Source organism: Anguilla rostrata, chromosome 1 (assembly GCF_018555375.3).
Source record: "Anguilla rostrata isolate EN2019 chromosome 1, ASM1855537v3, whole genome shotgun sequence".
NCBI lineage: Eukaryota > Metazoa > Chordata > Actinopteri > Anguilliformes > Anguillidae > Anguilla > Anguilla rostrata.
The window spans coordinates 15314856-15436751 of NC_057933.1; the positions used below are offsets into that span (position 1 = coordinate 15314856).

The 121896-nt window shown below is 47.3% G+C and overlaps 3 protein-coding genes across 10 annotated transcripts; 1 reads left to right on the plus strand and 2 right to left on the minus strand.

Annotated features, from left to right (window-relative positions):
* Positions 1-46190: 46190 nt before the first annotated feature.
* LOC135249121 (transcription factor IIIB 90 kDa subunit-like) lies at positions 46191-109637 on the minus strand. 5 transcript variants are annotated; one of them, XM_064324407.1, is made up of 19 exons: positions 109372-109637; positions 108393-108610; positions 103345-103425; positions 99107-99280; positions 95623-95654; positions 93845-93917; positions 87200-87349; positions 85369-85462; positions 84058-84184; positions 83252-83291; positions 83042-83134; positions 81672-81956; positions 65069-65130; positions 64724-64805; positions 64320-64375; positions 63461-63720; positions 50467-50518; positions 48400-48553; positions 46191-48095 (listed from the first exon to the last, which is right to left on the minus strand). In XM_064324407.1, exons 2-19 carry the CDS (start codon positions 108574-108576, stop codon positions 48052-48054), a joined length of 2043 nt encoding a protein of 680 aa, XP_064180477.1. In that variant the 5' UTR covers positions 108577-108610; positions 109372-109637; the 3' UTR covers positions 46191-48051. The 5 variants fall into 5 exon arrangements, with proteins under 5 accessions (XP_064180477.1, XP_064180487.1, XP_064180503.1 ...); XM_064324417.1 differs by lacking the exon at positions 109372-109637 and adding an exon at positions 109179-109299; XM_064324433.1 differs by lacking the exon at positions 109372-109637 and adding an exon at positions 109192-109275.
* On the plus strand, positions 88956-93017 carry LOC135249140 (BTB/POZ domain-containing protein 6-B). 3 transcript variants are annotated; one of them, XM_064324461.1, is made up of 5 exons: positions 88956-89106; positions 90602-90893; positions 91071-91161; positions 91253-91371; positions 91572-93017. In XM_064324461.1, the coding sequence occupies exons 2-5, from the start codon at positions 90691-90693 to the stop codon at positions 92602-92604; spliced, it is 1446 nt and encodes a 481-aa protein (XP_064180531.1). In that variant the 5' UTR covers positions 88956-89106; positions 90602-90690; the 3' UTR covers positions 92605-93017. The 3 variants fall into 3 exon arrangements, with proteins under 3 accessions (XP_064180531.1, XP_064180513.1, XP_064180522.1); XM_064324452.1 differs by lacking the exon at positions 88956-89106 and adding an exon at positions 89172-90328; XM_064324443.1 differs by lacking the exon at positions 88956-89106 and having other exon boundaries at positions 89168-90893.
* Positions 109638-110839: 1202 nt separating the features above from the next.
* Positions 110840-121627, minus strand: zfyve21 (zinc finger, FYVE domain containing 21). Of its 2 annotated transcripts, XM_064324664.1 has the most exons (8): positions 121441-121627; positions 117111-117161; positions 116330-116498; positions 114938-115013; positions 114628-114719; positions 114213-114266; positions 112972-113102; positions 110840-112345 (listed from the first exon to the last, which is right to left on the minus strand). In XM_064324664.1, the coding sequence occupies exons 1-8, from the start codon at positions 121618-121620 to the stop codon at positions 112310-112312; spliced, it is 789 nt and encodes a 262-aa protein (XP_064180734.1). In that variant the 5' UTR covers positions 121621-121627; the 3' UTR covers positions 110840-112309. The 2 variants fall into 2 exon arrangements, with proteins under 2 accessions (XP_064180734.1, XP_064180743.1); XM_064324673.1 differs by lacking the exon at positions 114213-114266 and having other exon boundaries at positions 121441-121624.
* Between the last annotated feature and the right edge of the window lie 269 nt (positions 121628-121896).

Below are 121896 nucleotides of genomic sequence, written 5' to 3' on the forward strand. Positions count from 1 at the left end.
CATGCAGTACACTTGTATGGAAGCATCTGCATTCATTATGTTTCTCCACTCATTTATTCAGGTTTTCTCTTTAATTTGTCACTCATCTGTATATTTGCGCTATATTTCATGCTACCACATAATCATAAGTACAGATTAAAACTGTATTTTTACTGGTTTTCCGGTGACCATTACTTGCAGTATCATATCTCACTTTTTACAGCAGTCTTACTATTTCCAATTTAATTTCCCTGATTTTATTTATTTATTTATTTGGTTGCATATATCGAAAGTATAAGGGCACATTTACAAATGAAAGAATATAAAGATTAATACAGAGGGCAAGAGCGCTCCGGATTACCCCCCTCCTCCCCAGCCCTTCTGCCTGACTGCTGAATGAAGATAGAGCTTCCGTGACTTGGCAGGGGAAGGTGCTACGAAGGATTCAGCCGAGAAGAAATTCACTTTTTCTCTCTCTCTGTGCTTCAAAGCCCACCTTTATTAAAGTGTCAGCACCATCTAAAAGTATATGTGGGCAAAACAGACATAAAAGCTCGGTCTTTTTGAACAAACCCAGGAATTCAAGGACACGCCAAGGAAAGTTTATACAGTGAGGGTAGCTTCATGCTAGCTAAATTGTCCTTTCATGTACCACACCCATATCATAAATAGCAGAAATGAAAAACTCCTCAGTGACATATTCAAGAAATTGAATTCATATATCACCCGGACAACACAATCTGGCCAGTACATCAAGTCAAAAAAGTCAAATATGTCTGATATACACAGAACTGTCACCAGGAGATATTTTAAGCATATAACACCAGATCTTCCGGTCTAAATTCTATGAGTACACAGTTTTTTTTTGTCTCAAATGACACAATGATTTGTTATTGTATTGCTCCCATGATGGCTCATATTCCATTTTCTCCCCTCCACTGAAAAGGCCCATAGGAGTATCAAATCCACAAGGAGTTATCGCTCCACGATCCTGCGATTCACCTGACATGAAACCCAAGGGGCAGATTCAATCACTACTTTGACGTGGCTTATCGCAAATCACAAGCCCAGGTTTAAATGACAGATGCCTTCAGAGGTCAAACCAAGGACCTTCCAGTGAAAAACCTTGAGCTCTGCCGACAAACGCGTGGGTGGGGGGTGGGGTGGCAGTGTTAAACAGCCAGCCCCTCTCTGAAGGAAAATTATTTATGCAAGGAATAATTACTTATACTTTATTGAAGTTCTGTTCTATTTGCATGCTGGAAACACGCGAGGCGACACGGATGACTTGCCGTGACCCTTCGGCAGGACAGGCCTGCTGTCAACACAAGGTGCCCCTTCCCATCCTAGCAACCTACAGAACAGCAGAGGGGACAGACTGTTCTCTGTCCTTTCTCCCCCCAATCCCCCACCCCCACCCGCCCAACGTGTGCGGGCGGTGTGGCGTGTGAGGCCCGAGTCCCAGGAGGACGTGGGAGGGCTGCAGGTACGCGTGCTGACAGCAGAGCAGGAGGGTGAGGGGGGGGCGAGGGGAAGGTGCTGTTGCGTACTAGGACTCTGTGCGCTGTCACAGGACATCCACATCAAAAGCGCATTCCGCTCCGCGCTGCTCCGAGCGGCTCATCCCCAAACAGACGCCCCCCAGGACACGTGCCTCCCCCCTCCGCTCTGGCGCAGCCTCCGCCGTTATTTATTAAGTGTGGAAATCGTGCACGCTCATTACGGGGAACTATGTCTAATTATACCCACAGCTTGTCACGCCAGCAAACAGAGACGCAAGTAGTACAATCAGGATGGCTAAAAAAAAATTTTTTTTTAAACCTCACTGGAACTCAATCAAAGGGACATTCAACAGTTCAGTGATTCACATGAAAAGATTTCACCAAGCGTCTGAGAAGGAGAGACCCACGCTTAACGACATTAGCAGCCGTTAACGGATTTGTGGATATCAGCGCGTTATCTAATTTGTCTTCGTCTATCGGCGGCGAGCTTCAAAACACTTCCTCCCGGCGCATTTGTAATTTCTTCAAGACTTAACGGAACCGATGGCAGTCAGGAAAGCCACGCTGGAGACTTCGGCCACGTCAAGGACGCCGACGTGCAGATGTCAAGTTTCCTCGATCGATCCCCCACCCCCCCACCCGCCCGCCGTGAGCTGTGAGAACGCGAGGAACCCCTCGGGAAGGGGGGCTGGCTCGTCCTCCGGGTGGAGGGATAAAGATTCCCATCATTCCTGCGTACAGCCACTCCGCTGGGATCAGAGCGGAAGGAGGGCTTGATATCCAGGCCACTTAGCATTCACAGGGAGCTCCCGCCGTTTCCAACACGACGCTGATCCCGCCACGCTGATCCCACAGAGGAGAGACCGACTCAGCCTCAGGGTTTCCGTGCACAGAGAGCACATTTTTAAACCTGATCATCAGCTTCGCAAGGCAGGTAGAAATTGCGATTTATGAGACCCTTTGAGACCAGGTGGGAAAGACAAACCCCTTGGAAATGTACAGTTGTAGAGGCCCAAGCAGCCTTGCTTTTTGCACCAGCGATGCTAAACTTTGGATTGGAACTGTTCCTCAGCATTTGGTTAGATCATGAGTACTCTGCAGTAAATATTTACAATAAATATGTATTTGCGTGCCTGTGCGTGTGTGTGTGCGCGCCTGTGCGTGTGTGTGTGTGTGTGTGTGCGTGTGCTCGTCTGTGTGCCTGTGTGTCTGTGTGTGTGTTTCATTAGCAGGCCTACTGCAAGACATGTAAGCATGCTGAAACAAGTGGGAATTTGAGTTCAGAAGAAGAGTAATTGCCCTCCTCTATTCTACCAAATCAAACAGCACTTTGAAGGTCAGAGAATAGCTGGCTCCAGCAAAACTCAGATCTTTAATTTGCATGACAGACCTGCATCGCATTAGCGATGTGACAGATAAGCCCTTATCCCTCCATCACTCACTGCTCAGCGAGTGCAGGGTGGTATCAATGATGCTCATTGGCACACAGCGCTCCCAAGATTGTTTTGTTTAACATTTGATGAATGGTCACATCTGATGCTCATGAAAACCTGAATTGCAATTTCTTTTTTTAAACTCGGATTGGTGGTTTGTCAGTGATCTGTATAAATGATGTATCAAAACCATTTTTATGCTTAATATGAATAGGAAAATGTGCTGAGCCAGCTTAGAAATAGGGGGGAAGTGCTGATAGACGAGACCAGAGTTTCATAAAGCTGGCCAGTGCTGGGCTCGCCTCAAGATTTTGACCGAGTCAATATGTTTTTCAGGTTAGAAAGGGACCTTTTATAAGAGCCAGAGCTGAGCTGAGATTCTGCATCCCCACTGAAAGGATGTAGGGCATCCCATCAGTGTAAACATATAGAAAAACAGCACAAAGGAAAGGTTATCCACATGCTGTCATTATACAGTCATTGCAATGCAATTGCAATAATTGCAAGGTTACAGTGTATAATGACAAGGATGGTGCTGTGCATTTCAGCTGATACGTCAGATATTTCACTTGTTGTCTGAAAAACAGACATTCATTCCTTGTCCACATCTCATACGCCAAGGCTAAGGACTAGACTAGAATAATAGCAGTGTTGTGAATGACTACACTGTGATATTAGTGTTCTACCTGTGTTAGATTTCCTGCTGATAGACTTCGTTGTGATTGACAAGATCCACTTGACCTTAACTGTGACCTTTTTGTGGGTAATAAAGGTGTCTTTTTGGTTTTTATTTCACACATACTGTAAACTGGCTGGAGGAGTCATACCATAGTCTGGCTCTATGTGTGTGTGTGTGTGTGTGTGTGTGTGTGTGTGGGAGAGTAAGCGAGCGAACGACAGATTGTAACCATTGTGCATTGCAATCCCACACAATGTGTCCCTTTTCTGCTAAAATTCAATTTGATGCTTTCTCAACAGTGCGGAGCTTTCCGGAATGTGCTTGCTGTTCCATTTCTCACAAAGCCGGCTCTGCACAGTGCGCCACGGTCTCCGCGGCGAGCTCAGGTCTGGGGTGCTTTGCGGACTCAGCGAAAACAAGGGATGATAAAGAGCGGGGAAATAAAGAGGCAATGAAGGGTTCAATCTTAGAACTGGGTTTAGCCACGGATTTGCCTCCAGCAGCTTGGAGCCACGGGCCGAGTCCTGCCTCGGCTACCCAGCTCACCCCCTCTCAGCCTTGCTAAAAAAAGACCCACGGAGTGAGGGGGAGAGGCTACAATCCGACCATTAGTATCGAAACATATAATAAGCTGCTTCAAAGTTTAGATACATCTGTGAAGTTGTGCCAAAACTCAAAAATTCAAACAAAACTTTTATTGGTACCTTTTATCCTTTATTTTACCAGGTAGTACCCTTTGAGATCACGTCTCCTTTTTAAGGGTGGCCTGACTAAAAGACAAGCACCGATTGCTACAAAAGTACAGTACAAATAGCACTAGCAGAGTAAGTACAACAGAGACAGGCTGCAGGGCTAACTCCTCTCTCCAGCTTGCCACACACTCAATATGTCACTTTCGTGTTGACAGGAACCACATGTGTTGGGAAGATGAGGAAGAATTCACAGAGGACTCAGAACATGAGTCGAGTGAATGATGATTTATGTTCCGGAAAATTCACTGGGGACCAGGTGACATGGCTTTGAGAGCTGAACATGAAACTGAGGTGACAAACAAGAGCAGCCTGGTTGGCTTTTAAAGCTCTTTAAAATGTCTGTTGGGAAAAAAAATGATTTACTGCTCGGAATCTATTTTGTCAAGACAATTTTCATTCATTGCAGGGAAGGCTCCAGAGAAGTTGATTAACAGGAAGTGAGTGGGGGGATTTGATCAGAGACGCACAAAGCCATAAAGACTCAGCATAGATGAGGAAGTTAGTTACTCAAAGGGCATGAGTGGCAGCTGGTCCAGCAAGCTGAAGACCAGAGGATGAAATCTGGTCTATTTGATCATTGACCAATTTAAGGCCATACAACAGCCCCTAGATAAAAGAGCTAGCAAAATGAATGGATATTAAGAATGAATACACTGCATAAGCCTATAATTAGGATGTGTTTCATATGGGCCTAGTGGTCCATGGTCACACATGTCCCACAGTGGATCCCACAGTGACTTGTCTTTGAACTGGTTGGGCTTCAGGCTTTCATGAATCTGACAGCTTCCACATGTGTGCAATCTAGACTGGGTGGTGAGTCTCCTGGGGGTGTCCTGCATCAGGATGGGTGGCACTGACAGATTTATCGGCACCTTGGGGTTCCTGCCATGCAATTACCTCCCGCCATGGGATTGGCCGCCCCCCACAACCCCCCGCCCACGCCCACCCCCACCCCGCACCCTCTGTGAAGACAGTCACCCTGTCTGAGAGGAACACCCTTTCAAGTCACCACTAATTTCTGCCAAACTGTCATTTCAGCGGTGGAGCTCAGTGTACAAGAAAGAGACACAACTCCAGAGTGCCTTCTTTGGAAATGTGACCCTGCGTTAATAACTTCTCTCATCTAACAATGAGAGGGAGCCTGGCTAATTAGCCCAGTCACCGTAAGAGCAACAGATGTCCCATTTAGTTAATATACACCGAGACACCTCCCTAACGAGCGCCATTTGACTGAGTACGCTGCGCTGTGCTACTGAAATTCATAATGAGCAAAGTGTTGTGATTTTTTATCGCTTGCGTCAAGTGAGCGTGTGCGGGACTAGATGCTGACAGCGACGGCAACAAGCCAAGGGCACACAGCCATCCTGCAGGACAGGGTTCAGACAAAACTGACCATCTCCAGATATACTGTTTTTAAAGAAACTGCTAGCCTGCCCAAAGATACATTATGTAAATTAAAAATACTGATACAGAGCAGCGTTCTATAAATGTCACACAAATACCATAATTCAGACTATCACAGAGACCAGGCTGCCAAACAAGGTTTTCATCAACGATTCCTGTTTTAAAAAAACGGCATGAGGGATTTATGTGTGATGTTAAAAGGATATAACTGACAAAGTTCACATAGTATCGCCTCAGATAGTGAGTCTGTGTTTGCGGTAGTTTTGAAGGTCTCCCCCGGGAAGAAGGCAAGTTCAGCTGGTTGCGTGCGATTGCGTTTGTCCTGTGGAAGCGCCGGGGAGCCGGGAATGAGGAGCAGGGAACGGGAGCTTGTGGCTCCTCAGCTGGTCCCTGGACTGATCCCAAACACTCACACCCAGCGGGGGGCGGGGTGGGGTGGGGTGGAGGTGGGGGGTGTCTGGATCAGGGAGCCGTGTGGAACAGATCCAGTGAGACTCCCGGAGTGTGTCAAACTTAGGAGACAGAGAGAGCGAGTTAATTACTGCTCTTCACACTCCTGGCTGCTGCCACTGCTAATCCAGATGTCAGGAGGGTTGACGTGTGCAAATCCATTCATTTTGACAGGCGGGGCTTTGAAGAGCCTGTTTGAAACACGGGGTCAGCGCTGAGCAAAGGCCCTTGACTCCCAATGAATAAATGTCTAAATACTGCGGGGATCTAGAGCCAGAATTTTTGGGGGCCTGATGCACAGACACTGAGCTAGTGCTAAGCTAAAGCAGAGTTGGGGGTGAGGACAGGATCGCATTAACGAGTGGCAGGATCTGTAATCCACAAAGCGTTCGTAGTTCTGTCAGTTCTTGTTGTTCCAGTGTACAATAGAAGTCCCTAAATTATTCTCGGACAAACACAAATAGGGTTTTGTCCTGATGAACTGTGTGTCCATGGTTACAAAAAAAAAGTACTTACAATATAAGCCTATAAAAAGTGGCCTATCAGGATCAAACCTCATATAAATACACTGTAAGATTGTTAATGTTTTAAAAATGGCAAAAGACCTTTTTTTTTTAAATAAAATAAACAAAATAAAGAAGCCCCCGCATTTCCTGTTAGCGGGAGGAGACCGATCGCTCCTTAATTGTCACTATTCAATTACGCTCTCTCTTCTCCACGAGGCTTTTATGCTCCTCAACAACCGTACTTATTATCCCCATTAAGCATTTCTCCCATTAGAGCGGGAGCGAGCGACAGAGTGTTTTTAATGCAGGGCCATTAAACCGAATGAAAATGGATCAGAAACAAAACGCCGGGGCTTTGTAGCGCTGCCAAGAGCAACATGTTTACAGACAGTCCAGGATTACCATCATTATGATTATTGTTCAGATTGAAAAGTCTGCCTGTCGCTTCCTCCGCCGTCGGGCGGTTTTGCATAAGCAGACTGGGAGATGTTTCAGATTAAAGGCAACGAAGGGCATTTATAGATACTTCATAAGCGGAAATAGGTGAAATGTGGTGAAGGGGTATAATAATTTGCCGTTAATAGAAACAACCACAAGCTGCGTAGGCTGTGTTGAGATATCTTGTAACTGTATCAACCATGTCATAGAAATCCATCCTTATCGCGATCTAATGGATGACTACAGTTGCTACCAACCCCATAAAATGTATCAAATATGAAATATGGCTGACTGATATATATGGCTGCATTTATTCTTTTTGGAAATGTTTTATTGATACAGTAGCAGTAGATATGGGATTGTCTTTAGGGTCAAGCATATATAAAAATTTATATGAAAGGTGCTTATCTATATAATATACAGGTAGGCACACACAAAGACAAATATGTCATTGTTACAACTGCACCTCTACAACAGTGACTATAGCTCATACGAATGTAAAACTACATATGGCGTGGTGTGTGTGCAAGCGAATGCCTGAATTAACATACACAGCAAACCCCGTGATGTGTCCTTTTGTCCTGTGTATTTTAAAAATGAATCTATTAACACGGAATGATTCCAGCTCAAACAATCTCTATCATATCCTTTTTTCATTTCAAGGAGTAATGGATCTTTGCATAGTACCTGTCGTCTGTCTCAGTGCTGACAAAGGGACTCTCGGAATCTCTGCAGAAGATGGATCTGCCACCAGGCCAGCTTCTGATATTGATAAATGAATCTTTCTGAGTCATACCACTGACAGAGAGAGAGCATTGTTTCTCCCACATACACATTCGGATTTGATTTATTTTGTGTAGTCTGGGATCCAGCATGCTTTCGGTTTTTGGCTTAATGACTTAATTAACCTTCCCCAGCTGACAGAATTTAACAGTGACAGCCATCCAGCCCCCTAACCCCCAGCCCTGCGCACCCCTCCCCACCCTCTCTTCTTTTATGGAACAGTCTGCGCAAGGTAATTAGCCTTAATTCACATTCCGTTTTAACATGACTAATTGACTCATTACTGTGACAGAGTAAATATGTGTGAATTCGCGGCAGACACAGCCACTGTTTCCACTGCTAGTCATTTGGGCACATTTAGAGGGCAAATCCACAGCGCCATTTCATATTCTTTAAAGCCGCTGTCCTGTCTTGTCATCACAATTCATTCCTCCGTCACATTTCAAAAGAAGCACCACGCTGGTGCTCTTGAACCCCATCTCATCCAGTCAAAATATTTTGAAGGCTCCAACTGATAGCACTGTATGCTGAATTACAGTTTTGTATCCGGGAAGTTCCTCTGAATTTCTGGGTGGGATGCTATACGTTGGACTGGACTGATATTTCCTTCCTTGTATTCATTTCAGTCAATATACCTGTAATATTCACAGGGCTCGCCACACGTGAGAGGCAGGCCAGGACCCACACTGCGATGGGAACAGTAACCGTGAGAGTGTTTCACCAAAGGCATACTGAGGCATAGCCTTGCCTGCAGGCACCACTGACTTTGAAAACCAGCAGCAGTTCTTGTCACGATCAATAGCATGTCTTATTGAATATCGTGTTTGTTCTGTATAAAACAGCACTTTTATCCGCCTCCTTAACACCCTTGAATTTATTTATTTATTTTTGGAGTGGAAATTGATGCCAATCCACCATTCTACTCTAATCACCTATTGTTCTTCTCTGAAAACGGCCCTAATTGTGAATGTGTCATGCTGTATATTGATCGCAGGGTTGGTCTTCTTCAGAATACCAGATCCACTGTTCCCACTAGCCAGCACAGTCTGAGGAAAACAAATAGCTGATGCTTGCGCAGACAGTTTATTGTCATTAACATTATCTATCAATCAGTCTCACTGACTGTCAGACAATGGGATGATAGTGCCTTTGTATGCTAACACAAATACAATTATTAGCCAAAAGTTGCCAGATTACATACTACATTATCTGCCATTTGCCAGCAATGCATAACATACTGCTATCCCTTCTCCCACAGTTTCTCTATTGATGCCTTCAGTAGTCACCTTAAAATAAGTATACCATAATTCAATGCTTTAGTGGCATCAGACCACAAAGGCCTTTTCCATCCCATGGCTTCAAATGCAATTCGGTCCATCAACAGCACCCACATCTCAAACATAATGATTAGCGAGTGGGAAATGTTCACGCCGAATCTCTCATCCTCAGACTCAGGTAGAGCCGATGGTTAACTGCAGCACAGTGTGGGGTGAGAGAGTGCCCAGGCAGTTGTTGTAGTCCTGTCAGTCTTTCACTAACGCAAAGGGCTCAGCAGCACTGGCCTCGCAACCACACACCATTTATCTCGACCGCATTCAATTGCACCTCCGTGTCCATTCTCGTTTGGACTCGGCTAGCAGTTGTGTCAGGCCCTGGAACTAACAAGATAACTGGAACAGAAAGCACAACCAAGCTGCAGCAAACTGACTCTCCCCTGCTCTTGATTTAAAAGAAAAACATGAAGAAAAATCAAGAATGCATACCTCTTTGTCCCAAACATCATGCAGCTCATGTATATACATACACATACACAGTCAGCTACATGCGATTTGAAGCTTTTCTCACTGTAATTTGCTTTCCCCAAAGGTCCCATCCATTCACACGGAGGGTGGGCTGTGTTGGAAAGGCAGTGAAGGGAAGGTCTTTCATCTGCAGTTCTATCTTTGTTCCTTCAAAGGGCATCAGAGAGAAGGGCAGGGACACCCGGAGACCGCGCTCAGTGCTCAGTTCTCAGCGCTCAGCGTTCTTTGCTCAGCTGCTCACACCACCCCCCCCCCCACCCCCCACCCCCTGTGCTCCTGACACCAATGGACCTCGGTGGCTCCTGAACCACAGTCCGTTAGTGACTGCTTGGATCTCGGGAGCAGAGAGAGAAATAAACATAGGCTCTGGGGCCTGGGAGAAGAAAAAAACATGGACGCCGTACTTCCACACACATCTAGTCAGAGCGGCACGATGTTATATAACAGCCACCGAGGGGAATTACCCCTAATGCACCATGGTGATCCAAGGGCAGAGCCTGGATATGGGTTAAACTCTGCTGCTAAAGATGTTGCTGTAGATTCAGAAATCAGTGTCAGTTGCGAGCGATATATATATATAGGGGTGAGTGAGATCTTTTTAACATGAGGAGGGGTAGACAGTTGTGAAATATGAAGGCATACAGGAGGTAAGGTTCTGTTTAAGTTGAATAAACTGAGCTATTTTTCTCATATGAAATGACAAAAATTAATGCAACATGTTTGAAGTCCAGTGTTCTCTGGATTTTAAACAGAACTGAATTAAATTTGTTTAAAAATGTGAGTGCACACAAATTCTCCAATTTATGAATTATCATTTTAAGCAATTATTTGGTGTGCAAAGTCATAGTCGCTGTTTCATTGCATAATTAGGAAGGACTGAATCAGGGAATTAATCTTTGCTTGAGAAATTGTCCTATAGTCTCTGTATTTCCACAGTAATAAAGCAGAATAATTTTAGTTTTTCCTGGGTCAGAGATACTGAATTCTAATCCAAACCATTTTAACATATGGTGAGGCGTGTTCTTGGCATTCCAGTTCAAATACACCCATTACACAAACCTCTTAATTGCTAAATAATTCATGATTTCTTTTAAAAAGCCAAAGGCACAGAGATGCTGTACAAAACCACTATGGATAATTGGATGGGGGGGGTGTAGGCTGATAAAAAGCAGATGCTAAGGATTGCAGATGATAACAGCGTGCAATGTAAACTCAGTTACGGAGGAGGAATATTCAAGATCACCTGTAGCGCAGGTGTGGGAGAGATGGGTGTAATTAGGCTGCCAAAAGTCAGAAGGTTTGACAGAGTGTTCAGTGCGGATGGAGCTGAGAATTTTCAGCAGACTGTACCCTCAATTAATTTTTTCCAAAATGAAGAAAATGACAGGGCTTTCGCCCTCCAGGCCTGAAATGGTAATTCTCCAAACAAGAATTGATTAGAATCTTTTATGCGGAATTCAAGGGAGGATTTGCTTGATTAATATGCAATCTTGACTGTCAAGGGCCCCCGCCGTAGATGGAGGGGAAGTGTCTTAATGAAGTGTCGGCGGCGAGACCCCATGCCTGCGAACAGAGTGGATTTCGGGGGAGGCGTGTCCTTGCGCCAGAGCGAGCACGTTAAGAGCGGGAAAGACAGCAGGTGGGCAGGCGCCGGAGCAGCAGTGGGCGGCACCGAAGCGGGGGAAGGACGAATCGCTTTAAAGCATGCGCAGACGGTGGAATTAATTTAAAACACAATGCGCTTAATATGCGCTAATTAACCTTGCCGCGACCTTGGAGAGTCACAGCGCGGCGCGGCGCGGCGTGGGGTTGAGCAGTCTGGGGGCTCGTGTTTTCCGTATTTGCTGACGCCTGCTCTCGCGGACAGGTTTGAGAAATGGGTGCTGCCGCGGACGGGGCTGGGGCAAGGTCCGCCGGGACCTCCGCTCCCACTGACACGGCCACGCGACACACACCAACCGTTCTGCTGACCGCACTCCAGAGGGAAATGACATCGCAAACAGCATTTTTGGGGGGGTAGGGGTTAGGGGAGAAGAACACTCCTGTGTCAGCAAAAACCGCCCCCTCCCAAAAAAGGCACAAGTCCCTGTTCCCACTGTATCCCAGAGCCCTCCCTGGCCTCCCGCTGGTCCCGAGGCCCCCGGTCACCATGGATACCCACGCCGCTCTGCTCTTCCCATCCCGCCAGCTCTTTTTTCTCCATTTGCAGGTACGCCTTTCCTGCAACCGAGCGGCACCCCCCCCCCCGCCCCCCACCCCCGACACAGCGGAAGACGGATGGCTTTTATCGCTCCGCGCCCGGCTCTCTCCGCACGAGAACACCTGGGCGGTAACGGCGGGAAAACGCAGTAAAACACACCGAAGCTCGGGGACGGCACTTCCTGTCACCCTCGAGATGCGATACGCGGGGCCCCTGCGAGCTCAGATAGGTATGCGCGGTGACTGAGAGTGAAATTAGACGTGCTTGAAAAACAAGAAACGGGCTTTTAAATTATTCTTCCGTCAACACTCCTCCCTGATTTACATGTGAAAGTGACAGACGTCCATAGTTATGTCAGCAATGTGTCATCTTAAGACACACAATGTTTACATTTTCACATGCCCCCCTTAATGCCCCCCTTGACCTTTCTAGGGGAGGAGAGTGAAATACTGTCTTTTAGTATCTGCCCATTTCCAAACACCTCCATCACCAAACACAAACTCCACTATCCCAACCAGTTCAACACCCCTATCACCACCACACGCACCCACACACACACACACACACACACACACATTCCACCACGCAGACCACTCCCAAACACCCTCATCACTACCAAAACCACAAACAAGCCTTCTCATCACAGCTCTCACATATGCCACCACCCCTAGTCAAACCATTTCCAATACCTTTCTAAGAGAGATACACACACACATGCACGCGCATGCACACACACACAGACACATACACACATACACACATGCGCACACACACACACACACACACACACACACACACACACACACACACACACGCACACACACACACGCACACTCAATCACTCCCACACATTAGAGCAGCACCAATTTGCTCCGTGTGTCAATGTAGTTGGTGTTGGTGCCGTGTGTGATTGGTGTCACTCTAATTCATTGCAACCCCCGCCCCAACCCAGGCCATAATGTACATTACAGCCAGCAGTTAATGGTTGCTTTGGTGAGGCTCTGCCCTGTCCTGCGGCCATTTGGGTTTCCCATGCTATAATATCATGTGTGCCAGAGAGTCAGAGCTTCCTAAAGCGATTTTTACTGCAGTGTTTGACCTTCTGGTACTGAAGCTATTTTGACTGTTGCACAGCCATGGAGACCATGAATATGGGGTTGGCCTCATATTTCCTACTGTGGATCACAAATGAGAAGAGCAGGAATTACATTCTCAAAATACTGTTTCTTGACAGGAGCACAAATTATAGGGGGAGGTGAAGGTATGCACAAAGCACACAGCTTTTGAAACTTCTGTGCCGCTCTCTTCAATGTGAACTCCTGGGATATCTGGAAACCGTTGCGCGTTTGAGGTATCAGCAACAGCTTCCTCTCAGTGATTCTGTGCTCTGGGCCCGGTGACTCACTTGTGCTATATTTTCTTTAGGTTTTGATTTAAGCGAGGGGGTTTTCACACAGCGGCTATTGAATGTTATCGAATGTGTGTGGAAAAAAAACACTTATTCAGTCCACTAACTCTCAACATCAACCGAAGGTCTCTGTCCATCAGCTACCATATGTGCGACAAAGAGCAAGGGAGGAAAAAAACAACAACTGACAAATGGTGGTGAGTACCCACCAAGGAGATGGGCACTTATAGAACAGACCTGCTTAATGAGCCTTGCGCATTGCAGATTTATTGCCTTGTGACATCACTAATCAGGCCGCTGTCAGATGGCCTGTCCCAGGAGGCTGGCTGTTTTCGCACTGCGCTTCTCATGCACCTCATCTTAACGCATACCGCCTGCGCATACAGATCAAGTCTGTTCAAAATACAGTAAAATGTATGTAACTTAGGCAGCCAAGCTATTAATATTATTATTAATATTAAGAAGAATCGCTAGCTTCTTTGGAGACCTGTAAGGGCTAATGGTTGTGTCTACCATTCCATAAGGAGTGAACGGACAGATGGATGGAAGGTCTTTACTGAGCTGTAGAACTGCAAAAAAAATTCAAAGCCTCTTGAGAGCTTCTTCAAAGCTACTGGGAAAGAGAACCACATTTCAACTGAGACGCGAAAAACAACGAAGGAATATTTACTGAAACGTTACAAGCCTTCCGCCATACAAATAAACAAATAAGAGCTCACCAAAACAGCACAGGCACAGCACAGATGGGAGAAAAGGAAATTATGCAGGGAATGCTGGATGTTCATAAGCTCAACCAAGCCCTCTATGCACACTTAATTAAACATTTTACAATCAGCTGAGAGGTGATAAGTGTGCCAGTGCCATCAGAGAGGAGCAGGAGAAGGAGGAGAAGGAGGACCCAGGGGGTAAACTGTCGAAGTTGAGAGGAGAGGGGAAGGGGACAGAAGGACATCAGTTAGAATCAAGGTAGTCTGTTGTACCCCAGGCGGGCAGAAAATGTCCTGGCAGACTGGAAATTAACACAGCAGAGATGAGAGGGTCTGAGCAACTGAGAAACAACCACAACAGGCAACGAGTCTTTGCAAATCAAAAGAGTCCACGGCTCCTAGCAAATCCCTCCTGCTAGAGATTCAGCCAGCAAAGAAACAAGATCAGATTAGGGACATTCCCACACCAAGGCAATTTTCAGAGGGTGTTGTTTGGTCACGCATGGCACCATCGCTGCATATGCTGTTGCGAAGCTCAGTTCTTTAGAAAGAGGTGCCTGGTGCTGTAAACGGAACATGAATGAGTTGCTTCTTTAACGAATGTTAAGGCCCCAAAAATTGACCCGGGGTTCTTCCCTACAGTTCACACATATCTGCACACAGCACCTCCTGTCACAGGGGACATGTGACACTGTGGAAGCCTCCTGATTGGATCTGTAATAATCCATATACACCAGCGAGGTGGGACCCCTCTGCCGTTAGGCCCTAATTAAGTCCGTATCAATTTCGCTAAAGCGGCTGGCAGTGAATAAGCTTATTACCCTCCTCTTTTCTTTGGCTTGGCTTTCACTGCCAACAAGATAAATATTCAAATCGTGTGCGTTCTACCTGCTTGTCAGCCGCAGCTGAGACTTACATAAACACCTGTGCTCATGGGGAGACTTATTTCGTTTTGATCACATCAAGCTGCACATTTACATCTCCATTCTTCTTTGGTTCGCGGTTGGTTTTAAAAGAGAAGAAGCTGAGATTTTGAACAAGGCTGGATCTTGAGCTGCTCAGGATGTTGGCATACACATTGGTCCCACTCCGTTATTCAAGGGGCTCCCAACTGAAATCCCCAATTGTGGCACTTGTGTAACGGGCAGTGGTGTACCATCGGCCAGACTGAGCCCAACCTTGCCAGTGACAGTGCCAGTTCCAGCTGTGGCCAGAGCCCCCAGAGGGTGATGCCATAAGCAGCGCAGGGAAGGAGGGTTTCAGTCAGTAGGGTGACCTCTTCTAACTAGCAACCCCTCAAGTTCAATTGATCAAGTTCCTGAACTCAGCAGAGTCAACCGTTTAGTCCACAAGCATACAGTAGCTGAAGCAGCTTACCTGACAGACTGCACAGTGGAAAAATAGAATCTGGCATGGCTGATTATGTGCATTTCCATATTCTGGAGGACAGATAGCTTTGGTAGCGTTCCCAAATTTTCTCCCAAACGGGTGATGTTACTGCCACCGGGTGCATCAACAGTTGCAACTGGGTATGTCAAATTGCGGAGGAAATGGGTATGATTTTAAAAAATGAATGAAGCCCATAATACTGTCAGAGGGCTACTGACCTGGGATCAGCTGTGTATCCAGGGGGAAGATGCTGGTCCCTGTGCTCCCCCCACCTTTCTCCCACCAAGGAACAGACATGAAGCCTAATTGTAAATCAATGGTCTGCAGCCCTTTCTCTGGCCCCAAAATCAATGGGTTCCCATGCTGCAATGATCCAGTAAGCAGAAGTGTTTTTTCCCCCGCTTTATTCCAAAGCAATTAAGTATTGACTCTGTGAGTGATCCCTATCTCCCTATAGCCAGGGACTTCTGACAAGGTGTCCCTTGCAGATAAGGCGCCAAATAGCAGCATTATTTACATGTATGTGGGTGTGACATTTAAAATTGAGAAATCTGCTCATTGCCTTGGGTTTAAAAAAAAAGCCCTTTTCTTTCTTTTATTTTCAAAAAAGGAAATAAGTACAGGAAAAAAAAAAACTCCAAGGTTGCAGCTAAGCTGCCAGGCAACCCCTCAGTAAGATGTGAGGTGAAAACTGTCACTTTGCAATTAATCAGCTTGCGACAACGTTCGCCGACAGGTCCTCGTCCCAGGGAAACACGCTTTAAATCTTGTTAAGTAAAGATTGGTTTCTGGAAATAAGCTTTGAAAGTGAGGCGGACCGGAGAGGCGGCGATATTGAGGCCTCTATTCCGTGACTTTGTGCCTCTATCAGTTTCGGAGCCCACAGGAGGCTGGTTGGGGGGATGGGGGTTGGGGGCGGGCGGGGGGGGGGTGTGGTGCTGGGCCAGAAAACGCTAGATGATTTCACTTGTGCCAGTGCAGTCTGAGGGAAATGCTGTCAATCTGGAGGTGCAAGTGAGAGGGTGTCTATTTCTTCAGTCACTTTCAGTAATCTTGCTTTAAAATCACACAGGCTAACATTGCCTAGATATACCTGTAATTGAAGGGCTGCAATGACTCAAACAGTGATTTAAATTGCTTGGGCAGCAAAAAAAATGTGTAAATCTCATGTGACATCAAGTTCCATCACAAACAATGACCATTTTTTGAGTATTTATAGGTTGTAGGATGTATCACTTTAATAAATTCTATAGCATGTCCCAACACACACAATCTCTCTCTCGCTTGCTCTCTCCCTCTCTCTCTCACACACACAGTCACATCCCCTGTCACTGGGGACCTGAACACTGTGACATCATTATAAGAGTTTCCTTACATCACCCTTTCCATTATTTATTTATACAGCCCCATCCACACAAACAGTACCCTCTAATCGCTTCCTACAGAAAATACATGGACTATCATTAGAGCTTTGCGATGGCACTTTCCACAAGTATTTACACATATAATGGACACTTGCGTAGAGTAAGGGCATCTGTGTTTATAATGGAGCCGGGGGTGGAACTGTGCTTGTTATTCCATCGTCATTACCTAATCCTCCATGCATTCAGCAGTGTGTTGAAAAACCTATTAGCTACATGGTGCAGTACTCCATCAGACGTAAAACGATTCTTATATACCTTGTAATGCACTATAACAGTCTGCGATCCTGCCTGCTGTGGCCTCAAAGCTTGTGTGAAGCTCTTTGCACATTTTATCTTTTCACACTGAAGAAAAGGAGGAATAAAACAGCCAAACTGACTTTCAATCTACACGTCTGCATTCTGAGATGGGTCGAAGAACAAGGTTGAGAGCAATATCTTTCCAGTCTAACCCAATCAGCTGCGTGTGACTGGGTGTGTGACACCAGTACACTCTCAATTAGAATACAGGATTCTAAAACTGCGCACGGTTTACCTCAGTCTGTAGGGACAAAATGAAGGGAAAACATTATTTATTGCACTGCATCTTCATTTTCTATTTCGAGAATGCCAAGGGTTTTTTTGTCCCCCAATGTTGTGGTAAACAAATTAATTTTTCAGATGCGATCAGGTCTCTCCAAAACCTCATTCATTATCAGCTGCGTTTGAGAAAAGAAGAATCACATTAATGAAATGCTTTCTGTGACTTAATCAGCATTTGACAACACTCTTGATGGAGGGAGAGGAGGGTCTTCATTCTCAAAAAATTAATTCTCAAATATTAAATGTAAAAAATATGTAAAAATATGTAAGAATTGTGTTGCTTTGGGATAAAATTTAACATGAAAGGCATTTCATCTTCAGCCTCTCCTTGTGGGCAGCTTTTATACTCATATACTTACACTCAGCAGACTGAAGGCAATACAGAGGGAGATGGGAGTAAAAACACCACATAAAATCAATGATTACTGTTTTGTTATAGCCATGACGATACTATGAAAACGCTCGTTAAAATGGTGTAGGACGGCCTTTGCCCTTGGGAGTTACAAAGAAAGCAGTGTCCCTGTGTTTTGTAGCATTGTCTGCTTGGTCAGAGCCTGGTGCTTGCTCTTGGTCAACACATTAATAATTTATCTGCCAAATGAAGTTACAGTCATCAATGATTAATCAGCCTTCTACTATATAAGGCCGTGCTCGCAAACTGCTCAACTTGATGGATGTATTTGTTTACTTCTCGTCTTGTTTTGTTCAATGGTGATGATGTCAGTTGTTCAATAGACCTAATTCTCTTGTTGTGCCTATGAACATTTAAAGATGATTCCTGCGGGGGAAAAGCATTCAAAACAAAGTCTTTCAAAGGTCCATAACGCTTATGTTCTCCTTGTGCCATATCTGTAATGAGATGTGTGGTCAATACTGTGCATCATCAACCTGTGACGAGGAGCTGTCAGATCAATAGTCTGCATTGTCAACCTGTGACAAAGACCTATTTAGTCAATACTGCGCATCATCAACCTGTGACGAGGACCTATTCAGTCAATACTGCGCATCATCAACCTGTGACGAGGACCTATTCAGTCAATACTACACAACATCAGCCTGTGACTAGAAGCTGCCTGGTCAATACTGCACATCAACATGCTGGGTCTTGCACAGGTCCAGCTGGAGAGAGGAAATGGGGGAGGCACTGACAAGCAGTTACTGAGCGCTCGGTTTGCCACCCACAGAGAGCACACATCGGGCCTGCAGCACAGACCACCACACAGACAATGCTGAAATACCCCCCACGCCGCTGTGATAGCCCAACAGGAAGGAGAGAGAAACAGCCTCTGCTTCTGTTACCAGTGACCACTCCTGTCACCATCTGACACAGAGGACTTGTCTTCCCCTCAGATGGAACAAAACGGGTTTGCATTGAGTTCCTTTGTCTTGGCCAGGGTCATGCTCTGTCACATCCCTAGCCCAATAGCTGTTGCTAACGGGCCTCTTTCTGGCCCCAGGACGGGGCGGGGGCGGGTGGGGAAGGTTTGTCAGGAGACGGCGGGGGCAGACAGGAGCAGCGGGACCGTCTCCGGCAGACCCAGTACCTCCTCGGCTCCGCTCCGCCCCGCCCCCAAGGCCCCTGGCAGAATTATTATTCCGGTCATCAATCCGGCCCCCGTGCCACCTGAACCCAATCTAACACAGCCCACCTTTCTCAGATGTAGCATCCGCAGAGAGAGGCAGAGAGCTACAGAGAGAAATTTATCCCAGCCCTCAGCAGTGCTCTTAAATCCCAATCGCCTGACAGACTTTTAATGAAAGCCACCGAAATCTGCTTTAAATCAGACGCTAGAACATCTAAACAGAACCATCATTTTTCATTACCGGTGAATACATTGGGATTTGCGCACAGGCTCTTTAATCGCGCGGTGTTGATTGGAACGCGCCTGTCACTCAGACTGTGTTTCTTATATCAGTCGGTCGTACAGAGATGAATTGTACCTCACCTCTGCATCTCATTTCCACCAATACATTCTTCACAGATGAGCCAGGGAACTTTTGTCTTTGGGATTCAGGCATCTGAGTGACCAGGGTCACCAGGGGTAGGTGAATTGACGGGGGTACCCAGCTGGGGGGGACCAGAGTATCCTAGGTTTCCATATGAAGGAGTAGGGGCAGCGGTGGTGCCGTCAGGATGGAACGGGGGTCATGTTGCTACAGAGGGTATCTCTGGGGGGCATGTTTGTTCCAATGTGAACCATGTATGAGGGCAAGGGGATCTGCCCACCGATCACATGACAGCACGCAGCCTTGGCACCGCCCAGAACCACTGTACTGGGCCCAGCCAACACACACCCACCAGCACATTGTTGCCTTCGGGAAGTGACTATCTCAATGTAGTGTACGCACTTCAACAATACCGCAAACACGCATTGTGCTGTCAATTATGTGCCATCTCCTCATTGTTCTCCTTCTAAATAACCCGGTATCTCCCAATGCAGTTTTCATCTCCATTATACGGCACGTGTAGTCCTCCAGCGCAAATGACAGCTTCTCCGGGACAGAGTCCCAGGAGATTAGGCCGCCTCTGGCTTATTATACGAGCTGCTTTACATCATAATGAGCCGCTTTTATTGTGCCTCCTCAGCTCGTGAGATGCGGGGAGGGAAAGGTATAGGATGCGTCTGGGCTGCCTGCATTGTGCGTACATCCAGGAATCAATTCCAGCACAATGGCTGTCCCTGCAGCTCTGGCCTTGGAGACCCGGTGGTTTGCAGGATCGGCCCTCTTGTCCGTATTTACTGGGCTATTAAAGACTTCCTGTCCGGTTGGCAGGGGCCCGGGCTGCTGGGAGACGGCACTGTGCCTCCCAGAGCACCGGGCTCATCACTTCCCCACCTCAAGTGGCAAGCAGTGGGGCAGCAATTCGCACAGCGGGGTAAACGACAAATCAGTCCCGTTTCACCACAACACAGTCGACACACACAGGCTGATCGGGTACTCAGCGTATTCACGGATATACTATTTGCTGCGTTGTGAGTGTACGTTTTATACAGGAACGGATTGCGTACTCAGCCTTATAAATTCCACACACAAAGTTGTTTGGTAGGTTGTGTTGAGGTAAGTATTGAGAGCAGGTCTTTTTGATTTACACACCTCTGTTTGTAACCTAAAGACTAAAATCAAAAAGCACAAGCCGTTTCCATTTGAAATATAAATTCCATCTGAAGTTAAGCGCTCGTTAACAGCCTAACTGTAAATAAAGCCTCTGAGAGGCAATTCTTATATGATTAACACCTATAGTGATATTTCCCATCAGCATTTAATAACATTTCACAAATGAAGGCAGTATGCCAAAACATCACCTTTTAATGGGAATACGGTGAGAACAGATCCTTTATGAATATAGTTTTGAGTGTGTGCCATCTGCAGTCGGCGAAAAACAAAACGCTTCCTCATTCAAGCTCCAGCTAAGCCCAAAGGAAGCCATTGAACATGGGCGTTTGTGTGCGGGTCGTGATATCCACAGGAAGGCCTGGGCTGGGCTGCTTTTCTACATCTTGCACAGGAGAGAGGCCAGAGGGCCCCACAAGAGGACTTCCACTTCCTGTTTCCTCTTTGCTATTGGCCATTAGTTCTCATGATGCCAGAGTGCTCCTGGACTCAATTGCGATTTGAATTTGAATCAGTTCTGTGTAAACATTTGTCAGCTAATAGTGAGACTACAAATCTTGTCGCCCTGTACGCAGTCAACCATGACTTTTTGTGATGTAAGAAAAACAGGCCGCGATACTGACATCAATCTCTTAGGAAACCAATGGCACCGGGATCTATCTTTCCTGCCACATCATTTTTAATGAATTCCATTGTCTCATATTGTGTCTGGAAATTGTGCTTTATGAACGATATGTAGCACTTTCTCTGTCACTGCGATGATGGAAATCGTTCCCCTATCTGGTGCCATACAGTGTCCTTGACATAAACAATGTCAGCAATGTCCTTTTAGGCCACTGCAGGGTGAACGGACCGGTCAATTGCAAAGCCACCCTCTCAAGAGCGAAATGGAAGGCAAAAATAAGCATTCAAGAGAGCAACTGAAACAAATGATGTATGGGGATGTTTCTGATGATGCGCAGGAGCCAGCTATGTTGTTTTGATGGGCACTTTGTCACTCACTGACAGCCAGAGAAAAAACAACATTTGCTCTGCAATTTACTGAGTGGGACGGAATTCGATTCCGGATTTACTTTTTGGAAAGTAGGCAAAGCTGGCAGTCAAACAGAGAGATGGATCCTCCAAGGTTTACAGGATTTAGTGCAAAATTCATTTCAGGACGCTCCTGGCATTGCATCAAATAGGAGGGGGGTAAAGTCTGCCTCGTCTTTCCTGTAATGTTGATATTCAGATGCTTTTCAGCTGTGCGCAGACCCATCGCATTAGCATGACATGAATGTTTAATGGGGAGAGAGAGAGGAGAGAAGCCCGTTCGACTGCTGAACAAGTTTCTTTTTTATAGTTATTCGATACGTACATCCTATCGTAAGTCCTGGTGTGGGACTGTGCCTGGGTAATAGCCATCATTCCAGCTATCGATTTCAGATTTTACAATAATACGTATCAAACTGTAAATCCCCACGAGGTTCAAATCCTCCTTAGAAGTTCTATTACAGGGTCATGGCAGACCTTGGGATAATCGAGATTGCCTCCACACACAGAACTGTAATAGTGTTCCTCCCACTGTGCACTGGGAAAACAAGCACGGCCATGTAGCTAAGAAAATGGACTAGACACCATTAGTCTCTCTCACGGTTATGACTGACATAGCCAGTGACAGATTAACACTCACATGCAACCATTACAGCTCATACCTTTATGTACATATTTGGCTTAAACTGCAATTTGACTGCAAAAAATTGCAAGTCATTCTTGTTTAGTGTGCTGAAATAAGAGATGGGAAGCACTGAAAATGACTGATAAAATCTTACCTATGACTGCAAGGTAAGACTTCAGCCCTGCAGAAGATTCATAAACTCAAGTCTGCTCACACAACTCACAGAATGAATTGGGGCAATCAGACTCTCTCCTATGGCTTGCCCCCATACCATATTGCTCCCCCGCAACAATGGAGAAAGTGTTCGTTTCCTCCCAGAGAAACAGGATGAACAGCAGCCAGAACTGTGGAAGAGTCAAGCTGCTTTCTCTTCCCGTTTAAAAGCAGCAGGGCAACCACAGTTGAGGTGCACCGTGGGTAATCACTAGTAATGTGTTGTGTGCGTCCCTGGCGATTAATAAGAAATGACTCTGCAGCAGAGCTATCAGCCTGGAAGAGCAACACAGTGGCTTTTGGATGCATGTATTGGCTAACAGTTCACCGACACATCAGGGCAGCAGACAGCGGTTAAACAAGATCAAGCCAGCAGAATGTGCTCCACCTGACATTCCAGAGGTCTCACTGATTTCGCTAAAAAAGGAATATGCACCAATTCACAGGTCCTCAGCCAGGGGAGTCCCCAGTCAATGGACACGACGAGCAATCACATTGTAAACGGCAGCGACTCTGGGTGTCCAGTTACTAGCAAAATAATGCAGGGCCTGTCATCGAGGAGCAACCACGCATGCCTGCTAAGCCTCCAAATTTACTGCAACCCTTTGAAAATGTAACTAATTACTGTGGAGGTAAATCCCCTCGGTATTGCTTAAATCAATTAGCCCAGGCTCTGTGTCGGTGAGCTCAATCCCTTCTCCCTTTCTCACGATCCGGGGGCTGTGGGAAGCTCTGTTTACCATCCACTGCGCTATCTGCTCGCAGTGTACGGGCAGCCTAATCAGCTCTTTATTTCCGGCCTGCACTGGGAGACACCCAGATCCCCCTCTCTGCCCGGTAACACCATTAACCGAGAGATCATGGCCAGAGATTGCAGCCGGAGCCCGACCTCGCCATTGGCCCACCTCATTCCCAGGCACGCCTCACCGCCAGACAGAGCTCATAAGCGAGCAGGGGTTGACGTGGAAACAAATGTCAAAGGGTGTTTAGCAGGGCACATTCCCGCTCCCACGTTTGTTCTTTCCTGCAGTATTCCTGCAGACTCGGAGCCGCTCCGAAAGGCCACTGATTTCCTTCTGGATTTCAGGCTCCTGTGAAGGTATCATGTGACCGAGGAGTCCAGGAGTCCGGTAGCCAGGCTCGGCAATGCAGGTCCAGAAGGGAGTATTGTGTTGCCCCAGACATTAAGAGTGTCTGCCTGGCGCACAGAGGTGAGAGAGGCAGACTGAGCATTCTCAGCAGCGTACTTTAAGAAGAGACATGCTTCACACACACACACAGACACAATTATACACATGCCGATAAACACATGAATACACGCAGGAACACCGAAATAAACAAATACACACACACACATATGCACACACCATTGAAACACTGAATCAATCCTGTAAAATAAAACCACTTTAGCAAAGGGCTCTAGTTTGTGTGCAGTGCGGTAAGAGTGCTATTGAGCTTCAGGCCATTTTTGAATTCCTTTACAATGCTGCGTCCTCCCCACAGCCCACAGTCTCCTGACCCTTGAGCACCTCGACTCTCAGTTCACCCTACTTCTCTGCCTTGGAGGGGGTAGCCAGGAGGAGGCCCCTTCTCTGCTCCTCTCCTAAGGGAGTGCAGTGAGCAGGGCTATATGACAGATGTTTGTCTCCCTGCCAGCTACCGCCAGCCCCTGGCACCTGCAGTCTGAGCAAACAAAATGGGGCCCTCCGATCACTTTCTTCAACCTGAAAAGCCCCGGAAAATCCTGCGCTTTGAATCACAACCAAACAAACCCCCTCGCAACCGCAGAACCGAGCAGCTGAGTTTTTCCCAAAAAAAAAAAAAAAAAAATCAATTGCTTTTGAGGTGAGATCTCAACGGAGAACGAAACATTATTTCGGTAAACGCCCTAAACCAGAGCGGAGCACGGCACAGAGACATCAAACCAGGCAAGAACACAAACCCATCAACACGCGTTGCCTTTAGAGCCCGCAGATATTTATGAGGAGAGACTTGAGATGTACACCAGCGATGCGTGACATGTGTGAGCCAGCCTCTTCATCTCGGCGCGGTTCCGTCTTGTGGGAATTGTCGGACCAACAAGCGGTAGCGGCAGAAAAAAGCGAACCGTGAAATCTGCCTCTCTTCTCACGGCAGCGCTTGTGCAGATTTACTGTGGCCGTTCGTGCAGCTGGCTCAGGACGTAGCACATGCACATACCCACATCATGATGCTTTTAAAATCACAGAAAATCATAACTCGCAGTTAATAATCATTATTATGAACTGTGTGTAGACTTCCATACAAAGAAACACTAATGCTAAAGCATAAAAACATTTTGAAAAAATAATAATAGCGAGCAAAATGGGGCCCTCCAATCGCTTTCTCCAACCTGAAAGGCTCCAGAAAATCCTGAATTTTGAACCACAACCAAATAAACACAGTGCAATTAAAGAATTGAGGAGGCAAAGTCATTCCCTCGATCTGAATCAGACTGAACAAGGGTTTCGTTTGCTGAAAACTGCCTAAGAGAAAAACAGCAGGAGCCGAAGATGGCTGCCTGCACAAGCCCGGCAGATCATCACCCGAGAAGACAGTCAGCACCTGGTGATGTCTATGGGTCACAGACTTCAAGCAGTCATTGCATGCGAACCATATGTGACAAAGTACTAAAGATGACTACTTTAATCTACATAACAGTAATATGTCCCAAATGTTATAGTGCCCGGAAATGAGGGGACTTGCACAAAAGTGCTGTAATTCGTACATGATGGAACCAACGTGTATGAAAATACCCTTTGAAAGTTGATATTGTGCACTTTAACCACATGTGAATGTTTACAAATCTAAGAGACTGTGGAGTATAGAGCCAAATCAAGAAGAGGAACTAAAAAGTATTTGTCTCAAACATTATGGAGCTCACTGTATATAGGTTTAATATATATGTAAATGTGAGTGTATAGACGTATCTCAGTAGTCAGTGTTAAAAGGTGATTTGTCCAACTTGCTCAGGCAGAAAATCTGTAAGATACATTTAAGCACTGATAATAAGACATGCTAAATATAGTTAATATCAGCATTTCTCTTCACATCCTTACATCTGCTCCCCACTGCATGAAGCTGGATCCACTAGAACAGGGTCATTCCAGTTTCACTGTTCTCGCCTTAGCCCACTCTCATCCGCTACTTCACAAACACAGCATCTGTCATCAGGGAAGCAACTTTTCCTGCCAAATTCAGAGAAGAGTAATTAGAAATTAATTGCGGCCCCTTGTAAAGAAATGTTTACTGGAGACTTTTGCCAGCTGTTTTCTTTCCCCTCAGTGAAGCTCAGCAAAATGGAGGATTTACCGCGGCGGGGCAAACGGGAGCCCCTGCCCGGCCCGGGCGACCGTTTGAAATGCCACCCGAGCTGTTCCACCGCTGTTTTCGACGCTCGCCGGTGCTCAGCTGCTTTTGTTTCCAGAGACCAAATAAACAAACAAGCAGGTCGGGGAGAGCTGTACGCGCTCCATGGGGGGAGGGCAGTATAAACAGAGCCCTTCTAGGAAAAAGGAGGATGAGGCTGAGGACACTCGCACAGGCAGATGGCGAGTTTGCCTCCCCTGTATCCCGTAACCGAATCGCTTGTATCCCCTCGGCGGAGTGGGGACGGGGGGCGAACCTCGGGTGCTGCCCGCACCAAGCGAGGGGGACCCGCTCCCGCTCAGCCGATCCTGGCGCCCGCTGCGCCGCTGCACCCTCGCGGTCCGTTCCGCGCGCCAGCTCTCACCACCGATGGCTGAGCCACAGCAGATGGCGGTGAGCGAATGTGTTTACTTCCACACTGTTCCCAACAAAATGAGCAGATGTCTTCATTACTATCTGTGGAATAATAATGAAGGGCCCAGCTGATGTAAAACACACTGAAGTCTCGGCTGGAAAACGTCCTGAACTAAACTTCAAAAGCAGGGCGAGTCACAGTAAATATTCAGGTACTATTTGCTGCTATCCTGCCTCTCCAATGCAAGGTAACGGAGCTGCCAAGACCATGCCCAGCTCTCTCTTTCCCTGGCCTAGGTCAGATGTAAGAAGCCAGTTCAGGTCACAGACTGTGCCCAGCACTCTTCCAGGGCTAAGTCAGATGTAAGAAGCCAGTTCAGGTCACCGACTGTGCCCAGTGCTCTCCCAGGTCTAGGTCAGATGTCAGATGACAGTGCAGGTCACAAACAGGTGTCTGACCTCACTCCTGCCCTCTAAAACTCCTTCAGTGGCCTCCAGGGCGATATTTTTGTGTTTCACATTTTACCTGAATGTACATGTGACCACAGTGCAGAGCAAAGCACCTGAGGGTCACAGCTCTACTCTGTGCTGTTCTGTCCCATATGCTTCCATATTGGTTCATAGGGAAGCTTGCTGTCCTCTTCAATCCTGGATCTCCCTTGAGGATAAACCAAAGTCAAATCAGAAAGATGCAACAGATTTAGGATGTCTGTAGATGTCTGCAGCCGCACACATCCGCAACCGGCCCATATGGTTGTGGGTTTGATTCCTGGACATGGCTCTTTCTCTACTGTGATCCCCATCTCTATCCGAGACTCACTGTACATGAGTACTAAAAGAGCCAGAGGCTCATATAAGACAATATGGTTCCAGCTGAGTGAAACCAGGGGAGCGATATATTGGGGGGAAGTATGGAATTCTACCTGTCAGCCTCTGGAGAGACCCCTGCAAAGCCCCTCTTTCTGCATTAGCCACACCTCAGGCCATTCAGACAACGCCTTTCATCCTCTCTAATACTTCCTGATTTTATTAGCGCTAATGGAGGAGCAGGGAGCTCTCAGACTCAGGTGATTTGCTGGCAGCGGGGGTGAAAACGGCAGCGCAATACGGCTCCACCCGCAGGCGTCACCTCTCCTTCAGATCCCGGGTCCTTCTTGTAAGGCAGCGCATTCATTTTTCATGAACTGTCCTCTCTCTCTCTCACCCTCGCACTTGACTGCACGCGTTCTGACGTTCGCCTTCTGCAGACAGTGTTGGAAAACATCGGCCGCCACTCTTTCTCACTTGGCCGTGCGAGGAAGCCATCTGGTGTCCGCCATTTCCCGCCTCTCTCCCTTCTCCCGTCACTGCGAGCGAGGGGAAGAGCGGCTACCGCGTCTGTCCCAGGTGGAGGATAACCGACTATTATTCTTACGCTTCGTAGGAAGTACCACAGAGTAGTTATTGTCCTTCAGTTAAAAAAAAAAAAAAAAAGATATGAAAAACACATAAAAATAGTTCCCTCACTGCAAACATGGGTAGTGGGAAGAATGCCACAGCGGAAACCTGGCCAACGATCAAAAATTTTCATATAAACAATACTCACAAAAATAAAAGTGAAAGTTGGCTTTAAGTTATGTGCAACGGGGATCAAAAGCCATTTCACAACACAGAGAACACAACAGAATCACTCTTATGTGTAGACATTTCTGAGAAGTTCCATTTCAAATAATGAGTTGCCTTGAAAATATGCAACCGATAACACGAGTCATATGTACTTATGCACTTATGTACTTATATGTACTTAATCAATTGTTCACCACTCTTCCTCACCAAGTGTGGACAGCTGTTAGATTTTAATGTTTACACTGTGGTGATGTCCTATTAGTCATCACATTTTCCATGTTGTACTTAAAAGGATGTGTTCCGTGCTCCTTCGAAGAGTTGGACACAGGGAGATGGAAGAATTCAGGAATATTCCGGTACATTTTACATATTAGCAGAAGTTTCAGATGACCGACTGGTTTTACAATGGCAGGTATAGGCCATTCAGAGGTTTGTGGCTTCAAGCAAGACAACACATTTCAGGTAACCCCAAAGCACCCTGTACATGACTACTGTGTTTTCAGAGGTTATACATACAGAAACATACATTTTATAGTGTTTACATCAACAGCATTTTTTTAAACCTGCTGTCAGTGCCAATTTAATGAAGGTGGTTTTACAGTGCTGTTTCCATTTTGTTTGAGTAGTAAAAGAACAGAACATACCCAGTCATTAGCTACCCCTCCCATTTCTTTGCCTTAAGTCTTTGATGTATGCTCAAAAGGTAATTATTACTTCCATGACCACACAACCTTTAGAAAACTTTTATGTAACATTATGGAAAAGGTTTAAAGAGGTCAGAATCAAAACAATCTAAAACATGTAATTGTACAAAGTATGCCGAATTTGTATAAATACCTTATTTTAAGCAATCATATTTAATATTTATTTATTGCAATTTTAAATAAAACAATTGAGTATCGAGTATTTTGGGCAATTTCTTTGGGAAAATAAAGACAAAAGTGTTACTTAGCTGAAATGTTGGTGGAAAATACATGCTAAGGGTTAACAATAAATACCGCATTAGTTCAACAACAACACAATGTGTAGGTTAAGAAAAAAAACTGTCCATGAAAAAATATATTTGTCCTCTCCACAGACAAGCAAAATAGTAGTACTAATTATGCACACTGCTTTTGAGCACATCAATCTGCACAGCTGATAGCAAAGGATCTGTTTAAATGTAATTTACTCAGTTAACTTTCTAGAAATCTACTGCTTCTGTCATTTTGACAGTAATTACCTTCTACGACTCGTGTCAGTTTAATGTATGTACACATCTAGTTTAAAAGTTGAAATTACACATTTCTCCTTTAGCAAGACAGATGGTGGCTAGGTTATTGTTTGGGGTTTTTTGAAAGCGGAATCGACAGGAGGGAACACTCCTCTAAAACAATCCAGGTTTCCCTTTTCAAGCGGCGTGCGCTTTGAAAGACGACGCGCTCCCCGTCTCATTGGCCCCACAGGGTTCCTGGGCCATCTGTGGTTCTGGCCCAGCGTGGTTCTGCTTATATAACGGCTCTCTCCCCCTCCGTCTCCGTCTGTCTGCCGCACACCGCGAGCACGGTTCCCGCAGAAGTGACAGACTCCGCCCCGGCTCCCGCAGAGAAACCTGCGTATCAAAACACAGCCGCCATTTCCTTTCGGTCGTTTGGCGAATACGGGGCGCTTTAAACTTCTGACCATTTACGAGGATTTGACCGATTCAAAAAAGGGGTTTTAGGACAGCTTTTATGAATTACGGACCTTTCTTTAATGGGAGTTTCAAAATGTTGGACTGACAAATGGGACGTGGTCAAATTTCAGTGGAGGGTGTTTAAATCAAATTGCGTTCACTCAGACGCTAGCATGTCCTGCTACTTCATGCCCTGAATGTGCATATCAACCACAGTGCCGGGGATATGCAGGCCCCTGGCTGGTGGAAAACCACACTGAGGATGTACTGTACTTCCTCCAGCACTCTCTTCAGACACAAATCAATAGTCTGTTTAATTAGGCCAGGGAGTGAATGTTCCTGTTGGAATCCAGAGGGCTCAAATGTGAAAGAGAGAAAAGATGTGGCAGGATGGAGTTCAGGCAAAAATTTTGCGAGCGTGAAAATCCTAGCAAGGTTAAAAACGCAAAACAGGAAATCAGCGGAATCGCGGCATCGGCAGTGAAAAACCTTTGTATACATTTGAGATATTGTGCACCTATATATTGCATTGTGTATCAATAAAACTTAATATATATACAAACCCAGACTGAGAAGGGGAGGGAGAAACAAATTTGATGTATAATACTTGGCAGTCAATATAAGTCACCTGGGTGGATATTATTGTGTAGAGCAGCACAGGCGTTTTCTCATTTCATACCAGGCTGTGGGAGTCCTGTTTCCATTGTTTTAAAAAGGAGTCCTCCCTAATTTCTGTATGGAAAGTTAATCTCTCCTGTGTTGCTTTCCATTGTGTGCCGTCTTGCCTGGTAGAGCACGGGCACCTGCAGCCAGGGCCCATTCAGAGGGAGGCGCCCCCACACTGCCCCCCCCCCCCCTCCCTCAGTGGGCCCCCAGCTGCTCTGCAAAAGCACAGAGGGCAAGAGAGAGAGACCTCCTCCACCTCCTGCACTGCAGAGCGGGGTGCCAACGGCAACATCGCCAGAAACACAGCAGCCACATGCCTGCACTAACACATCCAACTACACAGATAAAAGGGTGTTTATTTCGCCCAGTGTCCACAGAGGATGCTGGGAAACATGGCCACGGCACCCACACACTGGCCGCACTGGGGATATTGTGCCGGGCATGAGCCCGGGGTGGCGGCTAAGCCGTGCTTCTCAGCCCTCGGTTTGGCAGAGGCGGGCGGTTCTGGCAGGGCAGGGGACGAGGCCAGTCTCAGAGACGGGCCACGAGTGGGCGTCCGGAAAGAGCCGCAGGCTAATTCTCGTCACGCACCATCTCCACCTGCGTCGTTTGGGGAAACGACTCGGGTGCTTCTCGCTTCCCGTTTTTCAGACAGCTACGAGGGTTTAAAAAAAACAAAAAACAACCTAGACGGGTCTGCAGCAGGACGGATCGGACAGGAGCGCGAGCGCCTGTGATTTAGAGGCAGAGGAACGTCAAGGTTGCTGTTTACCGACGGTTCGCTCCGATGATTTACCGCGTTCGGGCCGCGGAGGCCGGACGCGTGTCTGATTGAGCCCGGATGCAGCTGCGGACGGGGCCGGCCTTGGGGAAGGACAGCGCACCGCTCTCCGGGTTCGCGAGGTGGGAGAGGGCCTGTCTGCCTGTCTCCCGACCGGACAGCTGTTCTGGGGCCGGGGTTCCTGCGCTGCTTCGCGAGGCCCCACCTCTAGACGGGAGAGCCGGGCCAGATGTGCGTGTGGCGGAGGGGAGGGGTGGGGAGGGGAGGGCGCGGCGGTGGTGACAGGTGGAGAGGTGTTTTTCTCTGCACCGCGCGCCACCGTCTCAAGAGCCTCGATGTGAAGGATCAAGCAGATGAGTACAAATGCTATAATCGCGGGTCTGATCTCAGGTTTCCCCAAGTACGCGGCTCACGTGTGTACACAGCGAGAACGCCAGGTGGAGCTGGGTTGCCCTTCCATTCCAGATCCACCTGCTTTAGAGATTTCAGAGTTGTTTGTGAGACAAATCTAACACAAAATACACAGGGAAGTCCCTAAGTATTTGGACAGTGATGCATTTTTTTGTTGTTGTTTTGGCTCTGTGACTCCAGCATATTGGATTTAGAAATGAAACTATGAATTTGAGGTTAAAGTGCAGACTGTTGGTTTTAATTTGAGGGTATTTACTTCCATATGAGGTGATCCGTGTACGAATTACAGGAATTTTTATACATAGTCCCCCATTTTAGGGGACCAAATGTAATCTATGATTAGGAGAGGGGAACTACTGTTTAAAGAGGTTCAGAACATTTTCTCAATTTTTCCACTTCATCCTGGTGGCTTCACTACAGCTACGGCTCATCCACACACACACACACACACACACACGGTCAATGTCTAAGTGTGTGTCTACACTAGTGATTATGATACATGTGTTACATCCACACCCTTCCTGTCAGTCACTCTCCACAGTCACTTCAGCTGGGTGCCTTTTCACAGTTTAAATAGAGGGTTCTATTTCACATAATCATACTCCTGGTACAACTGGTTCTTCTGTAACTTAAAAACCCAGTGAGTCTAACAATGACACTTCATATACAGTAAACAATGTGTAATCCGAAGCATATTTCTCAAATCCCCTTAACAATAGTGGTGACAGTCTATACTGTTATGTAACTGCACAGATAAGTAAATTATGCTTGGAGAGAGCAATAGAGCATATAGTGTGTTAGTTTAACTACCACCAGGGAATTCTCTCAACTTCTTATGTTCTCAAAAGCTTTACATTTCCGTGTGCCTCCCAATGACCCAGTAAAACACCTAAAGGATTCATCATAATAGCGTCACAGGATGGTCCTAGGGGACGCAACACCCGAAGGGCTTTCCACAATGTAGCGATTTATGATAAGTGAAATGTGCGATGCATCATCGAAGAGACAGATGAGCTTTGCAGCTCATCTTCTTAATCTTGGAATTAGTGTGATAGATTGCATTCAAAAAGGGCTTAAATGGAAATCCCAGCATGCATCGTGGCAGGAAAAGGTGGTGGGTCTGGATGATTGATCTTTTTTAATGGGGTCGCAGTTGCAGGGGTCACCATGTTTTCCATATTTCGCCCGTGAACTGCGGCCTCCACGCACACGGCCCTGGCATACCCCTCCCTTCCCAGGATGCCCCTCTTCCTCATCCTGCTACCTGACATCTGTTTCCTCACCCTGCCTGTTTAAAGCATGACCTCTATGTTCCCTCTGACCCCGTACCCCCTGAGGGTACCTCCACAGTATGTCCCACACCCATGTGGATACGCACTGAACTGACTCAGGTGTGCAGAGCTAAAGGATATCTTTGTTTTTTTTCCAACTTGGACCCATTTTTCGGAACTATTTCCACTATGCTGATAGGTAATGATAATAATTTTGTCACATTTTTCTTTGTTGAGCTTTGGTCACCAAAGAACTGCTCCACAGCGTCTTTCAATGCAGTCTAGTTATACTTTAACCCTCTGCAACCCAGTCTGTGGGTAAAACAGATACCCAGTGAGAGGGCCTATGTCAAAGACTGCTTTGTTTCAGAAGATGTTCTCCTCTATGGTGTGGTAAAAGAAAATAAAGGAAAGGGATTTTCTCCAAGATGACCATAATGAGCAGCATAAGCAATTTTGGTGCAAAGCGCTGCTGCAACATTGCAATCTGCTCATGGATTTGGCTAGGCCCTCCCCCGAGGATCTCCAATAAATCATTCTACATTAAGGGAAAATGGCAGATGATCCACTGCTCTCTCTCCTCCCTCTATTTAATGACTGAGCATACAAACATACACAAATACACACACAACACACTCACGCAAAGGCTTATACACACAGACAAGCACAAAAATGCTAGGAGTAGTTAATAAAATACCACTCGCTCAAGAGCATCCTTTGCATTCCCCCTACAAACACGAAGCAGCACAAAAAAGAGTTTCTAAGTGACAGACCAGCATAAGGCCATTAAAAACCCATCTCCAGCGTCTCTCTGAGAAATGACCCTCCAGACTGAGGAGACGCTAAAGTCGACACGGTCTGTTAATCCTGTTAAATCTACCCCAGTGCCCTGTGTGTATCTTTCCCCCCTCTCGCAAGCTCTCTGGCGGGCTCGTCTTCTGAGGCCAGGCCTGTAATTAAGAGCCGTTCCACCTGCAGCACAGCAACCACTTTATTTTAAATAACAAGGCTGCGAAACTACACAGGGCCGAGGGGGTCAAAGGGTCGAGCTCCTCCGACCTACCGCTCGCATTGCGCCGCGTTGGGTCATGGCTCGCACTTATACACCCTGTTACTGCGAGAGCTGGGGAGGGGGGGGGCGCTAATATTAGAGGCACTAATATGCGCTTCATTTGCTCAGAGAAGAGCTGCAGGCTCAGGGACACACACACACACACACAGAGGGGTACAGCTGGGCTCTGGGTTTGGATCTGATTACATTTACGGGGCCCACTGTTAATCAGGGACATCAGACAAAGAAGTTGAAGGCAGACCCCCCAAGGGTAATTTCTGTTGATGGGGGGGTCAGTAATCCCTTAATGAATTCAATTACAGATATGTAGCCGTATATCAACATAAGCGCAGCGCTGCCAGAAAGCTAATTTGTGGGGTCAGAAAAACAACTCTTGATCCTTCCCATATTAGCAGAGGTGAGTAAGCAGTAGGGGGGGGGGTATTTATTTGTTGCATATCAGGGGACGAACAGTATTCTGACCGCAGCGACTGTTCTAAACCCTGCGGTGAGGGTGAGGAGGCGGCCCCAGAGACTTGGGGCGGGACGGAGGAGGGCGTGGCTAAGGGAGAGTTTCAGAGCGTCAGGGCTTCAGTAACAGTGATGACAGACAGACAACCTGACTGACACAGGGCTGGGAGCCGGAGTACCCCCCACACCGGTCCCTCCTCGATCGCAATAAAAACACCAATCTGGGAGGACCCGCTCCACGCAATGTCGTGCGAATGCCGCATCCCACAGATGATTAAAATCAGGCTACACAGTCAACAGATGGGAATAAGGTACTAAAACTCAAAGTCCGCAGCATTTTGTTTTGAAAAGAACATCAGCATTGAAATAAGCTATAATTAAATGAAGCAGAATTGAAAATAATGCTAATTATTTGGCGCACGGGGTCTGTGTGCGCGTGTCTGTTTTTTACTTGGGCAGGCAGCATCGATTATCTGCCTTAATAAGCATTCACAGGGAAGCACAACATGGTCACGAGGAGCCCATGCTTCCACAGTGTGTCTGAGGGGGGGGGCGCAGTCAGTTAAACAGTCAGCTCTGCTGCTCAGAGTCCAGGCTACTCCGCTGCCGGGGGGGCACGCATTCTGCTGCTCGGCTTGCATGGGGGTGGGGGGGTGGGGGGGGGGTTGATTTATGGGCAAGGGCAGAGAGGGGGGGTTGTAGATGTGACCGTGTGGGATGTTCCCCTCCCGCCCTTCCAGACTTGGACGCCAGCCCTCCACCCCTGCGCTGCCTCGCCCCCGCCCACCCAGCTCCCACTGGACCGGGCCAGCACGGCAGTGCGGAGAGCCGGGTGATGTATGGGTGTGTTTAACACCTCCCCGGCACGGGAGGGGGGGGGGGGGGAGATTTCGTCTCTCTCCCGTCGGCCCCCTGGCTCTCCTCCCACTCGGTTACCTCAGAGCCTGCCAGTGCGCCAGAACAACAGATCGAGCTCCGATACTCCTTCACCTCCCTCCCTCCTCCATTCATTCCCTCTGTGGCTGCTGGGGTGCTGATACACTCTGTCCCCGCTGCAGTAAAGATGTGCTGGCAGCATTCCCCCCCCGGCTTCAGGTCCGAGGAGAAGGTTTCCTGATAGGTCTTTAACCATCTCCTTGGATTGCATCAGTGCCAGGTTTTTTTCCCTGTCATGTGGACTATGGGAGATAGATACTTTATTATCAGGAGCAAATAGCAATAAAAGCCTTTCATTTCACTCATTTGTCAAATTGAAAGGTTGCACACATGTAGAACATTATAAGTTATCAGACATCCATCAGGTCTTTGACTATAAGCCACAGCTCCACTGTTCCAGAGGGTTCCACAGCTCCTCACACACAGGCGATGACATCACCGTGAATGACCTAATGACCCCCACACCGAGGGGCCCCCGCTGGCTTCACATCAAGGGGCTGACGGGCGTCTCCGAATGGCCCTGTTCCCAGTATACAGCGCTCAGGGCTGCTTCAGTGCCAGTCCTGCAGCGGGGTCTCACACCTCCCAGAGCTCCAGGCACAATGATGTACCGCCTCTGGGACAGAGAGCGCCTTCAGAACCCCGAATTTCATTCCTCATCGTCGCGCTCAGTCACCTGAGGAAACCAGTGAATACGGAACGAACCGCAAAAGAAAAACTCCTGCCTTAGAGGAGCTGAGCTTTTAGCTGTGTCGAGATTTAATTTAGCTCCCTTTTACTGGGCGCTTAATGTGCTGGAAAGCTTGTAAAACTCGGTGAAAGAAAAACAATCTGTTGTTGCTGGCTTTGGTCTTTCTGCACTTGGGAGTCAATCGGGCTTGCACTTGTCCCTGACGGAGGGAAAAAATGCAACAAACGGCAGCAAAATGAACTAGGGCTTTGGGTCCGTTCCCTGAAAGGCAGTTCCTATGAAACCTTTACTTCACGTGCATGAACCCATTTCTAGGGAATATATGATTTCAGAGACATTAGTAACCAAATATGGTACTTTCCTGAAAGCCAGAGGATTCATGAAATCAGACAGCGTTTCGCCATTAAAGGCATCGGCAGAACCTACGCATTAATCCCATGCTTTTGAAACGGCGTAAGACAATCCACAGGCAACTCTAATCACTGAACACCAAAGAACAAGAAACCACTGAACATGACAGAAGCAACATAAAATCGAACAGTTCTTGAGGGGCCCATTATTATCTCCACAGATATTCTATTAAGCCAAAATAATAATTTTAAAAAAACCTTGAGTGATTTTTCCACCGAGATGCACATCCACTGGGACAAAGAGACGCGTAATTAACAGGGGCAGCGGGATTACAGACCCCAATCCTCTGGCGAGCTGACTGGTAATGTCCCCAATTATGGCGGTGATCCAGACTCAATCAGCCGGCCCTGTTGGTGTGTGTGGCGGTGATTCCGCTCATATGTGTGTGGGCTGTGTGTGTGTGTGTGTTGGAGAAGAATGTGTGTGTATGTGTAGTGTGTGTATGGTGTGTGTGGTACGTGTGTATGTACGGTGTTATGGTGTGTGTGTATGTGTACGTGTGTGTATGCGTGTGTGTGCACGTACGTGTGTGTATGTGTACTTGTGTGTGTATGCGTGTGTGTGCGCGTACGTGTGTATGCGTGTGTGTGCGCGTACGTGCGTGTGTGTGTGTGTGTGTGCGCGTACGTGTGTGTGTGTGTGCGTGAGAGAAACTGTGTGTGTTTGTGTATGTGTGAGTGTAGAGGGGCCAGGTCAGAGACACAGTGGCTACACGTTAACACCGCATGACGCCAGCTAATAGATCACCTCCAATCGGACTGATCCCAATTATTACAGCGCCCCTCGTCCAGCTGAGCTTCAATCACACTTCATCTGCGAGGTGCCCATAACCCGCCACATTAATACCCCTTAATGGGCTTCTCCCACACTCACAGACCATAGACTACAATATCAGAATTCTTACACGCAATATTTAAATATCAATTAGAGGAGTTTTTTGTTTTTCTTTCACCACTTGTAAAGCCATATAACAACACATGAAACAGGAGACTAGCTGCTGCCAATTAGGTTCCACAGGTGGTTCAGCAGCAGCGCCAGACCCGTTTCTCCATGACAGCTGTAACCCGGTGTTTGTGTTCTGAGCTGTGGGGGGCCAGAAATAATACTGCACCTCCTACCTCCGCTGAGCAGCGATCACAGCACCCGAAGAATTAAGTCCACGCGGGACTTTGTTCACTCGATTTTGTCGATCGACCGTTAGGCACACCTCAGTAAATGAGGGTCTTTGTGTCCAGCAGTCTCGTCTTTTTTTTCCACATCCTGTCAGCTATGCCCTGGGTAGAGAAGTTACTTCACCTCCCTTCACTGTCTGAAACGCAAAGAAAATTCTATAACAGGTCACACACAGACATCAGGGAGGGCCTGGTGCATTTCGATCCATAACCAGAGTATAATTTTACACTGAAGGAAAGTATGTCAACAATTTGATGACTACAACTTAGGTCTTTAAAAAAAAAAAAAAAAATCTGTGTTGGCACAAACAAAGAATCTGTTGTTTTTTTAATGATTTTCCTTCCGAATATGGATTTGATATTTTTAATACCCGGTTATGTGCACTGAAGGATGAAAGCTGAGTGTACAATTAGCACAGGCGGTGAGTTCAGAAGCAGCTGATCTCAGGTCACCCTACACTGTAATTTATTACTCCCACTGTGTTTCTAGCTGAACAGGTGACCCGCTCCATTTTTTCTTTTTTCAAATTTGGGCAATTAGCTCGACGGTTGACCACACACAGCTATTTACCAGTTCTCTTCCGCTTCCCACACGAAACAAACAGCTGCCCGTCAGACACATTTCCCCCAAATTTTTTTAAGCACTGTGCTCCAGAGACGAGCGGGGATCTCGTCTGTCTGCCGAAACGCTGAGCCTATCCGCAGCGCTCGGTCAACACAAGCGCCCGCAGTTCTAACTGATGATCTGAACCGCGCCGGCTCTTTTGTTGCGAGCCTCCGCGGAGATAAAACCGCGCGCATTGTGCTCTCTATCTCCGGCTCCCATCTCGCGCGGGCTCCCATTCAGCGCGACAAAAGCCCTCCGCCGTCGCAGCGGCCCCCGCAATTACGGCTCAAGGGCCCGACACACCTGCAGCGGAGAGCCCCGGCAGGGCCCATTATCTGGGAGTGGCACCTGGTGACCCCTGACCCCGGCCGGCTGGGCTCCTCGGTGCGGTCACTCCCGCTCGCTGTCTCAGGATGCAGGCGCTATTGTTCCCCTCGGGACCGCGGCAGGATGGGGGGGGGATGTGGGGGGGACTCTCTGGGTGTGTGGCTCTGATAGGGAGGCCGAGCTCTGTGTGAGGTGACGGGGGGCTCGGCGCAGGGCTTCTTCCTGACTGCAGAGCACAATGGCGGGAAGCCCTCGTGTCGTTTTAAAGGATCGCTTTAGCTTTCTCTTCCCCCCTCCCCCCCACCCCTGTTCACAGTCACTGACGTTTTCCCTGGAATTTAAATGAGCAAACAGTTTTTCCACCCCTTTCATTTGGAGTGGGGGGGGGGAGAAGTGGGAGGGGGACCCGGGCACTCACAATTTTAACAAGACGGAGCACAAATGAAACGCTACGTGAAACGGGCTCACTGAGCCGAAATAAGCTGCTTAGGAAACGGCTCGGCCACGTGAACCACGGTGACACCGCGACGTGCCACGATACCCGGGATGATCAAACCATCCAATTACACAGGCCCACATATACAGCCCAGAGGACGCCGCGTCTCATAAGAACATCACCGTCATCAATAAGAACAGCGGCAGATGGTCCAGGATTACCGGTAAATACGAGTGTGGGGGACTAACCGAACTCTCCTATCATTACTGTGGAGAGGAGCGCCGGTGGGCCCGCACTGCCAGCTCATTACTACTGACAGGATGACAGCGGGGCCCCGGGGGTCTCACTGCGGGCCCTCCCTCCCGTGCGCCTCCCCTCATTTACACCTCCGGACACGAGGAGTCACCTGCGCGGGCCCCGCCGCGCCTCCCGCGCGCGACATGGAGCGGGACGCTGAGCGCATGCAGGGCGCCGCCCGAGCGCTCGTTAGGGAGGACGCATGGGGCGCGAGCTCGGGTTACGCCGAACGACAGCTCTGTCCTCGAGAGAGGGGGGGGGCGCTGCGCCGCCGGACTCCCGCCTCGCCTCTCCCCAGCGCAGGTCCGTCTCCATCGGCCGCGGGAGGTGTCAGCGAAGCCCGCCTGGCATTTCGGAAACAGCGCTCCGGCATCTGCGATTTCATCCGCTTCGTCTTCTGATGACAAGGACCCGTAATGGCTGCCCAAAAGCCCAGAGCCCGCGTTAGGAAAACGCCCCGCGCCCCGCCCCCCGCCCCCCTCCCCCGCTGCGTAATGAACGCGGGTCGAAGGGAGAAGGTGAAAGAATCCCTCGCAGCGAAAGGTCCAGGGAAACACAGCGGAGGGGAAAAAGTGCTGATGCAGGAGGAGGGAGAGGCAGAGAGGGAGGGAGAGGGGAGCGGGTTTAGGGCAGGCGGGGTTATTCGGAACAGCGAATGAGAGGGCAGCGCACGGCAAGGTGCCTTTCTGTCCCGGGGCCTACGGCGAAGCTCGCATGCGGGCGCCTACGGCGTTACCGCCGGCAACGGCGCCCGCATGCGAGCTCATCCACCTCAGATCTGAGCGGAGAGAGCAGTAGATGGGTTTAAAAAATCGAGGGGGGGGGAGGAGGGGGGGGTCCATTTACGCCTCTGCTTCGCGCGGGGCTGCCGGAAGCTGCCTTCTTCTCCACTTCTGTTGGCTCCCATCTTAAAAGGACCCCAGCGAGCGCATTCCAAAATGTCCCTGGGCAAGTTTACAGAAGGTTCTAGCACTCTGCTTCCATGGTAACATGACGGTCTCAATCATGTTGATGGCTGTGTAAAATACCAATTGAGCTGTTGCTGTTGATTTTCTATAATGAACAGAAAATCTGAACAAAAAGAAACATCCACATCTTCAACTATATACCGTATGTCCCCGTCACTCAAATCATGGTCCTCTGGGGCCGAGAACTGCTGGTTTTCCCACCCTCCCTTTACCTGGGAGTCAGGTGCGAAGACAGTCTGGCCAGTCAGTAGCACTAACTGTCCAGTTCGTTCCCTGGGAGAAAAAGAAAACCAGGGCTGGATTTGAGCATCCATTGCTGTACACCGTGTACAAGATCATTCTTATCTAGGACACAAAGTCACAAACAACTCCACATTGTCCTCCTTTAACAGAATGTGTGAGCCCGGTGATGGCATTCCCTGCAGGGCACTGGCCCACCATGTGTCCTCTGCCTTCTGGGTTTGGCTCTGCACCACCACAACCCTCTGTAAGATACTGTGCTTACTCAAAATAGTGGAGACTAATGGAATATATTAGAGTTCTCATTGAACTGAAATCTCATTAGACTGATGCCACGCTCGCTAACCCTGTGCTCAACCTCCAGTCCCTCTGCAATAATGTCTGGGTCACAAGACCCTGTCTGTTTGACCAACTCCATCCAGGATGATGAAAAATACGCGCACTTTGTTAAGCAGTGACACGCGGCCCTGCATTTTTTGCCAACGAGTGATGCCAGAAACTGACTTCGACGTAAATGACATTACACAGTTGAAGGGAGCACTAAATGAAACTGGGGTAGAAGATATCCTGAAACATGCATGGAGGGCGGGCTCAGAGAACAGCGATGCAGATTGAGATGCTCCATTTACGCGGCCAGAAATAGCGCCGACAACACGACAGCCACGGCGCTCGCCGCTAACGAACCCCGTAAGCCTCAGCGCGTGCCCCACCAGCTAGCCACGCCGCACGCAGAGATAGCGAGTCCCCGTCTACAGCCTATAGACGGTTTCAACGGTAACAACATAAACAAACGTTACTGCGCATGTGCGTTGTTCTGGCCCTAACTTGACTTCCGGCAGACTTCCGCAAACAATCAATAACAACAGAGTCCCTCTAGACTATTTCTGATAACAAGCAAAGTAAATAACAAGTAAATTACGTTAGCTAGCTAGTTAAAACTATGTCTAGCCCGTATTATTTGGGGTTACCAGTCGAAGAAAAGAACCGTTACTTGGCCAAACTGAAATGCGATAATGTTACATTACCAGAAAATCAAGTGACAGATAACTGTTCACAGTATTGCACCTTGCTGAGCATCATACATTCCTTACATAATCCATAACTGTTCTGGGTTACATGCACATTCATTCCTGTATAAAAAGTGCACTCTTTCTATGATGTTGCTTAAAAACGATGATTAGAAGCACAAACTGGGGCTAGTGGGCAGCATGTGTAGCCAATGCAATTACTGTAGGTTATTTATTTAACCTAGATGTTTTATGGGAAAACATCGTGGCTCTTATATTATCTATTATATTATCTATTATCTTGGGTCATCTTGCTAGGTTACCACAACAAAAATGATCAGGCAATGTAACGCTGTCAAGTCATTGGAAACAGGTATCATAACGTTAGTAAAAAACGTAGCTAAAGGCTGAACTACTAGCATTGAGCTAACGTTACTGTGCATAATTTATAAAATGGTAGCTACGTTTAGCTAGCTAGCTAGTTGGCTAGCTAACTAGAATGAATTAATTAAGCTACAATCAATTTAGTTAGCTAATTCATAACTATTTCAGGCGTGTTACTGGTCAGCTTAGTTATCGCTTATTATGAGTTTGTTACCTGAAACAAAGTGCTAGAGTGAGAGCACCTATTCGACCACCTTCGTTCGACAGACAGGAAAGCGTAAACTGATTCGCAACTATATATGAAATAGGCGAAATATCGGTAACAACCTGTACCTAGTTATGTAGGAAAAATATCCTTGTTATCCTCCTGTGGTTATTTTTTCAGTACTTTCACGTTTTTTTGTGTGCCAGCAAATAAGTCAGACGTGGTCCAGCGCTAGCATTTGGTTGCTAAGGGGACGTGTATCGACCACCCCATATAAATGAATGGAAATTTGCTAGTATCCTGTCTTGCATATTGGAGGTTAATATTAGAAAGGGTGGTCTCTCATCAGCACGTCTAGGAATCCGTACATATTCACTGTTGTAACCTAAGTCGCAGGACGCAAAATAGCCGTTAGGAAAGCAGTTTGAAATTATGAAGCAAAGTCTGCGCCATTGACTTTAATGGGTCGCGATGACATAATTCATTGTCTTAAGTTGATATAGTAAATAAGGCTGTATTAGTATTACTAAATGTGTATGTATGAAGTTGATTTTTTAAAATACAGTTTATTATGTGTATTTTTACAGGACTTACATTTTAATAGGTAACGATGTCCAGTTATTTCTCAAAAACGGGCAAGCACCAGCTATGATAATCGCAGGGATTCATCAATTCGTTTCACAATTTCCTAGTGAGGTTACAAAGTTAAATTATGTATTTTTACTAATTTTCGAAATATAGTTTGTTCCTGAGGTCAGGTTGCACCCCACAGCACAACAACCTGAGCCCAACATCAGTCTGTTCATTAGTTTAACTTTCACTCCATTTGTAATCGGTGCCATATTAGCCAGTAAACACAAACCCAATAATAAACAAACACAGACCGGAAGTTAACTTAGGGCCAAGCGCACAACCTTGGCAACGCGCGTGCCACTGATGAAACCGTCTATACACTGAGAGGAGAGGGGCGCTAACGGTTGACTCCGACACGATACTGTCATTCGCTCGTCATCAGAATGATGAGCCTCATGACGCTAACATGTCCTAGCGCAAACCAGAATGACTCCGACGCGATATTGTCATTCGCTTGCCATTAGAATGATGAGAGACTCACGCTGTGCTAACATGTCCAAGCGCAAACAGGAACGGCTGGTCAGCAGGGCGCTGGACCATTATCTGAACCAGAGAGATAAGAATCACAGAGAACAGTTATGGGGTTCCTGACCTCCACTGTACAGAGAGGACAACTCAGCAAGTCAATCAGCCTTCCTTTAGACAGAACCATTTCTCCTTCAGCTCACAGACCACAGTGATTCCCAGCCAAGGACTCTCAAAATGTCTGAAGGGCACTGGGCAAAGTCAAAGCCTTAGGTGCGCTTTAAGAGGGGGGAGAGGAGAGGGGTCAGCGCATCGACAGGAGCCCTGTATCTGCATTGCAGATGAGTGACAGCACGACAGGACAGAAAACCTCGCCCCTGACCGGCTGCACTACATATCGAGTCTTTCACATCAGCAGCAAAATACAGAGCTCCGGTTTTCCAGCGCTTTGAAGGCCATAACCTGATATCTCCCACAAAATGGCACCTCAAAAACCATCACTGAACACACCTATCAGTTACGCACGTAATTAACAGGAGAAGAAGGGCAGATCTGCCCGAACAGTACGCAGCGCGCTAATGCCATTACGCGGCCAGAGGTTCAGAGTGTGGTGTTTCTTACCGTTTGATCGGGGGCTTAAGAAACGTGAGCCCTTTCTGTGCGCATTATCTTCACCCACACCTTAGCCTCGGCTCTGATACTGGATAGCGTTGAACACGCCAGAGAGCAAGAAACCTGTTCCACTCGCTAGGCCCCCCCAAAAATAAATTGGCCATTACAGCCCCAATGCTTTTGAAATCGAATTTCAAATCTCTCCGTTTGGAAAATCACGGCTGAGCTGCTTTTAGTCACAAGGTAATCGCATCCTGTAGACAAAAAGTTCCTCATTCTGCAGAGCTTAATGTTTCAGTCTTCATCAAGAGTGCCTCGAAACCTTATTTTATGAATCTTTACATATCTAATAAGTCTTCAAACCCTTAACAGTCGTGCAAGGAAGCTTTGGGTTTCTATGCGAGTCACATTGCAGTTTAAAGAATAAATAAACTCAAGCTGTGCGCGCTTTCATCTGCGAGCATGATATCGGAGAGCCTTATGAGAAATTTGGCAATCACGATGACATTCTATAGCCACTGCTTTGATGGGGGAGGGGGGTGGAAGTCTGGCAGGAGAACACGTTCCACAATAAAATGTGAAGGCATGAAGGATGAGTGACATCACAAGCCTGTTCCCCTGGTCCAGCTTAATGACTGTCAGCCACTGCAGATGAGACACTGGCAGAGCCACAACACAGGTGGAGGGAGAAGAACCGCCATCTGTTGCCTCTCTTTCTTACACATACAGACGCACGCACGGAGGCACACAGCCATGTATCGAACGCACACACACACATCCATGTATCGAACACGCAGATACATACTCACCTGCGCACACACACACAGACTCTCACACAGAAACACAGCCATGTATCGAACACACACATGCAAACACTCATACAAGTGCTAAATCGAACACTCTCGCTCACTCACACACGCACATGCAACAACACACAAGAGCCCCATATCTCACACACACACAAACACAAATAGATATACACACACAGTACACAGCCTTGTCATATACTTGGGGATTTATGTAATTCCGGGGGGGGTGTGGGGATTGGGGGGCGGGGCTTTTGAAACCATAGACGTGAACGACATGCGAAAGCCCTGTCTGCAGAGGCCGTGACATGTTAAGACACAGGGAGCAGGCGTAAACAACAATCACCCCGAGAACTAAACACAAGGTGCCCGCGTGACGGGCGTGCTGATTACCCAAATTACACACTGCCCTCCGCGCTCTATGGCACAACAGTGGGCGATGACAGGCTTTGTGCTCTATTCCTCCGGCAGCCACGCTCAGCTAGGAGGCAGCCTGGCCCTGTGGAACAGGCGATAAGGGACTGGACAAAACAACGCAGGGACCAAAGGGTTAAAAACAGAGCACGCCACTTCCCCCGATTAGCTCTACTGCATCCGAACAGTAATCTTCGATGTCAACAAAACGCATGCAGCGTAGAGCAAGTCGACAGGACCCAACCAGCCAACCACGAGAACAAATAAAGAACGTAACGATAGAAATGAGAAGTCTGCTCCATGTCTGAGCAGATGGCGATAAAGGCTCAGGAAGCACAGGGAGATAGGATCACACAGGAGCCCTGTCCGGGCAGGGACGATCGACAGAGCGGCAATCGCCATGGCGATGGCCGTGCCTCTCTCCGGCGGGACCTCTTGAGGTGACGCGGGGACAGAGAGGGCACTCGGCAGACCGAGGGGAAATGGCTGCTTAAGGGCCACTTCTGCCTGGAGGCCCTACGGGAAGAGGGGCACCGAGAGGACCCCACGGGGCACCTGAGCAGAGGCCTTCGCTTTGACATGAGCCGCTGCCGCGCTCTCCCACAGGCGTCTACACCAATCACGGCCCAGCCCTTACCTGCCATTCACCTCCTGAACTCCGATGTTCTCCTCTACCAGAGAAAGCATTTGATCCGCTCCTCTGGAGACCAAGCAGAGAGATGCAGGCTCCGTTTTCACCGTCGCGCAAAAGCAGAGGGGGAGGTTGTAGGGAGTACGTGGTGATGTTCACAAACGCCAGCTCTACAAAAAGAAGAAAAAAAAACCTGCCATCCTGACGCTGCCGTCGTTCGAAAACGACAGCGCGAACCTGCGAAACGAGCGCTTTCCCAGAAGTCAGTGCTGCATGAATAACAATCAAAGTCCTGCGCGAGGAGCGATGCATAATTTAGCCGGGCAGAGCCGCGGCGATCGGCGCGGGGCTGCGGAGAAGAAAAGCTGATGCTTGTAGTCTTTCCTCCCTCCCTCGCACCGTCAAATCAACACCATCCGAAAAAACTGCTTTAATTGCTTGTCGTTTTCCATCAGAGGTTCGGGGATAGGAAAACATCGCCTGTCATTCGGCGAGACGGTAAGCCCGTCGGACAGGTGGGCCGCTGATCTTCCCAGAAAACACAGGCTCCGGCATCTGCTCCGGCTTCCTCACAGGAAACAACTGGAATGACGGGAGCCCCCCGCCTGAGCCCGAATGGCGGAGACTGACAGCCAGGCACATCTTTCTGAATTATACATTTCGGAAGAGGAAATGCAAAAACTTCCTAAACAAGAACGTACAGGAAAGGAAAAAGAACTTAAGGCACAAAATGAACGAATACGAAGTGAATGAGGTCTCATTGTTTTTTTATTTCTCCCTCAGAAGGACAGTTCTGACCATCACTGATCCTTGCATCTTGCTGCACCTGCCAAAGCTGTTATACTAGTCAAATGAGGAAGACAAACCACATTCAAATGTCGCTTGTTGAAATGGATGTTTATTGAGATGACAATTTGAAATGTCATGGGCGTCATGCTCGATAAAGAAGACAGTAGAAATGACAGCTTTCGTAGGGCTAGTTCCTGGACTAGCACTGTTGAAATACTGATGGCGGTGACGTTCAACATACGGAATAAACCAGGAGACGATATTTTACAGACTCTCCTTTCAGACCCTTCATTCCAGAAGCAAGCACAAAAAAATAACCTTGACACTGTAACAGAGCAACAATTGAGAGGTAATTTCATTAAAAATGATAATAATAATAATTCATATGGAATGGATTCGCGGGCCCTATATATATATATATTGCACACACAACCTACACATCGTGTGTATGCAAAACAGACATTAGCATTCATTCAGGTGCGTACACAGAATGGGAAGACATTACACAAGGATCCCTGCCCCTGCAGATAGCTGATCGGCTCGGCACAGCAACAGGCGCAGGAAAACACTGTCTGAACACATTTATGTGATCAAATAACTCGCAGCAGCAACTGGAGAAGAGCAAAAAAAAAAAAATACAATTAAAAAACCAAAAAAAATCTGCCCGTGACGGCGCACTCGAAACGGCGGCTCGCGGCGTCGGCTCGGCGCCGACGGCTGAGCCGCAGTCAGGTCGGTTTAAACGACGCAACGTAAACTCGATTAAAATAAACGACTCCGTAAACAACTCCGAGCGCGAGCGGGAGTCCACCTGCCATTTTAAGGCGACGTCATGCTTTGGTTTAAAAAAACTGAACTCTGCTGTGACGGCCGCTCGGTAAGGCAGCCGCGCGGCGTGAGGCAGCGCTACCAGCCGTAGCGCACAGGGACGGCGACGCTCACCGTAAGCTCACAGTGCGCTGCAGCGCTTCAGACACAGGTAAGGGGGAGGTTACACCGCTAACGGAAGGCACTGGGGAACAGCCGAGGAGAAGGACACAGCGGAGGAGCCGCACGGCGGCGGCGGCCATTTTAAGTACGGCGGCAGCGAAGAGGCAAGCCGGCGGCGGACCTTCTCGGACCGTCTTTTCTTCCAGGAGGATGGACTGACCTTCCAGCCTGGAGACGCTCGGTGGCGAGCGCACGTCCCGCAACAGGCGCGTTCCTTCAAGGTCCGCCCACGACCGTAAATACTGGAGGACGAAGCGAGAACATCCATCACGCGTCGCCATTTCATGCCCCCCCCCCACCCCCCTTTTCAGTTTGCGGCGACTGCTCCCGCGTGTGAATGGCAGCGCTAATAAAAGCCCGTCCCTCATTAGCCGCTGAGAAAGTACCGGAAAGAGAGAACGGGCGCTCCCGTCGAGCGCGGGCGTCGCTCTGTCGCTCCCGCTCGGCGCCGCGGCCTGCAGCACATGCTCAGACGCTCCCGCGCGCGCAGCGACAGGTTATTCATCATGTCTGCCTCTGACAGCGCGACTCTTAATTACTCATGACTCTCTTACTTATTCATGTGTTTATGCTCCCATTCTGCTGATTAACACTGGCACCGCACCCGTGCGGCGGGCTCCGGCGGGAATCGGACCGCTCCGCTACCGCGGTTCGGTACCGCCGCCGCCGTTACCCCCCACCCTCCCCACCCCGCCACCCCACCCCTTCGCAAGACTCCTCCCTCCCCGCCAATACCCCGTCCGTGTGCCCGGGCCCGATTCGGGATCAAGTGCTGCTCAGAAATGTTCGTAGAGTAAGGGTGCTTTGGCGTGTGCGGTCTTCCTCCTCGCCCACGCCGGTCCAAAATGACACGGGGGTCTAACCCGGCCGAGTGTCTCCACCAGTGTGCCAGTCTCTCGCTGTCGTGGAGCCACAGGGCGAGGCAGACCTTCACCTGACCGCAGCACAAAGGCACGGACGCTAGAAGCCGCCGCCGTCGTCGTCATCCCCTTCACACCCGTACTCTGAGAACAGGACAAAGGAGTCGGTTAGCAAACCTTCCTAGCGCCGTATCCAAAACACTGCCGGACCAGGAAGAGGAGGAACACACTGGTTTTACAATCCTGAATGAGACTAGTAGATACACCTCTTTCAGTGCCTCTTCAGAAGGAAACCTGAAGACTGAGATACAATCACTTCCTGCTGCTATTAACTATAGAGCATTTGTTTACACGCATTTAGCATCACATGTTCACCATGTTTCCCTCTATACTATTTACAGCACAACAGTCAGTCTCTGTTCATAGACGATAAGATGAGATCACTGACCAGTGCCACCCATTAGCTGCATGGCACTGAAACAGGGCTCTTCCTCCTCTTCCTCTTCTTCCTCCGCCACGTCCTCGTACACCACCGGCCCGCTCTCCACCAGCACCGACTGCGGTTGGTCAGAGGGCCCTGCTGAGGCCCCGCCCAGGGCAGCCTACCCAATAAGAGCACAGGAAAGTCAACGATATTCCCTTTGCACCTTCCCTGCGCCACGCCCAACTCCTGCTGACCTCAGAAAATAAAACCACAGTCTCTAAAACTCCTTCCCACATTTTCTCCATCTATTTTCAAATAATTGTTATTATTTATTTTTATTTTGAAATAATACGTTCTGTTTTTTTCTCTGTATACATGGTTGCCCCTGTTGCTCTTGTCCAGTACCATCCCTGATTATTTACCACATGTACATCTGAATTCAAAAGAAATAATTAAGGTACACAGAGTAAACACTAAGCTGTATACAGTGTCCAATTGTGATGGATATTTCCGGAAGGCGGGAGGGAGGTGGAGGAGGTGAGCTGTGTACAGGAGGGTCAGGGGAGCTGACAGGCTCTGCTGTTGTCTGCTGGCCTCCTCCAGTTCTCCCTCAGCGAGAGACCTCATCTAAGGTACTGCTCCCTCGCGCCCAGCTGGACCGCACCGTCCGATTGGCCGCCTCCGAGCGAGGCTCTCCGGGTCGCCAGAGGAGAAGGGGAGCTAATTAATTATCGTGTACGGAGAAATTCTCCCAAACTAATTAAAGCGTGACCTCCGTCTAATTATCGGGGCGATTTCCAGGCTGTCACAGCCGGACGGGCCGGCGCGGGGCCCAATAATGAGCGATCAGCGGGCCTGCGGACGGCCTCCTCAGACGGGACCTCCTGCGGCCCTCGCGGGCAGCCCTCGACCGCTCCTTACACCCGCGCTCACCGCCGCGCTGGAGAGAACAGAGACCGCCGCCCTCCCGGCCACACGCAGCTCCTTCTGGGAGAGAGAGCGGGGACACCCGGTTCAGGTGTGTGTGTTTGTATTTGTGTTTGTGTGTGCATGTGCGTGTGTGTGAGTGCGTGCATGTGTGTGTTTGTTTGTGTGTGCGTGTGTGTGTGTGTGCGTGCACGTGTGCGCGTGTGTGTGTGTCAGTGTGTGTGTGCATGTGTGTGCGTTTGTGCGTGTACACAAACATAATTTAAATCCAGTTTAATGGTCGGCAGGAACGGTGAAGGAAGCCAATTTCCACTTCAGCAAGGTGATTGCTACCTTTTAAACAAAACCACAGAATGTGGGAACTCCGAGGGTTCCAAGTCTAACTGCCACTTTCGTTTGAGATTTAAAAAGTGAGGTTTGTTTTTGTTTCTTTTCAAAAAAAAGGAAGAAAAAAACTGCCAAGCAACGGCGAAGCATACATTTCTTCTCTGCTCCCTCGCAGGAATAAAGGCAACATTATGTAACGAGGACTCGCTCCTCATTCAGTTCCAGCCAATCGTAAAAAAGCCTTTTTTCAGCGCCCAGGAGGTGGTGAGGGGTTGCCTAGCAACAGGCCAGTTGACCCCAGCCCCTCGTGGCAGTGTTTTCTTCCTGGTAGATGTGCTGTGAAGCCCTATTCAGCCCTATTCGGGACTACAGGAGCTCAGCAGACCACATACCCTCCGCACTGCTCTCCGAGAGACATAGACTCACTGTATCTGCACGCATGCTGCACAGACGACATCCAAATTAAACTACAAAAAAAATCATGAAAGAAAAGATAAAACCCAAAATACCATGCAAGTTAAAATGTAACTAGAATGAGGCGCTGTGGGAGGAAAGCAAAGCAAAGCTCCAACACTTGAACACATCCAACATATGAAAATACACATTTTTCTTCATAGATTAAGCATAAATTAAACTTCTGACAGTCTGCAGCTGGCTCGAAACTATACAAGGCATTCACTATAAATACAGATTCAAACCCAAATGTCTTCGACATCTATAGCAGCAATAGTGGCAATGTTTGTGCGTCACGGGTCACTGTCGCTGCTATTAGACAGACTGGTGCCATGTGAATGCTTCAGATCAGAGAGACAATAGCTCCTCTGTGACAGGGCTCACCTGGTCAATCGCAAGCTTCTTACTGGGCTGACCCGATATCAACGGCCGTAACCTGAGAGAGACGAGAGGAGAGAAGAGAGGATAGAGGAGAGAGAGAGAGAGAATATATAAGACAGTCTACAGCGTGCAAATGAAGACATTTTCTCTCCTCAGTCTGCTTGAGAAATGAAAAGATTCTGCTTCACTTCAGAATGCCCTTCCGCCCCCAATATCTCATTCTTCAATATAATAAACCCAATTAATCCAACACCATAATTTCTGAGTCTAATGAAAGCCACAAGCATTGACAAAGGAACTGTTAAGATGGCTAGAAATGGTCTCTTACCTCCATAAAAGCCTCCTATTAGAGGGCCTGTCTGAATTAATCTTAAAAGATTAGAGGAGAAATGGCTGTCAAGTGCACACCCAGAGGTGTTTCAGCGCCGGACATGTCTAAGCCGGGCCCACTAAACATGGAACATACGTGCAGGCGGCCTTCCCATGGGGCCCTGGAGCTGTCTGACGCGGGCCGCAGGTATTCTGTCTGCCCGTTTTTATGGGTCCTCTTTAATGAAAGGGGGACTTTGCTCCACGCAGACCCAGGCTGACAATGGACCTTTGTGTGCACACCCCATAAAACCGCGAACCTTCTACATGGCTAAATACTAGTGCGTGCGAGAACTGAAAAGATTTTTATTTTATTTTAATTTCTTTTCTCTTTTTTTGAAGCAAAAAAAAAGAAAAAAAAAGAGGCAGGGCCAAAACAACCCGGGCGCAAAAAACAAAAGGCTGTAATTCAAAGGCGAGCTCGCCAACGGTTCAGAATTAGCATCTCTCCCTCAGCCTCTCCAAGGGAGCCTCCCTGGGGACTTACTGTAAGCACTTTACACACCGATAAGAGGAACTGCTTTTAATTAATCTGCTTAGGAGGAGGAATGTGTTCGGCGCGCGCGCTTCTCCTCTCCCTTTGTAGGGACTCATTAGAAAGCCATCCAGCGTTAGCCATCTGCCGGGTCCGCGTCGCGGCGGTTCTGCGGTCTCCGCGCGGCGCTGGTCTCCGCCGGATCCGTCCCGTTTCGCGGTCGCCGTCGCTTTTCACCGAACGTGAAACCGAAAACGTCTTGGGGTGCCTCTCGGTAAAATCCCCGCTGACAACCGGGGTCTGTGACCACGGAGCTGTGACTAATACACCTGCTAACGGGCTAAATGGGCGATATTAATGCACAGCCCTGAGGAACCCAGCCCGGCTCAATATTCACATTTCACAGGTCTGCAGATTTTTCATCCGCAAGGCCGGGGAAGAGGAACTGCCGGAGCATTGTTTAGTTATTCATTAATTGAGAAATGGACGAGGGAATCGATAGCAAGCCCCCTGGTCCTCGCTGAGAACGTACAGAGTTCAGGACTCAGCTATATTAAATGAGTCCAAAAATCATCCGTTACGAATGGAGCAGCCATCTGAATAAATTATAATAATTGTTCTAATGACTTCAATTCAATTCAATTCTCAAGCTCAAGGCTCAAATTCTCTAATTCGGGAACTGCAGCGCACAATCTGTCTTGCGCACGCACGCAAGTCAATAATTCTCCAGCCCTTGATTAGGCCGTGGAAGCTCCACTTCAGCACAACTCCCCACTGCCTCCTATTCATGCAGCAATGCACCCTGGGACAGAGAGGCGCTTGGCAGGGCCGCAACCAAACTGGAGCCAGAAGGATTGATTGTTGCACTTCCCGCTGCGATCCAGCTCCAGCTCCAGCAAACACAAGACACAATTGATTTTTAAACAACCGGCTTCCCTCCCCCACCCCCGCACTAGATAAGGGCGAAATGTTTCAGGCCCTTATTCGGAAAACGCGTCCAGTCTGGAAGAACAACACACGGCAGAAAGAGAGACAAAAGTACAATGTGCAGAGCATGGAACAACGTTAAACCGCATTTGTGTCCAGTTTTTTTCCCCATGTGAACATATGCTGTTCTGTTTTACTGGCTCTGGCACCACGTCTACCACGGCAGAGAGCGGGAACGGGCACATGGTGCAGAAGCCATCGTATCATTCCGTGTCACGTTCACAGGGCAAAGCTGCAGCGCTTTTCACCGCCGGCCCTCTAAGCCAATTGTGTGCGTTTTATACTCGACAGCCTGGCTGCGTGCGGCGGGGGTAACTCCCTCAGCTCTCACATGAGCTCCCATCAGCCCCTGGGCCGCGCCGTCACGGATCACAGCGGCGACTCGGAGTGACATGTGTTCTGTGGGGCGTTCTGATGTGAGACGCAGACCGCACGCGGGCGGGGCATGGTGGCCGTCCACTGACTGCGCAGGTCCTCCTGACCCCACGGGGGCGCCCCGGTGGCGGGCCGCGGCAGTCCCGTCCCGTCCCACGCCAGGAGGACTCCGTGGCGGACCGCGCGAGAGACTCCTTGCTGCTGCCGCCTGGGGGGTGGGAGATCATGGGAGGCGACAGCCGGCTTCCGGAAGGTTCCGCGGTGCTGGGGCCGCGGGAGCGTCCCGCCCCGCCGAGCCCAGCATCCACCCGCCAAACACGGCTTCTGCGGCCTCCGCCACTCCTCACAGCAGGTCCGCCAGAACTGAGGAAAATCAGCGCCGCAGAGCGCTCCGCACGCGGGAAAAAGCCCCCGCCGCCGGAATCTTCCAAACCAATTACCACCTTCCCCCCTGAAAGATGCACCGGGGCAGACTGGGGCAGACTGGGCCAGCGGCTCCGCAGGCACAGGGCCTGGCTCTTACAGGGCCCGCTCCAAGCCTGGCCAAAGAGAACACCACGAGCGCTCAACCTGGCAGCGAAGCACACTTCCTCCTGCCCTCATTTTCACAAACCAGGGCAAATTAAAAAAAAAAAAAAAAAAAGGGTGGGGAGGGAATTGGTAAAACTTCATACCTAGGATTTAATGGCTACGGCAGGGAAGACAAAGTGGCTGGAATCAGTTTAACGGTATGATTTAAAACTCGCTTTAATAAAATAACAGCGGCATTTAATATATTAGACTAACCATCTGTTCATGCTTCTGTTTCAGCGTCTATAAGCCCTGCAAATGTGATTGGATTTATTTAGAGTAGTTCATTCGTTTTTGGACACCGCATACACCCAAAGTGCTGCCTGTACCTCTTCTGCTAGTGTTCACTACACTAAGAAACTCAAACGTTCCTCAAGAAGGTCACCCCTGCTCTCTCATTGGCTCAGTTTTAAAAGGATCTTTGCTCACCGCTGGCCAAGATGAGCATACAATCTGGGAACTGAGAGCCACAGTACGTCCATCCAGGACAAACCAATAGATTTCCAGAGCGGGCTGCCTCAAATATTTGGTTGGATATGTGACATTTCAGAATCATTGTAACACATGATTCTAGCCCAGGTTCAGCCTTTTACTAAATTTTCACATTCCTCTTTCCACAGCCTGGCACACGCATGCAAAAAAATTTTGCCACAGCCATGCTAAATTTGTTGCCACCGTTTTAAAACCTTGACTCTCTCACTGAAGCGCTACGGCCCACAATCTCATCCTCTACCAGCACTGATAACCGCAGGCAGCCAGCAGCAGGCTGCTGTGGTGGTCATCAAACATTTAAATTCCGCCCGGGTATTTGCCAAGTAGCTCCTCTCGAGATTAACTACAAACTTCCAAAGGAAGACAACCCTCCAGTTACACTCCATATCACGAGTGCTTATTCAAAGCTACTGAGAGCTTAACAAAAGCAGACGGTGGCTCTAAGTCCCATGGTGAGTACTTTAACTAGACCTGACGTTTCTTTTTTGTTGTCGTACCGTGATCCTTAATGACTTATTTTTCTTTTCACAGCGCAACCTGTATCTGGCACTGCAGAAGCGCTTTTTGATAAATTGTCAGGACATTTGTTTAGCCTGCTTAAAAATAGCCTATAAGTTTTAGAGTTGAGTACCAACCCACAGGAGAAAATATCAAGATGCAGTTTAAATTTAGGTTTTAAAGCACATTTATACTGATCTATTCATAGCTGTACACCACCCATCACTGAGAAGACCATAGCTTTCAGAGGCTAAGAGACAGGCCGTATGTATAAACCATAAACATAATACTAATTCACAGAAAACAGAAAGAGCATTATTTGGTTTGGTTATCGCTACTGAAAAACAGACAAACTAAAGGATACAAATAAGACCCCAACCATTAGTAAATATACCAGTGAATCATAAGGAGAGCACCAAGAGCACTCCTTGAAAAAAAAACATATCACATATTCACTGGAAACTCCACCTCTGCCGGATACTAATGATGTAGCCTAGCTTATGGTAAACAATCCTGTGTAGCTGTGCGTCATGCATGAGTGTGTGTGCACGTGCATCCGTGAGAGAGAGAGAGAATGCACGCACCCATGCACGCATGTCAGAGATGACTGAACTCAGGTCCGCTGAGGAGGTACACCGGCAGGCCGTGCCGGAGGTGAGGTGGGGAGAGGGGAGGTGCAGAGCCCTGGCCGCCCAGCCTCGCCTGCGCCTCTCCTGCAGCCAGATGGTCGATGGGAGCACTAATGGAACAACTTCACGGTGAAATAAATCTGACGCCTTCGATCAATCACTTCCGTCAATAATCCCGGTCACCCCCGGCAACCCCGTAACCTCGCTCACCCCCTCTCCTGTACTTCCCGACCAGGGCCTCATAAATCCTGGGTTGGGTGGGGGGGTGGGGGGTGGTAGCGGGACTACAGGGCGCTTACTCATCCCATGTGTCACAGGTTTATGACAGGCAGGAAAATTACAGTGGAGGAAAATTCGCTCTTTTTTTTACGAAGGCTTTTTAGAAGACGTGAAGGTGCTGTATCTGAATCCTGAGGGACAGGGACCAATCCTCCCTGCATCCGATGTGTCATCTCAGCCAGTCGCTATCAGTCCTTTGTCTAATTGTGCTTCCATTATTTTAATAATTACAGCCATGTCCCTCCGGAACAAAAGATCTGATCCCGTCAGTTTACTGAGGGAGCACGCTATTATTAAAGTGGCCAATTTGACGCTTAACACAACGGGCTAGGATCAGAGGGAATGAGGAAACATTTACAAGTTCCTCTCACACTGAGGGCATTGAAAGCCAGTTTCATTAGCGACATATTTAAGGTGAGACTGCATAATTTGCAGTTTTATAAAATGGTAAAGAATAGAGAATATTCACAGAGAGCCTAGATGGGCCATTCCATGTCATTACATCAATAATACATGTCAACTCGATCTGGTGCGAAAAGAAAAGCGATATTTAAAGACAAGGCAAAGATGATATCAAGAGAATACAAGATATGAAGAGGATGCAAAGAATGATGCACTTTACACAAAGAGCATCCTCTCTCTCTGTCCCGCACGGTGACATCACCAATCCCATCAGCACCCTGCGCTTCTGCGGCTCTGACTTCATCGCCGGCGACAGACAGACCTGTCTGGACAGATCAGCGGCACGGCCCTCACCTCACCCCCCCCCGCCCCCCCGCCCCCTCGCGCTCCGTCCCCACCCCCACCCAACGGCGCAGGAAACGGGCCGCAGCCCGCCCTGCCACAGGGAGGACATCACCTCAGCGAATGGAAGGGCCGGGCGAGGCCGCCACACTTCCACACGACAGTGTAGCTGCGTCTGGCCAGCAATTTACAAGCGGCCATTTTCTAGCACCGAGGCAATAGCTCCCCGAATTAGACAATGAACCCCCCCCCCCCCACCCCCACAGAATCCAAAACCTGAGGAGATGAGCGGAGCAGTGAGCCTGCTGATGTTAACAGGATACCCTGCAGAGCGAGTGCTCACACAGGTGAGAGAAATCAGCATCAGGATTACAGTTGATGAGAAGGACAAGCTGATTCTCCTCCAACAGGCGCCATCCGCTCGACGTTTGAAAAAACAGGAAACGGACGAGGCAGGTGTCTGGCCAACCACGTATTCTCTTTATTTAAGAGAGGAAGGAGGCTGCGACCCTCTGCGGTTCTGGCCTACATGCGGAAAGTGCGGGCTAACAAACGCCCCTTTCACACGGTTTCGACGCGCAGGCCCGACACCTCTGTGGACGCAGCTCCAGAAAGGGTCCAGACTCGATTAATCGCAGTCCTGGCAGCTCCTGTGACCTTTCCGTGTCCCCCACTGTGGACAAAGATTAACTGGAGCTGGAGCCGGAGAGCCATCTTTCAAAACGGAGAAGGAAAAGGGAAAAAAAAAACAAGCTCTCCTTGGAGGACCATCCATTTCAGGCTCAGCGCTAAGTGTGATTGCATAGTGTCTAGTGCATGCGCTCATCCTTTTTTTTTTTTTTGCACATTGCATTGGCAGATTTCATTCATATGCGATTTTACCTCCGCTGCCCCCGGTCTTATCGCAGTCTCACCAGCCCACAGGAGGGGAGGGGGCTAACGGGGGGGGAGGCAAGAGCCTGAGCGATGAGCTCTCGCCCTCCAGCGGGTCATGAGGGGGGCAGGGATTGTTCACGTCGCCTGCGGAAAAAAAAATCCCGCTATTGTCTCTCCGAGCGCTCAATCCGAGCGCTGTTATCCCGGGCCGGTGTGGCGGAGAGGCCAACAAGCCTCTCTCAACCAAACCCCCCCCCCACCCCCCCGGCCCCACCCATGTTAATGTTATTCTGCCGCTCCCCAGTCGACGGGGCTGTTGATGTTCAAACTGGCGGAGAGAGGCCGTTGGTGGTTTCGGCCCACGTGTCTGGGGCTTTCCGTTAGCGGTGCTAATCAGAGGCGCCTCAGAGAGGACAGAGGGGCTTTTCAGTCCCGCTGACAGGGGGGCTGCTCCCCGCCCGGGCCCCGGTCTCCTCCAGCAGCTCTGGCAAAGCCGGGAGAGAGCTTGGAACCGCCCTCCCTTTTCAAATGTCTCTCTTTAATGTGCGAAAACCGCCTCCCTGCACCGGCCCGGGACTAAATGAGAGTTTTGATGCTCCCCGGCGAAGAATTAATCGCCAGACGGCCGAGACAATCGCTCTCTCTTATGCCGCGGCGGTTGGAGGACGCGAACGCGTTCTCTTCACGCCCGTAACCCCGACTCGTTTAACGGTTGATGAGAGGAGAAAAGTTCCTGCTGCTCGCCCACGAGTCCCGGGCATCGCCGGCTCCGCACCGTCCGGCGGTAAAGTCTCCTCTGAGGGCTTTACCCGCGGCTCAGTGCGGACCCCGCGGCCGGAGAGCCTCGCAGACGGCCCCGGCGCGGTCACATGGGCTCGGAGTCCCCCGCTAGCGCGCGGCGGCGGCGGCCGTCTCCTCGGGCTCCAAACATATTGTTCCCGTCAGCGGGAAGCGGCTCCTGAGCGCTCAGACTGAGGGGGCTCAGCCAGACGAGGGGCCTGAGTCACAGGCCCGAACAAAGGGACAGAGCAGCGGGACGCCCCCCCCCTCTCCCGTCCCCCTCCCCCAATCTCTGTTCCTCCAGGTCAGACGGGAGGCGCACGGACGATCACTGACAGCTTCCAGCAGACCGCCGGTCCCCCGGTCCAGCAACACGTTCTTAACTGGCCCACGTCCAATGGGACCGCAGCGGGAAAAGGCCAAACGGGGACAATCTGGAGTTCACTCGCGCGTCTGGAAAAAATGACTCGCTGCAGAAATCCCCATGAAGAGATGAAAAGTTCTATTTTGGGTGTGGGGGACATGCTGAAAAGCTGTGGCACAGGTGGGACTAAGACTTACAGACAGGAATCAAACTTGACATACTGACAAGGGAAAAAACTTGAGTGAGACATTTTATTCTGCCAGGAGAAGCTCGCCAGCAATAAAAAAAAGTAAAAAAAAAAAAAAAAGATTTAAGAAGATATTGGGAGGCAAGCTTCAGTCACAACTCACACAGAAAGGAATATCTGGCAGGGTCCTGCATTTCCTGATTGAGTAGCTGACATCACCAGGAATGAGTGGACACTGGTAGTGAGGTAATGGTTCATGGTGCATTACACAGCCTTTAATCTCCAACCCATTAGTACTGACCAGCCAGGGGAAGAGACCACAGCCGCATGCAGACTCTTACTTGGGCCTTGTAATTCAACAGCCACACGTCTCATGGACCGCAGGGAATCCGATAGTGCATCTCCCCATCAGCAAAGCATGTCGAACGGTTCACAGGTATAATTTGTTAAGTGCAAAGAGCTGGGAGAGCAAGAAAATGCTAACGGCAAGTGGCAAAAATGCTAAGGGTCCTGATAGCAAAACAGTCAGGCGCACTGACAGGCTAATGAACCGCACCCCTCAGCCACCTGGCAGGACGGCGGTGCTCCCGGAACGTCGCCGACGCCGGCCAGGGTCGCATTCCCCGGCCAAGGGTCCCGGTCTCCGCGGCGACACGCGGCGCTCCCCACCTTGAGCGGTGAGGAAAGTCCTTGCGCTGCGAGGGGAACCGCCTGACCTTAACGTTTCTGTCCGCTGCAATTAAATCCTGCCCCCGAACGCTAGGTCCGCCGCCGCCGCTGCTGCTGCTGCTGCTGCTGCTGGAAGCACTTAGCGGTTGCTGGAGCAGCAGTAAAAAAGATCAGAGGAGCCCGTGTGGAAACTAGAAAATTTCATAAGGAAATTACAGATCCTTAACACGGCAGGGAAATGAAAAATAATTTCTTAAACAGAGTCTGTAAAAGCAATCTGGGCACCTGTTTATCTGGCAGCTACTTTAAGCCACGTGCTGTGAAGGCATCTCAGAACTGCAAGGCTTATGAGGGCTGGCAGAAATATGCCTGCGCATACTGAAGAGAAATAACCCATTTTCCCGTAGTCACTCACTGCAAACAATATCATGATATACCCGCAGAACTGTTTGGAGGACAACGTTAAAACGTTAAAATCTGTTCCCAGCTCATGCACAAAAGCCATTCTTGCGATGAAACAATAATTGTGGCATATTAAATGAGATCTTAAGTCTGCAGATTAAGCTACTGCCAGAGTCAGAACTGTAAAGCTGCTGGGGGACTAACCACTCCTGCTGGTATTAAGTTAAAAGGTGATGAGGTATGAGGAGGCAGTCGGGTCAGGGAGAGGCAGGCAGGTGAGTCGTGGCTAGCTGCTTAGCATGCCGCTCGTGCTGCATGCAGAAAAAGCATCTCCACTGCAGGGGAACAATTTTTGCTTAGTCAGCATAAGTAAAGGTTAAAGCCCAGCAACATCCAGCAGGATCCAAAATAAAGCAACAGCATGCACGCATGCAGACACACACACACACACACACACACACACACGCACACTCACACAGTGGGGGACCGGTTTCTCAGCTTGTTCTTAGTACACGGAACATTTAAACGTTTGTCACTGCAGCCAACCCGTCCCCCTGGTTATTTTAAGACTTTCTTTTCGATCACAGCACATCTCCACTTCAAAAACCCAACACGAAACCCCCCTCCTTCATAAAAATATGCACAGAAGTTTTCCTGAAGTCAGGAATGGAGAAGTACGAAAAAAAAGAAAAGAAACTACATTCAGCGAAGGAGGAGGGAACAGATGAAGGAGAAGAAAAAACACTGGAGGGCAATTATCTTGGCTATTTCTGGAAGAGTGCTTTTCCATCTTTGCCAGAGCAGAGGGAACACAGGGGCTCTGTTTGGCAGCTGGCTGGGGAGGCGTGCTGCGGGGGGCTGAGGGGGGGTGCGGTGCAGCACTGTGCAGCCCTGTGACCGTCGGAGGGGGGGGGGTGGGAAAGCTCCAGGCCCAGCCCTGGGGAAGAGGCCTGAGGAAGGGGGTACAATGGCGCAGTGTGCCAGTCAGTGGAGCCGCACCGCGCACAATGGATTTACTGTCAGGTCTGCTTCTCCTCCACCTCCCCTCGCCCCCCCCCTCCCCCCACCCCCAGCCCTTCACAGAAACACGACACTTTCACAGGGAGTGGGAACGGTCAGGTCAGGGACCGGCCTGAGAGACCAGTAACACGCAGTGGCCAAACCGCTCTGATACGCCTGCCCAAAAAAGTGACTGCATAATTCCCTCTGAACTCCACTGCAGCCCTGCCAAGACTTTAAAAGCGAGACCTGCTAAAATAAGACTTTACACATGAGCTAAAGCGCTTGTTGTACGGGGGTGGGGGGGAGTGCAAGGTTTTGCTTTTCAATGGAAAGGTTACAGACTTTAAAAGCTTGGGAAACATACTCCCATTCAGTAAAAAGGCAAGTGCTGAATGTATATTATGAATGATTCAATAACCCTTTTGATGTACATCAATGATTCATTGTTGGAAATGCTTTTTAGAGGGAAAAAACAAAAAGACTGGGAAACTATAAGGAAAAGAAGCCATTCTTGTGAAGAAAAAGTAAAAGGTAAAAGCAGACTCCAATCTTGTCCACTTCAATAAATTAAAACAAAAAACACATTGTAAGTTGGAGAAATACATTAGGTATACCAGCATGTACTGTGAGATACAAGCAGTGGCCATTTTGTAGAGCGAAGCATACTCATAGGCTTCCGGAATGGGATGCAGTCACTTCAACCCTCATGAATGAGTTGTGTATACACACACACACAAAAAAGAGGGGGCAAATTTTCTTCTTCCTCTTCTCAAGATCCAGACACTTTCCCATACTCTTGGGGGGGTGGGGGGTGTGGGGGCTCGCGCTAGGCCTGGGCACTGTAACTAAATATATGTTTATTGTCTAATTTGTTCCACATTGTCACTCCTTTTCAAGCTAAATTTACACAAGCCGGTTATTTTTAAGCCGTTAGCGCCGAGAGGTTAGCGCAGAGAGGAGGCCGGGCCCACCGTGGCTCCAGGGCTTCTCGCAGAAGGGAACAGCAAATTGCTACCAGATGCCCAGCCTCACAGCCTCGCTGCAGCCGCGACTGACTACAAGGGCAGGCCTCCCCAAGAGAGACGCCCGACTGCGGCCGAGTCCAAACGTCACACAGGGGAGGGAGGGGAAAACATCTCATAAATAAAACTGAAATTCGACTGTATACTCTGGTACGATTCTTAATCATTTATGCACAAACAATTAAATCTCACAAAATGCTTTTACGTTATCCCTAATGTCAAAACGGAACTGAGAATAATTATTTTGACATTTCTTCCTCCCGACTGTGATCAACTGTAGACATGCTAGCAAACTTTCCCCAAGCGTCTTCTGGCATTTCCCTCCTATTTAAAGGGACTGATCACTCAACATTTAAAGGTAATACAAAAATTCTTCCATGTACCATAATAAGCCAGCACATAGCAACTATTTCCAAATGCTGATCACCATCTTGATCCTTAAAGGTACGATGCTGGAGAGCACGAGTGTGATGGGCTCAGCATCACTATGAATCCAAGAACGAGAGGCTCCCAGACCCCGGCAGCACTGCCTGCAGCAGCTCATCCTTTCAGCCCAAATCCAATCCCCAAAACTCATACAATCCCTCCACAGTCCACTTCATACAGCAGCATTGCACCACGGTGACTTAGCTACCTCCTCAAACAAACCCCCAGCTCAGACACACAACCGTCTGGTCTATACGGTATCAGAACCGCGTCTCTGTAACAACCCACTCTCTTGACAGAATACAAAGCCTTAACTTGCCCATGGACTAGTATGCGATTGGCCAAATGTTGAGATGAGATGTGTGTGAATGACTTCCTACCCAAGTCACTGTGCAACACTGTGACTGAGGTCCCTGTACGTGACCCTCTCCTGTGTGATTTACTCCCAACACAGTTTGTTCCCAAAGCCCCTGCAGGAGAGACTTCCCCCTCCAAGCCCACAGCTGCTTCCTACAATGATGGGGAATGACAGAGTGAGACGTGAGGTCAGCGGGGTGCCAAGCCCACAGAACCACTTCTCTCACCAGAGTGGGTTTTAATCACAGGTAGGAGGGGCAGTCTAAAACTGAACGCCGCCTGTGGAGCACGTGCAGTGGAGAAGGTGAGCTGCCATAGGAGAGGCTGTGACCTCCATATCCATTACTCCAAAAAGCCCAGAGGAAGAGCAAGCGACTCCCTTTCACACGAGAATGAACCCGCCCATCTCACTCAGTGGACGAGGCTCCTGCCATTCATCGGTCTGATTCCCTTCCCATCAGCGTTCAGAACCCAAGCAGAGTATTAATTGGATAGGAAACAAATTCCCTCCGCATGCAGTGCTAGATAACAGCGGAAGCTGTCCTTCCAGTGCAACCCCAGACCAGGCTACGGATTAATTTCTGTTGGAAACGGACTGACGGATCACTACGGAGTGTGTGTGTGTGTGTGTGTTAGTGCTAGGAAAGTGCAGGAAGCAGAATCCCCCAGCAGTGATGGATATGATGCTCGCTGTCTTCAAAAGCGGCGTCTGTCCGCGCAGATTAGCGCCGGTGGAAAACGCCGGATCATCGTTATGAGAGAGAAGGCGGCGCGGCTTAGAGGCGTCGGGAGCCGGCCGCGCGGCCCAGCCTCCGCCGCCGCCGCGGAGCCCTGAAAGGGCGAAGCGCCGTTGCCGCGAGCAACGATAATCCTGTTAAAGCCCTCGCGGCGGCCCCCGCTCCTCCCGCGCCATGGGCGGGGGGCTCACGGCTCGCCGGGCGTGTCCACGGCCAATCTCTCTCGCCACGGCGGGAAACACACAGACTACATCTACCCAAATGCGGCGGAGCTGGACTTTCAGTTTCACTCATTGGGGCTGCAATCTGCTCCAGACTCACTGACACCCTTGGGCATGAGGCAGCTCCTTCTCGACTCCCAAAGGAGAGATCCACCCTTTCTTTGTCCCTTTCTCATTAATCCCACCGCCCCCCCCACCCCTCATCCCCCACCCCCCGAGTGTAGAAGTGCAGAGTGCGATAGTGTTCACTGAGTTAGGCTGCTGGACATGGTGGCCACTGAGCTCTGGCAGGGTACAACTGAGTAGAGTGCCATGCCCAAAGGAAAGGTTGTCCAACCCTGTTCCTGGAGACCTAATATCCTGAAGGTTGTCATTACAACCCTAATTAGGCACACTTGATTCTACCAATTAGGGGTTTAACAAGGTATCTAGCAGTTGAATGAGGCGTGCATCGTTAGGGATGGAGTGAAAAAGTACAGGACGGTACATCTCCAGGTACAAGGTTGGGCGGCCTGGTCAGGCCCTGCCGCTCCTACCTCTTGCCCATGTTGCCGACGGCGGCGGCCAGGCTGGGGCTGCTGTTGGCCTGCCTCCGTCGGATCAGCGGCTTCCTGGCGCCAGGGCTGCCCGGCGACTCCTCGGGCTGCCGGGCGGGGCTGCCGCCCTTCTTGTCCAGGTCGCGCAGCACGTCGTAGTTGATCTTGTTGGAGATCTTCTTCTGCTCCAGCATCTTCTCGATGGCCTCGCCCGCCGTGTTGGCCCGGATCGGCTCCCGCTTCCTCAACGACCTCTTGGGCTGCAGCAGACGCGGACACGGGGGCACGCCGAAATCATGTTTACATCGCATACTTAAGCTCTCAATTTCACCTCATGCCAAATGTTAGTGGACTCCTTGAATTAGCCTGCAGGCTCAAATCACTCTGCTGGTACCAGACGGAGATAAGCCTCAGCAGCTCAAAGTCAGTTTTCTTGAGTTAAGGATAATTTAATTTAAATAAGGCGCTACAGTCAATGTAAATAGGCAACTTTTATGCTAAGTTCCCTGACCTGCTGTTCCGTTATTTTGGGGTGGAAAAGAAATCTAATTTAACTATAATGGCAAGGGGGAGGGGGTGGGGTTTATGAATAACGCATACTGTTTCTGGATTCGCCATCAAAGTCTCCACACCTCATTAAATACCTGCTGCAGTCCAGTTAATCCATCTAGTTAAAAACACTGTACAGATGTCAGGTTAACAAAGGGCACCACTGCTGCCAAAACCTGATGTGAAATTGGAGCAAAGCTACTGAACTGGAAAATATGCACACACTTAGACACAACTGCTTTGTGTCAGCAGTAGTGGCTACTCAGGAGGGCTCAGTCTCCACGCCGCTGTAGCTGAGCCAGGCCCTTACCTTCTGCTCCTTGTAGATTCCCAGCTCCTTCTCTTTTGCTATCTTAGCTTCCTTTTCTGAAAGGGAGGATCTACATTAACCTTTTGGCATGTAATCGAGATAAAGAAAACGGCAACATCGCAACACTCTTAAACAGGTACGCAATAAAACATTTGGCATGCCATATATCTGAACAGAATCAACCAATACCGAGACTAGTATTCCATCATTACATTATCCACTCAGTTTAAAAATGAACTGTAGCAAATCCTTATTGGCTATTCTTTTGTTCAATGTGAAACATCAATTATTCAAAATGAAAAACGCCTTGAAGATTTCAAAACAAACCTTGACATGTTTTAAATCTTCACATCATGTTTAAGCACAGGGAGAACCCCACACCCACCCAGCAATGCCTCTCTTACCTTTCTGTTCTTGTAAGTAGTCAGCGTTCTGCTTCATCCATAGCTCAGTCTTAATCTGAACCTCTTTGTCATCGAGGATATACTACATAAAGGAAAAAAAAACAATTAGCCACCTCAGGAAAGACTCGCGTCACCGCTGAGAGGGACGAACAGATGGCAAGGCTACAGTAACTACGAACAACGGCATTCAGACAGTGACAACTGAACAAAAAGAAATGGCTACAACAGAATACGCAGTCTTAAGATAATACTATTGTGAGGTATTGGGTTTCAATGCCAGGCCGGTGTCAGTGGACAGTTTTAGACTTTAAAGGAAGTGACACGTAGCAAGAAGCGCCCACGCACCCTCTCGATCTCGTCGTCGTCAATGCCGCTCAGGTCCAAGTCTCCGTTTTCTGAGGTAACATCTGAAAAGACAGGATGGGTTCAGCGTTGGGTAACAAGGCTTTATTTTGCCTGTTTTTCTGCTGTTTGCAAAACCAGGCACCCTCAGGCGTGACTTGAGATTATTTCAGGCATAATGCCACGCAGGTAATTCACCGGAGAGCTCATTTCAATAACACGGGAAAGATAATCTTCTTGGCTGATTGGGGCCCACGCGACTTTCAAACATTAAAATGCAAAAGAATTGGCTTCAGTTTTATCAGTAAATATGTACACCGCAACTCCGTATAATTACAGCTAATAGGCTTAACAGTGATAGGAATTCATAATGTTTTCAGACTTTTCAATTTTAAGAGACTCGCTGATATGATCATGCACTCATATCAACCTAAAATCTTCATAAACCAGCCTCAATCCAAGAGAGGCTCAGGGACATTTTTCTAATCAAGTAAACTTTTCTCATCACAAATGACAGCAAGACTGGAAAAAAAAATACATCCACAGATGAGTCACTTCTGTACAGGCTAGAAAAACCAAAGACTCCTGAAAATACGGATAGTGATTGAAAAAGATAACAAATCAAGGTTTACTAAATAAATTTAATTTATTTATTTAGGTGCAACTCAAAACGTACAGATATTATACACTATATTACCAAAAGTATCTGGGCACCTCTTTGTCTGGGGCAGTGAAGGCAAATCTTAATGCAATGACATTCATGACAATTCAGTGCTTCCAACTTTGTGGCAACAGTTTGGGGACAGCCCTTTCCTGTTTCAGTATGACAATGCCCCTGGGCACACAATGAGGTCCATATAGAAATTATTTTGTTGAGATCGGTGAGGAAGAACTTGACTGGCCTGCACAGAGCCCTGACCTCAACCCCATCCAACACCTTTGGCCCTGACCTCAACCCCATCCAACTGCCAGGCCTAATTGCCCAATAAGTGCCCAACCTCACTGATGCTCTTCCGACAGAATCAAAAGCCGCGTTTCCACCGCAGGAACTATACCCCGGAACTAGGAACCTTTTGAGGAACTCAGTGCGTTTCCACCGCAGGAACTAGGGTCTAAATTTAGTTCTGGGGGCTTTGTTTTACCCCCCAAAACGTTCCTGCTCGGGGGGTAGTACTTTCCGAAAGTACAGGAACCTTTTGGGTGGAGCTTGCAGCGCTGAACATTTCTGATTGGTCGAGTACTCGTAGCATTTGTGTTGTATTTATTTTCCGCCATTACCCGCCATGTTTGAAAATATGCAGCGGCAAACCAATTTATTTTCATAATAACTTCAAATCAAACTTGTATGTTATGCGGCGCAGTAGCCTACTTTTGGTTATAACCTGTCAACGTCTTGGAATTATAACGTGTGCTCTTCTGTTCTTTTCTTGCTTTAGTATTCGTTTTATAAAATGCTAAGCATTCGTGCTGGGACAGCATATTACGTAGGCTACCAAAACATTCAAACGGATTAATTCGGTTGCTGAATATTTTCTTCCGGATTTTCTTTGTTAGCCCGTTGTAATTGACTCAAAACGTTTGATACAGTTATGTGAGGTATGCGGTAGTTCTGCATAATTAACATTGGTGATACAGTACAAGCAAACTGGAAATCACCTTCCGCACTTTTTATCCGGGTAAAATAACAGGTTAATTCTAGTAATCTTCGCTTTAGCTTTTTCATACTGCCGTAAATTTACTCAATTTTACTGCCATTTTTCAAGACCAGGAAGACTATGGACTCATTTATGGTGCATGGTTCGCATCTGAAGGGCACACTTCGCTGCTTGGCTAGCAGTAACTTCGAAGGAAAGCAAACGGTGGCTGTACCACTACTAATTTACATTTTCACGCAAGTCCGAGTTTTCGTTCTATTCTTGTCATTTTGCGATTAGCCTATATGGAATTGACGACCAGAAAGTAATAAAACAGCAAATTGTTTACAACGTGTGCATGTTTTCTGCTGTTAATGAATGTGTTTGAGAGGACATATGAAAATCAATAAATACAAAAGTAACCATATATAGTCATTGTTGGTAACTCGTTGTATATAAGTGGAATAAACCCCTCCGGGCTGTCCCGGTTATTAAAAAATAATGTAGGCTACTTCGGTGGTAGTATGGGGTTACAGAAGAAATCATATGACAGATGGACCGACGACAACGTCAGTGGGCTAATTTGCCTAATCTTCGCGGTACTTTAGACCCCGGTGGAAACGCAGACAACAGCCGCGTTTCCACCGCAGGAACTATACCCCGGAACTAGGAACCTTTTGAGGAACTCAGTGCGTTTCCACCGCAGGAACTAGGGTCTAAATTTAGTTCTGGGGGCTTTGTTTTACCCCCCAAAACGTTCCTGCTCGGGGGGTAGTACTTTCCGAAAGTACAGGAACCTTTTGGGTGGAGCTTGCAGCGCTGAACATTTCTGATTGGTCGAGTACTCGTAGCATTTGTGTTGTATTTATTTTCCGCCATTACCCGCCATGTTTGAAAATATGCAGCGGCAAACCAATTTATTTTCATAATAACAAATCAAACTTGTATGTTATGCGGCGCAGTAGCCTACTTTTGGTTGTAGCCTGTCAACGTCTTGGAATTATAACGTGTGCTCTTCTGTTCTTTTCTTGCTTTAGTATTCGTTTTATAAAATGCTAAGCATTCGTGCTGGGACAGCATATTACGTAGGCTACCAAAACATTCAAACGGATTAATTCGGTTGCTGAATATTTTCTTCCGGATTTTCTTTGTTAGCCCGTTGTAATTGACTCAAAACGTTTGATACAGTTATGTGAGGTATGCGGTAGTTCTGCATAATTAACATTGGTGATACAGTACAAGCAAACTGGAAATCACCTTCCGCACTTTTTATCCGGGTAAAATAACAGGTTAATTCTAGTAATCTTCCCTTTAGCTTTTTCAGACTGCCGTAATTTTACTCAATTTTACTGCCATTTTTCAATTCCACGAAAAGACCAGGAAGACTATGGACTCATTTATGGTGCATGGTTCGCATCTGGAGGGCACACTTCGCTGCTCGGCTAGCAGTAACTTCGAAGGAAAGCAAACGGTGGCTGTACCACTACTAATTTACATTTTCACGCAAGTCCGAGTTTTCGTTCTATTCTTGTCATTTTGCGATTAGCCTATATGGAATTGACGACGAGAAAGTAATAAAACAGCAAATTGTTTACAACGTGTGCATGTTTTCTGCTGTTAATGAATGTGTTTGAGAGGATATATGAAAATCAATAAATACAAAAGTAACCATATATAGTCATTGTTGGTAACCCGTTGTATATAAGTGGAATAAACCCCTCCGGGCTGTCCCGGTTATTAGAAAATAATGTAGGCTACTTCGGTGGTAATATGGGGTTACAGAAGAAATCATATGACAGATGGACCGACGACAACGTCAGTGGGCTAATTTGCCTAATCTTCGCGGTACTTTAGACCCCGGTGGAAACGCAGACAACCATTGGCTGAAGGAACCTTTTAGTTCCTGGTAACGTAGTTCCTGGGACTGAAAGTTCCGGGTAATTTTGGTGGAAACGCGGCTAAAGCCAATCCCTGCAGCAACGTTCCAACTCTAATACAAAGCCTTCCTAGAAGAGTGAAGGTTGTAATAGCAGCAAAAGGGGGACCAACTCCATATAAATGCCCATAATTTTAGAGGAGAGGCTGGAATGTCAGGTGTCCACATACGTTTGGCCATGTAGTGAATATCCATGTCACAGGTATGTGATATGAGTAGTATATATCCACACTCCACATTATGATATATTACATGAAATGTACAGGTGGGGACAGGTATGCCCCAGTGCCAGAATGGCTTAGCCCGTTAAGGATAATCTAGTGCCATTTCACAGCCTTAGAGGCTCCTCCAGCTCTCGCTAAATGCAAATCTTCACCCTCACTGAGGCACTGCTAGTGCCGGATGCATCAGAGCTGCCTCAGCTGCCTCAGAAATGACAACTTTCTCCTTTTGGTCCATTTCTTAGCATTAACAAATACAATGTAGTCATTTACTAGTTAAACTAGCTTATTTACTTAATATGACAGGTTGACGCCAACTTCTACTCTAAATGGAATATAGCAGTAACATTTGCGCAATTCATTATCAGTATCTAGTCAATTAGTTCCAAAACTGACTTTACAAAACAAATTTACCCGTCAGAGGCTAGCACAATTCTCAAGTAACAAGCTAATTTATTACTGCTCACCCTTACACAGTATTAAGCCAATTAGCTAAGCTTACCCATGCAGAACAAATGTAAAAACGCAAGAGCAAGAATAAACCGAGAAGTGATAAAAATGAAATATTCCCAAAGAATTACGCTATGGTCAAGCTTCACACGGTGAGGCAAAAAGGATAAAGTAATGAGAATGCGGCAGAATATATTTACAGAATATATTTATATATATATTTACAGCATTCAGTAAACTTAGGGCTGCAGTGTGTGAATTCACCTCAGAGCTATAATGGATAATCAGGGACCAATTATTCGTTAGGATTTCAGAGCTCAGTAACTCTGATGTCAGGGTTACTGTTACCAAGGACATGAAACCGAGGCTGACTCTTACGGGCATTGGCTCTGACTGAGCTGGAATTCTGTTATACACCTATCTGTTTTCAGCAGGCACGTATGCCCCAACGCACAGAGGCCTACACAAACATATCGGTTTACCAGTCTTGACTTTTCGACTTTTGAGCTCTCAGACAAACACTGAGGGGGGGGGGGGGGGGAATGTTTTACTTGTTATTTCTGAACTGACATTCATTTCCACGTCAAAGGAGAAAAAAGGAAAAAAAACAGTTCTCGTGAAAACCCGGCAACACAATTCCGCTTTCACTCAAAGAGAAGGGGACTATTGTTCAAAAAACATGACGGGAGCGTTTAACATCTTTCAACAATTTCAAGGTCTCTTTATGTAACACTTTCAAACGGCGTTTCTGGGCCGTGCGCCCTACACAGGCACGCGCTTCAAAGCCGCCGCGTGCGCACCGAAGACAGATTTCCCAGGTAATTAACGGGCAGGTGTACGAGTAAAATACCCCCCCCCCCCACTCCGCTGCTGCAGGGGGAACAATGCTGCAATACTGCAGTGATTTAGATCCGCTTTTACCGGTCAGGACCCCAGCAGATGTTCACTTCCAGCATGCGAATATCAAAGGACGTTTCACCAGGCCTGCCACGGAATGCGCATGGATTTACCTTACCGTTAGCATATTTTACGAGGAGGGGGGGAAGGGGGGGGGTCACCGCTCCTAATCACTGGGATGGCACTGCGCTCACACCAGGAGGCACATGGGAGGGGGAGGAGCAAAGGAAACGCTGGAGAGACTTTTAAAGACTCTCTAAGAGTCACTGAAATAGGCCGCAATCTGTCAGCCCCATCTTAGACTTCCCCTTTAATGAAGTGCAGGGGCTGATAAGAGGCAGGAATACTCAAGGCAGTGAGAGCACACACGGACAGGGAGGACAGATAAACCACAAGTACTATCTACACAAGACAGAAATAACGTCCAGGCAAGGACATCTGCGCTTTCACGTGCCAGCAGGATATGAGGTGGCTACACATGCGCACGGGGTTTGGATAGGTTTAGTAAAACCATAGGAAATGGATTTAGTTAAATTCACCCAGCTTTTATCGCTCTGTTCCTCTCAAGAGGCACTTCACCACTTTCAGCTACATGCTTTTGTAAGGGTCTCTTCAGACTTTTCTTTTCTTGGGAAAGGTAAACTCAATATGAACCTCAAATGGGATGCACACAATAATGGAGATACTGAGCTGTGGTGACTCAAGAGCATTCAGGGAATGAGCTTATAACCTTCACCAGTGGCCACACGGGCCCGGTGGGGTAGGTCAAAAGCGATCGCGGCGGCAGCGGCGGCGGCTAGCTGTTAGGCTGGAGAGCCGAGCGCCGAACGGCCACAATCACAGGAAGGAAGCGGGTAACGCTCCAGTGGGAGCTGCTGCTACACAGCGGCAATCAGCCAGAGGTGGCTCGGAAGAATGGGTCTATAATATCCAGGGACAAAAGGCGGCCCACAGCCCCGCGGCCCGCCCGCATCACCCTTTCACGCGTTCCAGCGGCGTCCCTTAGCTTATTATCCCCGAACGGGTGGAGAAAATGTGCCGCGCGGCCCTTTGTGGAAAGCTTTTTAGGCGTTCGACCGCACTTTCCGGGTTATTTGGCACAGTATCAAAAATCTTTTCTCAGCGCCGGGCTTTCATTGTACAATTGCCACAAATACCTCTGTGTTTGGTATGAAAGGGAAAGGCTTCCAGTTCCATTCTTATGCTTATTTAAAATGGCCGCCCTCTCCTGTGTGGGTAGGAGCGGGCTGGGAACGGCGAACCGAGCGCCGGCGCGGGAGGAGAGGGCGCGTTCACAGGACCCCGGCCCCGCCGTGCGGGTGGGCGCTCACGTCCCGAGCGCAGCTGAGCGGGTCGCCACGGCTCCAGAAAGTAACAGAATGTCACGGCGAGCCGCGCTAGAGAGAGACCGAAGACGCCACGGTGTTCACGGAGAGCGCTGGCTGACTCGGCCCTCGCCGAAGGCCCCACTCTTCCCCGTTTGGCCGCAGCCGCCACACTCTATGGGGGCAAATTCACAGATTGCTTGGGGCTTTTGGGGTCTGTGAGGAGAGGAGGGGGGGCGGCAGGCCCAGAGGGTCAAGGCAGGCAGGGTTCGGCAGCACGACAGAGCTGCAACAGCGCCTGTAACCCAAATGGCACAGGGGTGACCAGTACCAGTCAGAACTCACCCGTGCAGCCGAGCACTGTGAGAGACCCGAATAAAAAGCATCCACTCTGGCAGCCCTGCGGTGTAGATGCGCTTTCACACTGAGTAAATATGAGGGCCTGTCCATACACCCACAGCTTTACAAATATAACAAAAGAACTAACCGTGTCAACTCACCATTGTAACCTATGACAAAGGGCTTTTAAGAGGTACTTCCAAATGGTTTTCAAATGGTTCTTTTTAAGAGATACACTGTCATTTTAATCAGGTTCCAAGGAAACACACTGTTTTCACAATGTCTGGTAAAAATACACGTAGCCCATCTGTAAAAAATGTATAAATCACCCTTAAAATCCTTTCCTCAATGGCAAGCTTAAATGTAATGAACTGCATGTGTACAGCAAAATGAACATAATGAATTGTGCGTATGACTGAATTTTAATGAGCATAATCAGTATTGCATAATAGCAGCCATTAAATTGGTTTTGCTCCAATTGCTGTAGAGGGTAAGCAAAACTGAATTAACAACAGGACCACCACTATATTCCTTTGGAAAAATGGCTTTTAATGAAATTGATAATTTAGCTGGATTTACTGTGTATTTGTCAAAGCCTGCTAATAATGGGCCTCCCCCTCCCCAGGCCTTGGCAAAGCGTGTGAGATTTGACTGTAATGGTCCTCGGGGAATCCCTAATGGTTATCTCCCCAACAAGCTGTGGGACAGGAAGGATCAGCCCGATAGGGAGGGGTCTAAAAAGGGCACTCAAGGCCACGCGCATTAACCTTGCAGTGGTCCCAGGCACCAGCTGTGGACAGAGCCAACACTACCATCAGCCTGACGCGAGTGCTAACGCATTCAAGGCCAGGGGAGGGGAGAGTGGGCGGAGCCAAGCATGTCACTCAACTCTGGTAGAACCAAGAGTGAGTGGTGCTCTGGGCTGAAAGTGATTAGAACTGATGTGACTCGATTGTGTTCACCCCAGTTCCTTTTCATAATTAATTTAGACAACAGCAACTGCGTTCTTAGGGTTACTTTTTTCATTTATTTATTCCACAACCTATAACAACTAAAACGTGAAGGTTTTACCCAGCAGTCAATGGTGCTATGCAAACGGGTGATGTTTAAGTGGCCTTCCCGCAAGCCTGGTGGTCTTTTGCTTCAGGCTCTTTTGAGTTTACCCAGCTAAATTAGAAAATAATTCAGAGGTTGATACAAAAGGAAAACATATTAAACAGCGCTATGTTTTGTGGCATTAATAAACAATAACGACAGCAATACTAACAGGTTCTTCTAACCAGTTCCCTTACTGCAGCAATAAATAAAAAACGTTCATAGCTAACAAGAGAAATGTTTACAATGCCTAATGAGCTAGAGATTTATTAAAGAATCAATTATCGGTTTCATTTACCCACAGAAAAATCAAAATCGATACCATGCACCAAATCATTACCGAGCAGCGTGAGATTTCATAAATATCACACTACAGAGCGATTCGGCAACACAACGTGCAGTCGTCACTGCGAAACCCTTATTCCCACGCTTTCAGTTTAAGACTCAGGGCTGCGAAGAGGCCCAACAATGTCTGGGCCAGTCATTGTTCTTCAGTGGGAGAGCTTCCTCAAGTTTCCACAGTCCACGAGACTACCAGCCCTTTCATTCCAGCAACAAAAAAAAAGGAACGGCTTTCACAGAGTGAAGTTCACACTATGGCCTTCGCCTGGAGGTAGGAATCGCCCCCCACCCCCACCGCCACACACCCCTCCTTCCACCCCGCACCCCCCCACCCCAAACCGAGCCTCATCGCGTCCCGTGGGAGTCGGAGAACTGGCAGACCTTCAAGAGCAGAACGGCGGCCCTGAGACTCAATTGGCCGAGCGGAGAGATCCGGGGCCCGGGGCCCGGGGCGCTTTCCCCCGGTGGCCTCTGGGGCCGGGAGCGCGTTCCCTCTCTGCGCGGGGGAGGCGCGGGGGAGGCCAGGCCGCTCGATTGTTCGGCGGCGGAGAGTGGGCTGTTTTTCCACGGGCGGAAGAGGCCGGCTCAGCGCCGCGGCGAGGGGGAAACGCCAGCCGCCGCCGCCGCCGCTGCTTAGCGTGTGATGCGGTCGGAGATAACGCCGCCGCGGAGGGGTCCGCCGCGAAAAATAACAAACCCCCCCCCCTCCCCTAACCGAAGAAAGAAAAACAGGTGCTGGAGGAAGAGTGTGCTCCTCCTGAAGACGGGGAGACTAAACGGCCTAATTTCACGTCGGCCTTTTAAAAAAAGGAAAAAGGGGGAAAATTCTACAAAGATCTTCTAAATTACAGGGAGCGCAAACAGAGGCTAAGTTCCTCCCCGCACGCCCCCCCCCCCCACCCCGACCCCCGCTTCTCCTCTCATCTCTGCACCTGTGTAAAAAAAAAAGCCTGTTCTTTTCAAGAAGAAAAAAAGGCCTCTCTCTACCCCCCTCCCACCCAAAATCTCTTCACTTCCAGAGGGCAAATCAGTCAGCGAGCGCTCCGATATCTTTCAGCTTAGATCACCGCCGTTAGGATATTAATAAACTCTGACTTCACCCACACCGCGGATTATCAAAAACACTTCTCCGCGATTTCATGCAAGTTAAAACAAAAAAAAAACAGCGCTTATAATACACTTACGCAAGTCATTAAAGCACGGCATTAAAGCTTTCACGGTTTCCCAGGGAAACGGGTACTTTCGCGTCCATTACGCTCCCGGTTTCAAACCCCGCTGAAGACTAAATAAATAGAGGGTGAAGAGCGGGGTCCACACCCACGCAGTGCAGACGGGCCTATTAAAGCAGGGCTCCTTCACCTCGGCCCCAGCGGACCACTCTCCCGCTGAACCACCTGCTACTCCTGGGCCGTCTGGGCTGCTCCTGGAGGAGGCTGGGTGTTTGCACAGCACTGACCCACAGCACTCCACATGGAGGCAGACAGCCCCGCCCCTCCCCCCCTCCCCCCCTTTATTTACAGCTCTCAGAGGGCACAAAGGATTACAGGAGAGATTTAAAAAAAACAAAAACAAAACAAAGGCCAGAGTCAGCTTATCCTCCAAGTGCTTGTGAACAGAACTCCTCTACGCTCGTGACGCGGTAAGTGGCACAAACCCCAGGCCAAACTGACAAGAGCAGGGCATTTTCATTGGCTGCTGCTCTGGCCTCCACTCCATTCTGCCTAATAAAAGCTGCCACTCACAACGTACTTATCGTAGTAAACACGGCGATAAAACATGGTGTGACATTTCTGAGTAAACAGATTATGTAAGCCTTACTGAACTCTGGAGAGGAACAGGTACACCTATTCCAAAGTGATCAAATGGAGGATCTGAGTAGGCAAAGTTTGTCAAAACCATTAAGGCAATTAATTTTAATTACAAAATACAAATTATAGGTGACATCATAATAAATAAATAAACAAAACGGGTGAGTGCTCGCTGCTTGCTTTTTTGCCACCACAAATTACTCTTTTTGTAGCAAAACATTTTAACTGCTAGTGGTTTTTAGAATTACATTCTGTGTAATGAGTGACATTATGCAATGTTCCCAAGTGGAGCTAGCAAAAGCCATAGCTGTGTATGGTAACAGTTAGTATTGAAACAAAATTACGACTCACTTAGTATGGGATAAGCTTTCCATACAGTATGCAAGACCTTAATGTGTTTCTTTTGCGATTCAGCATGGCATAGACATTTGGCCAGATATTCTTTTCCTGTTACAGACCTAGCAGAGGACCCCTCTTCCCCATGATCCACATTTCGCAGACTGTCCACTGCTGGATGGGAAGCAGGTACAGCGAATTGTGTGCACTCTAAAGGTCTCTGTGCAGTGAGCTATCAGCTCTACGGCTGTCTGAGGCTCTCCACATAGCCCCTCCCTCAGCTCCACCCCCTCCCCACCCCACCCCACTCTACGCACGAAGGAGATTTTAAAAAAAAAACTGCCATTAGCAGAAAGCACAAACTGCCCGCCCTGGGAGTTAGCAACAAAATTCAAAACAGGACATTTCCTCTCTAAATGTGGCAGAATGTATGTCTGTGTTGTGTTCACTTCACAATGATGTCACGTGAACAAACTATTTGTAAAAGTAAAATTCGGACAAAGGTTTCAGTAACTGACAATGAGCGTATCCAGCTCCAAGGTGGAGCCGAGTTTTGATAATGTCTGAATTTATTAACGGACCACTATGCCCACCTATTTGCCTTGATCCTATTCTGCACATTTTCTGTCTACGGTTTCGTGTGATTGTAAAATTAAACCGAAAAACATGTTCTTTTGGTTTAGCCTGCAGCACGGGTTAAATGCTTTGTGCACCGTACTACCCACAGCCATATTTTTCCAGCATCGCGCTTAATCGATTATGCTCCTCTCTGCTTGGCTGTCAAGTGTTATGAACGTACTGTTCCCTTAGCCTTCCACCTCCAGCTCCAGTCCGATCGCGTTGAATCACGATGGGCTCACATAATGCAGGTCATACATTACATCAGAGTTTTAACTGAAGCCGTGTTCGTGTCTCTCTCTGATGCATCTCCATTAAAAACAGTTCCAGCGATGTAGCAGGCACTGCAATAAAAGGACATTACCGAGCAGGGAGAAAACCGAACCGAGTAAAAGCCATTTTGTCCGTTTGTTTCATAAGAGCAGAACACTGACTGGATCTTCTGGGGAAAGGCAGGGGCTGTAGGCATAGGGAGTAGCCTGAACAGGGACTCGGTGCAGTCACCCCATCAGAAACTTGTGACAAGCTGCTAATAGCCTTTTCACACAAAGAAACCCGATTTACTTCATTTCACCTCATAAATGTATCACTGTTTGTTCAGGCTTGCGAGAACACAAACGTGTAATCAAAGTTTGGAAACTGGCCTTTGGTTCATTTTCTCAAGGTTCGCTTCGGCAATTTCACAGAGCACGGACGGTCTGTGTCCGCAGTGAAATTTGGGATGTTCTCTTCCCCCATAACCAGCTTCAGAGAACACTACTGGTCAGCAATGAGGGCTGAGAGAACTATGGGTTTGTACACAGCACACAAAGAAACACTCAAAGGAACATGGTTTGTTTTATATGTTATGAAGTTAAATCCTGTCTGTGCAGATAACATGCAACTGAATGTAGCCTACACCGCACAGAACAAAACAGCCATCGAGATCACCAAGAAGCTACTGTGTCATTTAAAGCTGTGACACAAGCATGGAAAATGTATCCAAACTGACAAGCCTTGGTTTGTCATCTGGTGAAGTCGTCTTGCTTGGTAAATATATGATTAGTTTGTTAGTTTCCCAGTTAAGCTCTCCAAATTGAACAAGTAGAAACTACTCTGAAGCACGTAAAGCGTAAACATCACAGAGTCTGCGCAGTTGTAGCCTGTGGGGCGGACATGTTGTGCTGTTGAGACCAGCACAGAGCTCTTAATTCAGTTTGCTGTTTGATTAAGTAACACCTGAAGTTCAAGCAACATCTGGTAAGCTATGCTCAGTTGCAGTTCCCATTTTCAAAAATCTGGCCTATCCGATTCAACTGGTTCCAGTTTGTTTCTTCGGGGCACATAGCGGACAGGGGGGGTGCAGAACTTGAAAATTAGGGTTGGCACTCACTCTATGACGGGCTGCCTGACCTAGAAAACACAAAACTTCTGATGTGCGTGGCACGCTGCCCAGGGGGAGGCTGGCAGTGCATGCCGGGGGTCAGCACGGGAACCCGCGGTTTTGGGTCAAAAGGCCCGTCCCCCTCCCCTCACCTCTGGCCCCCGCAGCGTGGCCCGGTGCGGACAGCAGCGCGGGGCGAGAGGCTGCCCTCAGTCCCATCTGTCGGCCCGCACACCTACTGTACCGCCTCAGGCTTGGTTAACCGCTACGACGCGGCCTCTTCGATGCATAATTTAAACATCTCCAGCTGCCGGCGGCGAGAATGCACAATGGGGTTAATCAATCGGAGTGCTAATCCAAGAACAGCGGCGCGAGCGGAGCCTCGCAAAGAGCTGGTGCTCTCCTGTGTTACTGCTGAACAGCTCAGCAGCATCACAGCACTGAGAAGCACGGTTCCCTTCTGCAAAGAGCTGGTGCTCTTCTGTGTTACTGCTGAACAGCTCACCAGCATCACAGCACCCAGAAACACGGTTCCCTTCAGCAAAGAGCTGGTGCTCTCCCACATTACTGCTGAACAGCTCACCAGCATCACAGCACTGAGGAGCACCATTCCCTTCTGCAAAGAGCTGGTGCTCTCCTGTGTTACTGCTGAACAGCTCACCAGCATCACAGCACTGAGGAGCACCATTACCTTCTGCAAAGAGCTGGTGCTCTCCCACATTACTGCTGAACAGCTCACCAGCATCACAGCACTGAGGAGCACCATTCCCTTCTGCAAAGAGCTGGTGCTCTCCTGTGTTACTGCTGAACAGCTCACCAGCATCACAGCACTGAGAAGCACCATTCCCTTCTGCAAAGAGCTGGTGCTCTCCTGTGTTACTGCTGACAGTCTCACCAGCATCACAGCACTGAGAAGCACCATTCCCTTCTGCAAAGAGCTGGTGCTCTCTCACATTACTGCTGAACAGCTCACCAGCATCACAGCACTGAGGAGCACCATTCCCTTCTGCAAAGAGCTGGTGCTCTCTCACATTACTGCTGAACAGCTCACCAGCATCACAGCAACAAGGAGAACCATTCCCTCCTGCAGTGAGAAGAAACGAGTAAACTCTGCATAACCTCCCGGTGCTGTTTCACAGAGAGATACCAACAGTAACATCAGGCTCTCGCTACACAAAAACAAAAAGGCCGTACGTTACAAAAATACAGAGCAGCGAGAAGCTCCCCTTAAAAACAGGCAGGCCTGTATTTTGCTGCTGCCTGCGTCTTTAAGAGGGAGACAAAGGCCCTGCGCATGGCACGGCTCCAACTGTGATGTCATGGTAGCCGGGTGATTGTAAAGCAGCTGTCTAATTACATCATAGCGGGGTCAGGTGGTAGTTGATTGCGGCTAATATTTGTGTGGTCTGGATCTGTGGCTCCAGACGCCGAACGACAGGCGAAGCACATCCCCACATCTGTGAGACGTATTTATATCCATCAGCGCGACATGGAGCCTAGAGAGAGGCCTTTTTTATTTGACAGACTACAATACAATGACCCGTAATAAGCGATAACAAGCTTTTTGATTGCGAGAGGCCGCTTGACTGCATGAGTCACTGGCTGAAAAAGGCAGGCTGCCATAATGCAGTAAAAAAATAAAAATAAAAATAAAAAACTGCAACGCACCCGACTACGGACATGACTCTAAACGGACCTGCTGAACTCCAATTCACTGCTGAATGCTGATGATCACAGGGACCTTGATTTAAGAATAGAACAATAATAAATCACAGCACTGGAGCACCCTCGTCATTTAAAAACCCCAAGCTTCGTACCCGATGGCTGGATTGGCTGAGAACGGACCAGAAAAACCAATAGCTAGTGCAGCGTCTCTAATTTGCGATAAGGGTTTAGTCAAAGTGCCTGACCTTAGCAAAGTGCTTACTACTGATGTTATGTTTTTTTTTAAACTGAAATTCATGACTCATCTAGCAAAAGGGAATGTTGAATATAACATTAAAATGATGTTTTTAAAAAAATAAATACATATTTCCATTTGCTAATCAAGTCATGAAACCCTGTCAGACGCTATTTGTGAATAAAGCTAATGAGTATAGCGGTCAGGCTTAAAGGTGCTTTCACGAGTCTATCATTATGGAAATGTTCCTGTAAGTGGTTCAGCTGCAAGACTGGCACACCGATATTGCATAAGCATGAACTACTTACAATTTTTTTTTTTTAAAGGTGATACGAAATTTCCCAGTTAAATCTGGTCTCCCTCCTCTAGAGGATTCTGCTTTAAATAGGATCTGGGCATAACGAGGTCATCACATCAGACTCTTTTAGTTTTATTTAGGCCAAACACCATGCCGCCACCCTGGGTAAAACCCTGGACAGGATGACCCAAAAACTGTTTCTGTGGTCAAGTGCGTCAGCTGGACTGGCCGGCCCCACACACCAGAACAACCTCAAGCTAACCCTCAAGTTCAAACCCAGCACACCCAAATTAGAATGAAACCAATATTAATGGGGGGGGGGTGCTGGTCTCTGAAGAAAGGAAGCCAATACAATGACGCATATGACTCTGTAATAGTCCCCTTTAAGAGGTTCCCCTCACAGTGGAGCTTGTGTGGAGCCAAACACACTGCTTCCCGTGTGCTTAAAAGTCTTCACAAACAAAGATTTCACGGAGCTGGGTTTTGAAGTCCAGGCTGAGTCAGTTCTTCAAGCGTTTATCTCTGCTTTTTTTTCACCCCCGTAAAGTCGCCTGTAAAATTTCTGCTTGGTGTGAAGAAGGTGTGGAGTGCAGTTAATGCTGCAGCTGTGCACAACTTGGGCCGCCGCAGAAAACGAAAGCAGAGGACAACAGTCACAAAACGCTTTGTGCTCAACATTCAAGGAGCCGGTAAACGGAGGCCCTGGCCTGGCCGATTAGGGCTGAAGGCTCTGTCGACAACAAACGAGATCCAATCAATCTTCACCCAAACTTTACAGCGACTCCCCCTCGTTATCAGACAACCTAGCTTGGCGCAGAACTGCTACCGAGCACGTCCGCAGCTACCATTTCCCCCTTGTAAACAATCATAATTGTCCTTTGTACGCTGTGACTCATTTGGCTCGCCGCGAGAGCAGTCAGCCAGTAAAAAAAAAGTTTCACAACTTGTGTCGCGACTGCACGCATAACGTAGGAGTGGAGCAATTTCGGGGACGGGAGGGCGGGAGCTCCTCGATTTCTCAGCAGTGAAATCAGGAAAGATACGGCGGCCGCTCGCCTCACTGGCTCAGACGGCCCCTCCCAAACGACCCCTCCCGAAACGGCTCCGCGCTCCCGGACCGTCCGCTCTGCTCGCCCCGGCCACAGCGGAACGGAGGACACCCCCCCCCCCCCCTCACCCGCAGGGATGAAAAGCAGCGCTAATGACAAGGTGCAGCATCCACTGGCGCTTCAAAGATACAGCCGGGGCTTTGAAGCTCCGCTCCCGCGAAAAACCCACCGCAATTAGCGAGGCCTCCGAGGGGCCGCCAAGCCGTCCGCAGCCGCTGCCCGACGAAAGCCCAACAAAGGAGCTCGCAGACAAAACCCCCGCGCAGCTACCTCAGCGTCTACACTGCGCTCTTAAGACGTCTTCATCCCCCTCTAAACCCAGCGCATCCAAAAACACCAGCAATCTGAAAGCTGCCATTTAAAACAAACAAAAGAATAAAACTTCTAAAAAATGATAAGGAAATGCGTAGTCTCACTGAGCCAAAAAGATCGACCTCACGCCGTAACAACTTTCCAGTGAGAGAATGCATTAAACCATGTCTACATACCGATGTGTATCCTCAAACAAGGGGATTAATGCAAACATTTCCCAGCTTAATTCGAACTGAAACCTGCTGACAAAAGAACACCAACAGAGACTCAGCCAAAGGCAGGATAACCCCAAGACTTAAAAGTTCCATTTCTTCCATGTAAAGGCACCGTTTCCCATCCACACACAATTATGATCCCGCAGGTGATTCGCTCGATCTGCCCACATCTACAGAGACAAATTAATAAATGGCGCATACTTAACTATTTGTCTAAACTTCATTAGTGAAAGACCTCGGTCTAGGTGTGAACCGATTCGACGCGGCCAATTAATCAAAACGGCCCAATTACGCCAGATGAGGACCGGCTGAAGCGAAAAGGCCGGTTGAGACGCGTTCGGCGGCGGCGGGGGGGGCGGCGCTCGGGGGGGGGGGTTGGGGTGGGCGGTTCCGGGGCGGCGCGCTCACCGTCCTCCTTCTTGGCGTCGATGCACTCCTCGATGGACTCGCTGAGGCCCAGGCTGGCGGCCGTGGGCAGGGGGCCCAGCAGGGAGGCCAGGGAGGGCCGCCGGGAGGGCGGGGGCTGCTCCGGCGCCTCCCCCTCGCCCGCCTCCTCCTCCTCCGGCGGCCTGGGGAGGGCGTCGCCGTACAGGACCTTGCGGAGGTGGTCGGCGGCCGCCTCCAGCTCCTCGTCCTCCAGGTCCTCCTCGCCGAACTGGCTGAGGGTGACGGACGCGGCGTCGTCCTGGGAGCCTGGGGGGAGAGAACGAGAGCGCGGGTCAGAGACACTCGCTGTGGAAACCACAGCGGTGAGGAGACGCACTGTCCGTTTACGCGGAAACCCAGAACATTCCCTGCTGTCAGTCAACCACCAGCACTCCCCACGGAGAACACAAACAGGCAGCCTGACATTCAATATTACTATCCGCAAAAATGCAAGAGATGATCACATTTCACTCTGTTTTTATTTCATGGCAAGAAAGCAAATTGAAGCATATCCCGGCTTTGATAAATATTAATGTGCCGTTACCCTGAATGAACACTGCTGACCGCAAATTCAAAAAATAAAAATAAAAATAGAAATTCTGTACCTGACATTTCATAATCCAGGCTAGCCCAACATCGCTGTTGTCACATTGATTAATAACCTCATTAAAACTGTCTCACGACGAGGCTGTAATTAAGACGGGATTGGTTTGTGTACAGCGTAGGTATATGCAGATAGTTACAGAGAGAAAGTCACTTGCAAATGGATAGTGAAACAATTACAGCAATCAGTCATGTTTTTATAATTGCATTGTGGGGGAAAAACATGACACCCAGCTGAAATGGCATCAAAACACCCAATTTGCCACCGATAAAAGCTCGCTAATGATACAATAATGGAAATTGTTCCACTGTGTGGACATGGATGTGGCAGGTGCCTGACAGTGAAGATACAGATGCAGAGTCTAGAAGGGCAGGAAAGGGCCTTGTACAGAAAATAAACCAGGTGTCTGTGTCAAAGAGCATCAACACACACACACACACACACACACGCACCCACACACACACACACGCAAGCAGAGACTCAGAGACACACACACACACACACACACACATACAGACACACCCAGATACACGCAGGCACACACACAGGAACACACAAACAGGCGCACAATGAGGCACACAAACAGGAACACAAAAACAGGCACAAACACAGGCACACACGGGCGCACACACGGGCGCACACACACACAGGCACATACGGACGCATAAACAGGCACACACAAACAGGCGCACAATGAGGCACACAAACAGGCACACACACACAGGCGCACAGTTTCTAAGGGCAATACCGTTGTTGCCGGAGCAGGCGTACATCCCTCTCGGCTTGGGCCGGCTGTTCTCCAGCTCATTCTCGATCTCGTCTTGGTAACAGAAGATTTCACCTGCAGAGACCAAGCACAGCACCCAGCTGACAGCGCTTACAGAGGCTTTCCACGTGTGTCATTTCTGTTTATTTCAAACAATTAATCATTTGCGCTGTTCTTTAACATCATTATTACCTTGAACGTCATCAATCTTCTTGGCCAATTCTTTCTCGAGCTTAAAAAAACGAAAGATTGCATTATTTCAGAAGAGGAACACTGTGTTCATGAAAGAAAGTGTTTGTTACAGAAACGGTGTTTGTGAACAGTGACACATTTAGCGGAATAATACAGCACACTGGCTTGGAGCGCGGCAGGGAGGCACACTTAAGGTCTGTTCGCACAGCAGCCAAATAAGGTCACGATCTCCCGCCTATGAGCTCTTTACACAGCCTTATTCACATGAAGTACGCTCACGAGTAGAAGCAAAAACCATAATTATCAGCCCAGCAAGAAGTAGGTTATGAAGCCCGTTGTTAGCACCACGGAGTACGCTAATTAGCATTAACTTGAGAGACGGTGCAGAACACAGATGACTACCAGCAGCACTTCCATGCGATGTGAAGTACTCTCCCTTACTCCATCCATGCTTATTAGCGAAAGATTCAACAGCTGCCGAGCAGAGCAGAAAACAAACTCGACAAACAGACAACATGTCCCTACTGTGCATTTCCTCAGTGATCAGTCAGGTGGCCATGTGTAATGAGAATGACTTCACTTCCTCGTAAACAGGGAGGACATAGTTAACCATTATACACTTTCATATGAAGCCTCAGTCAAAATACATGTGTGGACAAAGAGTTAATCTGAATAAACAGGAAGACACTTTGACACTCTGACCTATGGCGTACATGCACTGTAGCCTATTGGAGAGAATGCAGAAGCCACACTGGAGCAGAGAGCCCAAATGGATCAGGGAGCTCTAGAGCTGTCCGCAGACTGACCTCCCGCATCTTCAGCTTCTTCTGTCCGGCGGTGAACGAGGGCGGGTCGCACTCCTGCTCCAGGTCCACCTTCATGAACTCGTCAATGGTCAGCTGACTGGTGGGCGTCTCCTCAAACTCAGTCAGCCTGCCGGATTAACGCAAACCAAACAAAAAAAAAATATGCCTTCCGATTTCTTCAACACCGGAAATTACAATAGAAAGATTTAAACTTAAAAAGGGGGGTTTGATTAAACTATAGAGACATTTCTTAGTTTTTTGCCCATCGCTGCAATGTCATAAACTACACCAACAGATGTCTGTGATGGACTAAAGGTTTTTTTTTTTGTTGCTGGTTGTCATGAGAGCTTGTGCATTTTCCCTCAGCCATTTGCACGACTCTATAATTTAGTAAAATATACCGTGAAAGCTTTCGCCTAAATTAATTTCTCCAGGTCGCTATTCAATTTCAGCTGACAGGCTCTTTTGTCCTTGACCAGATGAGTGACTGTGGAAATCTTTGGCTGTCGGGGGACTGATGAAGCCATAACTGTCAACTGGAAACGGCAGCGTCCGCTCTGATCCCAGATCGATCGGGGGCCACGGTAGGGCAGCGCTGCTATGAACATTACCAGTCATACTGGCTTCCACAGCCAAACGCTCCACAGGGTGCACCACTGGTATTACAGAACTGGGGTCTATATAAGCACCTCTCATACACCCACTGCCATTGTGAAGCCAGCTGGGCCCAGAAAGAATGTTCTGGTATAAAAATTTAAATTAAAAAAAAAAAAAGAAGGCGGCATTCTCAGACTGGAACAAACACCCTGACCCCAGACTGGTGAGTCACAGACAGCAATAACAGTCAAGTTTTTTTCCACAGTACATTGAAAACTCTTCAGTGTAACGAACTGCTCAGTGCTGGGGCGAACGGTTGCAATTTATGCATAACAACTTCAGTTTCAAAAATAAATAAATAAATAAATAAATAAAATCTGACTGGCACACATCCAAGCAGGCTGAACTGCGAATGGTAAAAGATTTTAAAAAAAAGTTTTAAAAAAACACCCTTCAAAAACAGTTTCAGCGATTGAAAACGTAAGTAGGTTTGTGTAGCGAGTGGAAGCTTTCTGTTGTTGATTTTGAATTGCATTGGAAACTCAATTTCCATACCCACTGCGATGATTTAAAACCACAGATAGTCAGGCAAAGGGTGATAAGAGCCAGAGGCCTGAAAGGCCTTCTCCTCCCTGTTGGGTACAGTGAGCGGACGCAGGAGCGGGAGCCCGAATGGCGCCGCGTCGCAGGAACATCAGCGCTGGCGACACGCACCTCTTCCTCAGCGTGGCCTCGCACACCTTCACCACGCCGATGACTTCCTTCACGGTGCGCCGGAACTCGTGCATGCGGGCGGCGACCAGCAGGGCTGCGGACACACGCGCGCGAAAGAAAGTAAAACCTGCCGCGTCAGTGCAACTTCAACAGCCCTTTCATCACAGCAAACATACACTGGATTCTAACCGGTAAATGTGATAACCCACGTACTCCAGTTTAATCGCACTGCTGAAAAGAAGAGATATTTACTGAAAGATTAAGATCATAAAAAATATGTTTGATGGTGGGAATAGGGCACCTTAAGGCAGCTAGGATGGTTCTGCGAGAAAGCCAAACCCAGGAAAAGTGTTTGGATGGATATACCAGCCACTGACTTGCCATGTACACAGCATGTCAAATAAAACACTTTCCCTGGGAAAAAACAGCTAAACATTCAGTACGTTTCAAGCTCTGAAATATGCATGTTAAATACTAATCATAAGGTAAATGACAGAGAATTGTTCAGCCAAGAGTCGTGTTGAATGTTAAGTACATCAAACATTCTAAAGACTCAACAGACTGTCAATCACCCCTTAAATTGCTTTCCAAGTAAATAGTGAATAGCTGGCAAACGGCGCTCTGTGAAGACGGGAGTTGTGTTCCTCATTGCTCTGTCTTTGTTATGTAAGCGCACCAGATATTCTCTCTGCATCTCTGCTATATATAGGCGATATCTGAAAAATAATACTCGTTTCAGTCAATAAGCTCATGGGAGAAAAACAAAAGTCGTGTATCCGAGTTACGCAATATCTTTGTCTTATCAGCTCGATGTTCTCAATGTTTTCTGCCTGTTCTTTCACCCTTTTACTCAGTGCTGATATATGGATACAAAGGATCAGTGGACATCTACACAGTTTAGGTATCCGTGATGGCTGAGGCTGGGCTTTCAGACAGACGATTCCAGCAGTTTCCATCAGATTTACTGACTTTTGAATGAAAATCTTTGTCTAAACTTTTACTTCCTCTCAGTAAGTGAGTGTTCTAAATGATTAATGATAAGCGATTAATTATTCAAATGTTGCAGCAGTGGAAGAATGCAGAAAAGTGAAACCGAGAGATTAAATGTATACACACACGAGAGGTTTGTCATTCTAACCTGGGACAAGGACAAGTCGCCAGTTACAATGCTGAGAACGGTTCTGTACATCGGCCGGGAAAGGGTGCCATTTTGTTTGCCGAACAGAGCTCTGCCAGTTTTATCTTGCAATACATGCTATAAAATCATATCTGCTGCCATGAATTCACACCATATTTTAGCTTTGGTGTTGCCACAACATTTCAACTAGTCACAGCTATGCTTGTTTGGACCGTGAATTATTTATTACAATTGTAGTTCTTCCCGTTAGGTCTATGCTTACGAGATGCGTGACCCTTCAACTTACAGTAAACCCTTCTTGCTTCAGGCAACAAAAAGCTTTCTTTTTTACATTCTCCGCAATAATCTCTTTTCAGTGAATTTGTGGAGGAAAACATCTTCTAAATGCAAAATGTGAATTAATTTCGGCGATGGAAAAAACAAAAGGGGTGCAAGTCCAAAGAAGGGGCAATGCTCTGCTATAAAAATGTGGCCAAGACGTCCTATCTCTACCAGAAATAAAGCATTTTCCTGCCAGTCATGTGCTTCCTTAAGACAATTTCTTGAGGCAGCACCCAGACTTTGCTTTGTTAGGTCATGACTGGTAAAGTATTAAAAGATTTATTTTCGACCGACGCATCCTCGGAAATGTCTCCCAACCTGTGGTCTGGCACCCGTGTTGTCAGACAAAGGGCCGTCTCCTTGACAACCTACCTGCGCCACACAGCCCTGATGGCCGGCGTCCGGTGTGCATCCAGTCCCTCTTCATCCTCTGCAGCAGCCTCAGCGCCGTCATGGAAACCTCATGGTTCTTCTCCCCAAACTCCAGCAGCTGGGCAAAGCGTGGGATGTACAGGCAAGGGTCTGTAGCAAACGAGAGCGCAACAGAGAGAAACTCCCTGAGCATAATTACACTCATCAATAAACCCCCCCACTCACAGCGTTCCTGACACTTATCAACAGCATCCGCTAGAACTAGCATAAAGACCTTATGTGGCCAATTAAACTGGCTGGTCTCAAGACAGCACCAAAGTAGCAAAAAACTTTTCTTCTTTGAAATAATATTTTTTAAAACATAAAAAAACAACCTTACGAGAGCATACCGTGTTAGTGCCCTTTAAGAAGCGTGAACACAAAAGCACAGAAACATCCAAACAGTGGACTAAGGATGCCATAATACTGTTTGTCCCGAAAACAGTAAAGTGCCCCTCCTCCTTGCAAACCTAAATTCTATAAATTCCACAAAGGTTACCACAATTCACAATGTTCCTGAGAGAACCCATATAAATTCTTTCAAGCAAGAACACCCAGAAATGCGGACCCCAAACTGTCCTTGGTTCAGAATAAAATTATAACATTATCGCACATCAATAACACACAATAAATATGTTATCAGGTCAAGAATGTCCATGTTGTGCACAAGAGAGAAAGGAACTCATGTCATGTCAGTAAATTCAGCAACATTCAGCCATTTAAAGAGATTCTGTGATTTCCATTTCAGTTCTGCAACTGCACTTATCTCACTGAGACTGATATTTTAAAAAAAGGTATTAATAAAACTGGGACAGAGACTTCTTCAGTCTCCCCAGTCTTCGTCTCTGAATTTCTGGCACCATCCCCTCCCTGTGTGCCCACAACCTCTGCAGACAGTACACAGAACACTCGAGAGCATTTCCCTGGCAAATGTCAAAGGCCAGGAAGAATTTATGTTAGGACCACCGTGGCAATACTGTACAATACGGACCCAATTAATACCCAGATGGTGCATGTTCCACAGGAAACAACAGCATTCACTGACCTGGCAAACATCTTGGGCAGGACTAAACAGCCTGAACCAGAACAAACAGCTCTGACTAGAAGTGCAACAGTAAATTCAGCCTTTGGATCGATGCAATAAAAGGGGCATCATTCAAACTGCTTCACTCTTGGGAAGCCAAAGTCTATCTTTTCCCACAAAAAATGCACAATGTGCAAGCACGCTTGACTAGGGTTTTAGATAGGCACCAACATTTCAAGGTTTTGAAAATTCTAATTTTGGATGATTCTGATATGAAATATTCTGGGATTGCATTCTTTTTGCCACTGATGTTATGTTGTAAATTACTTGTTTCCAGCACTCTCTATAATGTATATGTGTTGTTTCACTTGTGTAAGGGAAAAATAACCAATCCGTTTTGCAAAATCACACCAAATTAACACAATGCCACTAAGAAAATTTATTGTAATTACCTCTCAATTTCTAACCAAATTTAATCCCAGATTTATTTTTTTACTGAATTGGGAGAACCTTACCGTTGTATATTGTTAATAAATTCATATTCTGAAAGTATCATCTCCAGTTCACCACATTAATTGTAAGCTATGATGGCCGAATACTTATGGCTAAAGCTATATGGGCATTAAGCTGCTTAGTGCGAGCCGTCCATAAACATTCACATTTTGTAGCGCCGGAGCCCTCTGTTGGAAAGCCGGGAGACCGGTCTGGTAACAGGATACAGTAAGCCCAACCCCCTCCCTCATCCCCATCTCCTGATTTAACATGGCTTCTGGCTCCGATGAGGCTCGCAGAAACCAAACTTAAAGGCTTTTGCTGTTGGTTGGACGCCCTTTTATTCAATAAGGTAACAATTTATGCACTTTCCTGTCTCTGAGTATCCGTCTGCTCAATATTTCGTTTTAATACGGTATAGTTGGCGGTTACTTCGACTGTACAGCGAGCCAGGAACTGGGAAGGCACCAGAGCTATGTGATGTGATCTATTCTATATGTTCGTCGTCTCATGAGTAAGATTTTGCGATTTACAAATAATAATGAAAATCATTCCGTCTATATTTCGAAAGCTTTGACATATTTAAAACAATCTGGGTGGTGCCAATTGCAGTCGTTGTTAACTGAATACTTTCATAGTTCAGGGTTTATTAATTAGTCGCAGTTTCAGTTCGCTGCAGATGATGTTTACCCCATGAATCCTAATTAAAGAACGTCCGATTCTCGAGCCATTTTAGAGTCTGTAGCTTGGTATGCAGTTTTAAGGTGTATTCGGTTGCTTTCACGACACAGTGCAGTCCTGCATGAAGTTATGAGTCGCATCGTTTTATACCGATGTTAGTTCTTTAACGGAGACTGGAACGAACTTTGTGAATTATCTGGTCTTTCTTCACAATCAAAGCAACATGCGTAGCATACACAAGCTCTTTGCCAAGAGGATAATTACTCTGTTTCAGTTCGGGATATAGAAAATGTAATGGATTTTATTATTAATATGGTTTAAACCATGTTCCGAATTATTGTCTTTATTTGTTGCTGCAGAAACAGTGGCGTGATACGCCGTAAACTATTGGCAAGGGGGTACGCTCCGCTCGGTCGTCTCTGCAGCGTAGAGCGAGAGAGGGGCTGAGCTGGGGGAGGTGCCTCAGGCTGCTGACGTTAAAGGAATCGGCAAAGCTGATTTGTTCACAGGGAGCAGGGCGTCCGCGAGAATTGCCCAGAAAATAAACTACACACACACAAGAAGAAAAGCTCAGACCCGTTATATTATTATTCATATCGTATCTGCGCAGCAGCTACCGAGGAGCCCCGTCTCTCCCTTGGATACGTACAGCTTTTGACAAACATCTGCCACTCACTCGGGAATCGCTGCTCCGAAAAAGGACTTATTGCTCGTTCACCGCATTTTTTGCCTTTCTTTTACATTTTTGAGGGGAAATAAAAAGTAACATTTCCACCAGATACATCTCTGTTTTTACAAAAGATGCGATGAAAAAGAGGAAAAAGTATTCGACGTGAAGTTGGAATAATTCCGCTGGACGGAAATCTTAATGTTGCTGTTTAAATTCATTCAGGGTTGGTAAAGATCTCCATACTGTGTAATGATACATTTGTTTACCACGTACGCAAGAAGCTGTACAACTGGGGGCACTTGCGTTTTTACACATCGAGTTGAATTACCTACGGCGCACCTGGATTTGTAATCTCGAACGTCATTTTAAAACTTACGTCAAACTCTATTTTTATTTAAGATATCTGACAGATCGATTTGTGTGCTGATGCCAACAGCCCCAGACTGCCTTCATGGCCGGATCATGAAGTGTTTGACTTTCTTCCTTTTACTTCCAGAAACCCTGAAAAAATCTAAAAAAGGTGGGAAACATCCCAGCAAGCTGCCGGTATGCTATGAAATTGTAACTCTATCCTTGAAGAAGAAGATGGCTGCAGAATTGTACCCTGCCAGCACAAACACCAACCTCCCCAATAACGGCACTACAGTGACTGCTACTAGCAAGAAAAACATTGTCCAAGTCACACAGACTACTACCGCCGCTACGACTACCACCAACCAGCAAAATATCAACAATAACAACGTAGAAACTTCTAACTGGCAGTCGTCTCACCCGACGCTGCGCGAGAGGTTCGTTTTAAAAACGGTTTCAATTGCACTACTCAGATACGCAAAAACGCTGCAGGGGGCAATGTGTGTACTATTATTTGCTTTTATAAATGTATATTTATAATACCCATAATACCCAAAAACGATGTATAATCGCCTGTGCCATAAAATAAACGGTATAAATGGTTTTATCTCCAGGAATGCCTTAATGTTCAATAACGAACTCATGGCCGATGTTCATTTCATCGTTGGTCCCCCGGGTGAATCACAGAAAGTACCGGCGCACAAGGTGAGCCTGCACCTCTGTTGTTATGTTTAATATCTCGTTTAAACTCGGAGGTCTGCGGCAACGTCTTAATTGGTGGTTTCTTTCCCTTCAGTATGTATTGGCGGTGGGCAGTTCCGTTTTCTGTGCCATGTTTTATGGGGATCTTGCGGAGGGGGAGTCTGAAATTCATATCCCAGATGTGGAACCTGCTGCTTTTCTTATCCTGTTAAAGTAAGTACACAGTCATGCTTAACTACTATTACACGAGATTACAGAGTATAATTTCAGAGTTAATTACGTAATAAAGCAAGCAGGTGGTGTTTTTTTCTGCAATATTACTGGAGAGTCTGCTGCCATTGTTAACCAACTGTAGAACGCTTCATTGTCGGTCTGTAATAAAAAGGCGTTTTTCTTTTAACCCTGTCCATCAGGTATATGTACAGTGATGAAATTGACCTAGAGGCTGACACAGTGCTGGCCACTCTGTATGCTGCAAAGAAGTATATCGTGCCTGCCCTGGCAAAGGCTTGCGTCAACTTCCTGGAGACGAGCCTCGAGGCGAAGAACGCATGTGTGCTGCTGTCCCAGAGCCGGCTGTTTGAGGAGCCGGAGCTCACGCAGCGCTGCTGGGAGGTCATAGACGCGCAGGCCGAGCTGGCGCTCAAGTCCGAGGGCTTCTGCGAGATCGACCTGCAGACCCTGGAGATCATCCTGACGCGGGAGACCCTCAACACCAAGGAGGTGGTGGTCTTCGAGGCCATTGTGAACTGGGCCGTAGCCGAGTGCAAGCGACAAGGGCTGGGGGTGACCACCCGCAACAAGAGGAACGTCCTGGGCAAGGCGCTGTACCTGGTCCGGATACCCACCATGACACTGGAGGAGTTCGCCGACGGGGCCGCCCAGTCGGACATCCTGACGCTGGAGGAGACGCACGACATCTTCCTGTGGTACACGGCGGCCAATAAGCCGGAGCTGGGCTTCCCCCTGGCGCAGAGGAAGGGGCTGGCCCCGCAGCGCTGCCACCGCTTCCAGTCCTCGGCCTACCGCAGCAACCAGTGGCGGTACCGGGGCCGCTGCGACAGCATCCAGTTTGCCGTGGACAAGCGGGTCTTCATCGCGGGGCTGGGCCTGTACGGGTCCAGCGGCGGCAAGGCCGAGTACAGCGCCAAAATCGAACTCAAGCGCCAGGGGGCGACCCTGGCGCAGAACTTGACTAAGTTCGTATCGGACGGGTCCAGCAGCACCTTCTCGGTCTGGTTCGAGCACCCGGTCCAGGTGGAGCAGGACACGTTCTACACGGTCAGCGTGGTCCTGGACGGGAACGAGCTCAGCTACTTTGGGCAGGAGGGCATGACGGAGGTGCAGTGTGGGAAGGTGACGTTTCAGTTCCAGTGCTCCTCGGACAGCACCAATGGGACAGGGGTTCAGGGGGGACAGATCCCGGAGCTGGTGTTCTATGCATGAGTCATGCAAGCGTGTGCGTCCATATTTAACTGCATTCCACCACTGCTAGAGAAGCACATGGGGAGGAAGTCCAAACAGTTTTTGCCTTCTTAATAATGTAGCAGTAAGAAACTATGTAACACTAAAAGCCTGTTAGTTTTTTTGACAGACTGTCAAGATTTTAAGTGAAGGAATGGCTCTTCAACTATTTATTTGAAAAAGAACTGATATTTGATTCTAATTATTAATGCTGCGGCATGCAGTTATGTGTAAAAAGTTGTGTTGCACTTCTAGTGGATGACTCCCGTTAGTGCATTGTGTTTTGTACATAAATTAAGGCTAATTTGTTCACAGCTTGAAGCTGATTGACAAAAGAAATGTTCTGTATTAGAGCTTATGAACCTGCAAATCATAAAAGTTTTTATGTGGCTAAACTCCCAGCTATTACTGCTTGTTATTGTGAACCGCAAGAGCGTTAAAATAGGAGGTAATACGGCGGAGAAAATTCAGCCTTTGAAACTCACTTCCACAGTGCCTGACTATTGTAGAGATCCATTTCCCTTCCCATTACCACTGCCCATTTCAGCTCATAGTCTTCTGTAATGAATGCAGCTCAAAACAATTACGGAATACAGACTTTGTTTTTGAATGTGGCGAAGCTAGATTAACCTCATTAACGTCATCAAAAGGAAAATAAACATAAATGTGACTGAAGAACGTAAATGGCAGTTTAACATTCCTTATGTCTATAGAGCTATAACCAGCGAATGTTGGGGATGAAGCTGCAGTCGAGGCTTTCCTCTGTTGTCTACCTGATGGCCTCGTTTTAATTAGAACAATTTACGGGCTTAAATGAGCAGCTTTTCCGTTACTGTGGAGCAGAAATAGCAGCTCAGTATAAGTGAGCGCAAACAACATTAGACTGTTGATGAGAAAAACACCAAATAGAAGCATTCTTTCAGAAACGTTAATGCCACAGTGCCCTCTAGACACACTGAACGGTACTACACTTTCCTCTCGACTGTCAAATGTTTGCCTTGTGGTTATATTTGAACTCTTCGGAGCTCAGCTTTCGGTTCAGAGTTACTGTGCTTCAGATTGTGCTGGGCCACACCATTTCTCCATGGAACGGTCAAACCCTGTTCTCCCAGCATGGGCTCGCAAGTGCTATTTAAACAGCTATCGCTAAACAAACACAAGAGAGGCCCGAGTGGGGATTACCTATTGCTGGAGCTTTGATACAGGCCAGAGTGGGGATTACCTATTGCTGGAGCGTTGATGCACAGCTCCCTGGCCAACACGAGGAATGTTCTTCCCAGAACGTACACGTTGACCTGCGGGGAGAGTGAGAGAGGGAACAGGCGGGTCAGGCTGAGTTAGCTTTCACACAGCGCTGTAGGCTGGGGAACGGCTCTCTGGGGCTTGGATCTGTACCAGAGAAAGGAGTGGGGCAGTACTCTCCCACAGTGCTGCGCCACGCCACAGCAAATATGGACGGCGCTATTTCAGGAGGGACGCGGCACTTTAAAATTACACGCGGCCCAGGGGCGGGCGAAAGCGCCTTTCGCACGGTGGCCTTCCTTTCGCTGGTGTCGCCGAGGTCTGCCGCGACCGAGCGCGGGAGGGGACGCCGAGCGTCACCCCCGTGCCCCGCCTCCATCTGGACCCGCAGGGGTCGCGACCCCCGTTGCAGGGAGGCGTCCGGCCTGCTACCCTGCCCGCGGTGGACAACACTGCAGCCGGTCAGGGTGGGGCTCCACTTGCGAGGGATTCCTGAAATGTTTATGGCTGCTCTGCTGCCTGGACCCAGGCTCACAGCTCCCCACCAATACCAGAGGAGGTGGGGGGGTGGGGGCATCTCGGGGAACAGCTGGGGGCGTAAAAATAAACCAAGCACCAACTGGGTCTCAGAAAATGTCCCCACGCTGAATTATTCAGATTAAAACTGCAGACAAATGCAAGCCTAAATTTATACACCCATCGCAGTCTTCACACGGGCGTGACTCACTACTATAAAGGGCAAAAGTTATTTTGAAATTTGATGCATAGCTGCGTAGCCCGTATACTGTTACGCTGCCGCTATACATTGCCCAAAGTGCAGATGGTAAGCATACCGAGGATTGCCATATGGCAGTATGAAGGGAGGTCTTAATAAATGTTATGCCACACAGCTAATCTTAGATACATGAAGTTTGGCTAATATTTCTGAGTATCTTTACACCAGTCAGCTCCTTTTGCCACACTGGCCTGGATTCAATCAACATTTGCCCTCATCTTTGACATGCTACTGAATGAAAGTGCAGAATTCATCTTCACAAACAGCTTGGGGATAATTTAGCCAATGTCTGAATTCACCAAACAATTAGTGAAGAAAAAGAACACAAGCATGTTAAAATAAATAACAAATGCTGAATGGATTCAAGTCACGGTCTCCTCACAATAGCATGCCCTTTACAGTATTTCAATGGCAAAATCGGAATGTTAGGGCATTCCCATGACTCTTCCTAAGCAAGCATGCTACAACCACTGCAGAGACTCAATATGCTTACTATGGAACCATTTACAAATGTGGAGAAAGGAGCAAAATTACAGCATGAGGGGGTGATGTCATCTGGAGTTATTGTGATAGGACAGGGACATATTGTACTGTACATGAAGATCACATGACTGCTTTCAGGCGGTTTGGAAAATGCACACAGCTTGTTCTTCCATTAAAAGCCAGCGAGAGAGCAATCTGAACTCACTCTGCAGTGAACACCTGCAGAGACTACTGCCCCCAATTATGTCAGATGTGGTTAGGGTGGGGGGGGGGGGGGGAAGGGGCGTGTCACCAAATTTCTTTCTTGTGGGCCGTGTCTTGCCACAGCATGTGCGAATGTGATAGCAACTGCAGAAAGGCACACTCAACATTTCATAACAAGAACAAGAAATACACAAAAAATGTCAAAAATAAACAGGTGGAAAAAAAGAGAAGCCGCAGCAGCAGCAGGTGTTTTTGTACAGCAGGTGTAGTGAGAGGAGCAGCTTGTTTAAACCCACCTGCAGCAGGTCGCTCAGGTCCAGCAGCATGTCTGAGGGGCTGGTTAAGGGAAAACGCGAGTGTTAGCATGTTAGCACGTTAGCGCGCTCCCTTCGGCGCATCCCCCGCCGCTCGCCCCCGGCCTTATTCAGCAGACAGCGGCCGCTCAGAATGACAAAGCAGGCGCTGCCGCGAGCCGCCTGAAGGTGATTGGATTACAGCGTAGCTGAGCACCTGCGGCCGCGGTCGCATCCGCAGCCTCCTCCACACACCATTTTTAATGTTGGACAGCCAGCCTTTCGTTTGTATTTTTTTTGCTGTATTCAGGGGAGGGGGAAAGCAGTGAGGGTAACAAACAGAGATGGGGTCAAGGGTCAGAAAGTGACAGGGCGGGGGATCGGACCACAAACCGCGCAGGGGGGTTAGAATATGGGCTGAGCGTCGGCTGCTCCGCGGACTGCACTGCACGTCTCGCCACTCTCAGGGGTAACTTTGTCAGGGTCTCAGAAATAAGCTAAACTTCCCATTTCTGCATTTTCCTTGTGAATAAAATGTGGCAGCAGTACATTCAGAGTTATTCTGACTGACTGAATCAGCAGAGTGGTCTAACTGACCTAACAGGAGCTCGATAAATCAATGTGATGTGGTAGGGGCCCATCGTCACAACATCACTGTGGGTCTCACTGCACTCAACGGTACAGTATGTATAGCTTCTGCTGGTTGGAGGAACCGGACTTGGATCGTATTTATTCACACGGCCTTGCCGTTAGACACACAAATTAACGAAATTCAAAACGTTTCACTCCCAATTTGCACGGCTCTTCAGACCTGCGCCTCCAGGTTGGCCTGTTTCCCAGAGACCGACCTGTCTCCCTCACCCTCCCCCCTGTGCATCGGTCGCCGTGACGACAGTCGCACCTGTCCACGTGCATTCGCGGGGATTTACAGCACACGGCGAGATTACCGCCGCCCCAAAAACGGAAAGGATAATCCCGCACAGTCGGGAGATTGCAGACAATTCATCCCCAAAATAATCACCATCACCGCGCCAGGCGATAACCGGCTTACGTAAGCCTCGGTTCTGGCAAAAACACGCCGGGCTCGTCCGCGATCGCTGCATTAGAACGAGGCAGCGATCGGGCGGACAGGAAGGTGAAACATTAATCCAAGCGCTGGACGGTTCAGCTTCAGCTCTACCTGGGAGGCACAGAAGCTCACAGCTACAGAGAGGCTTCCATTCACATCCAGCCCTGCCTGGGATATCAGATGTGAATGTGCAGCCGGTTCCTGTGCTCGGCGTGGCTGAGGCTGTGTCTGTGCTGCAGTAACATTTTCCGCAGCTGTGCAGCACGCTGCGCGGTGGAGGCTGAGCGGAGCCTCTTTAATTGTCCCTGCGGGAGGGAAGCTGGGTAAACAGTGCGCTGGGAAACCGCCTCCGCCCTCTCTCCCTCCCTGATAAAGCTCCCGGTTTTTCCAACGAAACTCCCCCCCCGCCCCCCTGCCGTATCAGCTGCACGCACGCACAAGGAAGGGGGGAGCGTGCGCAGATAGCGCGTTTCGCTACGTTCCCACAGCGCGGGGGACACCGAGAACGTCAGCGCGACTCTCCTTCAGTAAACTTACACAAATGCAGGGAAAAGGAGCAGGCATTAGGCTGCCTAGCACAGCACGTGTTTAGCTGAAATTGGGTGGGTATAAAGACCCAATCCTGACACAATGTTCACCGCGTGCGTTCACCGTGCTAGCCGTCTGTACTGAGAGCCCTACCGCCGGGCGCACGCAGGCCATGCGAGCTCTCTGAGCTCTGGGCGTGGCCCCAGATCCCACTCACAAGCCCCCCGGGGGACGCCTTTCTGCCGGGATTAAAAATAACTGCTGAGCCCCGCCCTGCAGTCCTCCTGGGAAGAGGCACGCCCTGACACATTTCCTCCCTACACCACCACAACACACACAGGCACACACACGCACACATGCACACACACACGCACGCACGCACAAACACACACACACGCACGCACGCACAATACACACAGGCACACACAAACACACACACGCACACATGCACACACACAGTCACAGACACACAGTCGCGTGCACACACCCACACACAAACACACATGCACATACACAGTCACGTGCACACACTCGCACACACACATAAACACATACACAAACACACACCCGCACACGCACAAGGCAGACAAAAAAAACACACGCACGCACGTGCACACATGGCACAGATACACACGCACACACCTATAGTAGCTCTGGGCCTGGGCTAAGAGAGGAAACTACATAAGGAGTTCTCTGCTGGTGCACACACAATCCCTGAAGCCCTACCACACACTTTACTCTCCCACAGCATCTGCTGGGGAGGCTTTCACGGTGAATTTAAAGGAAACAAAGCAGCTTTTATAAACATGTTCAATCAATCTAATCCTAATTGTTACAGCAACTCCCACGGATCCGCACAATTTATTTCATTTCAGAATCATCACACGTCCCATAAATCGGGCAACTTCTGAGTGAAATTTGATTTCTCCCCCCCTCCCCACGTCTGCTAGACCTAGCACACTGAATGCTGATTACCAATAGGAAAAACACAACAGGGCTGCCATTTCTAAACACTGCTCCATGCAAAGGCCTTTTGATTTGCTTTTATCTTACTCGAAGAAAAATGGATAAAAGTAACATGCCAACCCCAAAGTCACCAAAGTCCACATTTCTCGAATTTCGTCTTATTATTTATTATTATCATTATTATTACTTCATGATAAGGAATTGCAATCTGGAAAATCTGGAAAAATCTCACAAGCAGCACAGACACCCTGTGATAAGCTTCCACATGATTTTGATTACAGGGCCTGTTTGTCTACTGGTGCAGTGCCAGACTCGGGGACGGGTCTGCTCAGACCATTAGGCAGTGAGTCAGCTGGTCACAGCCACCGGGGGCAGAGGAACCCAGCAGGTCCCAGGAAGTGGTGGAGACGGCCGGGGAGATGAGCGCAGACCAGAGGAATTACTCACGCCCCCTCTGTGCCCCTCTCTTACTCACTCACTCACTCCAGACAGATTCACCATAAAACCTTCACTCATTAACTTATTAGCGTAGCCCTGGCCACTGCATTAGGCCCAGAGCTCTCGAGAGCGAGGCTAACGGTGGTTCAGCTAATGGTGGTTTAGCTGGCTGCTACCGGCGCTCTTTTCATTGGGAGAACTTTGGCGGCGTGACACCGAGCCATGGCAAATTTGGTAGCGTGACACTGTGATACCAGCCACGGATATACCCCAAAATTTAGGGCCCTGTGCATATGCAGTCTCTGTGGGTGCCCTTAAAACTGTAGACGAAAGCAAACTTTTTAGTCCAGGCCTTTTTAGTCCAGGCCTTTTGAATGCCCCCCCTGCATTGAAGCTCTGGGTAGTCAGTTCCACTACCACCTCCCTCCCCCCCGCCCCAACCCACCCCTCAGGGTGACGCCCCCGTTACCGGCGCTGAAAGGATACGGGGCGTGCCCTCGGTCCTGCACACCAGGTAGAGGCACGCGGCGATCACGTGCAGCGTCCTCCTCCCGCGCGTCAGCTGCCTGTTCAGCGCCATCTTGTAGAAGTTGAAGGCCGTGTCCAGGCAGTGCTTGTTCAGCTGCAGCTGGTGGCCGAGGTGGTTGATCTGCCGCTTCCCTGCGGACGAGACGCACGCAATTTCAGGCGCCCGAACCAGACCTGGGTCAAATACGTATTTGTTTTGGACTCAAATATTTTTCTACGTTTTACTGATCTTGTCTGCTGTATTGGAACCAATGAAATACTCTCAAAAAGTGCAAACCTCGCCTTCTGGTCATATTGGCAGGCTCAATTACACCAGGCAAGATCAACAGAGCACAGAAAAGTTTTTGAATCCAAAACGAATACGTATTTGACCCAGATCTGGCCCGCATGCACACGCGCCTCACGCAGGTGATCTAGAGCCGCGTTCTCCTAGGCGCTGCCGTGGTGGTAGCGAGCCATTAGCGCCCTTCTGAGAGCCTCCCAACAGCTTAGCTGAGCTGAGCAGACACACCGCTCTACCCTCAGCTGTTCAGCACACAGGTGACACGGCATTTGAATATTACTCAGCCCTGTCCTCCACGCCTTTATTTCCAAGTAACTTCTCATTTCGACAAGCGAAGGCCTGCCTATTTTTAAGAGGTGCAAATGCTAACAATGATGTATAAAGGGGCTAAAAAATGTATGGTCTTGGCTTACGTGTGAACACACGGGCTCTCTTGCATCAGTTGAAAGGCTGCATTTTCACAACTGTATTTTAGAAACTTATGAGTATATTTTTCCTTGTGTGATTTTTCTAATGGGAGTGTAAAACTGACATTTTCAGAGATGCATTTTCAGACATTCTACATAAATGAAGCCACTTATTTCTTGGCATAAAAATACTCGCACATGCTTGTACTAATGACATACTGCAGAAAGGATCTCCCAAACTTATAGTGTGTCAAGGTACATGTTAGAGCTCAGAAATAGCGGATTAGTCCCATCTTAGCACCGGGAGGGCAGCGTCTTCAAGGTGGAGCCAGGATGCAGAGAGGAGGAATGGTGGAAAGTCGAGACCTGAAATAACCCCAAAGGGCTTAAAGGGTAATCTCTTTATTTTAAAGCCTGCGTGATGACCGTCTTAAACTGTGGGCTCTGGCCGAGCGGGCCCGCTCTGGAGCGGCGGCGGATTTACGGTGGAGACCGCACACAGAGGCGGGACGGCCAGAATTACGTAATGGCACGGGGGACACAGGCTGCGCCCACGGGACCCGACGGAGAATCGCTTCAGAGCTCCTCTCCTCCAGATCCTGTTTAGCCTTGGAACAATACACCCAGCGACCTGCCCGAAATCAGCTAACTGTACTGCAGAACCGCATATAGGGTTTCGCCTGCGTGAGTGGAGTTATATAAACAGACACTAAGGGCTCAGTATCCCAGTGATTAATGAGGGTCTATTATCCCTGTTTATTCACTTCCACTCATGATTACAGTAACAGGGAATATGCTGGACAACCATGGGAAAGAGTTTCCTTATTATCAATCTCCCTCTTTTCCCAATGTGATGTGTCAAATGGGTACAGAGGCTGGGTGGAGGTCAGGGATGGTACGAGGCGGTGGAGGTCAGGGATGGGTAAGAGGCTGGTGGAGTCAGGGAATGGGTACAGAGGCTGGGTGAGGTCAGGGAATGGGTACAGAGGCTGGTGAGCAGGAATGGGTACAGAGGCTGGTGGAGTCAGGGAATGGTATAGAGGCTGGGTGGAGGTCAGGGGAATGGGTAAGAGGCTGATGAGGTCAGGGAATGTAGAGGCTGGGTGGAGGTCAGGGGGAATGGGTACAGAGGCTGGGTGGAGGTCAGGGGGAATGGGTACAGAGGCTGGGTGGAGGTCAGGGGGAATGGGTACAGAGGCTGGTGAGGTCAGGGAATGGGTTAGAGGCTGGGCGGAGGTCAGGGAATGGGTACAGAGGCTGGGTGGAGGTCAGGGGGAAAATGGGTATAGAGGCTGGGCGGAGGTCAGGCGGAAAATGGGTATAGAGGCTGGGTGGAGGTCAGGGGGAATGGGTACAGAGGCTGGGCGGAGGTCAGGGGGAATGGGTACAGAGGCTGGGTGGAGGTCAGGGGGAAATGGTTCCACAGCCTCTAGCAGGGAAGACCACAGCTGACCCTGGATATGAATCAGCTGCTGCACAGGCCAGACCATACCAGACAGTGAGCTCACACACAGCCAGCATGACATTAGCAACTTCAACAGAGTACCAGGTGTACACACACACACGCACGCACGCACACACGAGTGTACATACGAACGTGTGCACACACGCATACATTTGCACACGTATGCACAAACAGGCATACATTTGCACACACACACACACACAAAAACAGTGCTACACAGCACAACACCCATTTTAACCATCCATCTCCAAAATCTCCACCCCGATGTATTTATCCCTGATGGAAGCAGCAGCAGGTCCTGTGTCAGTGATGAAGGTGCAGCGTCTCTGCGTCTCAGACAGACCTTTTCCATCAGACCCGCTGAGAGACTGCGGCCTTCACGCCGCCGCCCGCCTCCCCCGCCTCCCCCGCCTCCCCCGCCTCCCCGCCCGATTTATTAGCGCTGCCAGGCCCTGCTTTACGGCTCCAGACCCGTCTCCAAGGCACTAAGCGGGGAACGCGTCGGGTCTGGCGCGTCTGGCGGGGAGACGGACGGGAGGGCTGCGCGGGTGAGAGGCGGACGTGATGAGAGAGCGGGGGGCGGGAGCTCGCTCGCTCGCACTCACGGACGGAGTCGCTCCCTCACGAGGCCGCGCCGGCGCCCGGCGCTCTGCAGACCTTCCAGCGCAGCGTGACCGACTGCCACGCCCGCCCACTCTGCTCTGCCCCTACGCGCGCGGGCATAAACACACACACACACGCACGCACGCACGCACGCACACACACACGCACACGCACAAACGCGCGCACAAACGCACGCGCACGCACACGCACACACACACACACACGTACGAGAATGCACCGCCTCTGACACGCACCGGTCCAATAATTACTCCAGCATTACAGCTGTTGGAAGCTGATCTCTGTAAAGCAGACTGTGAAAGTGTGAATTACTCTCAGACACTAATGCTACACGTACACACTGCAATAGAGCTGGGAGATAAAGGACGATTAATATCTATAGTTTATTTAGCACAATAACAATCAATCATGACCACCATGGTGTACCAAGGCCTTTTCCTTTCAGTCTTTTTTTCCTTAGTCATATTGACACAATAGTGAGCCTCCAAATGTCAGAGGCCACGTGAAATACTTCTGCAGCGAAAGAGAAACACAACTCCTATTTATTGGGCGTTGATGCGACAGCCAATCAGAAGCAGATTCACGTAAATTCCACAATTGATAAAAACCACATCATTTTATCACATGGAAGCACGGCGTTACTGTCTATTGGCTGTCAGTTCTACACTGAACAGATACCAGTGGTGATTTTTTTCTTATGGAAATATTTCACATGGCCTCTGACGTTCCGTAGTATTGTCAGCTATTAAGGAAAAAAAAGCCAATAGGCCACATGGCAGAAAAGATTTAAATAATTACCGTTATCTTTTATGACTCAGCCCTAACATGAGAATAAGGGTCGACTAGATGAGTACTGTGCATGAATGGACAATTTGACACCAAGAAAAATTTCACTGTGAGCACCTGTATAACAAAGCTCTAAGTATCATCTATCTAATGTCTTCCCATTAGCCAATAAAGTCTAATAAACAAGAAGCAGTGACATCACCGGAACAACTGCACAGCATTCTGGGACGTAAAAACCAGGCGAAGGCCAAACCTGAGCCAGAGCGGAAAACTCTGAGGTCTCTTCAGGAGGTCTCCTGTCTACTTTCTCATCCATCTCCTCTCCTGCACACCCTGAGTGACCCTCTCTCTCTCCCTCTTCCTCTCTGCTTAATCCTATAAAAGATCAAACACTTTGCAATTTCTCTCCTGTGACCCAGATGGCCGACAGCTTAGTCACATGCAGTTAAAAGCACCAGTAGTATTCTCGCGGGGAAGACAGCGGAGCCCAGGTGCGACTCGCTGCCGATTGGGCGGATTCACAGGAAGGTGATCTCAGAGGCCTCCCCCCCGAGGCCTGCTTGTGGGGAGAGACGCTGCTCTCCCTGAGGAGGCGGCGGCGGCGGCGGCGAGCGAACGGCAGGGGGAGACTCACCGTTCTGCAGCGTCTGAGCCCGGGACTGCTTCTCCATGCCCGCGTGGTACCCCGTTCCCAGGGAAATGGCCTTGGCCGCGCCTGCAGGGGGCGCACAGGAGGCAGAGATTATGACACGCACTACGCCCTGACTAAGGGCTCGAGAAATGCTCAGACAACCCCAACTGTGAAAAGTCTAACGGTCACATCATAAATACACAGTGACATAAGAACAAAAACATCCACGCAACAAAGACGCTCTCTACTCAACATATGGCAGTCAGTTGTGATTAATCACTGTTGTATTGTAATGACTGACACCAGTGAATGAGTGCAATTACTGTATATACTACCCATAGGCAGTATATACAATTTCCTTGACATAAGAATTGATTTATTGGCTGAAAGTTGAAAAGAACATTACAGTCATTCTCCTGGTGACTACACACACACACACACTATTTCAAATATAGCTTTGACATAGGACCTATAACCAAGGTGTCCTCCCCATATTTCACAATTGTTGCTTGCGGTGTCAGATGACCAGTGTACAGTGTGAAAACTAGAGGAGGTAAGACAGTCCTGTGGGCCCCCTGTGTTTCAGTAAACATGCTTGGACAGGAGTTGGGAAATGTTTCGGTCTGTGTTCAAAATGGAAAATTTTGGATCTGCAACAACAGGTACAGCTTAACAGTGATTGTGTGCTGTTTATTAATACGAATACGGTTAATACGAATGGTGTTTAAAGCCGAAAAGAAATGTAAAACTAATATCTGAACCTACTATCAAAGTTCATCTGAATGTGCAAGCCTACATATCTAATGTAGCCTAATATAAAAGCCAGCTCGGATTTTCAACGCTTCCCTTTCACCACAATCTAATTTTAAAAGCACTTTATATTATTCAGTTTGATCTATACAAATGCATTTGGCAATACCTTCACAACATTTAGTGGGGATACAAGCAAGTACTACAGGGTGGAGATTTTAAGCGTTCAGGCACCTAGGCACCTTAGAAATGTGATTTGCAGGCCTAAATGACTTTATCCAGAAGAATGGTAAAGTGCCATGACTTAAAGATCAGCTCAACAGAAAGTTGCTGCACTAAGAATCCTGAAATTGATGAGCAATCCTGAAAAAAACAGTCAACTCTGCATACAGCAGCCCTGACCACGTCTCCAGACTAATGTGTTTCAGGCAAAGAAATCAGGAAAAACAGAACGCTGCACTCATACTGTTCAGCCCAGTTTCCTTACATAAACCTCAATTTCAAAGAAATGTATTCTATAGCTTCAGGGAGGCCTGTCAAATTTAAATAATTTAAGCAAACAAACTTTTTTGTGTACACAAAAGAAAATGCATATCACACACTAAAAACTAGGCTATATGGAATAATACTGAAAATTAATATATGTATATATTGTTTGTGTATAATACACACATACATATACATTAAACACTGATACACTCAGGCATATAAACAGGTGGTTTGTGTGTGATACAAATGAGCATTCAAAGAACGACTATATTAAAACGGAGTGAATTTAGTTCTGTGCTCTGATGTTAACCACTCAATAGTAAAACACTGCCCTCTGCTGGTAGATTATAGGAAAGAAAAAAGGAAAAAACGCTCTCCCCTGAGACTGAAAGCTGACTACATAAATTGAGATGGTTACACCGAGTTCCACACTTTATATGAAGTGAACCTAGTATCAGTGTGACTGCAGATGTAGGTACATTGTAAATACTGCATACACATTCATGCATTGTACTTAGAGATACTTTAAAAGCAGTATTTCAAGATATAAATATCAAGTTTGAATGTTTTGGAGGTGTGACTGTCGGGAAAATGAGAATTTGGCCATCTTACATTTAATGTATACATTCAGTCAAATGAGGAGGGAAATAATGTGAATCCTGTTTATGCAGTTTTGTATTTAGGGCAGTTCACAGCAGTCTGCCTCTTATCAGACCCCCAAAGGAATACACTCTGTTTACTGCTCTGACAGGGAGTCAGCAAGTATGATAAAGACAGTGTTTGTGTAGTTGGAAAGTCAGTGTCATGGGGAGCAAGTTGTTGACTATTAAGGATGTGCCCAGCCAGAAACCAAGGTTAACCCAGTGCGACATGCTCACTGAGATCATTGCAGGATCATTGATCTGTACTGTTTTGTCATGATTGTGTCTTTATTTGATCCATCCATCCATTATCTATACCCGCTTTTTCCTGGTCAGGGCAGCAGGGGGTACTGGAGCCTATTCCAGTGTGCATTTGGCAAGAGGTAGGAATACACCCTGGACAGGTCGCCAATCCATCGCAGGGCACACATACCACTCACATTAATTTCCTAGGGGCAATATAGAATCTCCAGTTAGCCGACCTGCAAGTCTTTGGACTATGGAAGGAAACCAGAGTATCTGGAGGAAACTCACGCGGACACGGGGAGAACATGCAAACTCCACACAGAAAGCCCCAGGCTGAGGTTCAACCTGTGTCTGCCTCGTGGCCGTATCGCATGCTATTTGAGTATATAGGCCATACTCAACTACGCTCACAATGATTAGCCATTGATATTCCTACACTATCCAGCCATTGTTAACAAACGGTACTATAAACTGCATTCACTTTAACCTGACATTCCACTTTGACTCTTACCACTGCACACCCAGCAGTTTTATGGTCCTAACATACACACAGAACTCAGGATACCTGCACCCCGTAGTCACCTGCCTATACACCAGCGTCGTAGCAGGATACACAATTGTATTTAAGCAGGCTACACAAGCCAGAGACACACCCACATCTACCAAGATAGACAGCGATCCATATAGAGCCACACTACTGGCGGAAAGCAGTCTCCTCCATCTGTGTACAACTGTTAGTACAGACGAAAGGTTAAAACATTATTTTGGAGTCAGATAATCGAGATATCATTAAATGAATCCTGTTCCAGTAGAACTGGGTGAGATTATACACGTTCCTTCACCACTCAGATACTCCCGCTGTTGGTTGCGTCAGAGGGGTTTCTTAGAGTTGGTGACCTCGTCATGATAAGTTCTGCTTTCTTAGAGTTGGTGACCTTGATGCTGTTTGGTGTATCTGAGGGGTTTCTTACATGGCAACTGCTGCAGTAAAGTGTTATCACACAGATGTGGTCACTGTAGAACTACATATTGTACTTTTAAAACAATTTGCCTAATGGCCCTATTATTAACAAGCAGAAGTAATCTGCCTTATTTGTACACCTAATAACACTGACCCACACTGTACAGACAGGCAATGATCAACATGCTTTAGAACTGCATTCATTATAATAGAACTGTGCCATTTTCATTACATCACATATGAAGCTTGCAAGCACTGCCTGGCCTCCGTAGTAAAACCAAAGCATCTCTACCGTCCATCTGCAGCACTGGCTGCCATTGGCAGTCAAAGGATAACTTAATAAACCAGATTAAGAGCCTTTAAATAAGCACCTACTCTGGATGCACAATACACATTAAACAAATCATTTTGAGTCATACAGTCACTGATTTTCACCTTAACTAACATTTTCACAAATTGCTTCCTTTCGGCTTGGGTGAAAATTCTGAAATGCAGCAACTGCAGGAAAAATGGGAACTTTCTGATACGCCAGCCAGCCATCCATCCTTATGATTTATTTAAAGCATGGGTGCCCACTTCACCATGGACGAAGTTTCACTTTGATAAATTGCAGTCAGTGGCATTCATATACGATGGAACTGGTGCCATTAATCAAAGCTAATAAGAGGTGACAACAAAAAAGTGAAATATTAAAAATAGAGCCTCACAATTTGAAGTGAACTTTTCACAGCACAGCTGTATTACAGGGGGGCAGTCTGAAGACATCACTTCTGGTCCATGTCTATCTATCTTATTACTCTTATTTTCAACATGTTTGTATATACAGTATACATTAGTTCACTCCTCCAGTTTCATACACAGAGCTGTGCTGCACCTGTTTCTCTTTATTGCAAACACACAGAAATTTACTTCAGCAGGATTTATAAATAATCTCACTTAAAATTAAACACAGTGAATTGACACCTATAATCAAATCCTGCTTAATTTGAAAATTTCATAATTGCCCCTATGGAATACAAAGTTTATTGAATTCAACTGATTAAAAATGATTATGATTTTCTCATTATGTCACTCATCCCCCTCCCCACAGGCCGAAAATGAAAGAACTGAATAAATAAATGCCAAAAAGGAGATTCTTATTAATGACAGCTCTATAGTTCAGTTGTCCTGACAGGGCCACTGTGACTGACAGGACTCCTATTGCTCTGTGCATCATGTTTAAAGAAGAGATTTGCCATTACAAAACACCACCATAGCAGCCCTTTTCCCAACATGCACAGTCAGCTAAAAGATCAGGCGAGAGGGCCAGTCCTCAAATGACCCTGCTGGACTGCTGCTCGTCGGCCTACGTGACAGAGGAGTAGATTTGGGGGAAGCAGTGAGCACACAGTTCTGGTACCCCCCGACCCCCCATTTCCTCTGTCATAGCCGGACAGGACTGTGTCCCCTCAGTGTTTAGGACCCATGCATCCCAATCAGTGGCCCATCTGTGGAGCATTATCATCTGAACTTGGTAGTTTGAGGGTTTGTATCAAGTTTATCTGGGTTTATGTGAGGTGGGCCAAAATAGTTTGATTGTAGGCAATTGCATTGCTCAAAATTATTATTTCACAGAAGCAATTAATAACTAATTTTACATACACCACCACCATTCTTAGACAAAATATTTCTTTAAACTTATACCAAAGTTGGGAACCCATATTCATAAGCCTTTGCCATTTCCGGTTTGCTCCTTTATTTACCAGAAGTGAAAAATTGTCTAGAGACATAACTTCTCAATAGATCTAAACATTTAGAGGAGAGATCTGGATAATGTACCAAGCCTACAAACAGCATACACCAACAAACTGATCTAGCTGCCTTCTAGTTAGAAGCCAGGTCCCCTGACCAGGATAGCATCACTTTTGCCCTCTCCAGATGGAAAGCTGTATGAACCTGGCCAAGCAAACATCCAGAGAACTTACCATCTGATGAGACGAACTGACCGACGGCCGACGAACCCCCACCGCTGTTCTCCACAAATGTCACCTCCGAAACGATGATATTGTCCTCCAGCACTGAGCCACAGCCCATACAGACGGCATCGCCTCGGGCCTGGTCAATGTCAATGTCCGTGCAGCCGCAATTCTTGCACTGACGGGAGCTCATGGTGACACGTTTATGTTCTCAGCATACAAGAAACCTGTTTGCAAAGCAGGACAAAAACGGGTGAGAATATATTAACGATATATCTATACAAGACATCTACCCACGGTGTGGCCAACTTTCATGCCACGCTCGCTTTCAGACTGTTTCGTGCTATCTAAACAAATCCCATGCCACATTACAACGTGGTGGTACTAGTCTCAGACTGGAAATAGCAACTTTCTACCCTCGTCACGTGGTTGCTGTTTGACTGTAAATCAAGTTCCAGGTGCCTAAAGGTTTTAGACGTTTTTGTTACATCTTACACGTACCATCCAGTGAGTAGTCAAAGCATTTGCTAGCTAGATTATCATTCTTTATTCACGTCTGGCTTCTGAAATGGCGACAGTGTAGCGAGCTATGTAACGTAATGTTAACAAGGCATCAACGTGTACATTCTTGTGCTGACTACTAGGCTACCATTAGCTAGGTAGGTACTTGGGTAGTGAGCAGGTTAGCTTGTGAAATACACTGTGATGTGATTGGATAGCTAGCTAAATCACTTCTTGTCAGCAATCAATGTCAGGTTAATGCAGTTAGCTGTGCTGAAAAAGAAATAAAAGTACATTTTCACGCCACCAGTTTGCTGTTTATAACGCGGCTAGCTATATAGCCAACCAACCAACTTGCTACTTCGAAGAAACAACGTCAATCCGATGTATCACAGTTCTTACTTAGCCGAAGTTAACGAGACAAATGCTTACATATGTTAACTACCATGATGTTGTTAATTGTTCGCAAAAAATGTTAAATACGTACCGGTGCAGAATGCGCAAATTCACTCCTGCAAATATAAACCGGCAGATATGCTCGCGTGGTTTAGGCAGGCACCCAGCCTTGTGTAGCAAAAAGGGAGTATATACTTTTATGCTACGTAGTTATGTTTTAAACAATAACGCTGGGTGTGTATTATGTGTTTTCGCTCTTAACAGAACAAATAGCATTTTCAGTCACAACTATCCATTCAGAAATAGGTATTCCTGAGCTTTACAGACATGTGTCGCTCTGCGTTCTGAAGTGGAACGTTCCAAATAATATTAACCAGAGGGGGAGAATAATAAATTGTGTTTATGTGAATACGGGTATTGTCTTTGATGGTAGCTAATTTAAGAAAACTGTCACATTATGGACGTAAATAATACTTATTAGGATAATAACATTGCTTAACATGTCAAGGGCTTAAAATAATTCTTAATACGACCATGCTAGTATCCCCTTGTGTCAAGTTCTTGCGGGCTGAGTCATTAGATGACGTGCCTTGAAACGTGGTATGCAATATCCAATTCACGAGCATCGGTTCAGGGCTAGCGGTACGCATTCGCTCGTCAAAATGTCATGGGTAGTGACGGGAGTGTGATGTTTCATAAAACAAAAATGGGCGGTGCAACTAGGTACTTTATCGACTAATCCAAATTTATAGTTCATTTTAGAGACTATCATAGTAATTGTTGTGCAATCCAACAGATTACTGCTTTTAACTGAATGCCTTGTACTTGAGCAGGGGTCTACAACCCTGCTTCTGGAGTTATGGGGTTTTTTTTGTTTGTTGTTTTTTTGTTTTTTGCTTTTCGGCATATCGTTGATCAATTAAAGCAGTTAAGTTATACCTCCCCTGGTTTTTTGGGTCTGAATTAGGGCTGGGCAATATATCGATATTATATCGATATCGTGATATGAGACTACACATCGTCTGGGATTTTGTATATCGTAATATCGTGATATGGCTAAGTGTTGTCTTTTCCTGGTTTTAAAGGCAGCATTACAGTAACGTGATGTAATTTTCTGAACTTACCTGACTGTTCTAGCTGTTCGATTATTTGCCTTTACCCACTTAGTTATTACATAGGCATTACTGATGATTATTTATCAAAAATCTCATTGTGTAATTTTGTGAAAGTACCAATAGTAATCCCCACAATATCATCACAATATTGATATCGAGGTATTTGGTCAAAAAGATCATAATATTTGATTTTGTACATATAGCCCAGCCCTAGTTTGAATTGCTTTGGCGATTGACAAGCAGACCCTGCAGTTCTCCAGAATCAGTGACACACAATAGTATTATATAGACATTTAAAGGGAGACAGATGTAGCAGGGCCCCTGGCAGTTTCCAGGCCCCATGCAGTCGCTTACTGGGTTGGGCCAGCTCTGCCTAAAGGAAATATGATTGAACTGTATGTGTGTGTGTGCATTAATGGAAAAACAAACACAAAAACATATGGATACAAATAACTGTCTTTAATTTGAGTTAGGATAATATAACAAAATTGAACATTGTATGCACATACATTTGTAAACTATAATAAAATTACTGTAAGACAAGTACTGTAAAAAAAAAAATCTGGAAATCAGAGATAGCAAAGTGTTACAAAACTATTTCTGAATGTATTCATGTAACACCATGACTGCCGTTTAAACTGTAGTTAATTTTTTTAAACCCTTATTCTGCAACTGAATACTAATCTGAATGCACGTACTTTCTAACTGGGGTTTCAATGGCCTCTAGTTCATCCACGTCAAAATGCATACTTGGACCTCGGAGAATCTCATGTGAGGAGAACAACTTCATGACACCTAACTGATAATGCATTAGATTTAAATGGAAGCTTCAAGAACAAAGTCCCTGACTAAATACAAAAAAAGTTGTATATATATATATATATTTTTTTTCAGGAAAAGGACACCTGGTCGTATCAAATAATATATCAATCTCTAAAGAAAAGCCTGGCAAATTCAGTGAAGACAATTAACCTCACAATCTGACATAAAACACACATACTGGTGCACTGCAACACATAATGCCACATTATCCACATCTAGCAAACAACTTTAAACATGCCTCTTATCAAAAAAATGTGTTACTAGTTTAGAATCACAACACGTTTGGTGTGGACAGCTGCAAGAGTAGGAAATTTTATTTGATGAAGTTTCCTAATTAATAAAACAACTCGTTAAAAATATTTATATGACAATCTTGGTTATCAAGGGAACGTTTTATGCCATGGCTTTATTTTTCAATCCAACCTTGCTGAGATGATAAAAAGTCATTCAAATCGATCAAGCTCAATCATAGACATTTAAGAAAAGCAGTGTTTGTTGGTATTTGGTGTGAGGTTGAGGAATACTGACTTGGTTAAATGCACACAAACCTACGCATTTGTATAGCATTATATCTTCACATCATTCTTTCAGAGAGCTGTGCACAGGTTTTAGATTTTAGTGTAGTGAAGGGGTTTAGCAGCGCACTTCTTTAAAAAAGAAAAAAAAAAAAATCACAACCTTGTTTGCTTGGGACAATACCCACTCATTCCATGAAAGCAAATATTAAATTCACCCCCTTAGTGTAGGAAAAACCAACATACATGAATGCTAGAAAAAACTATAGTAAATGCTTTAGCAGTAAAAAGTACGTACACTGCGTCTTCATTGTGTTAAAATAGGAATATTTAACAAAATAGTTTTTACAAAATCCAATAAGTGAGACTACATTTAAAGCATTTATTAAACGTATATATTGCACTAGAGTCAGTAAATACCTGTGGACCTCAACAGCACTGACAACTAGAGATCCATTCTGCCTGAAGTGGGAACAGAAAGCAGAGTAAACAGACTGTAGGCATGTCAGAATACGCGCGAGACTGAGCAGCAGGATACACTTGGGTCTGTGCTCTCCCCTTCCGCCTCATCACCAGGTCACTGATCCCGCGATTCATACAGCAGCTTGGCGGCCTGGTGGGATGGGGAACACAGACAGAGGTCAGTACATGTAGTATTTATGGCGAAAGCTAACTGGGACGTCCCATTGGGAAAATAATACGTGATGCACATCACAGCCGCACCATTTTCCAATATCTAACACTGAACTGTCCGTTTGTAAAATGATGTGCTCTAGACCAGCGGTTCTCAAACTGTGAACCGTGATAAGGGGCTGAGGTGGGTCATGTGAGAAAATGCGTAACAAATGCTAGAAAATGACATGCTGTACAACATATACTTTTCATAGGCCTGTGGTCTTGACCATGAATCGAACCCTGACCTTGAGTCTGAAAAGGAGGTGCCCCACTCTCTCTGCAGCTCGGCAGGTTTAGTGCAGAGTGAAAAGCAGCACCAGCTCTCTGAAGGAGGTCTGCCGCAGCCAGCACCTCCCAAATTTACAGAGCACACTGCAGCGATGGGCTGGCCTTTTAAATGAAACTGTGCTTTCTAAATGAGGGAATCAAGAACGCTTGAGGTAAACTATAATGTGTTCCAAATACAGGAGAAGTAATTGAAATGGAGATGTAAGACCCAGAGAGGGAGCGAACTGCAGACAGTAAACGGAGTGCACCGTCACAGCAGTCTAATGGGTGTGTTACCTTGTGCATGGCAGCCAGCCAGGCGGATGCAACCTTCTTGTCATCAGCAGCCTCCATGCGCAACTGCTGCAGGTCCAGAGAGCCCACCATCTTATAGTGGAGCAGCATGCCACTGGCTCTGGGGTTTCCACCTGTACACACACACAGTAACTGTCCTTACAATGCTACCAATGACCCCAGTACAGACAGTGCAAATTAATAGTAGGTCTGTGGGTACACAAACAAGGATACCAGAAAAAAAGTGCCTTATATAGAGCAAAATAGTGAACAAACATTTCTTCAGTGGCAAAATATGCAAGACTTAAAATTAGGGAAGTATTCAGTGCTGCGTATTTTTTCGATGACTGTTCTAAAATATTCAGTAAAAAAAAACCACAAATGAGATGACACAATTTCAAGCACTGTCTAGCACATCATGTACGATTTTATCTGTGAATATAATTCAGTTGTAGCAGTACGATCCAGAATGCCACAGGGCCTTCTGCAAGACCCATGATACACACGTATATTAATACAATTTGTATACTGCATTCATCATGGGATATACAAATACTGAACTGCATGTCACACAGGCCACCGAGCACCTCAAGTTGTATGCCACACATGGTAACAGCCAAGAAACATGCAGGAGGCACTTTTAAAGAGATAGCCTTTGAGGGACTTGTATTTTACTACATTTACTACATCTATTTGACAGGGACAGTGAAAACGAGACACCAGTTCTGCAGAGGGTTTATGAAAGATTGTCAGATTTAGCCTAAAGCTAGTTTTCACCTGTTATTCCAGAGTAGGAAAAGAAAATCTGTATATTGACACATGTCAAGAAGACCACAATCGCCAATAGAGGTTTGTGTGGGATCTTCTGAACTGGGTTGATATGGCAGTTGAAAGCAGACCAAACCAAATACATATCAATTTTGATTCATAAGTCATAGAATAAAAGAGCAAGTTCATGTTGTGCTTTCAAATTACTACAAAGAAGAGAGGTGAAGTCCAAATACAAAATCATTGTTTCCCTGTCAGGGAAGTGAACACTGCCACTGTCCTTATATAGAGTTGCGAGCGCAATGCAGTAGTGGAGACCAAAAGAGAATTTGGCTCAGCTAAAAATGATCATTTTCAGTTTCCCCATAGGACGGCACACCTCTTTAAAAGCAGCAGCATGAGAGGGACTAGGACTCGATGAACAGGATGAACATCGACGAGTCTCGGAGGGAGAGAGACAGAGAAAGAGTGCTGACCTTCTGATATATACTGACTCTCCAGCAGACTGGTGTAAGTGTGAATGTCATTCTCTGAGCCCAGAAGAGAAGACAGGCAGCCCAGAGACAGTGAGAAAGAAGGGTTATTCAGAACACCAAAGCCCAGATGCGCACCGTTCCCGTCCGGTACACAAAATATACCCACCCTCCACCGCTGATCAAGCACACAGGACTTACGGTTCATTAACATTCCCAGTATTACAAATGCAGTGCTCAACATTGCCTAAATGATAGACTGAATGAGATGCTGCACCACAGAAGAGCTGAAGGTTGGCCACAGGAAGCAGGACTCCTCTGGGTGACAGCTTCCCTCAAGAGACACCCAGGCCCGGCGCCTTTTACGACGCTCTCGGGGACGAAGGACACGGCACTGGGGTCCAGGGGCGCGCCTTACCTCCTGGGGTGACGCCCTCAGTCAGGACCTGCATGCTTGTGATCCGAGACAGCTCCACCTCAAAGTGGCTTTCCCCATCCAGGAAGAGATACCTGAGCAAAGACAGACCTTTAGGCCGCAAAACAAAGTCCCTGCCCTTTAAGCAGAGAGAAGAAAAATATACTACATACCTCCCACCTCACTTTTTCAGCCTGCAGACTTTAAGAAGAGAAAGTTGTATCTTCGTACCACAATTTATCTTACAGCAGAATCTCTGAAATGAATATTTTAGTACCTTCAGTCTGTAAAACTTTCCAGGAAACCATAGTACCTGTGGTTATTTGAGAGACGACACACCATGGTCTCCGACTTCTCTGACGTACCCAAGGTGACCAGGAACGTACCGCCTATTCAGAAATAAGGAAGCTACTGTATCACAAATCAAATGTGACAAATGTAATCAGAGATAATAGACTTCTACTACCATTTGATACCAATTTGACAAAATACAATTGTCCAATTGATGCAGACAGACAGTCAATCAGAGGCACCAAATGCAATGACTCAGAAGAGACTAGAGCAATTACAATGTCCTGCAGGTACATTTCAGGGAAATCAAAGTTTAAAGCTGGACTTAATAATAAGAGTATATCTAATTTGGGATTTCATGGCAATTTATGCTCTTAATTATTAAATATGCCATCTGCTCTGACATGAAGGAACAAGCCATATCTACAGACAGCACATGTATCCTTATTGGAAAAAACACTTGTGGTCCAATACAGAAGCGTACCAACATTGGAGTCTACAGCAGCTTAGAAATGAAAGCCAGAATAAGTTCTTGGAATGAAAACCAATCCACCAGCACTCCTGGTTTAAAAGTTATTTCAACATCGGAAAGCAATTATCGTGTCAGTAAACTAAAATGTTTACTATGTAAATGTTAACGTCTCTATGCCTGGGTGCTCACAGATTCAGTGTAGCACCCTGGTTTTGCTGCAGCAGGCAGTGCATGCGCTCACTCTGCAACAGCGCACAGCTGAACTGAGAGGAGAGGGAATGGAGATGCAGAAAGGGGAAAAACCATAAGGGCAGTGCCTCAGCCCACTCCAGCACTTGGAGAGTTAACGAAGCACCAATCCCACGTGAGCTCAGAGACAGCTGCAGATTGAAGGCTTTTAGGGGTCTTAATCCGAGCACTCAGCACAAGGGTGCCCGTGCTGAGCCCCGTCTGTCCAGGCCAGGCAAGCCAGGCAGCCCAGCGCGCTAATGGATTTTTCATTAACGCTGGGGTGCTGTGGGGTGGAAGACCCCAGGGGCACGACCCATTTATAACCCCCCCCCCTCCCCAGGGAGGACCACCACACTGAGGACAGGGGTGGGTAGACTGAATATTTACTATAAAATTTATAATCACTACATTTTTAAAGCTTCCTCAAATATGGATATTTTCTATGATTTCAAAGCTATCAGCACCAATGTGAACTATGCCACCAACAATGGAGATGCTATAGTGCTGTAGTAATTCTATCAGTATGAATCATAAAGCTGAGCATCACAATTTTTCATATAAGCAACTTTTGACTGACACCTATTTGCAAGATGAGTGTATTTACCTTTGTTATGTTTTCGAGTGTGAAGTCGATGTCTGATGTTTTGTTCAACAGTTGAAAAAAGCAGACATACTCCTATACCATGACGTGCAATACGGGAGCGTGCTCACCAGCCATAAGCACTTTGAGCTGCTTGTCGTAGAACTCCATCTCCTTCTGGGAGACCAGGCCGCACTCTGCGCACTGCCGCACCGGGTCCACGAAGCACATGCGCGGGAGCGCCACCTTCTTACTGCAGCACTTATCGCAGAAGCACTTCCCACAGCGCCGGCAGTGGTGCTGCGCCCAAAGCAGAGGGGGAAAAGCAGGGACATTCTTGCGGTTATGAGAACTCTGAGGCCTTGTAACTGAAAGGTTGTGGGTTCGATTCCCAGCTGGGGCGCTGTCATTGTACCCTAGAGCAAGGTACTCAACCTGAATTTCTTCATTAAAAATATCCAGCTGTATAAATGGATTGTATGTAAAAATGTAATCTGTGCCATTTACTCTGGAAAGGATCTTTGGCTAAATGCTGACATGTAATTAGGGAGGCAACTACACAACATATTGACTGAGGAAGACTGAACTGCATATACTACAGCAGCCAATATGAACAGCATCTAAGCTTCAACCCACTGACTGAGCAGAGACCCAGGGCACTGAACTAATTGACAGTGACTTATTGTAATTCAGGGATTATAACAGTGGTTCCCATCCTTGTTCCTAGAGATCTGTCCCGTAAGTTTTCACTCCAACCCTTACAAAGCACCCCTCATTCAATGGTTAAATGTTTTGTTGAGCTGCTGATTATTAGAATCAGATATGCCAAATTAGGGTTGAAATGAAAACCTACAGGGTGGCAGATCCCCAGGAACAGGCTTGGGAACTACTGGATTATAACATAATTCTTACCTTTCTGGTGATGAAGTCAAATTTTGAATCGCACTGCATGCATCTTGGACACTGAAAGGCGGACAAAGAATTACACAATGATTGACTGCAGTTCATGCAGTTCAATGCAAGTGGCCGTTCAAGAAAATACACAATTATATAAGAAAACAAACAATTCAGTTCATTTTAGCTCCCCATTTTGCCTAAAATGTTGACTGAATCCTTTACTTTGAATTTGGTTAATGAAGGATCCAAGGCTTTCTGACGCTACAAATCCTGGCAAGAATAACCGTGTAAAAAGGGTTACAGTGTGACTTTAGCTTCATTTTCAGCTCTGGCTCAGTGAACTGCAATTGACTTGAAACTGCTTCTGTCATCTACCATAATTTCTTTCAAAATTCTAAGTACTTCAATGTCATCTTCCCTGAACCTGATTATTATTATTATATTATTATTATATAAAACTAAACACACTGTTTCACTGTTTTTCACTGTTAATTTATCAATTTAAGATCTTACTCCAGTCTAGTTGCCTTTGCTGTATGTAGGCCTATATATATATATAATTAAAATATTCTGTTAAAAAATTGTAAAGAATATTCGAAATGTTGTCAAACTAAGGCAATGTTCAATTTAAGTACAAGTGATTGACTAATACTCCATGTTTATGATATACAGCATCATGTTAACTCATTTTACACATCTAGCCTAACTAATAATAGGTTGAGTCTACTGTAATGCTTATGTCTCTCCCAGAATGTCCACTCTAATTATGAGGAGTTCCTGAAAGCCTTGTAACTAACAATGTCAGGAACAACAACACGTCACTTCCCCTACACAAAATGGATACATCAGCATAAACATATTCCTTAAAAATCCAGAACCAAGGCACCAAAGCCTAATTTACAGCCGTCGGTTTTAATCAGAACCCCTGAATCAGATAATATTCCGCAGAAACCTAGCAAATTCAGAACAACACCATGTTGCATTCAGTGATAATTCTTGGTTCTGTTCATCCTGGCATGACAAAGAAGAGCATTAAAAACATAAGGCTGGGAACAGCATTTAGCAGGGAAAGAGTGCAAGTTGGCTGGGTGTTTACCCCTCCTCTTTTGTTTGATCTGACACCTGCAAAGCTTCCTGAGGCAGCTGCGTCAGCGGTGCAGTCCACCTGCGCAGTGACTGCACAGCTCACAGAGTGGACTGCAGAGCGAACAGTAGCAGCGGCTAGCTGCACGTGTGCTGGAGGACTTGTATGCTAGGGTTCCAACTGACGGTGGAGATTGCAGTGATGGCACATTCATACAAAAAGAGCTGTACCTTCCAAATTGATCAAACATTTTTTAAAGAAAATGAACAGGGTGAATAGATGATGGAAGGACACACATTTGCTAAAAGTACAATCAAAGAGGAAGGCCACAACTGTTGCACAGAATTAGTGCAATATGTCCACCATGAGCCGCAGTGATCACATGATGTCTCTCTGTGGACAGCACCGCCCAACTCATCCTGTCTCCTGCTGTCTGGACAGGAAGGGGAAGCCTGAAGGGCCACTTTTAGTGCCAGGCACGACACACACAGGCACACAATCACCTACATACATACGCACACAGAGCCAGATGGAGCTCTGTGTGCCATGCAACCACTCCTCAAGCCCCTCCCTCTGTGCCATCTGAAGCAGGCAGTCCTGAATTCTTGTCATAGCACAGCACCGCCTTACAACAGGAGCTGCATTAGCCACAAAAACAAGGCTGTCCTGGGAATACTGCCAAGCCTGGCTCTGCCTAACCACTGCACATAAACAAGTGCGCAAGAACACTGAACCTCCAGATGTGACCCTGGAACCATATCAAATCCATCTTTCCAACTGAACACGATGGTGGGATATCCAGGATCAGACTTCACGTAAAAGTCCTCCCCAGTATTTCGGTCCAATCACATGGACTTGCTCATTTTTAGCACTATTCTTCAGCCAGGAGGTAGAACTAAATCAGCTGACTGAATTCAGGGGTGGAAGAAACACATGGCAGGACTTTTACTTTCTGACCCCCTGGACTTTCCACCTCCGACTTTACAAGCTGTACAATCTCATCAACGCAGCGGAAAACTTCAAGGTTTGTTACTGACAGTGACCGGCATTCACAGTGAAGTGCGATTTGTATATGTGTTCAAACTCATCAAAAACCTCAGGAGATGAACAGACTTTTCAAACCTTGTGAGAAAATTACAAAGTTAGTGTTTCCCATCTGCAATTGCTCCCACTGAAATAAGATTTACGGAAAACAAAAACAAGAACACACTGGTTATAGTTCAAGGTTAAACAAATGCTCTCTGGAACCCCTGGAAAACAAAAAGGAAACATTCAGGTAACATTATACGAAACAAACTATTATTTCCTCCAAATCATACAACTGAACAACGATATACAATCAGGAAAAATGCACATTTTAGGTAATAATTTCTGCCTGAACAGCAAAGCTCAACAAAAGTAACCAGCAATTATCAACACACATGGGTCAAATGGTGTAAAAAAAAAAAAAAACACAGGATGTCCATCAAGACCAAGAATAAACAGTTGAGAACACAGTCAGGCTTGAATTGTTTACACAAGCTAGTCACTTAAAGCTCCTTCCTTCCCTCTGCATGAACTTGACCTCAGATGCCCATGTCCACATCAGCAAAGGGAAGCACTATAAAATCCCTTCAGCTGAATAACTATAACCAAAGGCTAACATGACCAAAAAAAAACACTATTGGTCTCCACAGATGCATAACATAATAACAGGCCTTGATCCTAATGTGCCAGTTTTTGCACTGCACATGTGACTTGTTCAAAATTCCATATCAGACCACCGACTTGTAATTCAGTGTTACAGACGAACTGGATAAATAAAACTAAGTGAGAATAGTACAACTACATCCAATACACATGCATTAGAGTCAGTGGATGCAAGAAACTATTTATTGGATCGTTATACTAGTGGTGTGTTGTTGCTTGAGACGGAAGAGCAGATTGCTAAATGACATGTGATTCAGAGGAACCAACCTTTGAAATGGCATGAACGAAAATGGTTAAACCCAGATTTTGCAGGAATCCCTTTTAGTTCATCAGAGCGCTAAAAAATAACAACCCTGACTTCAGTACTAATCTTTATTAATGGGGCGGGGCAATGGGGACTTCGACATAAACAGATGTTGAAGAAAGGCTGTGTTGTCTGTGCCTAATGCTGACGCAAAACTCGTATTTATGTCATTTTATATAGTACAAATGTGGGCAGTTAACACTGCTTTCGCCCACTCTGGCCTCCTTCAACCCACTGTGATAACTAGTAGTACTTCACTTAAGACTGCGCAGGTGGCTACTCGCTAACGTTACAAAATACCGTAGTTAACATTAGCCTACCCGACATAGCTAGGTAGCAAGATATTGAAAGAACGTTTTGGCTATCCTTGCTGTGGTACTGCCCATTGTGTAGCTAGTCACTGCAAATACTGCAACGTTAGCTATTTAGCTAGGGCCTGATTACAATTTCTAACTAACGTTAGCTACATTTGACTGTGTACACGCTAGCTGGCACAAACAAGAAGTAGCTGAGCGACTAACAACGAGGCAGATGTCTGAAATCAGTTTAGAGCCAGCTTTAGCCCTTCGGAACGTCACAACTAGCTATTCAGTGAATTATGATAAGCGATAGCCAACGTTAAGTACCTAACGAGAGACGGCAATTAGGGACACTGGAACTTCGATTTGTAAACCAGACAAAATAAAGCACTGTTTATTTGTTTGCTATTCTAGCCAGTTGGCCAACATGCAAACCGTGATTCGTAGTAGGACAATGCCAGGCATTTTTGATCGCATGACATAACTAGTCTAGCTGATAGCTATTGTATTGTTTGTCTATGTGTACCGTAGACCTAGAGTAGACCTAGACTAGTCACGTCAGCGTGACAGTTGTCATGAAGTCCAATCTCGTATTTCTGTTGTTGCAAAAGTTGACTCCATCAACACTAAAAGACAGTCAATATCGCAAACTAAGCAGCTTTCTTAAAGTTGTAACATTACTATAACAATTTAACTGGATAGCAAATGTAACTAAACATTTAGAAGCCATCTTACTAGGCTACTTTAATGAATAACTTGCAAGCGCTTGTTTACCGATAATATATAGATAATATATGCACGATATGATATACAACCAAGTTAACTGGTTAGCTAGCTATAGGAATCTAGCTATATATCAGAACTAGCTAGCTAGCAGTAGCTACTCCGTAACGCAACGCCCAGTCTGTTGAGTCTCACTAGAAAAGAAAAGTCCACAAAAACGACACATGCTTTGCTTTCCAAACTCACTTCTTTGTCCGGCACCCATTGTGGCTCGTCTAGTGAAAATGGACTGTTGAATGCTCCGTTCTCGGGCACCATACGAAGTCCACTCGGACTACGGACCAATTTCTTGCCATCAGGCACGGAGGACATTTTTTCCATCCAGCTGTCCTCCTCCCCGCCCGTATGCGATTTAGACATGTCCATTGATTGACACGTCTTTGAGCCAATCAAACTAGGTAGAGCTCGTTTCAGTGGCTGATATGACAAATAAGGACAGAGGCCAATAAAAATCTTTGTTTGTGATTCTAACCCCACCCACAACCTGTGGACGATATTTGTAAACTGTGCCCTAGGATGCTAACTCCTGGATTCTTTTTTTTTTTTTGCACAGATGTGGTCGACAGATGTGCTGTCATATTTTTATTTTTTTTTGCTAATTGCAACTGCAGCAATTTGATTCTAGGAGCAGGAGAAGAGTGG

Coding starts and splice junctions, on each gene's coding strand:
- LOC135249140 (XM_064324443.1), top strand. CDS start 90,532: ATGCCAACAGCCCCAGACTGCCTTCATGGCCGGATCATGAAGTGTTTG. Junction 90,894..91,070: donor CACCCGACGCTGCGCGAGAG/GTTCGTTTTAAA, acceptor TTTTATCTCCAG/GAATGCCTTAATGTTCAATA. Junction 91,372..91,571: donor GCTTTTCTTATCCTGTTAAA/GTAAGTACACAG, acceptor CCTGTCCATCAG/GTATATGTACAGTGATGAAA.
- LOC135249121 (XM_064324407.1), bottom strand. CDS start 108,576: ATGAGCTCCCGTCAGTGCAAGAATTGCGGCTGCACGGACATTGACATT. Junction 84,185..85,368: donor GAGGCCACGCTGAGGAAGAG/GTGCGTGTCGCC, acceptor TTAATCCGGCAG/GCTGACTGAGTTTGAGGAGA. Junction 64,806..65,068: donor ACGACGACGAGATCGAGAGG/GTGCGTGGGCGC, acceptor TCCTTTATGTAG/TATATCCTCGATGACAAAGA.
- zfyve21 (XM_064324664.1), bottom strand. CDS start 121,620: ATGGACATGTCTAAATCGCATACGGGCGGGGAGGAGGACAGCTGGATG. Junction 113,103..114,212: donor GAGTCAGTATATATCAGAAG/GTCAGCACTCTT, acceptor GTGTGTGTACAG/GTGGAAACCCCAGAGCCAGT. Junction 112,346..112,971: donor GGCTGGCTGCCATGCACAAG/GTAACACACCCA, acceptor CCATCCCACCAG/GCCGCCAAGCTGCTGTATGA.